This window comes from Oncorhynchus mykiss, chromosome 21, assembly GCF_013265735.2.
Source record: "Oncorhynchus mykiss isolate Arlee chromosome 21, USDA_OmykA_1.1, whole genome shotgun sequence".
Taxonomy (NCBI): domain Eukaryota; kingdom Metazoa; phylum Chordata; class Actinopteri; order Salmoniformes; family Salmonidae; genus Oncorhynchus; species Oncorhynchus mykiss.
In genome coordinates, this window is record NC_048585.1 from 25,830,427 (window position 1) to 25,974,605 (window position 144,179).

Sequence of the window (144,179 nt, forward strand, 5' to 3'; positions counted from 1 at the left end):
GTAGTAGTAGTAGCAGCAGTAGTAGTAGTAGTAGCAGTAGTAGTAGTAGTAGTAGTAGTATCAGTAGTAGAACTAGTAGTAGTAGCAGTAGTAGTAGTAGTAGTAGTAGTAGTAGCAGTAGTAGTAGTAGTAGTAGTAGTAGTAGTAGTTGCAGTAGCAGTAGTAGTAGTAGTAGTAGCAGTAGTAGTAGTAGTAGTAGCAGTAGTAGTAGTAGTAATAGTAGTAGTAGCAGTAGTAGTAGTAGTAGTAGTAGTAGTAGTAGTAGCAGTTGCAGTAGTAGTAGTAGTAGTAGTAGTAGTAGTAGCAGTAGTAGTAGTAGTAGTAGTAGTAGTAGTAGTAGTAGTAGTAGTAGTAGTAGCAGTAGTAGTAGTAGTAGTAGTGGCAGCAGCAGCAGTAGTAGTAGTAGTAGTAGTAGTAGCAGTAGCAGTAGTAGTAGTAGTAGCATTAGTAGTAGTAGTAGTAGTAGTAGCAGTAGTAGTAGTAGTAGTAGTTGTAGTAGTAGTAGTAGTAGTAGTAGTAGCAGCAGCAGTAATAGTAGTAGCAGCAGTAGGAGCAGCAGCTGTAGTAGTAGTAGCAGCAGTAGTAGTAGTAATAGGGGTAGTAGTAGCAACAGCAGTAGCAGAAGTAGTAGTAGTAGTAGTAGTAGCAGTAGTAGTAGTAGTAGTAGTAGTGGTAGTAGTAATAACAGCAGTAGCAGTAGCAGTAGTAGTAGTTGTAATGGTAGTAGTAGCAACAGCAGTAGCGGTAGCAGTAATAGTAGCTGTAGTAGTAGTGGTAGTAGTAGTAGCAGTAGTAGCAGTGGTAGTAGTAGCAACAGCAGTCATAGTACTAGCAGCAGTAGTAGTAGTAGTTGCAGTAGCAGCAGTAGTAGCAGTATCAGCAGTAGTAGTAGTAGCAACAGTAGTAGTAGTCGTAGTAGTAGTAGTGGTAGTAGCAGGAGCAGTAGTAGTAGTAGTAATAGCAGTAGCAGTAGTAGTAGTAGTAGTAGTAGTAGTAGTGGTAGTAGCAGGAGCAGTAGTAGTAGTAGTAGTAATAGCAGTAGTAGTAGCAGTAGCAGTAGCAGTAGGTACATCTGTATTAGACACTGTCTAATACAGATGTAACTACAATATATCACAGACCTTAGCCGTGGTATATTGGCCATATACTGCACCCCCACGTGCTTTATTGCTTAAATCTCTCATGCTGTAAACCCAGACTGTCTCTGTCCTTATTCCCCCAGCCCAAACAGAGTAGGGATTTGAACTGAAACACAAGTAGAGGAGGCGACAGAGAGGGTGAGAAGGGGGCAGGGGGAAAGAATGGTAGCAAGGGTACCCCCCTTCCCCCCCTTCCAAACCCAACATAGTCAGACTGACTCCTGGGCCGGGGTAGCAGTAGACCGAAGCTGGGGGACACGGGAGAGAGATGGGGAGAGAGGGGGGGGTTACATGGAGGGTATATCGAGCCAGATACACAGCCAAGCACCCACATCTCCTGTGTGAGCACTATGCACGCACCCTCCCATTCACCCTCTCTCTGCCTCCTTCCCTGTGCACTCCGTGTGGAATAAAACACCTTTTATGTCCTCCCTCCCTCTCTGTAACGAGATGAGGGACCTGATAGCCCTGGTGATTACAGAACCGCAGTAGGACCCAGCCTTCCCCCAAAACAAAGTGTTTTTCAGCTTCTGTTTTTTCAGGGCCTGGCGCCACCCGGAGAACCGTAAACAATAAACATTGGCCAACGGAGGCCCCAAGCTTTTTATACCTGATTCATGGACAGTTATACACACATATTCACATGCATGCGCACATACACATCAACACAACTAGACAGTCGAAACGCCCCCACACACACTCATAGTGTAACACTGTGAGCAATCTGATTCAGACTGTGCAGGTGAGGTGATGAGGTAAAGGGTTCGAACGCCACGTGCTTCATGTCGCGCTGTCATCATCCATATGCACGCAATTACATGCACACACACACAAACACAAGCACACACACACATACACACACACACTTTTCAAAGATAGGCTTTTCCATGTCTTATCTCCATCACCTGCTCTCTGTTCACTCTGAAGCAGATCTATCATAACAACCAGTGTTACCCCCAATATAATGTAACACACACAGCCACACACACACACACACACACACACACACACACACACACACACACACACACACACACACACACGCACACACACACAAACACACACACACACACACACACACACACACACACACACACACAACCTGAGGGGAGAAAACATGAACCTTCTCACATAACTGTAACTGCCTATTTATTATAATATATGACATTTACCAGATGCTTTCATCCAAAGCAACTTAACGTCATGGGTGCTTACATTTTACATGTGGGTGGCACCGGTGAATCAAATTCACAACCCTAGCGGTGCATGCCCCATGCTCTACCAACTGAACCATACAGGACCACAAATTCTACTAAAATAAAAAATGACAGTAATATTTAACAAAATTGTATGTGTGTTTGTTTCTGTGCGTCTGTGCGTGTGAGAGTGCTTCAAAAAACAACCGTCCATCGACAGGGCCCTGCTATCTATACATCTCTCCCTGCCTGGCTCGCGGCCCCACTATGTAAAAGTTGTTCTGTTAAACGGTGGACTCACAGCAAATTGACTATTACTTCAAAAGTGGCTTATGATTAAGGCTCGGAGTGATTAGGGGCTGTTAAGAGGGAGCCACTTGAGCTTTGCCAGTGAACCCGTGAAGGAATGCCGTTCAGGCCAGGCTGGGCTGGGGGTGGGAGGGGGCATCGCCAGGGGAGAGAAGGAGAAAATCCCACAGAGGCAACGGCCAAGCAGCGCAGAGAGAGAGAGATGTCGACAACACACACACATTCATAGGGAATACACACACCCACACAGAAAACCCACAGACACACACAGACACACACCGTTCACCTGGTCAATACAGGGGTCACATTCAGCTGGGAGCCAATCAAAGCTCAGAGACACAGAAAGGGAAAGAGATAATTGGACATAAAATTACAAACTTTTAATCACACACAAGCACACATACACACACGCGCGCGCACACACACACACACATAAAGACAGACACGCAACACAGTGGGAGACTCACACAGTGGCTCAAAGACACACACGTACACATAAAGACAGACACGCAACACAGTGGGAGACTCACACAGTGGCTCAAAGACACACACACACACATAAAGACAGACACGCAACACAGTGGGAGACTCAAACAGTGGCTCAAAGACACACACACACACATAAAGACAGACACGCAACACAGTGGGAGACTCACACAGTGGCTCAAAGACACACACGTACACATAAAGACAGACACGCAACACAGTGGGAGACTCACACAGTGGCTCAAAGACACACACGTACACACATGCACACACACACACATAAAGACAGACACGCAACACAGTGGGAGACTCACACAGTGGCTCAAAGACACACACGTACACATAAAGCAACTTGTAAGAAAATCATTAGCTAAGCACATCAGGGAAAAAAGACCTCCAAACGATTTCATTGCATTTCAATTGTTCCCAGATTTTTCAACTGTTCAGGACTAAACTGTGGTTGCCTGTTTTCCCCCTTCATCTCCACATCAAAAGGGCAACAGAGAGAGAGACAGGGACAGAGAGAGGGAACGACAGAAAGAAAGAGAGAGAGAGAGAGAGAGAGAGTCTGGCACAGGGAGAGAGAGCCAGGGAGCACGGCCGGCCTTATACGCCCGTCTAATGGAAATAATAAGCGTCTATCTCAGGCAATTAAGTCTGCATCCGATGCTTATCGTTCCCCGCAGTTCCACAGTGCCATCTAAAGAAAATGTTTGCGTTTGAAAAACTCCATCAAATAAACAAGATAAGGGGGAGAACACGTATGTGTTGCAGTGGCGTATCGCGTCCCACCTCGTCTCTGCTCTAGTGGGGATATGTGACTCTGAAGCCGCCATTAACGGGTAGCAGTTAGAGCTGATCAATGTGGCACCGGCTGATGTCTTCTGGTTGCCGGTTGTTCCATACAGGGCTGATTAACATAGATGGGGAGGAGAGATAGTGAAAACCGGTAAACGACAGCAACACAGCACAGCGACAGACAATGTAGCAGGCGTTGGTGACTTTGAATGTAGGCCTATAGACAGCAAGGCACGTGTGTACAACAATGAACACACACAAACATGCACAGTACACACGTCATTACATATGGACATGTGCAAATTAGTGCACACGTTGGATTTAGAGAATTAGAATGAGGGACAGATTTGGAGTTCTCCTTAGAGTCACAAAATGATACAATGACTTGGCACAATGTCACTTCCTGTCATTTCAAGTGGCAGTAGTATCTACTTTAATCATCAGGTCACATCTGGAACTTTCTCTGCACCACCATCGCTTGCCCAATGGGATTGCACGTGAGTACAATCCTGTTTTACAGCATTTCTCACTTACAGATAGATACAAACACACTCGCACATTGAGTACTAAAATCGCATGTAGTATATGAAGTGTTTTGATAATGTGTACCATATAATTGGAGGCTGTATGTTTTCTTTCTGGTCGGGACATGGAGGCCAAACCAACATTGGGAGGTCCATGTGACTGCGAGCTCCTGTGGGGTCACGGCGAGGTCATGACCCCTGCGAGAGTGTCTCAGAGGTCAGGGGGTGGGGTCGATCAGAGGGGAATGTTATCCAAAGCAGCAGTGTTTGTTTGTTTCATTTTCCATCTAATTCTGGTGTCTGCCTCTGATCAAGATTACTATGGATTACTATTAGAGAAGAGAGGAAGGGAGAAAGAGAGGGAGCGAGGGAGTCAGATGAGAGAAGGAGAGATAGTGGGAGAGGGGAAGAAAGAGAAAGAGAAAGAGATGGAGGGGGAAAATAAAAAAGAGGGACAAAAAGCGGGTAGGGGGAAACAGAGAGAGAAAAGGGGGGGGGGGGGGGAACAGAGAGAGATAAAGGGGGGGAGAGGGAGAGCCTACTGCTTCAAATTAGACTGGATAAATAATCCTACTTTACCTCTGTAAACATGGTACTTTAAACTTATTGTCAAAAGTAAAATAAACTTTGCAAACCAGAAAAACACTCTCTGGCAGTACAACTGACAGGGATTTAAATTCACATGAAGGTCACTTGAAGTGTCAAGAATTTCTCTCCTCTCCTCCCTCTCTCTTTTCTCACTCATTCTACTCCACTCTGGACAGACAATCTTGAGAGCTGTGGTACAACAAATATCCAGACATGGAAATGAAATTGGTTGTTGCCTGGTGCTGCCCCTAAAACAGTTAGAAAATAAAATGCATAAAATACATGACCAAAAGTATGTGGACACCTGCTCGTCGAACATCTCATTCCAAAATCATGGGCGTTAATATGGAGCTGGTCCACCCTTTGCTACTATAACTGTCACGATCGTTGTTGTAAGAAATGGAACAAGGCGCAGCGTGTGTAGAGTTCCACATGTTTATTCAATGAAACTCACCAAATCAATAACGCGCAACTGTCACGTTCTGACCTTAGTTCCTTTGTTTTTTGTCTTTGTTTTAGTATGGTCAGAGCGGAGTTGGGGTGGGCAGTCTGTCTTTGTTTTTCTAGGTTGGGTTTTGAGTTCGGCCTAGTATGGTTCTCAATCAGAGGCAGCTGCAAATTGTTGTCCCTGATTGAGAATCATACTTAGGTAGCCTGGGTTTCACATTTGGTTTGTGGGTGTTTGTTTCCGTGTGAGTGTTTGGGCCACACGGTACTGTTTCGGTTTTGTAAATTCACGTTGTCATTTATTGTTTAGTGTTCTGAGTTTTAATTAAACATTATCATGAACACTTACCACGCTGCGCTTTGGTTACAGTAACGAAACGTGCAGCAAATGCAGTGCTCCCAGGCAACTACACAAAAACAAGATCCCACAACAAACAGGTGGGAAAAGGCTGCCTAAACATGATCCCCAATCAGAGACAACGATAGACAGCTGCCTCTGATTGGGAACCATACCAGGCCAACATAGAAATAACAAAAACTAGAATGCCCACCCTAGTCACACCCCGACCTAACCCAAAATAGAGAATAAAGGATCTCTAAGGTCAGGGTGTGACAATAACAGCCTCCACTCTTCTGGGAAGGCTTTCCACTAGATGTTAGAAAATTGCTGTGGGGACTTGCTTCCATTCAGCCACAGCAGCATTAGTCAGGCCTGGCACTGGTGTTGGGCAATTAGGCCTGGCTCGCAGACGATGTTCCAATTCATCCCAAAGGTGTTCGAAGGAGTTGAGGTCAGGATCTCGACAAACCATTTCTGTATGGACCTCGCTTTGTACACAGGAGCATTGACATGCTGAAACAGGAAAGGGCCTCCCCCAATCCGTTGCAACAAAGTTGGAAGCACAGAATCATCTAGAATTTCATTGTATGCTTTAGCTTTAAGATTTCCTTCACTGGAACTAAGGAGCCTAGCCCAAACCATGAAAAACATCCCCAGACCATTATTCCTCCTCCACCAAACTTTACAGTTGGCGCTATTCATTCGGGCAGGTAGCGTTCTCCTGGAGTCATTCGTCGGACTCCCAGGTGGTGAAGAGTGATTGATCACTCCAGAGAAAGTGATCAACGCGGCGAGCTTTACTCCACTCCAGCCGACACTTGGAGTTGTGCATGGTGATCTTAGGCTTGTGTGTGGCTGTTAGGTAATGGAAACCCATTTCATGAAGAACAGTTATTGCGCTGACGTTGCTTCCAGAGGCAGTTTGCCGTTTGGAAATCGGTAGTGAGTGTTGCAACCGAGGACAGACGATTTTTACGTGCTACGCGCTTCAGCACTCTGCGGTCCTGTTCTGTGAGCTTGTGTGGCCTGCCACTTCGCGGCTGAGACGTTGTTGCTCCTAGAGGCTTCCACTTCACAATAACAGCACTTACAGTTGACCGGGTGGCTCTAGCAGGGCAGAAATTGACTTGTTGGAAAGGTGGCATCCTATGACGGTGCAACGTTGAAAGTCACTGAGCTCTTTAGTAAGGCCATTCTACTGCCAATGTTTGTCTATGGAGATTTCATGGTTGTGTGCTCGATTCTATACACCTATCAGCAACGGGTGTGGCTGAAATAGCCAAATCCACTAAGTTGAAGGGGTCTCAACATACTTTTGTAAATATAGTGATGTTACAGAATAACATAATTACAATGTAGGTACAACATTGAAACACCATAATACTGTAAAACCTGTTTTGCATTTTGTGCAATTACACTATAATTGTTTTTACTTACATCAGACTCCGCTAATTAATTGTGTGAGAGGTGGTCGAACCGAACTATGACCATGTACGGTTCTCTCCACCTGAGTGGTAGAACTGGTGACAGCAGTGCCATTTTAGCTCAGTCAGTGAACTCCTCACCCCCCTGAGTACAAAGGAAACGAGGGAAAGACAAGGGAGAGAGAGGAGGAGTAACTGCTGGTGGCCCGTACCCACATGTGGAACGTGTACAAAAGGGTAGGCATTTTTCCCCTCCGTGGCTGAGGCAACACAACAATACGCTTCATTTGCTCTAGGTGAGTGGGTGAGTGGCTGAGTCGCCATGTGTGTGTGTGTGTGTGTGTGTGTGTGTGTGTGTGTGTGTGTGTGCGTGTGCGTGCAGGGAGAGCCCAAACACTGCGGCGCCAGCAGTCTGCCATTCCCCTGAGAACGTAACGGCTGAGCGCCGTCAGAGAGAGAGGCAGGGAGAGAGAGACAGAGAGAGAGAGAGAGAGAGAGAGAGAGAAAGAGAGAGAGAGACAGAGAAAGACAGAGAGAGAGAGATAGAGAGAGAGAGAGAGAGCAAGAGAGAGGGAGAGAGAGAAACTAAATAAGTAGGGGGTGTGGGGCAGTAGCCAGCCCATCACCTTGCTACTGAAGGCACCAGGTAAAGAATTCTGGGAGTGACGCCAGTGACGATGCTTTGCAATCTCGAACACCACCGTGACTCGGCTAACTGTGATATGGTTCACTAACATGGTGAACTCTCTCTAACTGGGTTGACTCCACTGACTAACACCGAGAAACAATTCAGACTCCCCATAGCGCCTGTTTGTGAGTTCTGCTTACTCATCAATACCAGTATCACACATACAATAAGGGATTTTTAAAAGCTGAACTGATGTATTTTCTATTTATTTTTTATTTTATTATTATTGTAGAAATGGAGGGTCCTCACACAATTTTGAGCCCTCTTTCAAATTAAACTCTCTCTATTTCCCTACTGGACTATCTACTGGCTCTATTCTTCCCCAAAGCTATAGTCAGATTACCCTATTGGCCCATACCAGCATAGGAAAACACTCAGTCTTAAGAGGAAATAAATTACTGTATTAAAGAGAGAGAATTGGAAATGAACTGTGAACTCCCAAAACCCTTCCTCCATCAGAAACACCACTTCTGCTGAGCACGGCACGATACTCACGCCAAAACATTTACCCACAATCCAACTAGCCACCATCCCTCCGTGTAGCAAGTTCCACTTCTTTTCATCCATTTTGATTTGAAACCCATTTTCTGTTTTTGAACAAGGGAACCGTTACACGCTAAGTTCAATCTCACAGAGAAACAGAGTTTGAGTTAAGAACATGCTCCAGCAAGCCAAAGAACACTGAAACCCTATTAGGTGTCCGGCTCACTCTTTATTTTCATTTGGGTGATGATAACTGATTAAAAACACGATTTTCTGGAGACGAACTAGTCCAACAAAGAGTCAAATCTATGTGTGAAAATATTTTCTCCTAGATTTTTACATGTATCCCTTCTGACTCCTCTGAGTCTGTCTCCATCCCGGGCATCTTTCTGGTAAAGTGTGGTCGACCTCTCATTGTTGGGGTTCAACACACTCAGCACATGCCCGTTGGGCCAACGCCACATTCTTGCCGCTCCGCCGAGTCAATATGCCTCATTTTAATATTCAGCTCTCTTCAGAGCATCCAAGTCAAATGCGTTTATTCTAAAACACACCCCTACCAAAACAACAGCAGCGTTGTTCCCTCGACGACGTTTCAAGCCAGTCCCACTTTAGGTTATTATGGGCTATAAATACCACGCCGGTTACCAGGGCTAGACTGTCACTGTTGTTTGCCCTCGTTAAGGACACATAATTAGCTCATTTACATCTCGTTTCCTCCCCAAAATCGGAAGCAATTACGCACCTAGTCAGCCCACACCATCCTCCCCTGCCTGACAAAAATAACCCTCGCCACCGACGATTCCACACTCATCATCCAATAAGCTCCCGAGCTGCATATTTCTGAGGAAAAAGTCCCTGGAAAGGGGATTGGAGACGGCCCGGGAAGAACGTGTGGAAAAATATAATGGGAAGTGGGATGACTTAGACAGGAAACTGGTTTTCCATTTCCTGGGCGGAGCACTGTTCTGTTAAATGGCTAACAACTACTGATCTACCTCTCCCACAGACGATCCACACGGACTCTACGCCCATCCACAAGGCCCTACCCACTCAGAAAAACACACCTTCACTCTTACTCACAAGCACAAACACATACTCACATACACCCTCACTCACACTCATTACTGACCCCACACACTTACAACCCACACGCACACTCCCCCTCACACCTACCCTGCTGCTAAATTTTTTATTTATTTATTACTTCCATTACGCTGTCGTTCATTGATTGCCATTATCATTAGTATCTATCTATTGATCCTGCTACTGGTCACTATTCCTCCTGTTTACATGTATATATTGCCATTAGAATACCATAACTATGTATATGTTACCAGTCACTTTTCAGCCCTGTTTGAATGTATATCCTACAACCAGTCACTTTTCAGCCCTGTTTGAATGTATATCCTACAACCAGTCACTTTTCAGCCCTGTTTGAATGTATATCCTACTACCAGTCACTTTTCAGCCCTGTTTGAATGTATATCCTGCTACCAGTCACTTTTCAGCCCTGTTTGAATGTATATCCTGCTACCAGTCACTTTTCAGCCCTGTTTGAATGTATATCCTACTACCAGTCACTTTTCAGCCCTGTTTGAATGTATATCCTACTACCAGTCACTTTTCAGCCCTGTTTGAATGTATATCCTGCTACCAGTCACTTTAAGCCCTGTTTGTGTTACGGTGCGTGAATGAGGACCCAAAAGCGAATTAACGTAAACAGAGCTTCTTTAATAACAAAACAAAACGTAGGCTCAGATGGACCGGCAGGTTCCGACAGGACAGGACAAGGTTGCAGCAAACATGACGATAGTCTGGTTCAGGCATGAACAACACAAACAAGAATCCGACAAAGACAGGAGCAGAAACAGAGAGAGATATAGAGGACTAATCAGAGGAAAAAAGGTGGGAAAAGGGGTGACGAGGTAGTTAGGAGGAGACAAGGCACAGCTGGGGGAAAGAGGGGGAGAAAAGGTAACCTAACAACGACCAGCAGAGGGAGACAGGGTGAAGGGAAAGGACAGACACAAGACACAACATGACAGTACATGACAGTACCCCCCCACTCACCGAGCGCCTCCTGGCGCACTCGAGGAGGAAACCTGGCGGCAACGGAGGAAATCATCGATCAGCGCACGGTCCAGCACGTCCCGAGAGGGAACCCAACTCCTCTCCTCAGGACCGTACCCCTCCCAATCTACTAGGTACTGATGACCACGGCCCCGAGGACGCATGTCCAAAATCCTACGGACCCTGTAGATGGGTGCGCCCTCGACAAGGATGGGGGGGGGGGGGGGGAGACGAGCGGGGGAGCGAAGAACGGGCTTGACACAGGAGACATGGAAGACCGGGTGGACGCGACGAAGATATCGCGGAAGAAGAAGTCGAACTGCGACAGGATTAATGATCCGAGAAATACGGAACGGACCAATGAACCGCGGGGTCAACTTGCGAGAAGTGGTCTTAAGGGGAAGGTTCTGAGTGGAGAGCCAAACTCTCTGACCGCGACAATATCTAGGACTCTTAGTTCTACGCTTATTAGCAGCCCTCACAGTCTGCGCCCTATAACGGCAAAGTGCAGACCTGACCCTCTTCCAGGTGCGCTCGCAACGTTGGACAAAAGCCTGAGCGGAGGGGACGCTGGACTCGGCGAACTGAGATGAGAACAGCGGAGGCTGGTACCCGAGGCTACTCTGAAAAGGAGATAGCCCGGTCGCAGACGAAGGAAGCGAGTTGTGGGCGTATTCTGCCCAGGGGAGCTGTTCTGACCAAGACGCAGGGTTGCGAAAAGAAAGACTGCGTAAGATGCGACCAATAGTCTGATTGGCCCGTTCTGCTTGACCGTTAGACTGGGGGTGAAAGCCGGAAGAGAGACTGACGGAAGCCCCAATCAAACGGCAAAACTCCCTCCAAAATTGAGACGTGAATTGCGGACCTCTGTCCGAAACGACGTCTGACGGAAGGCCATGAATTCTGAAAACATTCTCGATGATGATTTGTGCCGTCTCTTTAGCAGAAGGAAGCTTAGCAAGGGGAATAAAATGAGCCGCCTTCGAGAACCTGTCGACAACCGTAAGAATAACAGTCTTCCCCGCTGACGAAGGCAGTCCGGTGACAAAATCTAAGGCGATGTGAGACCACGGTCGAGAGGGAATGGGAAGCGGCCTGAGACGGCCGGCAGGAGGAGAGTTACCGGACTTAGTCTGCGCGCAGACCGAACAAGCAGCCACGAAGCGACGCGTGTCATGCTCCCGGGTGGGCCACCAAAAGCGCTGGCGAATGGAAGCAAGCGTACCCCGAACGCCAGGGTGGCCGGCTAACTTGGCAGAGTGAGCCCACTGAAGAACGGCCAGACGAGTAGGAACGGGAACGAAAAGAAGGTTCCTGGGACAAGCGCGCGGCGACGGAGTTTGAGTGAGTGCTTGCTTTACCTGCCTCTCAATTCCCCAGACAGTCAACCCGACAACACGCCCCTCAGGGAGAATCCCCTCGGGGTCAGTGGAGGCTACTGAAGAACTGAAGAGACGAGATAAAGCATCAGGCTTGGTGTTCTTAGAGCCCGGACGATAAGAAATCACGAACTCGAAACGAGCGAAAAACAGCGCCCAGCGCGCCTGACGCGCATTAAGTCGTTTGGCAGAACGGATGTACTCAAGGTTCCTATGGTCAGTCCAAACGACAAAAGGAACGGTCGCCCCCTCCAACCACTGTCGCCATTCGCCTAGGGCTAAGCGGATGGCGAGCAGTTCGCGGTTTCCCACATCATAGTTACGTTCCGACGGCGACAGGCGATGAGAAAAATACGCGCAAGGGTGGACCTTGTCGTCAGAGAAGGAGCGCTGAGAAAGAATGGCTCCCACGCCCACCTCTGACGCGTCAACCTCGACAATGAACTGTCTAGAGACGTCAGGTGTAACAAGGATAGGTGCGGATGTAAAACGATTCTTGAGGAGATCAAAAGCTCCCTGGGCGGAAACGGACCACTTAAAGCACGTCTTGACAGAAGTAAGGGCTGTGAGAGGGGCTGCCACCTGACCGAAATTACGGATGAAACGACGATAGAAGTTCGCGAAGCCGAGAAAGCGCTGCAACTCGACGCGTGACTTAGGGACGGGCCAATCAATGACAGCTTGGACCTTAGCGGGATCCATCTTAATGCCTTCAGCGGAAATAACAGAACCGAGAAATGTGACGGAGGAGGCATGAAAAGAGCACTTCTCAGCCTTCACAAAAAGACAATTCTCTAAAAGGCACTGGAGGACACGTCGAACGTGCTGAACATGAATCTGGAGTGACGGTGAAAAAATCAGGATATTGTCAAGGTAAACGAAAACAAAGATGTTCAGCATGTCTCTCAGGACATCATTGACTAATGCCTGAAAGACAGCTGGAGCGTTAGCGAGGCCGAAAGGAAGAACCCGGTATTCAAAGTGCCCTAACGGAGTGTTAAACGCCGTCTTCCACTCGTCCCCCTCCCTGATGCGCACGAGATGGTAAGCGTTACGAAGGTCCAACTTAGTGAAAAACCTGGCTCCCTGCAGGATCTCGAAGGCTGAAGACATAAGAGGAAGCGGATAACGATTCTTCACTGTTATGTCATTCAGCCCTCGATAATCTATGCAGGGGCGCAGGGACCCGTCCTTCTTCTTAACAAAAAAAAACCCCGCTCCGGCGGGAGAGGAGGAGGGGACTATGGTACCGGCGGCAAGAGCTACAGACAAATAATCTTCGAGAGCCTTACGTTCGGGAGCCGACAGAGAGTATAGTCTACCCCGGGGGGGAGTGGTTCCCGGAAGGAGATCAATACTACAATCATACGACCGGTGTGGAGGAAGAGAGGTGGCCCTGGACCGACTGAACACCGTGCGCAGATCGTGATATTCCTCCGGCACCCCTGTCAAATCACCAGGCTCCTCCTGTGAAGAAGAGACAGAGGAAACAGGAGGGATAGCAGACATTAAACATTTCACATGACAAGAGACGTTCCAGGAGAGGATAGAATTACTAGACCAATTAATGGAAGGATTATGACAAACTAGCCAGGGATGGCCCAAAACAACAGGTGTAAAAGGTGAACGAAAAATTAAAAAAGAAATGGTTTCGCTATGATTACCAGAAACAGTGAGGGTTAAAGGTAGCGTCTCACGCTGAATCCTGGGGAGAGGACTACCATCCAGGGCGAACAAGGCCGTGGACTCCCTTAACTGTCTGAGAGGAATGTCATGTTCCCGAGCCCAGGTCTCGTCCATAAAACAGCCCTCCGCCCCAGAGTCTATTAAGGCACTGCAGGAAGCTGACGAACCGGTCCAGCGTAGATGGACCGACAAGGTAGTGCAGGATCTTGAAGGAGAGACAGGAGTAGTAGCGCTCACCAGTAGCCCTCCGCTTACTGATGAGCTCTGGCTTTTACTGGACATGAAGTGACAAAATGACCAGCAGAACCGCAATAGAGACAGAGGCGGTTGGTGATTCTCCGTTCCCTCTCCTTAGTCGAGATGCGGATACCTCCCAGCTGCATAGGCTCAGCACCCGAGCCGGCAGAAGAAGATTGTAGTGATGCGGAGAGGGGGGCAACGGAGAACGCGAGCTCCTTTCCACGAGCTCGGTGACGAAGATCAACCCGTCGCTCAATGCGAATAGCGAGTTCAATCAAGGAATCCACGCTGGAAGGAAACTCCCGGGAGAGAATCTCATCCTTTACCTCTGCGCGGAGACCCTCCAGAAAACGAGCGAGCAAAGCCGGCTCGTTCCAGCCACTGGAGGCAGCAAGAGTGCGAAACTCAATAGAGTAGTCTGTTATGGATCGATTACCCTGACATAGGGAAGACAGGGCCCTGGAAGCCTCCTCCCCAAAAACAGATCGATCAAAAACCCGTATCATCTCCTCCTTAAAGTCCTGATACTGGTTAGTACACTCAGCCCTTGCCTCCCAGATTGCCGTGCCCCACTCACGAGCCCGTCCAGTAAGGAGAGATATGACGTAGGCGACACGAGCAGTGCTCCTGGAGTAAGTGTTGGGCTGGAGAGAAAACACAATATCACACTGGGTGAGGAACGAGCGGCATTCAGTGGGCTCCCCAGAGTAACACGGCGGGTTATTGATTCTGGGCTCCGGAGATTCGAAAGCCCTGGAAGTGGCCGGTGGATCGAGGCGGAGATGGTGAACCTGTTCTGTGAGGTTGGAGACTTGGGTGGCCAGGGTCTCAACGGCATGTCGAGCAGCAGACAATTCCTGCTTGTGTCTGCCTAGCATCGCTCCCTGGATCTCGACGGCTGAGTGGAGAGGATCCGAAGTCGCTGGGTCCATTCTTGGTCGGATTCTTCTGTTACGGTGCGTGAATGAGGACCCAAAAGCGAATTAACGTAAACAGAGCTTCTTTAATAACAAAACAAAACGTAGGCTCAGATGGACCGGCAGGTTCCGACAGGACAGGACAAGGTTGCAGCAAACATGACGATAGTCTGGTTCAGGCATGAACAACACAAACAAGAATCCGACAAAGACAGGAGCAGAAACAGAGAGAGATATAGAGGACTAATCAGAGGAAAAAAGGGAACAGGTGGGAAAAGGGGTGACGAGGTAGTTAGGAGGAGACAAGGCACAGCTGGGGGAAAGAGGGGGAGAAAAGGTAACCTAACAACGACCAGCAGAGGGAGACAGGGTGAAGGGAAAGGACAGAAACAAGACACAACATGACAGTACATGACAGTTTGAATGTATATCCTGCTACCAGTCACTTTTCAGCCCTGTTTGAATGTATATCCTGCTACCAGTCCCTTTTTATGTATAAACCACCTACACCACTCCAGTACCCCTGCACATTGAGTAAGATACTGTATATACTTGCCTTCTCATGTTTCTTCAGCTTATATCATACCTATTCTGTTTTTTAAATTATATTTTATATTATTATTATTATTATTATTATTATTTCCCTGCATTGTTGAGAAAGAGCCCTGGAGTAAGTATTTCACTGTGCTGTTTAATACATGTTGTACCCTGTGCACACGCGAATACACTTTGAGACTTGAAACTCTAAGCAGCCACATCTGATTGGACCCAGCGTACAAATTGAATGTTAAAGAATACAAATATATCAATAAAGATAATGACTTTATTATCCCAGAGGGTAAACGTTGACTGCGGCTCTGTGCGTACATAAAAACACAGTGAAAGGTAGACAAAGGACACATATACAGACAATAAATACAGGTAGAAAGTACAGTTCATGAGCGATTAATGATCATCTGTAAACTATATACACTATACACATCAGTACACTTTGTCAACTGCTATATTAGCTGCTGGCCAGCCCACTGGTCCTACTGATGGCTTTAAACATTCAGGAGCCTTACTGCCGCTGGGACGAAAGATGGTTTGGCGCTATTCCTTTTCTGCCCGTGCTGCATCTGTAACGTCTCCCTGAGTGGAGGAGCTCAGACTCCCAGTGAAGAGGATGTCCGGGGTCCGTCAGTACCTTGCAGGCTTTTGTGAGGGCTCTTATATCTTCAGTGACCTCCAGACCTGTCTGATTGACCTCTAGCACGTTACTAGCAGAGCTAACCGTTCTTCTTAACCTATTTCTCTCAGAGACATCAGCATTTCCCCGACCAGCAGATGATACAACAAAATAATACACTTTCAATGAAGAACACGATTACAGTTTTTTTCGATTGCTAAACGACAGTGGGCACAACTGGAGTCACATGTGCAAAACTCTAACTACAGTCTGCACTACCAACAGTCACCTGAGCTAAACAGTTCACATCACCTGCAAAACTCATTCCAAGCAACACAACTCTTAACACATGGCTCAAAACACGCTCAGTGCAGCCAAACACTATGCACAACCCTCACTGAGATAACACACACTGTCACTCAGAACACACTGAGAGTAAAAACACTAGCATCAAACACCAATACAGAAAATACAAACTTTTCATCTTTACAGTTTGAACAATTTCAGTGACTGCATACAAAGTAATATTTTCTTCAAAGAAAAGAGTGACATTCTTTCACATGATTTATTAAAATTTTTAGAACATAACAATTATTTAAGGTAAATGAAAATTAGCAGTTTGCTTCAATAGTCTGTAGTAATTTACGGAATTACAGTAATGAGAAAAAAAAGGTAGAAACTAAAAGTACATACTGTAATTCGAACAAATTATTGAGGGGCTAATCCTGCCTCTCTCTAGCATCAGGCCACAGGTTTTCTTCAACATCACATCTAATGTTTTCTCTTGCCATGCACCTGGGGAAGAACCTTCTGGAGTGCCTTATCCATCCCTGGCAGTCCTCTGGACTCGTGTCCTCACATCCGGCATGCATGGCTTCCAAAAGAGACATTTGGTCATGTGGGTGGTGATCAAACACTTTCCACCTCCAGGCAGATAAAAACTCCTCTATTGGGTTGAGGAAGGGTGAATATGCAGGCAGGTACAAAACCATAAATCTGTGATGTGCTGCAAACCAATCTGTGACAGCTGCAGAGTGGTGAAAAGCAACGTTATCGCAAACTATGACAAAAACTTGGGGGTTTCTTACTGGCTCCCCCTGTTCTGCTGGCACTAGCTGAGCATAGAGCTGTTCTAGGAAAGCTATAAGCCTTTCTGTGTTGTATGGGCCAAGGAGTGGTGTGTTGAGAAGCAAACCATCATTGGCCATTGCAGCACACATGGTGATATTTCCCCCCCTTTGGCCTGGAACCTCCACAGTGGCCCTTTGACCTATAACATTCCTTCCTCTGCGCCGTGTTTTGGCAAGGTTAAATCCAGCTTCATCGATAAATACAAATGAATGTGGTCTTTCCAGTGCTTCCACCTCCATTACTCTCTGAAAAACAGTAAGTGCACAGTTTTACTGTAGAAATGCTAGTGTTTTTTTTTACTGTAAATATTTTGTATAGCTGTGTACGTAACCTCAGACGTCTTACCTGGACATATTGGTATCTTTGCTCTTTTACCCGTTCACTGTTTCTCTCGAACGGTACAGTGTATAACTGTTTCATTGTAACTTGGTGTTTCTTTAGGACTCGAGCAATAGTTGTTGTGCTGACAGAATGAACATTTTCAAATATATCATTATCAGCCAGCACTCTATCTTGAATCTCCCGCAGTTTTATTGCATTGTTGACAACAACCATGTCAACAATAGCATTTTCCTGCGCATCTGAAAATATTTTTCCTCTTCCCCCTGTTGGGGGCAGCCTTTGACTGTAAAATATATTTTACAGTCAAACTTACTGTAATATATATCTGTGTAAATATTCTATAATTGCAATACAAAATAGATTCCTGTAATGTTTTCATTTACTGTAACGATGTAACTCTCACCTGTTTGCATGATGGAAAATTCGCATTACAGATGCCACTGTGGATCTTTGCAGATTGGGTTGCACCCTCAACCCTGCCTCTCTCAATGAGAGACCATGGTTCACGACATGGTCTATAAGTGTAGCCCTTATTTCATTTGAAATAACAGCTCTTTGTCTTCTTTGTCTTCCTCCACGCATCCGCCCTCTCCCTGCCACCCTTCTCCCTCCACGAACCCATCTTCCTTGTTCCATTTCCAAAATGAGTCTTTCTGAGCTCTACCTATATATACTGTAATATGTGTGTGTGTTCACTAACAAGTCTAAAACAAGACACCTGCTTAGCCTTTCAGCTGAAATTGCAATCAGCAGTGTTTGAAAGGCACAAGGCTGAAATCTATTCCGTTTTGAATGTGTGGTTCACAGTTTTGACAGCAGTGTGTTAGCATTTGAACAAAGTGCTGTAAATCCACAGTGTTGTGCAGGTTGTGGTTAAAGTCATGGGATAAGTGTGTAGAGTTTTGAAAACCGTGTTCAAGCAATGAAAAACGAACTAGAGTTTGGTCCACATGAACTGCTGCAGGGCAGACTGTAGTTAGAGTTTTGCACATGTGACTCCAGTTGTGTCCACTGTCGTTTAGCAATCGAAAAAAAACTGTAACGTTAAAAGAGCTCAGTTTCCTTCAAAAGTAGAGCCGCTGCTGTCCTTTCGTATACGTCGGCTCCCCCATCGTAGCGTGTGGTCAAGTACAACGCCCAGGTGTTTCTACTCCTCCAGCACCTCCACGTCTTTGTCCCTTAACATCGACGTCTCTATAGAGTGGCGATAACGTGGAGTATTTGAACGTCATCACCGTGTGGCGTTTCAGCCGTTGAGGACTAAAGCCATTACCAGACACCCTGTCTACTTGACCCTGAAACATAAACACACACACACACACACGTAGAAAACTAGACACACACCCAGTGACCCTCTCCCTAGGCTACGAAAACAACCTGACACATCCCCACTGTACAGTACATAAACTTACACATGTACACGTACATAGACACCATTTCGGGAACAGAAACAGAAAGATAGTCTGACACTAAGAAACGACTTCTGTCCCTCAGCACACAGAAACACTCAGATCTGTGTGTGTGTGTGTGTGTTTGTGTTTGTGTGAGTACAGTCCATCTCTCCCTACCCTGTGCTGATGTGAGGTCAACAAGGCTTCCCAGGCTGAGTTTAACCCTGCACTGACCCTTGTGGTTATCTAATGGGCCTAAGTACTGGGATTTCCTGCCCCTGCAACCTGCCCCTGGGTGAACCTGTACATGAGCACTCTCACAGGCCATGGGCCCCACAGAGAGAGATAAGACACACGCACACATACATGTACACACACAGACATGTTTAAGAACAGTGCAGACAAAACAGAGCTAGACAAAGCGGAGAGGGAAACACAGAGAGACATTGAAAGAAAGAGAGACGTGTGGAAGAGAGAGAGAGAGAGAGAGAGAGAGAGAGAGAGAGAGAGAGAGAGAGAGAGAGAGAAAGAAAGAAGAGAGAAAACGAGAGACAAATACGACATAATATGACATGTGTAATATCTTTATTCATTTGGCACTTTTGTGAGTGTAATGTTTACTGTTCATTATTATCTAGTTCACTTGCTTTGGTAATGTTAACATACGTTTCCTATGCCAATAAAGCCCTTCAATTGAATTGAATTGAATTGAATTGAGATGTAAAATACTTGTAATCACTGTAGATCAGCTGGTCTCATTCCTCACGTACTCAGCAGATTTCAGCTAAAGTCTGGCCAAGACATAATAACAGCAAATAAACAGTGCATCTCTCTCTCTCTCTCTCTCTCTCTCTCTCTCTCTCTCTCTCTCTCTCTCTCTCTCTCTGTGTCTCTCTCTCTCTGTCTCTCTCTCTGCCTCTCTCTCACTCTCTGTCTCTCGTCTCTTCTCTCTCTCTCTGTGTGTCTCTCTCCCTTTCTCTCTCTCTCTCTCTCACCATGTCTCTCAATCTCACCGTTTCTCTCCCCTCTAGCATTTTCACTCACAATATCTCTCTATTTACTTACTGACTCCTACTACTGTGTGTGTGTGTGTGTGTGTGTGTGTGTGTGTGTGTGTGTGTGTGTGTGTGTGTGTGTGTGTGTGTGTGTGTGTGTGTGTGTGTGTGTGTGTGTGTGTGTGTGTGTGTGTGTGTGTGTGTTCTAACAGAATTACGACTGTGGTTGTGTATGACAACAGCAGATAAGAGGGCAGGATGATGAAATGTGAAGCAACAACACATGACCCAGCTTAAAGATCACAGATAAAACAAACACTACAGAAAACACACACACCGTAACCAAACACAACATACACACTGCAACCCAACACACGCCCACAAACACACATATCCTGAACAGAAATATAAACGCAAAATGTAAAGCGTTGGTCCCATGTTTCATACGCACAAAAAGCTTATTTCTCTCAAATGTTGTTGAAAATTGGTTTACATCCCTGTTAGTGAGCATTTCTCCTTTGACAAGATTATCCATCCACCTGACACGTGTGGCATATCAAGAAGCTGATTAAACAGGATGATCATTACACATGTGCATCTTGTGCTGGGGACAATAAAAGGCAGTTTTGTTACACAACACAATGCCACAGATGTCTCAAGTTTTGAGTGTGCAATTTGCATGCTGACTGCAGGAATGTCCACCAAAGCTGTTGACAGATAGTTTTATGTTCATTTCTCTACCATAAGCCACCTCCAACGAATTTGGCAGTACATCCAACTGGCCTCACAACCGCAGACCATGTTCAACCGCGCCAGTCCAGGACCTCAATATCCGGCTCAATATCCGGCAATATCCAGTATTTCTGTCTGTAATAAAGCCCTTTTGTGGGAAAAAAAATCATTCCGATTGGCTGGACCTGGCTCCCCGGTGGGTGGGCCCGGCTCCCACACACCGCAACCAAACACAGACACGCACACACATACATACAGACATACACACCGCAACCCAAGACACACACATATACACACACTGCAACCAAACCAACACACACACACACACAAACACACAAACCAATGCAACACAACTGTGCATACTAATACACAATAGCCAAACCCACCCACACTAATAAACCATGACCTGAAACACCATCTAATACTGCAAACCGGACACACACTTTACAAACCAAAACACACACCAGCATATCTCAACCAGACACTCATGCTCTGCGCACGTGTGTGTGTGTGTGTGTGTGTGTGTGCTCTTTAATGACATGGGCAGGTCAGTTCAGCTTAGCAAATGAAAAAGCATCGATAAGATCAGTGAGGCGGCTGGAGTGTGAGTTGGGTTTATATGAGGAACGAACGAGAGAGGAAAGAGGAGGGAGAGGAGAGAGGGACTCGGGGGAGAGAGAGAGAGAGGAGGGAGAGCCTGGAGGAGAGTCAAGAATGGCAAGAGGGTATAGGGGGAAATACGTCAAAGGCTTTGACAAGATATAGAATGGCAGTATATTCTACCTAAATGTACTACATGTGAAAGCTTTGCAGCTCTACTCATGTCTTCCTATGTCTAATGTGAATGGCGATGCATTGTATACGATTCCAAACAGTTTATTTCTGGCTTCCAGTATATAAAATGGCCTAAAAGACAGCTCAGTCTAAACTCTGGAGTCTTCACCTGGAATAGAGAGGTCACTGAGAGGTGAGAGAACTGGATAAGTTAACACAATATTGTTTTGACCTATCAAGTCTTCACAGGTCATTGGTCATAAGTGAAAGGAGACTAGGAAAGGAAGCCAGTGAAGAAGTGGAGTATATTTGGACTGTGCTCTCATGTCATTCCATCTCTAACTCCAGCCATTCAAACTTATTTCTTCTTTCTCCCTCAAAATGTCTCCTTCCATCCACCTTGGCCATTCTCCTCCATTTTGAGTGTGTGCGTGTGTGTCCATGTGTGTGTGTCTGTGTGTGTGTGTGTGTGTTATCAGTGCATTTATCAGAGCTGTGTTCCTCTCCTGATGCTGGTGCCAGAGGGCCAGTCTCAGCCTCTCCCTCCCTGTTGGTATTCAGCAAACGACGCCACAGTCTGACACTCTTTCTCCTTCCTTCTCTTTCTCACTCTACCTTTCACTCTCTTTTGCCATTCCTCACTGTCTATCTCCCTCTTTCACTCCTTCTCTCTCTCTCTCTCTCTCTCTCTCTCTCTCTCTCCGTGTCTGTGCCTAGTGTAGAGTTTCTCTTGGTCTCTCTCCACCTCATCCTCCATCACTTCCCTCTCTTTTGTCTAAGAGAATCGTGATTAGTGTTGAAAAGGGGACTACAACCACACTGACCAAGAAATAAGCATGGGTGACTCTTTAACCCGATAAAACACACAAACACACACACACACACACACACACACACACACACACACACAGAGAGAGAGAGAGAGAGAGCTAAACTTTACCCCCAGTGTTCTCTATCTGATGCAGACTAGGTCTGGGTGGTAGAGAGTTGAAATTTGGTCTCCATTCTATACTACCTCATCTATAGAAACAGCTTCCATCCCATGTCTGATAACAGGCCGAGGAGGGTAAGGAAAGCTGACGGCCTGATACGGAAATACGGGATCTTTTCTTCCCGGTTTTCTGGATGGACAGGTACGGCTTCCGGCACGCTCCGCTGCACAGGGACACCACCGGGGTGATTGGTATTGAAGTCGGCTCCCTCTCTGACAGATTATTCATACCATCTCGTTATGTTTCATGAAGCAATTATATATTTCCACACTCTGTCAACTCTGAGAATGGCAGAGCAGGAGTCACAGGTTCTGTATAGGGGCTCTGATGTTCGACTTCAAAATGGCTGTCATTCAGGAAAAGGAGGGCATTTCGGTGTGTATTGAAATTGTCTCAGGCTAAACCTGGTCATAACCTTCCTTATGGCACCCCATTAATTAACCCTTGTTGTGTAGCTCCATGACCTCCGTATGCAGGGCTATAACTAGGGCCTGGAGTTTTTCTAAGTCAGGGTAGGTAGGTGGTCAGGAAAACCACCGGTCACAGTCTGGTCTAACTCAGTCATTCAGCAGCGCTGGGAACCATTGCAGCTGTTTCAGCACAAGTTAAGTGGCTGCTGATTACTCAATCACTACTGGCGATGGCTGCTCACTCGCTGCCGGCTCACTGCTTCTAGAAACACACACTCAAACACACACACCTCACTGATAGACACGGCTACTCTGAAAGGACAGGCACGTAGGCGTAGTGCAGAAAGCAAAAGAAAGCACAGGTTAAAACAATAACTGAGAATACACACTCACTTAAAAATAAACCTACGTTCCCTAAACACAGGTCTCGTACCTGGAAATGACATCATGGGAAAACTATTTGTTAACAGATTTTATGGGCCGACATACACACGCAAGCACACACACACCAACGCGAACACACACACCTGTGACCTGGTTTGCTTTGGGCAGGTGTTTAAAAGACCGGCCCTTGGTTATGGTTGGCCGGTCAGACAGAGCATTAGGCTCCACACACAGAGGTCACAGTGGGTAATTGAATGTTCAGAGCCAGGGGTGCAGGTCATTACGCTCACAGGGAGAGAGGGTCATGAATACACTTGTTTCATTTGCAGTACAAACAGCATAGTGGCACTGTGAGAATAAGGCGTGTATGTAGAGCAGAAACACATCCAACTCCTGTACTCCTCAACACTTTGAGTAATAAAGCAGATCGTTGCTTGAACGAACCCAATCTCTACTATGTAAAACATTTAAGAATGACTGTGTGTGTGTGCCTAGTGAAATCACCACCCCATCCAATTTGAACACGCTCACACACTCGTTCTCTCTGTGTATAATCTCCCCTGTCGTAGCAGTAGCGAGTGAACAGGAGGTACAAAAGGAAGGAGTGAAATTGAAATTCCTAATGGCAGCCTTTAAGATAATGGCCAGAGTAATACGGAGTGCTCTCACACACAGAGATGGGAATCCTGTCCACTCAACGGAGAGCGAGAGAGAGAAAGCGAGAGCGGGAGCATCGAAATGCGGCCCAACGCTGGAGGGAAGGCTGACACGGAGCTGGGAATATGGAGATGAGGAGGAGCGGATAGAGGGAGAGGACGGAGGGAGTGAAAACGAAGGAGCGTGAGAAGGGAAGGTAGAGAAAGGCTAGGGGACAGGTGTCAGAGAGGAAAGGAGAAATGGACTGGGATGGAGTGTAAAGGGAATGGGGGCGAAGGTGAGAGATGGAGAATGAAAGAGTAGAAGGGAGGAGGTGCCTAGCTTACTGTGATTCAGTGATGAGGTGAAGTCATCATGGAGACAGAAGACACTCAGGGGTCAATGAAACACACACACACACACACACATACACACACACACACACACACACACACACACACACACACACAAACACACACACACACACACACCACCGCAGTTACCGTAAGACTGACAAACATGACACGGTCTACATTCCCACACACATTCAGTACTTAACCACACTAATACAAACATCTTCTATCCCTATTGAAACCCATTTGTTTCTGTTGAATCTGATGACACGTAAAGCGTGACCACAAATAAAGCAAGCTGGCACAATAAATAAACGGTTTCTCACTGACGCTAACACATTTTGGGGGAAACAGAGGTGTTCCGTAACTGACCCTAAACTCTCCCTCTAACACTCTCTCTCTCTCTCTCTCTCCCTCTCTCTCTCTCTCTCTCTCTCTCTCTCTCTCTCTCTCTCTCTCTAACTCTCTCTGTCTCTCGCTGTCTTTCTCTTCATGCCAATCTCAGCCCTTCTATGAGCTGCCTCATCAGCTAATCACTTCCTATGGTGACATTAACGTACTCACCCACACACAAACACTCCAGAAACAACAAACACACAATAATACCCTGGCAGAACATAATGGACTGTAATGTCTATGGGAACAACCAGTCTCACACACACAGAGTTGGTGGGAAGTCGGGTTCATTAGACATGAAAACCATTAGACAGAAAAAAAGACTTCTCAACACTAACAACGGTGTCTGATCATTTCCTAATTTCCTCAGAGAACTGCCCAATAATAAACATCACGTCCTTCTCCCTACTGTCATGGCGGCCCAGATAAAAGACAAATATTGGCCCAAAGATAGCCCAATCTTTGGTAGTCGGAGGCAGGGGGTGAGGCAGGGTGAGGAAAGGGTGAGGCGGGGGTGGGGAGTGGGTGAGGAAGAGGTGAGGAATGGGTAAGGAAGGGGTGAGGTGGATGAGAAGGGGGGTAAGGTGGGTGAGGAGGGGGGAAGGTGGGTGAGGAGGGGGTAAGGCAGGTGAGCAGGGGGGGGGGTAAAGGGGGGTAAAGCGGGGTAAGGAGGGGGTTGGCAGGGGGTGAGACTGGAGAGAGCGTTTTTTTAACCTGTTCCCTCCCCAGGGCCCATTCTACATACTTTACCCTCAGATACCATAAACAAACAAGATCAGTGTGTGTGTGTGTGTGTGTGTGTGTGTGTGTGTGTGTGTGTGTGTGTGTGTGTGTGTGTGTGTGTGTGTGTGTGTGTGTGTGTGTGTGTGTGTGTGTGTGTGTGTGTGTGTGAGAGAGAGAGTGTGTGTGTGCGTGCGCGTGTGCGTGCGCGCGCGATTGTGTGACTGCAATTAAGAGTAATTTACTTATGATTCAACCACTGCGTTCAACTGAAGTCCGACACTAAAGAGAATTGCCCTAAACACCACAATATGATTCAGATTCCAGTTGATTTTCATTTTCCATCACAAACACATATATAGTCAACAACCAGCAGGGAAGGTGGAAGAACCGTTTTGATTAGAGAGAAAGCATTACAACAAGGAAAGGGGGAGAGAGGGATGGAGGGAAAGAGGGAGAGAGAGGAATAGGTAGAAGGAGTACTTCTCTCTGTCCACTGCTCTCCACAGAATCCCATCATGAAACGCCAGAACACAAAGAGCTCAGCCAAAGAACAGGATAGAGGGACCTTGCAGGCTCACCTAAGGATCACTGGAGCAACAGCACCATCTAGCAGGCCAGTATAGGTACTGCAACCTGTGGCGCACACCCCAGCCACACTACACAAGCAAAAACATGCTCTCTCCTTTCACCAATAAAGATCTACATAAGCATTGAAAAACCATTGAAGTTAAATCCTTGCTGGTCATAAAACAAACACCCACATTGCAGGAAGAATCAAAGAACAACCATAAAGCAGCAGAAAAACAGTGTTAGAATGTATCTAACTTTAATACACCCATGCCACAAGACATTAGACTAATTAGTGTCCTTCATTTCTGTCATTTCAACGCTCTTTTTACTCCTTTTATTTATACCAAGAAGACATTCAAAAGAATGGAGGGATTTTCCAAAGGCAAGAAGGCAGTATCTAAACCTCCCTTTCTCATTTAAATACCTCATACCACTATTTCTCAGAAAAATACAGTACTAGTGTAACAACAATGAAATAAGACCCTCTGAAAGGTCTTTAAAATGTGGTTTAAAACGGCTGATCTGTAATTCAGAGCGGATATGGTATCAGACTGCGTTCTTGTTATTATGGTATAATCTCTGCTACACATTCCTCTAAAAGTATTGGTCAGAAGAGAAAGGAACAGGAAGAAAAGATGGAAGGATTTTATATCTTATTTTCCTCTCCTCAATGTAAAGTTAATTTGTTTCCTGTCAGTGGTCCATCTGCTTATGCTGAGAGCATTGTATATGTAGGAGTTAGAGTACAGGACGTGAACGGTGAAGCTGAGATACTTATCTGACGAGTCAATACATTAACAGGAAAAGAGGAAACGAGGGAGAACAAATGAAAAATGGAAGAACATAAAATCATAAGCGAGAAGGAAATAGAGAGACAGACAGACAGACAGACAGACAGACAGACAGACAGACAGACAGACAGACAGACAGACAGACAGACAGACAGACAGATAGAGAGAGAGAGCGAGAGAGAGAGCGAGAGAGAGCGAGAGAGATAGAGAGAGCGAGAGCGCATGTGAGAGAGAGAGAGAGAGAGAGAGAGAGAGAGAGAGAGAGAGAGAGAGAGAGAGAGATGAAAGGTAGAGAAATATGAATGAGTGAACCGCGTCTTGTGGTGTGGGGTGTAACACCACCACATTGGGTTCTGGTTAGCAGTGTGGTCTGGACAGGAAGGGGATGGGGCCAACACAAACTCGGCAGGACACAGCCCAGGTCAGCTCACCTCAGACACACACACACACACACACACACACACACACACACACACACACACACAAGCACACAAGTGCACACAAATATACACACAGCTCAGCCCATCTTAACCCACCTATCCTGTTGCAGTGGGGGGTCATCCTACCACCCCACAGGTAGACACACACACACACACACACACACATAGTGAGGCAGCGGACAGAGTGAGCGGAAACTGGTCGGGACACGATCTCCTGTGGCTGAGGCTGGGGGCGCTGAGGTTGGGCTGGCCCATCTATCATACAACCAGAACACAGTAACCCAAGCCCTGAGTGACAGGAATCATACAGACACACATGTTCGCATGCACGCACACACACGCGCGCGCGCATACCTTCTAAAACACTTACAGACCCCCAGCCATTATTCCACAGCCATGTCTTTACTCTGATTCTGGGTTTAGTTTGTAAAACCACTAAAAGACTGATATCTTTATTTCTCTCAAGACAGCTCAATGAGTCTCTGAGCAGGCCTCACTATTCAGAGCCAGGACGGTAAACAGAACCTTCAGATTGATGTGAAGGTTCTCTCATTTGGACTGGGCGAGAGGCAGAGAAAAGTGGCCCGTTTAAAAGCGCTACTGTATTTTAAACGTCCTGAGTGTTTTCTCACACGCCGCACCACGTTAAAGAGACTGATGGGGCCGCCGCCGCAGGAGCCTCAATTATAAGGCCACGGTTACCACGGCGATGGTAAAAGTAAAAAACCAAAAGGGAGAAGGGATAAATCTGAGTGGGGTGGATCGATCGATCTCTTCCTCCTCCTCCTCTTCCCCTGCTATCTCATCTGCAGGGCTTGAGTGAGGCAGGCAAGTTTAAACGATTGTGACCTTGTCCGACGTAAATAGTCCTAAAAGTCCGGCGAGCAGATAGCTTTGTGTCGGGCCGTGGGGGAGGGAGGGGAATGCATTGAGATAACGGGGTGAATGAGATAATGCTCTGGCATTACTACATCAGAGTCAGTGTCACAACCGCAAACACACACACACACAAACACACAGACAGGCTAGCACCATCTGTCGCCATGGGAACCAGCCCAGTCCTGAATCTCTCCTGCTTTCTCTCGCATGGGGTCTGGCCAATAGGGGAGAGAGGGGGGGGGGGGGGGGGGGGGTGGGGGAGGAGGTGGAGAGGAGGAGGGATGGAGTTAAGAGGAGGAGAAGAGGTGAAATCAAGAGGAGAGGAGCAGAGAGGAAAGGGGCAGAGGGAAGGTAGAGGATAAAGAATAGCAAGGCAGGAAGGGGAAAGGAGGAAAGGATAGGTAAGAGGGACGACGAGAGGAGAGGAATGGCGAGGTCTCTCTCTCTCCTCGATGTATATTATCAGCACTAAGCTCTTTCCCTCTACCTCTGTGATTGCCCCTGAGCCAGCAATGGGGGGGGGGGGGGGGGGGGGGAGAGATGCAATGTCGATTGGCTCCGACGAAAGCCATTCTCCTCTCTGAAGAGACCCTTTCATATTCATTCTCTCTTCTTCTCTCTTCTGGTGAGTGTAATGCTGCTGCACCTGACAGTGCCAGTGCCCGGGGTAACGGCAGAAGTCTCTCCCTCCATTGTCACCTGTTCCTCTAATCATTTTCCTCCGTCTCGCCACAATGAGACGAGGGTGATAATGATAACGAGGATGAATTGAATACAGAGAGAGAGGAGCAGGGCCCCGAACAACGTTCAGATGTCTTCACTCACACCGTCACACACACACACACACACACACTCAGACACACGGATATTCATCCATATAATTATGTCACATGCAGGTTCTACATAGCACACATGCATGCATGCACACACATACACACCCCTTCACACCCCTTCACACCCCTTCACGCTAATCAAGACATGTGAAATAGCACACCGACTACCTCATCCCCATATTATTACTTACCCTCTTGCTCTTTTGCACCCCAGTATCTCTACTTGCACATCATCATCTGCACATCTATCACTCCAGTATTAATGCTAAATTGTAATTATTTTTGCCTCTAGGGCCTATTTATTGCCTTACCTCCCTACTTTCTACATTTGCACACACTGTACATAGATTGTTCTATTTTTCTTTTCTTTTGTGTTATTGACTGTACATTTGTCTATGTGTAACTGTTTTTGTCGCACTGCTTTGCTTTATCTTGGCCAGGTCGCAGTTGTAAATGAGAACTTGTCCTCAACTGGCCCACCTGGTTAAAAAAAAGGCGAAATATATATTTTTTAAAATAAATATCTGAACGTTCACACACAGTGGTAAATGTCAATGTTCTGTGTGTCTTTGTAGCGCGAGACAAACTAGTATAGATCCTTCCACATCCCAACAGTTCTGAGTCCTTCCTCTATTCCACACCCAAAACCCTGAGCCCAGGAAGGAGGAGGAGAATTCCCAATACGGTACCAAAATTCCCAAAACCGGAATTCCAGAGTGCCTCCTATGTGATCTGGGACCGTTGGGCTGTGCCTGCGAGGGGAGATGTGAGGCTGTGTTCCTCGTTTATCAGAGACTGGCATCGCTGTAATTTCAGTGTTCAGATGCTATCGCTCCTCCTTCCCACAGGAGTAAACAATAACAAGCTCAAACACAATAGACAAACAAGACCTGCTGAGGGCACACACACACACACACACGAACACAGTCACACACACAGGCACACACACACACACACACAAATTTGAAGCCAAGGAGAAACATTTATCCAGGCTCACTAACGTCACACAGGTCACAGATGTTTGTAGGTACATTAAGCCCTCTTAACTGGTTTGTGGTCTGTCCCTTTTAATAGTCAAGGTTAGGGCGCTAGTAACGGATGTACCAGACGCTGAACTTAGATCAGCTGTTATGAGGAAGAGCTGTGTGTTGTATAGGAAAGAAACAAACAAACACTGATCTAGGTTCAGTTGTTAGGGTTGTTTTTGTCCCTGGTACTACAATTCAACATGCCCCTCTGGTGCTACTGACAGCCTTGTTGAATCAGAGATCTACTAATGTTCTCCTGACCGCCTTGTTGAATCAGAGCTCTGCTAACTGGCTTCTGTACATTTCTGGAAGGCATGCATTTGTTATCAAATAGCGCCAGCTGCTGGACATTGTCTGAACTGCAGGAGGTTGAGTTGTGCAGTCAGAGAGCACTGGAAGTGGAGTAGAGTAGAGAGAGACACCCAGCTGAGTTCTGGCTCCAGGCCCAGTTAACTCTCCCTGTCTGCCATCCTGCCAGTCTGGACAACACCCTCTTACATCACACACATAACACACACCTTTCTGTCCGTTTGGACTGGGCCCCCACCAATGCCACACCTTTCTATCCTGCTGTGTAGCGTCCTGGAAAATCCGAACTTGAGAAGACCACACAAACATCCTCTTCCTACACTTCACACAACCCTGATATAATGTCCACCCTAAGGGGATTTGTGCCATTCTAACTCGGACAAGGCTTACTTTCTTTACTTAAGGAGACGTGGGGAGTTCAGTTTTGTTTAGTAGGATCCCCGACAGCTACTGTATGTGAAGCAGTTACTCTTCTTGGGGTCCACATAAAACTTGCAAATACATGACAAAGTTCAAAACCGGTGTAGACAAGAGCAACATAAGATATGATCATTTATAATAGTTATATGTTGGAAAGACACCAAGAGACAACAAAAATACTGTTTACACACTATTCATGTATTGTATCGTCAGAATGTAGTCATACCCCTTGACTTATTTCACAGTTTGATGTGTTACAGCCTGAATTCAAAATGGATTAAATCTATGTTTTTTTCTCACCCATCTACACACAATACCCCATAATGACAAAGTGAAAACATGTGTTTAGAAATTTGTGCAAATGTATTAAAAATGAAATATGGATACATCTCGTTTACATGCTGTAAGTATTCACACCCCTGAGTCAATGCAGAAGCACCTTTGGCGGCGATTACAGCTGTGAGTCTTTCTGGGTGAGTCTCTAAGAGCTTTCCACACCTGGATTGTGCAACATTTGCCCATATTTTCTATTGAAAATTCTTCAAGCTCTGTCAAATTCGTTGTTCATCATTTTCAAGTGTTGCCATAGATTTTCAAGCAGATTTAAGTCAAAACTGTAACCCTACCACTTAGGAACATTCACTGTCTTCTTGGTAAGCAACGGCAATGTAGATGTGGCCTTGTGTTTTAGGTAATTGTCCTGCTGAAAGGTAAATGTACCTCTCCGTTTCTGGTAGAAAGCAGACAGAACCAGGTTTTCCTCTAGGAATGAGCCTAGCTCCATTCCGTTTCTTTTTTATTAAAAAAAAAACCTCTCCAGTCCTTAACAATTACAGGCATACTCATAACATGATGCAGCCACCACTATGCTTGCAAATAGGGAGAGTGGTACTCAGTAATGTGTTGTATTGATATTGTCCCAAATATAACACTTCATATTTAGGACAAAAAAGTTATTTGCTTTGCCAATTTTTTTGTGCAGTATTACTTTAGTGCCGTGTTGCAAACAGGATGCTTGTTTTGGAATATTTGTATTTTGTATAAGCTTACTTATTTTCACTCTGTCAATTAGGTTAGTATTGTGGAGTAACTACAATGTTGTTGATCCATCCTCAGTTTCTCCTGTCACAGCCATTCAACTGTAACTGTTTTAAAGTCACCACTGGCCTCTCCGGCAACTGAGTTAGGAAGGACGCCTGTATCTTCGTAGTAACTGGGTGTATTGATACACCATCCAAAGTGTAATGAATAACTTCACAATGCTCAAAGGGATATTTAATGTCTGATGTATTTTACCCATCAAGACATTTCATCTTTTCATTTTTAATTAATGTTGAAAAATTGAAAAACATAATTCCACTTTGACATTACGGGATATTGTGTGTTAAATTGAGATTTGTTGGTTACTGATCTACACACAATATCCCGTAATGTCAAAGTGGAATTATGTTTTTCAATTTTTCAACATTAATTAAAAATGAAAAGATGAAATGTCTTGAGTCAATAAATATTCAACCCTTTTGTAATGGTAAGGCTCAATAAGTTCAGAAGTAAACATTTGCTCAGCAAATCACATAAGTTGCATGGACTCACTCTGTTTGCAATAATAGGGTTTTAACATGATTTTGGAATGACTACCTCATCTCTGTACCCCACACATACAATTCTCTGTAAGGTCCCTCAGTGTGAATTTCAAACAGATTCAACCACAAAGACCAGGGAGGAAACATCGCAAAGAAGGGCACCTATTGGTAGATGGGTAAAATACATCAGACATTAAATATCCCTTTGAGCATTGTGAAGTTATTCATTACACTTTGGATGGTGTATCAATACACCCAGTTACTACGAAGATACAGGCGTCCTTCCTAACTCAGTTGCCGGAGAGGCCAGTGGTGACTTTAAAACAGTTACAGTTGAATGGCTGTGACAGGAGAAACTGAGGATGGATCAACAACATTGTAGTTACTCCACAATACTAACCTAATTGAAAAAAAACTTCCACTGAAGAACAGTCTCTGAGTTCTATTGGATAAGTAACTCTCCAACCATGTGATATAAAGCCAAAACAAGTGAGTTCTCAAAAACAAATTATGATGAATAACATCAAAGGCTGCACTGAAATCTAACAATAAAGCTACATCTTATTATCCCATTCTTTTAAACAATCGTCAGACATCAGAGTCTGTGCAGTACAAGTTGAGTGTCCTTCTCTATATGCATGCTGAAAGTCAGTAGGTAATTTGTTCTTTGAAAAATAGCATTGTACTTGTTCAAACACAATTTTCTCCATCAGTTTACTAAGAACAGGCAGCAAACTGATTGGGCAGCTGCGCTGCACCAGCAAAAGGGGGCTTTACTATTTTTAGGTAGTGTTACGTCCGTTGTTGGAATGAGACCAAGGTGCAGCGTCGTAAGAGTACATCTTCCTTTATTTTGATAAACAACAAAAGATAAACGACCGTAAAGTTCTGCAGAATACACAGCAACTAACAAATTCAAGATCCCACAACTGAAGGTGGGAAAAAGGGCTGCCTAAGTATGATCCCCAATCAGAGACAACGATAAACAGCTGCCTCTGATTGGGAACCACACTAGGGCAACAAAGAAATAGAAACATAGATTGCCCACCCAAGTCACACCCTGACCTAACCAAATAGAGAATTAAAAGGCTCTAAGGTCAGGGCGTGACAGGTAGTGGAATTACTTTAGCTTCCTTCTACGCTTGTGGACCCAAACACTCCTTTAGGCTTTGTTTAAGACATGCCAAATAGGGTTGGCAACACAGTATGCTACCATTCTCAATAATTTCCTATCTAGTTTGTCTATACCCGGTGGCTTATCATTATTGATGCATAACAATAGTTTGTTCACCTCTTCCACGCGAACTTAACCAAATTCAAAACAGCAATCCTTCACTTTCAATATATCTTCAGTACACAAATATAATGGTTCACTGTTCAATGTTGTCATTTCACATCTCAGTTTGTCCACTTTACCAGTGAATTAGTCATTGAAATGATTGGCTATATCAAAAGGTTTCATTATAAATTACCCATCAACTTCAATGAACGATGGACATGAATTTGGCTTTCTGACCATAATATCATCACAAAGAAAATCCATCGTATTTTATGTCATTTATCTTGTTTTGGTAATATCATTTATTCCTGGTCACAAAATGTCTCAATTGACAGTACGTCAACCAATCAGCTGAGCAGTCTGACTTGTTTGCATAGTTTCTTTGAACCACTTTTCCAATTCATCATTGATCCAGGGGGCTCTAACAGTTCTCACAGTGCATTTCTTATCAGGCTCATGTTTGTCAACAATTTGGAATAATAATTTGACAAATACTCCAAGTGCTGCTTCTGGATTCTCCTCCTTATACACATCAGACCACTCATGGACACAGACAGGTATACACACAGACAGGTATATACACAGACATACTTACACACGGCGGGCAGTGACACACAGGTTAGCCCTGTCTGGACCGAGACAAGCAGACACAGCAGCCCCACTCAGATTAGGTTACACTCAATAAAGACCGTATAGAGACACACACCGTTGAATAGAAACTCTTCTGTATGTGTGAGCATAGTGTTGGCGCTGAGCTCTTAAAAACACCTTTTGCACTCCGTTTTAGTGGTGTAAAAATAACACAGACAAGAAATCGCATCAGGCTTTATTTTTCTAAGACGCTGGGCTGAGACTCTGCTGCTAAGCAGGAGTCATCTGATATCACTAAACTAACACCGCTTACAAGGCCTACTACAGCAACAACAAAAACTATTGAAATAACAGGAATAATGAGAACCCTTTATACAGGTCTTATAGCAATAGGTTAACAAGTATAGATGGTTTATACATCTTTAATAACTCATTGGTTACATAGTGGCTACATTTTGTATGGGCTGCACTGTTCATAAATGAACAGACGAAACATTGCAGCCCCGGATACCATCAATGAAAAGGGTACTTAACCTTTCATCCCATTTCAGTCGTAGAATCAAGTTCCGCAACAAAATGACCAACATAAACATTACCATTGACTGTTTTTGACAACACAGTTACTTTCTCACTGGACAGTGGGAGAACAATATTGATACATGCAGATGGGCTGGCTATACAGTAGATATCACACAAACTCGTTGAATAACCAGTTCATTCATTGTTTCTTTGTTACATAGAATATCTACGTGTTGAAAAATACAGATCTATACTGAGCAAATATATAAACGCAACATGTAAAGTGGTCCCGTTTCATGAGCTGAAATAAAAGAACGTAGAACGTTTCCGTACAAACAAAAAACATATCTTTCAAATTTTGTGCACAAATCCCTGTTAGTGAGCATTCTCCACCTGACAGGTGTGGCATATCAAGCTGATTAAACAGCATGACCCTTACACAGGTGCACCGTGTGCTGGGGACAGACGGCCACTCTAAAATGTGCAGTTTTATCACCCAACCCAATTCCACAGATGTCTCAAGTTTTGAGGGAGCGTGCAATTGGTATGCTGACTTCAGGGATGTCGACCAGAACTGTTGTCAAGAGAATTTAATTACAATTTCTATACCATAAGCCACCTCCAATGTTGAGAATTTGGCAGTATGTCCAACCGGCTTCACAATCGCAGACCACACCAGCCCAGGACCTCCACATCCAGCATCATCTGAGACCAGCCACCCGGACAGCTGATGATACTGTGGATTTGCACAACAGAAGAATTTTTGCACAAACTGTCAGAAACCGTGAGGGAAGCTCATCTGCGTGCTCGTTGTCCTCAACCGGGTATTGACCGGACTGCAGTTCAGTGTTGAAACCGGCTTTAGTGGGCAAATGCTCACCTTCGATGGCCACTGGAATGCTGGAGCGGTGTGCTTTTCACGGATGAATCCCAGTTTCAACAATACCAGGGAGATAGCGTGTATGGTGTCGTGTGGGAGAGCGGTTTGCTGATGTCAACGTTGTGAACAGAGTGCCCCATGGTGGAGGTGGGTTATGGTATGGGCAGGCATAAGCGACAGGCAACAAAGAAAATGGCATTTTATCGAGGGCAATTGAATGCACAGATACCTTGAGACCCATTGTTGTGCCATTCATACACCGCCATCACCTCATGTCACAGCATGCTAATGCTCAGCACCATTTCACAGGGACCTGTACACAATTCCAGGAAGCTGAACATTTTCCAGTTCTTCCATGGCCTGCATACTCAAGATGTCACCAATTGAGCAAGTTTGGGATCGACAGCGTGATCCAGTTCCCGCCAATATCCAGCAACTTCGTAGAGGCATTGGGACAACATTCCACAAGAGACAATCAAAAGCCTGATCAAATCTATGCGAAGGAGATGTCTCGCCACACCAGACAAATGGTGGTCACACCAGATACCGACTGGTTTCCTGATACCTTTTATTTAAGGGTCTGTGATCAACAGATGCATATCTGTATTCCCAGTCATGTGAAACCTATATATTAGGACCTAATGAATTTATTTCAATTGACTATATGAATTGTAACTTTGTGAAATCTTTGCAATTGTTGCATTTATATATTTTATTAGTGTAGAATACTAAGAGTTGTGCCAAATACCATGACTTTTATTTCAAAGGAATTGAGTGCAATGATAACCTTTTGGAGTGATACATTCCATAGACAGCCTATATTTGGAAGTGCATTTGCATTTTTCAGACAGAAGGAAAACACAATAGCAATGTAAATTGAAGCCTATCTTTATGCTCAAACATCACTCTTTTCATGGTCACAAGTAGGATTTATTGTGAGTAGAACTAGGAGGACCTATGAAAGGAACACGTTTCTCTGTAAGAGGTTTATTTTTTTACCGTATATTTTACAAATAGAAGCACAAATGTTCATAAAACTCTTGACAGCCGTTTGAAGTACTCAGAAGCATGTATGCCAGAACCACAGGCGATGACGGCAGGAGGACCTCGTCCATTTATCTGAAACCACACAGAACACGCATTCAGAAAAAAAACAGGATGAAAGCAAAATACCCAACCAAAATGTCACAGTAAATGTGGGGGAATAATAGGGTCTAGTATGATTTCAACAACAAAAAACACAGGATACATGATCGAACACACTAGGCCTTAGAGGGAGCTATTCCATTTTAAAGACTACAGTGCGATGGTTTTCCGGACAAAGATTAAACATAGTCCTGGACTTAAAAGCACTGGCAACTATCTACTTTGAGCATAGCACATGTACCCTAGGTGCTGTTACCTACAATCACATGATTTATGTCCTGACACCAACATGAGGGATTGGAGTAATAAGGTTGACAGAAAATAAATGATTAGTAAACAAACTTAAAAAGTCTAAATATTTAATAATGACAGATAATGGGTGGGCTCATGCAAGGAGTCAAGATCTGGATATTTTCAAAGGTCTAGGTAACCAATCAAGGTTAAGAATGAGTGGGGAAGAATGTGTGAAGAAAAAAAAAAACATTACTGTGAGGGACAGATCAAACAACAAGGGGAAACAACCAATGTGTGAGGGAGAGAGAGGGACAAAGAATGAAACAGAGCAAGCGAGAGGATGGGCAGAAATAAGCTGACAGTGAACAGTACTCACAGGGCAGCAGCTCCAGAGATGATCTCAATGAGCTCCTTGGTGATGACAGCCTGCCTGGTACGGTTGAAGGTGAGGGTCAGCTTGTCAATCATCTCAGCTGGAGGGGAGAGAACAGAGCCAGGGTTGATATGAATCTGAGAACAAAGCCATCACAGTGCAGGCACACAGACCTGGCAACCAGATTAGCTGATATTGTAATATCAACAGCAACCCTAGAGGCATAACTAGTTCAATCAAGCAGTAGAGGGAGACTGAGGAAGATAATCACAAAGGACTACAGCTACTGTGTGTGCTATGAGGCAGGCAGGAAGACTACGACTTAATAGACAGGTGAGGAAGATGAGCAGTAAGCTAGTTGTTAGAGGCAGCGGCTTGAGTTAGATGCTCACAGGCGTTCTTGCTGGCGCTGTCCATAGCGGTCATCCTGGCACTCTGCTCGCTGGTTGTGGACTCCTTCAGGCCAAAGTAGATGATGTTGACCAGGGCAAACTCCTGGTAGTTCCTCAGCACGTCAGCATCAATGTCATCATAGATGCCCATGTTCTCTGTTACAGGAGAGGGAAAATACGACACATGATGTCAGTCGGCCATTTTGTGGGGCATATATCTTTAATATCTTTATGCCATGTATGAATGTGTTATTCAATGCATTTCCATGGGCTTTAATAGTAAAGGCCAAATATATGTATTTATTTCTTTGAAACCTAAAGGGGTCTTAAAATGTAAAAATCAATTAGCTAAATGATCCATAGTATGACCATCTTAAAACAATTCCATATGTCAGCTTAGCAGCACCCCCTCCTCAAAGACGTAGACTAAAGAATTAATGCGACCTTCAAAACAATCTTGTTGTACCTGAATTAGCAACAGTATCAATAGAGAAGATGGGCTTCTCGTCAGTCTTGTAGGAGATCACAGACCTGAATGAGGGGGGAAAATAGCCCATTATCAAAACAAGTCTTGAATGGATGTTATGTACTTTGAAGGACAAGGATGGGACTATCCTTGACGTGAATCTTCCCATACCAATAGTGTCTCAACTAAGAAAACATTTGGAGGAGACAAGACACTGATGCGGCTGTGAAAGGTTCCATCCATACCTGAATCTGTTGTAGATGACAGCACCCTGGTCAAACTCGAAGCCCATGTTGAGCAGCTCTGTGGCGACGATGGAAGCGTCAGTAAAGGTGGGGGGCTTGCGGCCCACCTCCTTGCAGCTGAGCAGCAGGTAATTGCCATGTGTCCTGGGTGGCAGGGAGGGAACACTGTTGTCATGGTAATAAACTAAATTCCAAAGGGAACCACTAAAGTGGACCTGTTGCTGTGGGCATCATATAGTAAAGTAAAGCTGATATGGCTGTATTTCTTTATCATTCTGTACCTCTGCAGGATGTTCCTCAGCTTGTCCCCCACATTAACTACCATCACCTCCTTGCCCTCGCCGGTGAGGGTAGCAATCTTGGCCTTGATGGCCTTGGCCACGTTGGAATGGACGGCGCCACAGAGACCACGGTCAGACGACACACCGATCAGGAGGTGCTTGTTGGCCACTCCCTCTGGGGCCTTGATCTCAGCCTTCTCGTACAGGGCTGGAGGACATACAAGCAAGAGAAGAGGGACCATCAACAGGTTTGTTGAACACCCCGGTCAAACGCCACATAGGCCTTCCCAATAAGTGTGTGTGAAACAACCCATATAGTACAGGGATGGTATTCAAGAAGCGCCTGAGTACCAGGGCTAATTTAGGATCAGGTCCCCTCTGTCCATGTAATCTTATTCATTGTGATATAAAAGGCTAAACTGATCCTAGAACAGCACTCCTACTCTGAGACTTTATGAATAAAGGCCCTGAACTACCCCTGCCCTCTCACTATGGTCTTAATAGAGTCATGACCGTCACATAGAAATCATCAATTCCCTTGGACTTTAGTGTGTGTGTGTATAGAGATTAGAGGTCGACCGATTAATCGGAATGGCCGATTAATTGGGGCCGATTTCAAGTTTTCATAACAATGGGAAATCTGAAATTTTGGGCGCCGAATTTCTTTTATTATTTTTTTTAACACCTTTATTTAATCTTTATTTAACTAGGCAAGTCAGTTACCAACACATTCTTATTTTCAATGACGGCCTAGGAGCGGTGGGTTAACTGCCTTGTTCAGGGGCAGAACAACATCTTTTCACCTTGTCAGCTCAGGGGATCCAATCTTGCAACATTACAGTTAACTAGTCCAATGCAATGACCTGCCTCTCTCTCGTTGCACTCCACAAGGAGACTGACTGCCTGTTACGCAGTAAGCCAAGGTAAGTTGCTAGCTGGCATTAAACGTATCTTATAAAAAACAATCATAATCACTAGTTAACTACACATGGTTGATGATATTACTAGATATTATCTAGCGGTGCATATAATCTGACTGAGCATACAAGTATCTGACTGAGCGGTGGTAGGCAGAGGCAGGCGCGTAAACATTCATTCAAACAGCACTTTCCGGCGTTTTGCCAGCAGCTCTTCGTTGTGTGTCAAGCATTGCACTGTTTATGACTTCAAGCCCATCAACTCCCGAGATGAGGCTGGTGTAACCGAAGTGAAACGGCTAGCTAGTTAGCGCGCTAATAGCGTTTCAAACGTCATTCGCTCTGAGCCTTCTAGTAGTTGTTCCCCTTGCTCTGCATGGGTAACGCTGCTTCGATGGTGGCTGTTGTCGTTGTGTTGCTGGTTTGAGCCCAGGGAGGAGCGAGGAGAGGGACGGACGCTATACTGTTACACTGGCAATACTAAAGTGCCTATAAGAACATCCAATAGTCAAAGGTTAATGAAATACAAATGGTATAGAGGGAAATAGTCCTATAATAACTACAACCTAAAACTTCTTACCTGAGAATATTGAAGACTCATGTTAAAAGGAACTACCAGCTTTCATTTGCTCGCATGTTCTGAGCAATGAACTGAAACGTTAGCTTTCTTACATAGCACATATTGCACTTTTACTTTCTTCTCCAACACTTTGTTTTTGCATTATTTAAACCAAATTGAACATGTTTCATTATTTACTTGAGGCTAAATTGATTTTATTGATGTATTATATGAAGTTAAAATAAGTGTTCATTCAGCATTGTTGTAATTGTCATTATTACAAATAAATAAATAAAAAACTTGACCGATTAATCTGAATCGGCTTTTCTGGTCCTCCAATAATCATAATTGGTCGACCTCTAATAGAGATCATGCAAAGCAAGCAATGACATACCCACGGCGCCGTTTCCATAGACGCGGGCGGGCTTCAGCTGCCTCTCAGCGCGGGCATACTTAGCAGCGGCCACCATCTTCATGGACTTGGTGATCTTTTGGATGTTCTTGATGGACTTCAAACGGATGGTGACTAGAATGGGAGTGGGAAAGATGGATGCCACTGACTGACTAAACATTTGAGGTTCAAAAACATTGAGACACACAGCTACAATATCATCATGATTTAAAAGTTTAACTTGCGCATAAGACTTAAAAAGAGGAAGCTCAAAAGTGAATGTTATGTAACACAGAGTAGTTAAAGAGATGGCAAGGTAAACACTTACTGTCCTTCAAGGTAGCCATGTTCCTGACCTGCCCACTACAAAACAAACAGATTTAGCTAGGTAAGTTAGAACATTGTCATTGCAAGTTCGCGACACAACGTGGACATCCTCAACTAGGGGATTACAAACTATTTGCCTCCCAATACAAAGAGCTAGCTACCTATAAGCGAATACATGCTGTTAGTACAACTATAGAGCAATCAGTTAGTTAACGTTATCCTAGAGTCCATGTCACCAGCTAACAATTAGCTAACGTTAGCATGTTAGGTTTTTCCAGAAAATGCATGCCAACTTGGTTAGCGGGAGGGACAGTGAATTTGAAAAGAACTGGACGCTGTTCCGAAAACAGCTGGCATTGTACGAATTACTAAAGGACCATTTAACCAATGTTAGTTAGATGTCACACAATTCAATGACATGGCTAGTTAGTTAGCAAGCTAATATCATCTTAGCCACCGCACCGGCTGAACTTGGCCATTCACTCTGCACCGCACACCATCTGCGGCCTACACCGGGTTAGCGCGCCCTTGCAATGTTTTACATGGCTCACTAACGCATACGACTTACGCATTTGTCATATATGTCTACGACAGCACAATGCTCAAAATCATGTTGTCAAATATACGGAATTTTGCAAATAAAACGTTACCATTGTGGGAGGAAAACCAACGCGCTAGTCCTAGCGAACATTATTCCTTGGATGAAGGTCAGACTCGCAGGACTGCGCAAGCGCCAGTAAATGGCAGGATGTGGACGAAAAAACAAACCTCGCGTTACTTCAAAGTACACGTTAATTGGTGACGAAATACCCACGGAAGCGGCAGATGTTTTAGCAGGAAGGAGAAGAGCATAACAAGATTTGAACGTGTTCGAGGCTTATTTCGAATTTAAATAATTGTCTTGCATATGTTTATGTAGACGATTATTATTTGACATGGGGAAAGAGGGTTTTCTAAGCCCAAAGGCGATCGGGAATAGGATTAAAGCAAAAGGTCTTCAAAAATTGCGATGGTATTGTCAAATGTGCCAGAAACAATGTCGAGACGAGGTAAGAAAGATGGCTAGCTAAGTTAGCTATCTAACGTTATATAGCGTAATTAGCTAGCGAGCTAGATGGACTGTATTGTCCTCAGGAAAGTCAGAAGTTAGGCTCTGCGTGCTAACGGTAAAGGCAAGGACAATAGCTAGTTAATACAATACAGAAGGTTGAACTAGCTCTCCCTTTCTGCCCATAGAATGGCTTCAAATGCCACTGCATGTCCGAGTCCCACCAGAGACAACTGCTGCTGGCCTCGGAGGACCCCAACAAGATCATGGACAACTTCTCACAGTGAGTCAATCTGCATTTACTTAGGTCTGGCTGTTGGTATGTCGTGTTCTATAACACTGTCTCCAATAAATGTTAAAATGACATGTCAGTAATGATGAGCCAGTGGAGGTGTTCCACTAGTGGACTTACTTGCTTTCTCCACTCTTCCTCTCACCAAGGGAGTTCAAGAATGACTTTATTGAGCTGATTAAAAGACGCTTTGGTAATATTTGCTTTCTTCTGAATCTATATATTATATGTGCACGCAATATTACACTAGCTACTTATAAAGAGACTGTAAGATAAACCTGAATGTTTCTCTCTCTCTCTCTCTCTCCAGGAACCAAGCGAGTGCAAAACAACATTGTCTATAACGAGTACATCAATGACAGAGAGCATGTCCATATGAACTCCACCCAGTGGGAGACTCTCACTGAATTCACCAAGTGGCTGGGGAAAGAGGGTACTTTCACGCTCATGCCTCTTAGAACAGAGGTTATGTGTGTTTTCTGTGTCTGTCTGATCCCTGACATTGCTGTGTCTGATGACTTCTCCCAGGTTTCTGTAAGGTGGACGAGACGCCCAAAGGCTGGTACATCCAGTACATCGACCGTGACCCAGAGACCATCCGGAGGCAGGAGGAGCTGGAGAGGAAGAAGAAGCAGGACCTCGATGACCAGGAGCGCAGTGCCAAGTTCATAGAGGAGCAGGTCCGCCGAGGCCAAGGAGGCAGGGAGCCAGAGGTGAGAGAGTACCACTACTGCCCTCCTCTGACTAGGAGGGGATATTACACTCTGTCTGCTGAACAAGGACTGGCCAAGGGTTCTGTTTACTAGGGATGTAACGATTCACTGATACGCATCGGTACCCGGTACATATGTTTAAGATACAAGTGCATTGGTTTGCGGGAGCCCAAACTGATCAAAATGTAGCATGTATTGGTCAGAAAATCAATAAAAAAAGTTGCAAACCCCCAGTTCACTAACGTTTTTCCAAAAAGACCTCAAATCTTTTGTGACTGAATTTGTGTCCTTTCCTTTTTAGTAGCCTATCGAACTAAGCATGTCAATTCATATGACAGTCATTGATCTCCAAGTCAGATAACAACGGCGCACAGAGCAGCTCGCACCAACGAGAGCCTATCCCTGATCTAATATTCGTAGATCTGTGCGGCACAATCAGCATTCAAATGCTTGTAAAATGGCTTTCGCAATGTCAAATCTTAGGCTTTATTATTTGGGTGACAACCAATGTAATTTGCTGGGTCATTGTTATCAAATGCGCTGTGCATTTGTTTTTTTACTGGAGTTGTATAAGCTACCGGTGTGGACACAACTCACATCTTTCTGATTGCACATCTAACTTTTGATTGGGGCTTTTCGATTGCCAGGTTCACCATAAGAAATAGTTTTGGTGGTTGTTTAAAGCAAAATCAGTGTGTTTTGTCATTTTTACATGAACAGGTTAAAGTTGTAATTTCATAACAAAAAGCATACCCCCCCCCCCCCCCAAATCAGATAGTGGTAGATGCTCAGTTTGCCCTCTGGCTCAGCTCAGGCGCCTACACACACCATACATCATTCTCACACACAGCTCAGAGAAGTAATCTCAGACAGATCCAGCTCAGAGGCCCCGCTCCTAAACTTAATCAGTATCAGATTTTAATTTAGAATGGAAAATAATTAAACCAAATCACACAGAATTATTTCAAACTAAAAGCTTTGTTCCTGTATCGAATTGTGCTTGAAAGGAAAGCTTCACATCCCTACTGTTCAGCAAAGATACTTTTTATCTATGACATGTCATGGACTCAAAACAACCTGTCCCTCTTTTTTTTCAGGAAGCACCGGTTTTCACTGAGTTGAAACGAGAAAGTGAAGAAGAGAAAAGTATGTTTTTAATATTTTTTTATAGGTAACTCATGATGCGTTTGGTCGGAAATTATACAGATTACACCGTTTTGTCCGCTCATCTCTCGCTGGTTATATTTCGGATTATATTTCAGTTACCTTCAATCTGGCCAAGGGCTCCTGTTCCTCTGCGGATGGCCTATCTAAAGCCAGGTACAGTAACCTGGATCTCAGTAAGAATGACTCACCGTCATCAATAGCAATGCAAAAGTAAATGACTGTGGGGATTTCACTCTGATTAACACTGTGTCTACCTCTTCCCCTTAGTGTGGCCCTGGGTCCCAGTGCCCTGAAGGCAGCAGGATCAGGGAAAAGGAAAGATGCTCCCTCCACCTCAGAAGCCAAAGAGGAGAAGAAGAAGTCAGCCCTGGATGAGATCATGGAGGTACGGTAGTGTTTCCAGTTCTCCCTCTCAGCTCTGACTTGATGCACTGTCAAGTTAACTCTGTGTTAAACACGTGTGCATGTAACCCTTTGTGTACTGTGTTACGTTGAGATGGAGGAGCAGAAGAAGAGGTCTGTGAGAGTGGACCACTGGCTGCACCCCGGCATCGTAATCAAAGTTGTTACCAAGAGACTGGGGGAGAAATACCACAAGAAGAAAGGAGTCATCAAGGTAGCACATTAGTTCCACACATGCGTGATCATATCCAAGATGTTTGGGCCAGTTTTGTGTTCTGAGTATCTTATAAGAGGTTTATAGTCAGTACGCTGCCATTGAGAAGAATATCATATGTATTTAGGCCAACAGTTGTTGTGTTGTAGGAGGTGCAGGATAAATACACAGCCGTTGTGAAGATGATTGACTCGGGGGACAAACTGAAACTAGACCAGAGTCACCTGGAGACGGTCATCCCTGCACCAGGTAACCTAGTTCTCGCCACGGTTACACACACACACACATGTCCACAGGAAATGTATGATTTGTAAACTGTACATTTTTACTTTATCTGTAATCTGACCTGTTATTTCACCAAATCTAATAATCAAATCTGTCCCACAGGTAAAAGGGTCCTGGTTCTGAACGGTGTGTACAGAGACACAGAGGCCCTACTGGACTCCATAGACGAGAGAAAGTTCAGTGCCACCCTCACACTTGACTCGGTAAGGACCAGGCACAAAATGGCTCTCGTCATGCAACAGTTTCTACCGTTTGGTGGTGGAATAGATGTTTGGTATAGCAAATGCTTTGGGATGATATGAATGGTTCTTATTTTCTCATACAAGGGTGTGTTTTCTTCCTCAGGGTCGGATGAAAGGGAGGAGGGTGGATGGGATCGCCTACGAGGATTTCTCTAAAATAGCCGGATCTATCATGACTTCTGTTACATGACAGCGTAACCCAAGAGCCCCCTACCCTGCCACTGAGGCCTATCACCCGAGAGACTCTACTGTGTCAGAGTTACTTTCTCTAAATATCCCAGAATGCATTTTCTATGGAGGTATCACTTCCTGACTTAGCCAAGCAATGATTATGGGGGGGGGGGGGGACATTTTCTTTTTAGTTTTCTTTTGTATTGTTATTAAAATGTTTCTCTACAAATACATTTTAATGTTGCAATATTACTTATTGAATAAAGTACAACACAATTGACCTATGAATTGTTTGATACAATGGTTGATTGAAAAACAATTTGATTTTACCATGTAAGATGAGGTCTGAGAAATACAACAGTCATTGGAATGTTCTGGTTAAGAAGTGTACATAAAGTTCAAAGTCGGCAGCGTAGTCTTCATGAAAATGATGAAACATTCACACTGCTATACATACTGATACTGTTTTTTTTAACGTTTCATAAAGAGAGAGAGTTGTCAGACAGAACTGTGATATGAAAACAGGTAATAACATGTGTCTAGTCAAATTGGCTCCATATGTGTGTGTCTCCTGTACCTGTGGAATAGCATATCCCTTATAACTACGCCCCGTCTCTGACTGCCTGGGTTGCATGGTACCCCCGTGTGCCTTGCGATTGGTCGCTCAGGGCGGGAGCGCCAGGAAGCTGTCGAGTCGCGGGACGATGTAGTTGGTGTAATGGCCGTCGATGAAGCCTTTGCCACTGTTGTGGATGAACCAGCAGAAGACGTCAGATCCACGTTTCTTATCCCGCCTGTAGTCCTTCTGCCAGCCCCTGTCACACACGTGGACTAGTTACAACCTCGTCTACAAGCCTCGTCGTGTTAGCACTCACATGCACTCTGTCCCACTGTGTGATATGGTGGAAGGATTACCTGAACAGAGAGGAAGTCTACCGACTGAGTATGTGTGACGTGCTGATGTTGTTCCTGTAATTGTGTGTGGTTTACATGGCAGCAGGGATGTGCATGAGAGAGTGTGTTCTTACCTGGTGACGACCAGCTTGTTGCCCTTCACCTGCATGGTGGCCTTCTTCTTCAGAGGGTCAGCTCCCTGGTGCAGGTTAAACACCCTCACCTCTGGCTCCTGGCCAAACTGACCTACACACACACACACACACAGATCAGTGAAACCTAGTGAAGTAGGCTGTGATTAAATATAGGGATACTGCTGCAGGATTCACTTTAAGGGAGATGTAGGGTATATTGCAACTGTATGTAAAATAATTTAATTAGCTTATAACATTATTGTAACAGTACAGTAACAGGGTAACACTTGGGTCCAATTGGTGACCTACCTATAAGGCCGTGGGCCTGAGAGGAGTACTGGTTGTTGTTGGGGATATAGAGGCCCAGGAAGTCCACGTGGGTTGGGTGTTTCTTCCACACACGATGTAGCAGCACCATCACAGTGATCTTGTCATCCACCGTCACCATCACCTTGGAGTCCTTCACTATGGAAACCTTCACCCTGAAACACACAGGGATCATAGCGTGTGGTTAAAACAGGAAACCATGTACTTATGAAATGTACTTTTTTACCTTACCACAGTAAAACAGGCTGATGGTGCCTCACCAGCGGTTTGTGTGTGTCTGTGTGTGCGGGTGTGCATGTTCCTACCGGTCCTGGGTGATGTCGGCCGTGGCTCCCCAGGTGAAGGAGTGGTTGTTCCTGCCGTGAGTCAGGTCGATACGGTCGGTGCTGACTGACACTCTGATGCCGTCAGGCTGGTAGAACACTGATATGGTGCCAAAGTACGTGTTCACCTTCTCCTTCTCCTTCTCCTCCACCCCGACCCTCTTAGAGCCAACCAACTGGCCATTCACCACCACGCCTAGAGGACAAAGAGGGCGGAGAATAAGAGGACACAAGCACAGACACACACTTATTTTGCATGCACACGCATACCTGCACCAGGGTCTGACACCAGATTGAGGATGTGTCCAGGCTCTGAGTCGATGTTGAAGCAGATGTCCATGTTGTTTTTAGGCAGGTGGACGATGAAGTGAGGGTCGTTCTCCACTGTCACACAGAAAACACACAGACAAACAACCGTTACTATAGTGACGCAATGGACATAGGAATATTACCCACTGAGACATTGCCAGGTAGGGAGGTAGGCGATGTTGATGGCCCATCCATATCAAATCATTTCTGGGTAACAATTAAGTAACTTACTGTGATTGTTTTGAAATTAAAATGGTCAAAAAGAAACAAAAATAGTTACATGTGGACAGTACCAAAACAAATGATCTAATGATTCTGTCTCTTCGCAGCAAAATCTGCAGTACTGGGATAGTTGTATGTATAACATTCTATTGGTTGCAAGAATTTTGTATAGTCATTTAAAGTTTTGAATCCAGCGTTGTTTTCTGTATCAGTTCATAAACCATGTGCCATGGAATCAATACATCGAAAATCTCTTCCCGACTATTTTGCAATATACTGTATATATTTTTGGGGTCCTTAAATGAAACTGATATACTTTTTTATTTATCACAATTTTCTTTAGCCAATGTTGGTCTTTAATGCAGGGCCGACAGACAAGTTCCTTACTTTCTCCCCCTTCCACTTGCCTCTACCATTTTACATTTAGAGTACAACAGACTCCGCCAGTCCTATTTAGGATGTCATTTACAAAGATGAAACCTTTTTTAAACATTCTTTCCAAAGATATTGTTTTTTTTAATGAATTAGTATGTTTGAATTTAACCATAATATTTGTTGTAATATTTGTTCTGTTTTTTTTCTCTGGTGGATTAAACTGAAATTGCAACCAACTTTCTACGGCTTGTTTTAAAAATAGTGATATTTTGGAGATGATATCATTTTCCAATAACCGAAAGTGAAAGGCTGTAATCTGAATAAAGGGGAAAAGGCCATTCTTGAACATGGGGTAAAACATCCTTACTAATCTGTTAGAGAACCAGTTTGGATTTAAGTATAACTTTTGAATGACTGAAGCCTTTATTGAGAGCTCTTATGCTTTAATATTTAATCATTATTGTCCTCCGAATGCCATTCCAAATCAAATATAATATTTTTGCTCATATAATTTAAAAAACAAGTCGCTAGGTGTACAGTAGTCAAGGCCATAAGCGAATAGGTAAACTGGGATATGACTAAATAGATAATGAGGGTGATTTTTCCACAAATACACAGGTATTTTCCTTTCCACAATAGCCAGATCTAATCTATTTTTGCTAACTTTACATTCAAATGCATTGTAAGGAGATTATTTCTTTCTTTTGGGATATGAATATCGAGTATGTCCACTTCACTGTTAGACCATTGTCAGGCCCTGACCATAGAGAGCCCTTTGTTCAGGGCGTGACTAGGGGGTGATCTAGTATAGATATTTCTATGTGGGTGCTAATATGGTTCCCAATTAGAGGCAGCTGTTTGTCGTTGCCTCTGATTGGGGATCATATTTAGGTAGGTTGTTTCCCCCACCTGCCTTTGTGGGATATTATTTTGTGTTTTGTGCATGTGCACCACGTGGTCACGTTTCGTTGTTTATTGATTTATTTGTTTTGTTCTTGCTAAGTTTCACTTTATAATAAATATGTGGAACTCAACATCCGCTGTGCCTTGGTCCGTCTCTCCTCACGTACGTGAAAGAATATCCCACCAACAAAGAACCAAGCAGCGTGCTACGATGGGGAAAATAATTTGGACCTGGGAAGAAATAATAGAAGGACAGGAGATACTTCCTTGGCAGGGGTCACAGAGGACGCAAGGAGAGAAGGGAGGACAGTGATGACGCCAGGGTTCGCACCCACAAAGAAAGCCAAAAAAACAGCCCGAAACTAAAACATTTGGGGGGGGGGGGGCATGAGGGGTGGTCGGCGGAGCTAGCGGTCGAGCAGCGGAGAGTGCCAGAGCCTGTGTGGGAGTCGATAGAGGAATTTAATGAGAGATACCAGAGCGAGGTTCTGGCAAGGAGTATGCTACAGCGCAGGCGCACTGAAGAGCGCCTTCTCAGCCCAGTACCATCTGTTCCAGCTCCACGCACCAGGCCACCAGTGCGCCTTCAGGGCGAGTGCTCCCTGCACTCGCCCTGAAGAGCCAGAGACTGTCAGGGAGGTAATGGGGAAGTTGGGAGAGAGAGAGATGTTGTGCAAGTGTGTTCTGCTCAACATCCGACCAGAGGATCTGGTTAGCAGTCTGGTGCAACTTGGGCCAGCTCCACGCTTCTGGCCTCCAGAGCGCCTCCCCAGTCCGGTGCGTCCTGTGTCTCCTCCTCGCAGTCGCCCTGAAGTACGTGTCCCCAGTCCGGTACATCCTGTGCCTGTTCCCCGCACTCGCCCTGAGTTGCGTGTCACCAGTCCGGTACCACCTGTGCCGGCTCCACGCACCAGGCCTCCAGTGCGCCTTCCCAGTCCGGTACCACCTGTGCCGGCTCCACGCACCAGGCCTCCAGTGCGCCTTCCCAGTCCGGTACCACCTGTGCCGGCTCCACGCACCAGGCCTCCAGTGCGCCTTCCCAGTCCGGTACCACCTGTACCGGCTCCACGCACCAGGCCTCCAGTGCGCATTCACAGTCCGGAGCCTCCGGCGACGGTCCCCAGTCCGGAGCCTCCGGCGACGGTCCCCAGTCCGGAGCCTCCGGCGACGGTCCCCAGTCCGGAGCCTCCGGCGACGGTCCCCAGTCCGGAGCCTCCGGCGACGGTCCCCAGTCCGGAGCTTCCGGCGACGGTCCCCAGTCCGGAACCTGCGACGGTCCACAGTCCTGATCCAGGGAAGGAGCTCTCCTCTGCGCCGATGCCCAGTCCAGGCACGGCGTCCAACCCAGCTCCATGGCTGGAGCCATCCTTGGCACCGATACCCAGTCCAGGCACAGCGTTCAGCCCGGCGCCATGGCCGGATGCGGGGTCTGGGTGGGGGCTACGACCTGCACCAGAGCCGCCACCGAGACTAATCACCCCCCCTTACCCTCCCCATTTGGTTTCAGGTTTTGCGGCTGGGGTCCGCACCTTTGGGGGGGGTACTATCACGCTCTGACCATAGAGAGCCCTTTGTTCTCTATGTTGTAGTAGGTCAGGGCGTGACTAGGTGGTGATCTAGTATAGATATTTCTCTATGTGGGTGCTAATATGGTTCCCAATTAGAGGCAGCTGTTTATCGTTGCTGCTGATTGGGGATCATATTTAGGTAGGTTGTTTCCCCACCTGCATTTGTGGGATATTATTTTGTGCATGTGCACCACGTAGTCAAGTTTCGTTGTTAGTTTATTGATTTATTTGTTTTGTTCTTGCTAAATTTCACTTTATAATAAATATGTGGAACTCAACATCCGTGCCTTGGTCCGTCTCTCCTCACGTACGTGACAACCATTTTATTGGTAAATTACACAGTAATGTAAAAGTTGTCATTTTTTAGTGATCCAATACGTAATATTGTACACTTACCATCATTTGGTTGTAATCCAGAGAGGTTAAACAAAGTATCTAGATCATCTTTGAGGCTGTGGAGGGATCCAAATTGTTGATTTACAAGAAAACATGAATCATCAGCGTACAATGAGACCTTTGTGTTTTAAGTCATGGATTTCTAGGCCGTAGAGATTATTGATATTAGTCCAAAAACCCCACCCAGCAAAACAAGCTGACATTTCAGGCAAACTTTTCAAACAGCTCTTACACAGTGCATTATCATAATATTCACAATTTCACAGCATTATTCCAACCTCATAGTGGGGAAATATATATATACAACACAGGGAAATCACGTTTTATCCGCACTGCCCCTTTAAAAACAGAGTGAATGGCTATGTGTATGTTTCTACGTATTGTGATATGGACAGGTAGAGAAGCATTATGCTGTAGCACAGATGTGTATAGAGGTTTGTGTGTGTTATGGTCACCTATGGTGATGTGATCTGGTAGGGGCCTCTCGGCGTGGCTAGGGGGGGCAGGGGTGGTCCTCTGGACCCAGGGGGGGATGCTGTGAACCATCTGCACTGGAGTCCTTCCTCCGAGAGCAGCCATACCAGATCCTCCTACACACACACACACACACACACACCAAGTTTGGGAAAGCTTTAGTCACTCTCTTGCCCTCATGTACATTTACAAGACCCAAAATGGGGGACTCTAGTGATTTTGATCAGGCACCTGCACAGCAGCCCTGTTTGGGGTCATTAGGGGAGTCAGCGAGCAACCTCTCCTTGCCCTCCTCACTCTCCACCAGTAGGGCAGTGAGGGGCGTGACAAACTGGTGCTCCACAGCCAAGGTCAGGATCCTCTGTGTGATCTTCCTCTTGTGACCAGCAGTGGGGGCCAGGGACCTGCAGGGAACAGGGATATACCATTCACAAAATGTTACTCTGTGTGTTTATTCATGCTCTGTATTCTGTATCGAAGGGCGGGCAAATTATAGCACAAGCTTTGTATTCGCTCCTTAAATTGAAAATAAAGATGTGTTAAACTATCTCTCTCTCCCTCTCTCTCACCTCTCGACCAGTAGCTGGTTGACAGTGATGTAGGCCCACATCTGTCTGGCGAAGCCAGTGAAGGCATGCTGCTGCTGGGCCAGCGCAGCGTCTAGCTCCAGGTAGTCTGCTTCAGTCTGTAGGGACAGGTCCAGACGATCCTGGGAGGAAGAGGGGGACAGAGAGAGGGTAGTGTGTGTGTGTGTGTGTGTGTGTGTGTGTGTGCGTGTGCGCAGTGGTGTAAAGTACTTAAGCAAAAAATATTTTTAAGTACTACTTAAGTCATTTTTTGGGGTATCTGTACTTTACTATTTATGTTTGAATACTTTTACTTCACTACATTCCTACTAAAAGTATGTACTTTTTACTCCATACATTTTCCCTGACACCCAAAAGTACTTTTTACAGTTTGAATGCTTAGCAGGACAGGAAAATGGAAAATTCCCCCACTTATCAAGAGAATATCCCTGGTATTCGCTACTCCCTCATATCTGGTGGACTCACTAAAGAGACATGTTTTGTTTGTTAATTATGTCTGAGTGTTGGAGTTTGCCCCTGGCTATCTGGTTTGGTTAATATAAGCAATTTCAAATGATTTATACTTTTAATTTTACTTTGGATACTTAACTATTTTTAAAACCAAATACTTTTAGACTTTTACTCCAGTAATATTTTACTGGGTGACTTTCACTTTGACTTGAGTCATTTTCTTTACTTTTACTCAAGTATGACTTTTGGGTACTTATTCCACCCCTGTGTGTATGAGTGTGCATGCGTGCATGTGTATGTATGACTCACAGCGGATGCAGTGGTGAAGCTGTTAAGAGTAGTGGACTCAGAGGGCAGCACCTTCCCAGCCACCACCAGCTCTGAGCCACTGAAGTACTTGTCAAAGTGGTTCTGTGTGACGTCAGAGACAGAGTCCTCTGGGAACTGAACTGTGATCTTCCTCAGGAGAGGAGACGAGACCTGGCTGTAGAACCGCTGGAGGAGGAGAACGGAGGAGGGCGTTGAGGTCAGAGATGGCGGTGAGAGAGTGATTATACAACAATAGGAGGGGAATTCAGAGGAGAGGTAGTCACACAAAAGGGGGAGAGCGGAGGGAGGGGACGGAGGAAGAGTAGTGATACAACAGGATGCAAGATTAGGTAGAGAAGGATAAATGGGAGTTTCAGGGGCAGGGGTCTATTGTACCCGTATCTGATCTGAGGCGTCGTGGCTGGTGTAGATCCTCTGGGCCACGCCCCTATTCTCCATGGCGATGCGTTCCAGGAAGTCGTAGTCGACATCGAAGCCGATGCCCAATGAGAAGAGAGAGAACTCCTCCCTCATGACCTTCTTCACATTCTTCTGGATGGCGCTGAGCTTGATCTCTCCTACGCAGAGAGGGAGTGATGGTGGATGACGGTAGCACAATAATATGAAGGGCAGTACACCACTGGAGGTTATTAGATGGGGCGTGAGGGGGAAAATGAAGGGGGGTGAAGTGGTATGAGTTGGGTGATGAAACGTCAGTCATTGTCAGTTTTGGGATCAGCAGCGGTATGATGTCTCACCGACAGTGGGGTCTCCATCAGACACCAGCATGATCATGGAGACAGAGCGTGGGTCAATCATGCCCTGATTGGACGCCTTCACCAGCATCTGCACCGCCCTCATCAATGCCTCATTGATATTGGTGCCTGAATCGGGTCAAAGGGCAGCGAGAGCCAATCAGATACACATCCAGACACAGCCTTCCGTTATCCACCACTCTTTCCTCTCTTCCTCATTCCTCTGTCTGTCCCCATTACTTAATCCCATCCAACCCTCTACTTCCTTATAATCCTCCACATCGTTCTCTTTCTCTGTCGCTCTCTTTCTTTCATCCCTCCCTTCTCCCTCCCTCCTTCTCTCACCTCCGTTGGGTTTGATGTTCTGGATGTATTTCTTGGCCTCAGCCACCTGTATGGTGCTGCCTGGAACCAGCTCCTCACTCCAGCAGCGCACGTTGTGGTTGAAGTCAACTATGCTGAAGTAGTCATCCATGGTCAGGTCATCCAATATGGTCTGCATAGCCTCCACAGTCTGAGAGAGAGAGTTATCGAGCAAGAGAGAGAGATAAAGTCATAAATGAGATTGGAGAGTAATTTGAGTGCAGTTTCACAGAATACCCACATGAGGGCAGTGTGGCATTTGGCAAGCAGTCTGCCGGTTGTGAGAGAAGAGAGATGTACGACCCTGATGGAGCAAAGATTGACCCCTGTGAGTTTTTTTATGGTTACGTCACACACCTGCTTCATCTTGACTCCCCACATAGATCCACTGACGTCAATGACGAATACAATGTTTTTAGGAAGGGGGGAGAGGTTGGCCGGGGCGAAGAAATGCACAAAATGCCCGTCAGAAACCTAGGAGAAACAGTGAGATAACAGTGACCAATACTTCCTGTATTACATTTCTGTTACAAAGTAAAGTGACACAAAGAGTGTGTTACTGCGTGTGTTTCGGTCAGTGTGTGTACCCACATGTAGTTCCCCGGCATTGCTGTCTCTCAGGACGTCGTATTTGACGGTAAAGATGCCATCGATAGCGCTGGTGGTGCAGTTCTCGCACTTCCTCTGCTGCTGGAGCGAGGGCTTGAACACCACGTGAGCCTTGTCCTTCGAGGAGGTGAGTTTGGCCATGCCGCTGAAATGCTCTCCCAAGGTGTTGAGTGTCTCCACAGAGGCGATGCCGCTGGGCTCATAGATATACACGTCCACCTGCGGAGAGACAGGGAGACGGTTCAAATACGCTGACACATCCGCACTGACCTATCAAAACACAGTCGTTAAATACCACACACAGGCACGCACACATGCACAAACGTAGGCTCTCTCACCTGGAACTGGGGCACCAGTCGTCCAGGCTGCAGGTATAGTGAGTGTTCATAGAAGCCCAGCTTCCTCTGCATCATTTCCTGGTAGTGCAACTCAAACTCTATCTTACTGCCGGGAGGCACGTGGACCTCCGTCTTAAAGGTCTCCATGTCCTGGGAGTTAGCCCTGTGGTGTAGCATTACCAGCTCTATAGTCAGTCACAGGACACTAGAAAGGTCTTATGCAACAACAATGTCTGTTATACACGGCATAGACCATTATGAATGGCATAGGATTCATAACGGTCAAAAATGGGTGGGAACCCATTTCCCTGTATTGTCCAAGATGTCATTCTTCAGTATAGCTACACTAAATACCATGGCCATGGTGCATTGTGGGCTGTACGGTACCTGACGAGGCCTGCGGCCTTCCCTCTGGCTCTAGCCTGAGCGTAGAGGTTCCTAGCCACAGTCTTCTCCTTCACTGAGCCCACAAACGTGATCCCATTCACATTCCTAACAACAGGACACAACATAGTCCACAGCTCTTTCCATTCATTTCAGGGTTGTATTGCAGTGTGATTGCGATCGTGACATTTGGATTGTGATTGAGAATTGAGATTGTGATTTTTATTGTGATTGAGACGGTTGGCTCACATGGTGAAGTTGGTGATGAAGGCTTGTTTGGGGATCTGGACGTTGAAGCCAATGCTCTGGGCATTTGGACCAGAGTTGACCACAGAGCTCTTGACCGTGGTGTGGCAGAACCGCGACGTGATGCGGCTCTCCACCTTGTAGCTCTTAACTGTGATGTCATCACCCCGGATGGCCTACCGAGAGAGGTGGAGCACGTGAGACTGACTTTGGCTGTGATGTCATCAACTAGGGACGAGTGCCGTTGCATAGGAATTGTCAAGCTCTCAAGCTCTCTACATTTACATATAAACCACAAAAAACAACTGGTTTCGGAACACAGAATTGTCTTTTTAAATCTACAAATCAAAATATCTGACTGAAAAATGGATAGGACATTTTTTTCTTTGGAGTATGTACTTGATGATAAAAAACCTTAAGAACACCTGCTCTTTCCATGACATAGACTGACCAGGTGAATCCAGGTGAAATCTATGATCCCTTATTGATGTTACTTGTTAAATACATTTCAATCAGTGAAGATGAAGGGGAGGAGACAGCTTGAGACAATTGAGACATGTTTTTTTATGTGTGTGTGCCGTCCCGAGGGTGAATGAGCAAAGCAAAATGTTTAAGTGCCTTTGAATGGGGTATGGTAGTAGGTGTCAGGCACTGCAACGCAGTGTCAGGAACTGCAACGCTGCTGGGTTTTTAATGCTCAACCGTTTCCTGTGTCAATCAAGAATGGTCTACCACCCAAAGGACATCCAGCCAATTTGACACAACTGTGGAAAGCATTGGAGTCAACATGGACCAGCATCCCTGTGGAACGCTTTCGACACCTTGTAGAATCCATGTCCCAGTGAATTGAAGATGTTCTGGGGGGGAAAAGGGGGAGGTGCAACTCAATAATAGGAAGGTGTTCCTAATGTTTGGTGTAGTCAGCGTATAACAGGCTGTGAATTCTGAGAAAGAAAGTGACACATTTTACCACAGAAACGTTAAATGGATGTAGCAACTGCAGAGTGAAGTCAATAACCTGTCTGTCAGCGGATTCTCTTCAAACAGGACCATTGATTAGTAGATAAGAGGATTAAACTCTGCCACATTGGACAGAGGGGTCGAACACCAAGCAGAGACCAGAGAGAGAAACCTACCTCAAAGTCTTCCTGCTCCTCACTGGTCAATATCGCCCTCTGGAAACACACAGAAACAATCAGCTCTGTACCAATCAATCAAGCTGATGTATTTTATAAATCTCTTTTTACATCAGCAGTTGTCACAAAGTGCTTTACAGATAGATACCCATTCTAAAACCTCAAAAAGCAAGCAATGTGGATGCAGGAGTATCTGTATTGTCCCATAACTGCCCTCAGAGAGAAAATGTTTCATATGTATCAGTAACTATAGGTAGGTGAAAATGGCATAACAATTCTATAGATATTCTAAATTAAATGTTTGAATTGTCAGTAAGCCTATATTGACCACATGTATAGGACTTTCATTGGGTTCAATCCATTGACCTCTACGTAACCCCTTTATCAATAGTTCAGAGGTCAATGAAGCAGACTGCTTGCTTTTACATGTTGTTGGTATTCTATTTCTGTAATTGGGCAAAAAAACAAAAAACCCACCTCAAGACAGGATCATTTCCCTCATAATATGTTGCATTATTGAATCAATGTCATATTGAATATAAGAAATGCATATTATTAATGATTGTGAATAGCAAACTATGACATTGTATAACATTAATTCAGACAAATTGTTTGGAAAAAAGAAAAGAAGAGTTTCATCTCACCTTAAATCGTCCATGTTGTTCATCTAATGACTGGTAGAACAAAAGGGCCGTTTGTAAAATAGAAAATAAAGTTGTACATTAATCAATCACATGGACGTCACATATAATATAGTTCTGTAAAAGGAACGTTATCAAAAAAAAACACATTTGACAGAGAGATGGCTGTATCTACACACATTTGTATTTATTAAGGATCGACATTAGCTGCTGCCAAGGCAGGAGCTACTCTTCCTGGGGACCATCAGCATTAAGGCAATTAAGACACATCTATAAAACAATCTCGTTATCGTATAACAGTCGACATTGAAATATATGAACTCACCGTTTCCGTCTCCCACTCGCCCTCGACCACAAACTCAAAGCAGTGGGTTTGGTGTAGGGCCAGCAGGCCTAGGAGGAGAGCCAGGCGTCTCATGGTTCCAGGCCTGTATGTGTTGCCTGAGGTTTAACACTCCCAGATATAGTCCTTCAGCCGGGACCCAAGAGGGAGCAGAAAGATCCCAAAAATGAGGATAGACGCTTGGCCCCAGTCAATATTTGTTGTGTTTCACGTAACCCGGAGAGGGAAACTTTGAAACTTGACCTGCCGTGTAGGAGGGTAAACACAGCATATTTGGGATCGTACAGGTTCGGTTTTGGGCTGGTTTTCTCGTTGATTTATGAGGGCCTAAAGTCTGCGACACACACAGACAATCAGAACTGGGTTTCCAATGCTGGTATGTACAGATTTAAACGTTGGCATACTGTAGCAGTAGTTGCCTCTCTCTATGTGATCATAATAATACCGGTGGGTTGGCCACGTGGCAGTGGAGGTAATGTTTGGACTTCAGACAGAATTCAAACATTCCATTTGGCGCCAAATTTGGCCACTTTGCATGGCAATCACTGTGAGGTCAGGTCATTTCCCTTTTTGCTGTGCAACAACAATAGAATAAAAACAGAAATAGAGGGAAATAATTGACTATTGACCTTTGTCACCATGCTGGGTGTGCACTGCATTAAACTATATTTTGGTATTTGTAGTCCACTGTTGATTCAGTCCCAAAATGTTTTGCATGTGAGCAATCAAATTTTCAAGATATGGGACTTTCAAAAAGCACACTTGCCACATCATCATGATAATGCAAACCGCTTGATTCCCTGACTGCTGACACGCAAAACACGTTGGGACTAATGCATTTTTAAAATCGTTTAATTATTCCTTTAAGGTGGAAACACTTTTCCTGAATGATTAATTGACCAATCATAGGGAGTCTCTCGCAAGCTCTCTGGGGGAATCACGCAACTGGGTTTAGTTTTTGAGGGAGTGTGGTGCTGAGACTACTACATCTGAAAGAACACACCTTACTATCCAGACCTCTGTCTCTGACATGCACCATTGTCACATAGCAATATCAAATGCTAGTATGTTATATATTTTTATTTTCCCAGTATTATATAGTACACAAACCTTTGAAAATGTACACATACATTAATATTTCCCATAAGGAAATCTCAATACAAAAACACACACCACAATTGTTTAATGATATTTAAATGGGTATTAAAAATAGTAATCTGATCTTATCGTTTTGATTTCATTATGAGCAGTATAGGCACCAGGGTTGTGGTCAATTCCTTTTTTTCTCAGTCAATTTAGAATGTAAACTGAAATTCCAATTCAATTTCAACTTTCCTCATTGCCTTCTGTAAAATAAATTGGAGTTGGAATTGGAATTTCAGTGTACTTCCTGAATCGACTGATTTAAAATGGAATTGTCCCCAACCCTGGTAGGCACAGTTCTTCACTGTTTTTTGTTCTTTAAAGTTCAACTTCAATGTTTGCTGAAATGCATTCGGAAATGTCTTCCACTCATTAAGAAATGTAAATGCATGTTTCTGGAGGGAAAAAAGCACTTGAAAAAGAGACAGAAAAGCACTTGAAATTGATTGAACGCACGCACACACACACACGCACGCACGCGCGCGCACGCACTCCCGCACGCACGCACACACACACACACACACACACACACACACACACACACACACACACACACACACACACACATACACACACACACACACACACACACACACACACACACACACACACACACACACACACACACACACACACACACAGCAAAGCCTACAACAGTGCCAACTCAAAATAAGTATTGCTCAGAAAATAAACAACCCCTAAAACATCCTGTAACATCTCTGAAATGACAGAATGGCAGCATTTCTGAGTAATGATAATGACCGCGCACCAATAGAAAGAGGCATCAATCTCACATAAAGCATCAAAGCTAGCGAAACAGCGCCCCTCTGTCTCCATATGTGGAGACCATGTATCTGAAGCTATCTGGACAAAAGAAGAATGGCGTGTCATACTTTTTATGACCAGACAGCATCAGATACATGGGCTACATATGGTAAGACAGAGGGGCGCTGTTCTGCGCGCTAGTTTCAGCAGAGAGGAGGAGGCGAAGTGAGAAGGCTCATTCATTGTTTCATTATGTGAATCGTTTTCCCTTTGATTGGTTATTTTGATCAATTCCCCATTACATATGTAACTAGTAGACTAGTAAATGTACCATTAATCCCCGTCATTTGGTTGCATTAATTACTCTTTAATGCATGCATTACAGTCATTTACGGTTCTCATTCTCAGAGTGGAATGTTGTCTGCAAAATTCACAACCTGCTACACTTGTGCGAAACAGGCTGGTTTATTTCAAAGCTTAGGGCTCCCGAGTGGCGCAGCGGTCTAAGGCACTGCATCTCAGTGCTAGAGGTGTCACTACAGACCCTGGTTTGATTCCAAGCTGTATCACAACCAGCCGTGATTGGGAGTTCCATAGGGCTCGCACAATTGGCCCAGTATCGTCCGGGTTAGGCCGTCCTTGTAAATAGAAATGTGTTCTTAACTGACATGCCTAGTTAAATAAATAACTGAATCGTTGTAATGTAAACCGCCATATCTTACAAATGTTCTATAAAACTGTCCTGCAGAGTGTGCTGTCCTTTGGTTTGACATGCGTGTGTGAAACAAAAACTCATCCTCCTAAAACTTGATTTTTTTTTTACAGGACAGTACTCATCCCCTTCATCCCCTTCATCCCCTTCACTCAAAATTCAGTCACAGCAGCAGCTGGACAAGGGGAAAGAGAATGAAAACAGATAGATATGGGGACTCTTTTATTCCAACAGCCATTAGGTCGTATAATAGATAGTCTGTTGGTCCCTCGAGTATATAGCATATTGCACTTTCACTTTAAATGTGTGGCTATAGCACTTTGGATGAATTCTATTGTGTAGTTTCTGTGTTTTCATGTTTTATGTACCGTCTTTTTAAGCACATGACCAAATGAATTTCCCCCTGGTGGGATAATAAAGGTGATCTGAATCTGAGTCATTTAGGAGTTTTGTCCATTTTTGAGGGAGTGTGAGCGCCTAAGCACGCCAACCTTCCGAGTTGATACAAAGTTGCACTTCACTAGCAATAGCTCAAGTCAAGACATATAGAAAAGGAGTAGAGAGATTAATTAATGTGATTGCAACCTGAATTTTAATCAGGATATCTGCTATGTTTTTATTTGCCAGCTTTAGGCCTATGTATTTGACTTATTTGAGGATGTATAGGCCTACTGCTGCATTGGCCTGTAGGCCATCTCTGAGTCGTTCTGGCACCAGATTTTGGAGTTATCTTTTTATTTTAGTGTCTGCCACGTCCCCAGGGGCAAAATCTGGAGCGCCTCCATATCTATATCTTCCCAGGGTACACTAGTGGTTAGAGCCTTGGGCCAGTAACCGAAAGGTTGCTCGACCGAATCCCTGAGCTGACAAGGTAAAAATCTGTCTTTCTGCCCCTGAACAAGGCAGTTAAGCCACTGTTCCCCGGTAGGCCGTCATTGAAAATAAGAATTTGTTCTCAACTGACATGCCTAGTTAAATAAAGGTTAAATGTAAAAATAAAAAACGTTTTTCCTCTGTGCCAAATGTGGTGCTTCTATCACAAAGTGCCCAATTGAGTCTACATGTTCAGCTTAGCCCCACCACTAGTATACATTTCTCCATTCCTCCATATTAACACCGAAATCATACTAAATAGTGTTTTTGTCTATAAATAGTTGCGTGACAAAGTCCTAAAATTTCAGAAGGATAAAAAACCTGTTTTGAAATTATGGTTTTGCTAAATTTACCACAGTTTGCCCTTTTAAGGTTAAATAATGTTGCCTTTAAATAATTCTGACTTTGTGTCATACTGCATAAGTGTACACAATTTTTATTTATAAATGCAGTTTTGAGAGTTCAAACGTGACAGTGGCACTTGGCTAAATGAATCACACTGACCTTGAAGTGATTTGTTGGGGTGGAAGTGGGGTCAACTTCAAGGCGAGTAGTGAACGAAGACTATAGATGCAATTGATGGCCTTTGGAGTGGCGTGCACATTGTAATAGCTGTGTGCCTGTGTGTGTGACCCGGGTCAGGCGCTTTTTCCCTAGCCCCCGACGCGACTAATCCAGTCGAGGGGGAAAACTGCATCTCCCTGCTGGTGGGCGTGCCGCTGCGAGTCAAGTGTCCTCAGTCATCCATCGTCTCACAAATTGGGTCATTCTGATCCGAACGACCCGCAGACTCAGTGCGCTGCACCCTGGAAAAATGCGATCATATTCGTTATTACTGTAAATGGATATGGACGTCAACATGCTGTTTTTGACTTTACTGATGTGTTACAATCCGTATGTTTTTGGACAGTTTGAGGATATTAACATTGAGGAGGATCTTTCTCCTGACTTGACCGACTTTGATTTGGATATTGTGAGTGTCATTTCAACTCTGAACTATTTCATTTGGCAACATTGATATATATTTTGAGCGCTTCATTAGAGCACTATTTAACAAATCGATTTGGTTTCCCATCTCAGTCTCCCCGTAGAGTGCCTCGCCAGGTGAAATCCATGCTTATTAAGGTAAAGATGACAAAGTTGAATGTCTTGACATGTCTTCCCGTATGCATCTTTTGCGCTCTTGTGCGTCATTTGGTGTAGCCTAGGCTACTGTAGACTAAATATCAGCCACATTCATTCTCAAAGAGATCTGCATACTGTTGTTCATTGATAACAATTTAAGAATATGTCAGAAAAAGCATTTCGTGAAAGCAGAGTAGAGGGATGGGTAGTTCAGCTCTGCAGTTAATCATCCTCGAAAAGTCTCCTCGGGTGTGACACGCAGAGACCTGCCAAGCGCACTGGGCTGTACGCCAGATAAGTGGAAATCGCTGGACATCTATCCAGAAATACATTCCAAAATATTTGTAAATATCCCGCCAACGTGTTGATAAGGAGTTTAGAACGATTTCCACTGGAAATGAACGGAATAGAACAGTGGCCAATGCGCAGCATGTGTGTGTGCGTGAAAGCAGTGCTGTGCTGTCCCATCGACGAGACATGAAAAACATAAATCACTGACAGATTTAAATTAACCAAATGTATTACAAACCAATCAAACATAAGGTATAAGCAATACACGTGAACCTAACATGTTGATGTCCAACCGTGTAGGAGACCAAACCGCATATCCAGGAGCTGTCGGTGAAGACCATCATTATCTCCCGATACGCCTTCACGGCGGTGTCGTGCACCATGCTCAACCGGCACTCCGCCGCCGCCGAGGGCGTCTTCCAGTTCCTGATTCCCAAGAACGCCTATGTCTCGAACTTTACCATGTAAGCCCAAAACGCAACAGATGCGTAATTGCGCATTGGTAGTTGTATTGTAGCCAAGATAGATGCTTCTGGGTAATAGATCATGTCATTCTGAGTCTAATGTTGTTCAGACTGTGTACACTGGTTGTAAGTGAACTACAATGGATCTTTCCCCTCTCAATTTATTTTGATGTCTTGTTTATTTTCTCAGTTTATTGTTGTGTGATTACTACTCCTCTTTGCCATTTTCTCCCTCTTCCCATGGCATGCCATTGTGGCCAGTCAATCATTGTGTGGGTTTATGAGGGCTCTGTTGCTATGGGAGAGGTTAGTGTGGGGCCTGTGACTGTTCAATAGTTCAGAGGTCATTTACTGTGTTGTGGTCACAAGCCTTCATTCATCTACATTTACTAGATTGTTCACTGGACTATGAGAGACAAGTCCAGAAGCCTCTGAAGAAGCCTGTGAATTGCAACATATGTCTTTGATATGTTTGCCTGTATACTTTTATGTATCACAGTAATATATGCCTACCACAATGAACTGAGGGTTTTTCCAGTGATTCTTTGACAGAGTTTTGCCATGGATGGTTTACTTACTCTGGTGGTGCTTATCATCACCTCCACTCTTAACCCCTGACCTCTGACCTCTACCCTGAACACAGGATCATTGGGGGGCGTGTCTACCCCAGTGAGGTCAGGCCCAAGGAGAAGAAGGTCAAACAGGGGAAGGGCGGTGAGGCCAAACCCAAGAACAAGGAGGCAGGTGAACAGAGGTAAAGTGTGTGTGCTTGTGTGTGTGTGTGTGTGTGTGTGAGAGAGAATGTGTTCTTGTGTGTGTGTATGGCCAGTCACCAGTGTCTAACCTTGTCTGCCAGTACAACCTCTAGAGTCCTCTAGAGTCACTTGCTACTACTCTGCCAGTAGAAACAGGTTTATATCCCATCTAAAAAAAACTATTTTATTGAACTGTTCCTGTTAAAAAACAATATCCCACATATAAATACAGTAATCTACACACACTTAGGGTAAAAAAAATAGTTTTTAGACACAAGTGTAAACTTAATGGAGTAAGGCCATTAAATGAGCTGGTCGGCCTCCACCTTGTTTTTGGGAACAATAGAGGAGCAATAGGGGCGGCAGGGTAGCCTAGTGGTTAGAGTGTTGGACTAGTAACCGAAAGGTTACTAGTCCCTGAGTCCCTAGTCCCTGAGCTGACAAGGTACAAATCTGTCGTTCTGCCCCTGAAAAGGCAGTTAACCCACTGTTCCTAGGCCATCATTGAAAATAAGAATTTGTTCTTAACTGACTTGCCTAGTTAAATAAAGGTAAAATAAATTTTAAAAAAATAAATAAAATAGAGAACCAAAGAGGAAAGGCTTCTGTGCCTTTTCTTAAGTAAACCAGGTGTTAAATGAGGTGAAAAGGAGACTGGAGTGCGACTTGACCACAAAACATGTGTTTCTGACCTGCCTGGAGTTGAGTAGCAGGGCTGGATCATTTATTTTGATTATTTCACCTTTATTTAACTAGGTAGGCTAGTTGAGAACAAGTTCTCATTTGCAACTGTGACCTGGCCAAGATAAAGCAAAGCAGTGTGACACAGACAACAACACATGGAGTAAACAATAAACAAGCCAATAACAATAAACAAGTCAATGGCACAATAGAAAAAAGAAAGTCAATATACAGTGTGTGCAAAAGGCATGAGGAGGTAAGGCAATAAATAGGCCATAGGAGCGAATAATTACAATTTAGCAGATTAACACAGCTGTAGGCCCGGGGTTGGAGTAGCCAGGAGGAAGGCATGGCCAGCCGTTGAGAAATGCATATTGAAACTTTAGATTATCATGGCTTTATCAGTGGTGACCGTGTTACCTAGCCTCAGTGCAGTGGACAGCTGGGATGAGGTCCTCTTGTTCTTCATGGACTTTACATTGTCCCAAAACATTTTGGAGTTAGCTACAGGATGCGAATTTCTGCTTGAAAAAGCTAGCCTTTGCTTTCCTGACTGACTGTGTGTATTGGTTCCTGACTGACTGTGTGTATTGGTTCCTGACTTCCCTGAACAGTTGCATATCGCGGGGACTATTCGATGCTATTGCAGTCCACCACTATTGCAGTCCGTCAGGACTGGAGTGAACCAAGGGCTATATCTGTTCTTAGTTCTGCATTTTTTGAGCGGGGCATGCTTATCTAAGATGGTGAGGTCAATATCCTTCCAGGATACCCGGGCCAGGTCGATTAGAAAGGCCTGCTCGCAGAAGTGTTTTAGGGAGCGTTTGACAGTGATGAGGTGGTCGTTTGACCGCGGTCCCATAGCGGATACAGGCAATGAGGCAGTGATCGCTGAGATCCTGATTGCGGAGGTGTATTTGGAAGGCAAGTTGGTCAGGATAATGTCTATGAGGGTGCCCATGTTTACGGATTTAGGGTTGTACCTGGTGGGTTCCTTGATGATTTGTGTGAGATTGAGGGCATCTAGCGTAGATTGTAGGACTGCCGGGGTGTTAAGCATATCCCAGTTTAGGTCACCTAACAGAACGAACACTGAAGCTAGATGGGGAGGCGATCAATTTACAAATGGTGTCCAGGGCACAGCTGGGAGCGGAGGGGGGTCGATAGCAGGCGGCAACAGTGAGAGACTTATTTCTGGAGAGGTTCATGTTTAAAATTAGAAGTTCAAACTGTTTGGGTATAGACCTGGAAAGTATGACAGAACTTTGCAGGCTATCTCTGCAGTAGATCGCAACTCCTCCCCCTTTCGCAGTTCTATCTTGACGGATTGGAGACTTGAAATGAAGAGACTGGAAATTAAGAATTATTGTCACATAAATCTGTGACCAGTCTCTGACAGAAATAAATTACATCATGCTTCTACCTGCCAGGCCATAAAATGACACTTTTAAAATTAAATCAGATTTACAAAGAGGGTATTCAAATTTCACAGAGAGGAAAGGGAAGGGGAGAGGAGAGTGATAGAAAGAGTAAAGAAGAACAGGAGGGAGAAAATAAAGGAGGGAGAGATATAGATAGGTAGAGGAATGGAAATGTTTTTTGGTTAGTTCAGAGGCTGAGTCCCGTGAGGAGAGCTCCTGGCAGTCACTGCCCTTCCACACTGACGATGTCACTACTTGGAATGACTCATTCCCTACTCCTCCTCTTCCCCAACTATTTCTCTCCCTTTTTCTTTCCTCTATATTCTTATTTTTTTTTCCTCCATTCCTCCCCTCTCCTCTCCCCCGTCTCTCTCTCCTCCTCCCCTCTCTCCTCCTCTCTTCTCCATCAGTAGCGAACCAGAGGTGTTCAGGATGGGGGCCAGTATCCCAGGTCGTAACCGGGCCATGTTCATGCTGACCTATGAGGAGCTGCTCCAGCGGAGGCTGGGGAGGTATGAGCATGTGACCAGCCTGAGACCCCTGCAGCTGGTCAGCCGTCTCAGTGTGGACGTCACCATTGTGGATCACTCCACCATCACCCACCTGGAGGTGCTGCCACTGCGCAACGGCAAGAGCAACACGGCAGTAGCCAGTGGTGCCAGTGCAGCGAAGACACCTGGTACAGTTTGAGTGTGGGATGTGTTGAGTCTGTGCTTTGTCCATACTAGGTGTCCATTCTGAAAGTGTTCAGACCCTTTAACTTTCTCCACATGTTGTTACATTACAGCATTCTTAAATGGATTCAACAAATATTTTTCCTCCTCAAGCTACACACAATAACCCATAATGACAAAGCAAAAACAGGTTTTTAGAAACGTTTGCAAATGTATTGAAAATAAAAAACAGAAATACCTTATTTACTGTACATACGTATTCAGACCCTTTGCTATGAGACTCGAAATTGAGCTCAGGTACATCCTGTTTCCATTGATCGTCCTTGAGATGTTTCTACAACTTGATTGGAGTCCACCTATGGTCAATTCAATTGATTGGACATGATTTGGAAAGGCACACACCTGTCTATATAAGGTCCCACAGTTGACAGTGCATGTCAGAGCAAAAACCAAGAAGAGCTCAGGAGTTCCTCTGTGGGGATGGGAGAATCTTCCAGAAGGACAACCATCTCTGCAGCACTCCACCAATCAGGCCTTTATGGTAGAGTGAACAGAAGGAAGCCACTCCTCAGTAAAAGGCACATAACAACCCGCTTGGACTTTGCCAAAAGGCACTTAAAGGACTCTCAGACCATGAGAAACAAGATTTTCTGGTTTGATGAAACCAAGATTGAACTCTTTGGCCTGAAAGCAAAGTGTCACGTATAGATGAAACCTGTCACTATCCCTACGGTGAAGCATGGTGGTGGAGGCATCATGTTGTGAGAGGTTTTTCAGCGGCGGGGATTGGGTGACTAGTCAAGATCGAGGGAACATGAACGGAGCAAAGTAGAGAGAGATCCTTGATGAAAACCTGCTCAGGACCTCAGACTGGGGCAAAGGTTCACCTTCCAACAGGACAACAACCCTAAGCACACAGCCAAGACAACGCAGGAGTGGCTTCGGGACAAGTCTCTGAATGTCCTTGAGTGGCCCAGCCAGAGCCCAGACTTGAACCCGATCAAACATCTCTGGAGAGACCTGAAAATAGCTGTGCAGCGACAATCTCCATCCAACCTGAGCTTGAAAGGCTCTGCAGAGAAGAATGGGAGAAACCCCCCAAATACAGGTGTGCCAAGCTTGTAGCGTCATAGCCAAGAAGACTCGAGAATACAATTGCTTCCAAAGGTGCTTCAACAAAGTACTGTGTCAAGGGTATGAATACTTATGTAAATTTGATGTTTCAGCTTTTTACAAAAAATGTCTAAAAAACTGTTTTTGCTTTGTCATTATGAGGTATTGTGTGTAGATTGATGAGGGGGGGGGGGAAATTGTTTTAAATAAATGCTAGAATAATGCTGTAGCGTAACAAAATGTGGAAAATGTCAAGGGGTCTGAATATTAAGCGAATGCACTGTATCTAACATTAGAAATAGTTCTGCATCGATATTGGCACCTCTGAAAATGCTTGGCCAATGCTCAAATGTTCAGATTCCAACTTCATTTATTTAACCTTCCTATGGGCAATGTTGAGCATCTCTATTTTAGTACACCCTTGCCCACAAACACACACACACACACACACACACACACACACACACACACACACACACACACACACACACACACACACACACACTTCCCAGCTTTATCTCACACACACTTAATGTTTCCCTCCCACCAGCCAAGCCTGCTCTTCCTGTTTCCACGGTGATCAAACAAAATAAGACGTTCTGTAGGATCACCTTCAGCCCCAACATCGTTCAGCAGGCTAAGATCACCACCAGCGGCATGCTGGGAGAGTTTGTGGTGCACTATGACGTGGAGAGAGAGCTGGGGATAGGAGACATACAGGTCAGATTTCACACACCAAAAACACACACACATCCACACACACACATCCAACACTCCCGCGATTAGTGCAAATGTGTCATGCCATGACCAGACCTGTCCAGACATGGTAGATAGAAACATGTTAAACCATTTAGCTCCGCTTCACAGTATGCATGAAAACTGCATGCATTAATCAGGGATCAAACAGGACAAATGCACATCTCTCTGGTTCTCACACACACTCTCACACATCCGGGTCCCATAGCCTTCATCCACCGTCAACACATTCATTTTCCAGCACCATATCCAACCCCTCCCGGGTCACTCTACAACCACACCGTCAGTCCAGCAGCCCCGTGGACACTATGTTGGTGGGCTCTGTTTTACTGCTCATGGCTACTGAGAACTGTCTAACCTTTCTCTTGTTCTCTCTCAGGTTCTGAACGGCCATTTTGTGCACTACTTCGCCCCCAAGGATCTGCCGGTGGTGCCCAAGAACGTGGTGTTCGTGATCGACACCAGCGCCTCTATGCTGGGCACCAAGATCAGACAGGTAGCCGGTTACGGTCAAACCCTTCTCGTCACACCAGTGTCCACTGCTTACTAGATAGGGTCAAGATATCTTGTTCTCTCCTTCTCCTTTTTTGTTGTTGTTGTTAAACATGGTTTCCTTCTGTATACAATGATCACACACGTACAGTGCCTTGCGAAAGTATTCGGCCCCCTTGAACTTTGCGACCTTTTGCCACATTTCAGGCTTCAAACATAAAGATATACAACTGTATTTTTTTTGTGAAGAATCAACAACAAGTGGGACACAATCATGAAGTGGAACGACATGTATTGGATATTTCAAACTTTTTTAACAAATCAAAAACTGAAAAATTGGGCGGGCAAAATTATTCAGCCCCCTTAAGTTAATACTTTGTAGCGCCACCTTTTGCTGCGATTACAGCTGTAAGTCGCTTGGGGTATGTCTCTATCAGTTTTGCGCATCGAGAGACTGACATTTTTTCCCATTCCTCCTTGCAAAACAGCTCGAGCTCAGTGAGGTTGGATGGAGAGCATTTGTGAACAGCAGTTTTCAGTTCTTTCCACAGATTCTCGATTGGATTCAGGTCTGGACATTGACTTGGCCATTCTAACACCTGGATATGTTTATTTTTGAACCATTCCATTGTAGGTTTTGCTTTATGTTTTGGATCATTGTCTTGTTGGAAGACAAATCTCCGTCCCAGTCTCAGGTCTTTTGCAGACTCCATCAGGTTTTCTTCCAGAATGGTCCTGTATTTGGCTCCATCCATCTTCCCATCAATTTTAACCATCTTCCCTCTCCCTGCTGAAGAAAAGCAGGCCCAAACCATGATGCTGCCACCAGCATGTTTGACAGTGGGGATGGTGTGTTCAGTGTGATGAGCTGTGTTGCTTTTACGCCAAACATAACGTTTTGCATTGTTGCCAAAAAGTTCAATTTTGGTTTCATCTGACCAGAGCACCTTCTTCCACATGTTTGGTGTGTCTCGCAGGTGGCTTGTGGCAAACTTTAAACAACACTTTTTATGGATATCTTTAAGAAATGTCTTTCTTCTTGCCACTCCTCCATAAAGGCCAGATTTGTGCAATATACGACTGATTGTTGTCCTATGGACAGAGTCTCCCACCTCAGCTGTAGATCTCTGCAGTTCATCCAGAGTGATCATGGGCCTCTTGGCTGCATCTCTGATCAGTCTTCTCCTTGTATGAGCTGAAAGTTTAGAGGGACGGCCAGGTCTTGGTAGATTTGCAGTGGTCTGATACTCCTTCCATTTCAATATTATCACTTGCACAGTGCTCATTGGGATGTTTAAAGCTTGGGAAATCTTTTTGTATCCAAATCCGGCTTTAAACTTCTTCACAACAGTATCTCGGACCTGCCTGGTGTGTTCCTTGTTCTTCATGATGCTCTCTGCGCTTTTAACGGACCTCTGAGACTATCACAGTGCAGGTGCATTTATATGGAGACTTGATTACACACAGGTGGATTGTATTTATCATCATTAGTCATTTAGGTCAACATTGGATCATTCAGAGATCCTCACTGAACCTTTGGAGAGAGTTTGCTGCACTGAAAGTAAAGGGGCTGAATAATTTTGCACGCCCAATTTTTCAGTTTTTGATTTGTTAAAAAAGTTTGAAATATCCAATAAATGTCGTTCCACTTCATGATTGTGTCCCACTTGTTGTTGATTCTTCACAAAAAAATGCAGTTTTATATCTTCATGTTTGAAGCCTGAAATGTGGCAAAAGGTCGCAAAGTTCAAGGGGGCCGAATACTTTCGCAAGGCACTGTATACTGTATAGCTTATGGGGAATCTTTGGGTTTTAATCAATTCCAGGTGGAGTCAACATTAGTTTTACTTTGGTCCTTCACATCTCTGTGATCAAGCCTTAACGATCCTGAGAGATCCCGAGTTAGTGTAGCAGCGGATGATGAATACGACCCCCAGTCCGCCCCCTCTCCGGTCTCTGGCGCAACACTCCCACACTGGTCTGGTAATATCAAAATCAGATCCTTCCTTCTGGGAGATTGCGTTATAATCCCTCTGGTATCATCTGATACTTCATCTGAGCAGCTGCTCCACTGCAGATCCAGAAACCCAAAGACTTAGAGTGGCAAAAACAGAAAAGAGAAACTGATTCATGCACACTCTGAAAAACTGGAAACATGCTCAAAGTTCACTATTGTAGTTGTATTGAATTGAATTGAATGCTATGGAGGAGAGGCGTCATTGTCTTTGGCATAATTTAAACCCTCCAGATGACACCATCATCTGGAGTGATCCCTTCCCCTTTTCCCTCCACCCCCAGTGGACCACTCTGTAGTGAACAAGTGGGCTTTGATCTCTCCCTACAATAGAGCACTCAGTCTGTCTATGGCTCTGACCCTTGCCCCCTACAGTCTATAGGCATTTGGTAACCCATCTAACTCTATCACACCCACTCAACTACAGATTTCATATTCACTATTCATTTGGTAGGCTTTTCGTTCTGCGCAACTTCTAAACCCCAGTACAGTTGAGAAACAAGCTGTAGCATGGATACGGTAAATAGTTGTGGTGTGTGTGTGTTTACGTGCATGTGTGTGTGTGTGTGTGTGTGTGTGTGTGAGGGGGTGAGAGAAACCGTTTCTGAACTAAGGAACGGAATCTCACAGCTGTTTCAAAGGGCTGGGTCTTTCAATGGCAGTGTCAGGTTAAACCCAACCATTACAGAGTTGGCATGACAACAATACTGCTCACAAAAACCATGACTAAAACATTACATCTAGGTCATTACCACGGTATTGGTGCTAACATAAACCATGACCATGTGTGTTATAATAGCCTTTTGTGTGACAAGGTGTCTCTTCCTGTTGGGGCAAAGTTTTCCAGACCTGTTTGGTTCTCTCGCGTGAACACAACTGAATAGAATGATTTTGCACGAAGACAAAGGTATTACAATGATGTCATTTGATTTATTGATGAAAGCAAAACAAAATGCTCTCTCTCTCTCTCTCTCTCTCGCCCCTCTCCCTCCCTCTCTCTCAGACTAAGGATGCCCTGTTCACTATCCTGAGGGACCTGCGTCCAGGCGACCGGTTTAACTTTGTCAGCTTCTCCAACCGTATCAAGGTGTGGCAGCCCAACCGCCTGGTCCCCGTCACGCCTCTCAACGTCCGAGACGCCAAGAAGTTCATCTATATGCTCCAACCCACTGGAGGTGAGAGAGATAGAGACACAGCAGTGCATTCTGGGATAGAGGAAGATTAGTTATTTCACTGATACACTTGTACAAGTGTGTAGCAGCGCTCTAACCTCAAGATTTCCTGCCGCCCCTATGGAGTTCTTTCTCTTACTCAACCCCCATTTTTGAATCACTACTAACCACTATTTCCCAAGATCAATCTCTCTCTCCATCTCTCCTCTACCAGGCACTGACATCAACGGTGGCATACAGACGGGCTCCTCATTGCTAAGCGGCTATCTGAACGCCGACCCAGACGCCAACCACAACAGTGTGTCTCTCATCATCTTCCTGACAGACGGGCGGCCCACGGTGGGCGAGCTGCAGTCTCCCAGCATCCTCAGCAACGCGCGGGCGGCAGTGAAGGAGCAGTTCTGCGTGTTCACCATCGGGATGGGGAACGATGTGGACTACAGGCTTCTGGAACGCATGGCCCTGGAGAACTGTGGGATGATGAGGAGGATACATGAGGATTCAGACGCCAGCACCATGCTCAAAGGGTATGGGGGTGAGAGAGAGAGAGTGAGAATGAGAGAGCGAGAGAGCGAGAGAGAGTGAGAAAGAAAAAGAGAAAGAAAAAGCGATGTTCAGTAGACAGCTAGTACAGAGGAGAAGGCAGAGGTGGTTAGAATTGATTCATTATAATCCATTATAGTCAAATGGTATAGAGAAGGTCAGGGGGTGAGATAAAGGAATAGGAATGAGTGAAAGAATAACTAATGATACATGTACTGAGAGAAGGCTCTTCTTGAACTGCAATCTTTCAAACCAAACCAAACACACACACCCTCGGCGACAGTCTTCCTGGACACTTTTCTGAAGTGTTAGTTTAGGAGTGAGGGGAGGAATGTGTGTGACTGTGTGTTGTGAAAGGGCAGTCTGGGTATGTCTCAGGGGTTAATTGATAGCATCCTGAGATAATAACAGAGGAGAGACCTAGCTGAGTCAACACACAGTTAAAGAGGTGAGGAGGTTTACTGTGCTACGGTCCAAGGCCTGGCTGGAAAACCAACATATTACAAACACACACTGGTTGTGTCCAAAATGGCACCCCATTCCCTAATCCCTACATAGTGCACTCCTTATGACCAGGAACCACAGGGTGACATTTGGGATGCAGGCATACTCTCCGTAATACATCACTGTCCCTAACCGGATCTCTGGGGGGGGGGGGGGGGGGGGGGGGGGGTGAGTGTGTGTACACAGTCACACAGACATTTCAGGCCCCTAGAGCATATAAGAGAGTAGCACACACAATGTCTTGATTCTTGTGTCCATGATACAGTGAAGTAGCTGAGGTCTAGACCTCTACTGGGCGCTAGATTCTCAACATGTTATAACATGGTAACACATATTATAACATTGGACTTTACTTCTATTCCCTCTTTCACTTGTCCATATATCTCTCTCTCTCTCTCTCCCTCCTTCCATGTCCCTCCCTCCCTCTCTCTTCCTCTAGGTTTTATGATGAGATAGGCACTCCACTGCTCTCTGACATCAGGGTGAATTACACAGAGGACTCGGTCCAGTACGTCACCCAGCACCTCTTCACCAACTATTTCAACGGCTCAGAGATCGTCATCGCCGGCAAATTGACCAATCAAAGTGCAGACTCCCTGCACGTCCAGGTCACCGCCAGCAACAGCGACAAGAGCATCGTCCTGGAGACAGACGTGGCGTTACGGCAAAGGGAGGTGGAGACGGAGAGGCATGTGAAGGAGGCGGCGGCCGGGGTGGGGTCAGGGGTTACAGGGGCGGGCACGACAGGGTCAGTGGCGGATGATTTCGTGGAGCGTGTATGGGGTTTCCTGAGTGTGAAGGAGGGGCTGAGGTCCAGGCTGAAGAGCCAGACCAGTAGGGAGAGAGAGGGACATACCCAGCAGGTGACTAACCTCTCCCTGACATACCACTTCCTCACGCCCCTCACCTCCCTGGTGGTGGAAAAACCTCAGGTGCTGGCCGACGGAACCATGGCCGAGGATACACCCACCCCCACCCCTGTACCCACAGAGACAAATAAGAAGGCTGTTTCAGCCAATGAGCTGTCGGATGAGATGGAAGGGGAGGAAGACACAGCCCAGAGCCTGCACTTGAAGAAAGACCAGCCGGGTGGACAGAGTTCCACAGTTACCAAGACAACGGGTTAGCAGGCTTGAGGCTTTTGTTTCTGACTTAATCCGTTTGATCAAATGCTTCCTGTTATCGATGCCAATGCCAACAAATAGAAACTGAGAGGAAGTATTGGACTATTGAAAACATATGACCTGTACAAATCAAAGTCTGTTTTGTCTATAGGTAAAGTTTTGAAGAGGCCAGCCCAAAAATCCATAACCATCTCCAAAACATCAGGTTAGTGGTTCTGAGGCTCTGTTAGAGGGAGGGGGACTGGAGACCGGTACAGTAGACTCTCTCTACTCTCTGTGTGGGCCGACTTTAAGTTAGGAACCCAGTCAGACACACAGCAATCATTACAGACAGTCAAGGGGTCGGAGATGTCTATTTACTCTGAAACTACAGAATGTTTACAGGGGCTAATTGAAGTATCTGCACTGGGCCTGGGATTGGTACTGGGAAGTACTCACAAACACACACACACACACACACAGTCACGGGAATACACACACGTGTGTGCACACACACACACACCAAACCTCACACACACTGAGACTGAGAGAGAGGTCAGTAGACTGAAGAAGATACGTGAGATGACATCAATGACCCTGTCATTACTGCTGCTCTCTCATCTCATGAATTTGAACTTAGCTCAGGTCTCACAGGCCCATTCAAAGCAGGAAACAACTAACAACCTACAGCTAACTGCCTACAACTAACAGCCTACAACTAACTGCCTACAACTAACTGCCTACAACTAACAGCCAACAGCTAACTGCCTACAACTAACAGCCTACAACTAACAGCCAACAGCTAACTGCCTACAACTAACAGCCTACAACTAACAGCCAACAGCTAACTGCCTACAACTAACAGCCTACAACTAACAGCCAACAGCTAACTGCCTACAGCTAACTGCCTACAACTAACAGCCAACAGCTAACTACCTACAGCTAACTGCCTACAGCTAACTGCCTACAACTAACAGCCAACAGCTAACTGCCTACAGCTAACTGCCTACAACTAACAGCCAACAGCTAACTGCCTACAACTAACAGCCTACAACTAACTGCCTACAACTAACTGCCTACAACTAACTGCCTACAACTAACTGCCTACAACTAACAGCCAACAGCTAACTGCCTACAACTAACTGCCTACAACTAACTGCCTACAACTAACTGCCTACAACTAACAGCCAACAGCTAACTGCCTACAACTAACTGCCTACAGCTAACTGCCTACAACTAACTGCCTACAGCTAACTGCCTACAACTAACTGCCTACAACTAACTGCCTACAGCTAATTGCCTACAACTAACTGCCTACAACTAACTGCCTACAACTAACTGCCTACAATTTACAGCCAACAGCTAACTGCCTACAACTAACTGCCTACAATTGACAACCAACAGCTAACTGCCTACAACTAACTGCCTACAATTTACAGCCTACACTGGTATCTGGTGATATCTGATTATACATACGGTATACAGTATAGTCATTTGTGCTTCAGACCCACAGATATATACAGAAAAGTGTATTTATCAGACCTGGGTTCAAATACTATTTAATGTATTTCAACTACTATTTCCAAACAAGTATTCATATCCTCAAATACTCCCATGCATTTAACCCAGGTATTTAAAAAAAACTTTCAAATACAATTTGGTCGACTATTTGATTTTTACAAAAAATCATTCAGATACTCAAATAAAAGTACTTGTTTTGGCTGTGTATTTGAAAATTTTATACATTTCAAATACTGCGATCCACATGTATTTGAATCCAGGTATGCATAGATGTACTATCTCCTCATATTCCCTCATATTCAATACCAGTGTCTCCCTATCCCGTCTCTCTCACACCAACCCCCTTGCCACAGCGGACGGCGATCCCCACTTTGTGGTTGAGTTCCCCCTCAGTAAACTGACTGTGTGTTTCAACATCAACGGAGAGCCAGGACACATTCTCAGAATGGTATCTGACCACAAGCACTCTGGTAAGACTGTCCTCTCAATAGATTCTGACTTTATGTTTGATGTTTGGTTATGTGTTTTCATATGATTCGTGTGGTCTATTTGTGTATGTGATCGTGCGTGTGTATGTGAGTCTAGGTGTGACAGTAAACGGTAAGCTGATAGGCGCCCCGGCACCAGCGGGCAGCCACAAACAGCACAGGACATACTTCAGCACCATTACCATCGTGGTGAACCGACCCAAACGTTCCTACATCGAGGTCACCCCCAAGAAGGTCATTCTGGATGGACGTGACCGCCTGGTCCTGCCCTGCGACACCACAGTCTCCGTGGAGAGTGGCGGGCTTGCGGTGACGATAGTGGGAAAGTCCACCGTGACCGTAACCATAGGAGGAACCATTTGTTTCGTCATACTGGTGCATCAGTACAAGAACCCTGCTCCCTATCAGAGAAACCACCTGGGATTTTACATCTCCAACAGCAAAGGGCTGTCACATGACTGTCATGGACTACTGGGTAGGTATCAGAAACTACTAGTGGGATGTCGGGGAAGAGGTCTTGAGCCGACATGGAATTAGGCCCTAGTGAGGATTACCATTGGTTTGCCTATAGCTCTGTGGTTCCTTTCCATTCTGACCCTCTGTGATTCTACTTCCAGGTCAGTTTCTGTATGAGGAAGTGGGACTCGCAGAGCTTCCTGGCAATGTCATGGCAACAGGAGACAACAGCACGTCTGCACGGTCACCCATCCTGAAGGTCAAAGGGCGTTCAGTGCCGGTGGTCCAGAAGACCCGGCGTATCTACAGCGGACGTCAGAGCGTGGACTGCTGGTTCGCCAGGAACAACGCAGCCAAGCTGATCGACGGACAGTATGAAGATTATGTGGTGTCACACCTATTCGACACAGGCGATTGGCCCCACGGAAGTAACGGAGCCTGAGACAGGGGCCAATAAGGAGCCAGCAATGAACTTGTCCCGCGCACACAGAAACTATAACCCCAGGTACAGCTATAGTAGCCAACAGGCTCTTTTCATACCCTCTGATGCTAAACCTCTAAATCAGCTTTCTTTTTGACCCACATACTCACACTCCAAACACTACTCAACTACCCATAGTCACATAGAAGACTCATCTTTCGATCTGTGCCAAATACAGTTGGAGTCGGAGGTTTACATACACTAATGTTGGAGTCATTAAAACTCGTTTTTCAACCACTCCACAAATTTCTTGTTAACAAACTACAGTTTTGGCAAGTTGGTTGGGACATCTACTTTGTGCATGACACAAGTCATTTTTCCAACAATTGTTTACAGACAGATTATTTCACTTAAAATTCACTGTATCTCAATTCCAGTGGGTCAGAGGTTTACATACACTAAGTTGACTGTGCCTTTAAACAGCTTGGAAAATTCCAGAAAATGATGTCATGGCTTTAGAAGCTTGATAGGCTAATTGACATAATTTGAGTCAATTGGAGGTGTACCTGTGGATGTATTTCAAGGCCTACCATCAATCTCAGTGCCTCTTTGCTTGACATCAGGCAAAATCAAAAGAAATCAGCCAAGACTTCAGATAAAAAAGTCTGGTTCATCCTTGGGAGCAATTTCCCAACGCCTGAAGGTACCACGTTCATCTGTACAAACAATAGTACGCAAGTATAAACACCATGGAACCACGCAGCCGTCATACATCTCAGGAAGGTGATGCGTTCTGTCTCCTAAAGATGAACGTACTTTGGTGCGAAAAATGCAAATCAATCCCAGAACAACAACAAAGGACCTTGTGAAGATGCTAGAGGAAACCGGTACAAAAGTATCTATATCCACAGTAAAACGAGTCCTATATCGACATAACCTAAAGGCCGCTCAGCAAGGAAGAAGCCACTGCTCCAAAACCGCCATAAAAAAGCCAGACTACGGTTTGCAACTGCACATGGGGACAAAGGTCGTACTTTTTGGAGAAATGTCCTCTGGTCTGATGAAACAAAAATAGAACTGTTTGGCCATAATAACCATCGTTATGTTTGGAGGAGAAAGGGGAGGCTTGCAAGCCAAAGTTAAAGATTGGTTGCAAATGGGTCTTCCAAATGGACAATGACCCCAAGCATACTTACAAAGTTGTGGCAAAAAAACAACAACAAAAAAGTCAAGGTATTGGAGTGGCCATCACAAAGCCCTGACCTCAATACTATAGAAAATTTGTGGGCAGAACTGAAAAGGCGTGCGCGAACAAGGAGGCCTATAAAACTGACTCAGTTACACCAGCTCTGTCAGGAGGAATGGGCCAAAATTCACCCAACTTATTGTGGGAAGCTTGTGGAAGGCTACCTGAAATGTTTAATCAAGTTCAACAATTTAAAGGCAATGCTACCAAATACTAATTGAGTGTATGTAAACTTCTGACCCACTGGGAATGTGATGAAAGAAATGAAAGCTGAAATAAATCATTCTCTCTACTATTATTATGTAATTTCACATTCTTAAAATAAAGTGGTGATCCTAACTGACCTAAGACAGGGAATTTTTTACTAGGATTAAATGTCAGGAATTGTGAAAAACTGAGTTTAAATGTATTTGGCTAAGGTGTATGTAAACTTCCGACTTCAACTATAGCGTCTGTGACATCATGGGCAGTGCCATTGAGGCTATCTCCATTTTAAAGTAGTCAATTTTCTTCTTCACAATTGGCTGATCCCTCCTAATGACCCAGTAGGACATGACTCCAACTGGGTCACCAGGAGGAATCAGTTAACGAAGTTGGAAGTCCCACCCAGTTGACTTCATTAAATAGGTGGATGCCCTCAATAGCACAGCCCATTCTAACACAGCCTTTTGGCTACTAGAGGCCTCTATCATTTTCTATGCTACTAACCCATCTACCCATCCCCCTCCAACCATGTCTTTCAATCCAATTCCTGTTGCCTACTTCCTGTAGTTTTTTCCTCAGGGGTATCTGCACTGAATAACCAACCATCAATATTCTTGAATATATTTTTTTACTATTTTTAATATAAATGTAATAAGGACATTGTTTGACGTGTATCGTTTTATACTGTCATTTTGTACATGTAAATATAACCTTTATTGAACCGGATGAACTTTTTGTGTGTAAAGGAAGTAAAACATAAAAACAATATTTATTTGTAAAGATCAACTTTTTTCTGAACAGCTCTAGATTGTGAGAACACTTGAAGCATAATACTAACATTACCAAGTAAACAGTTCTATGAAAGTAACTAACAGTTAACACAAACATTTAGTATAAGTATGTGCTGTATGTGGCCCAAGCAGGAATCACACCCAAAACTAGTACTGTGCTCCATCCTACTGAGTTAATCCCATCAGGGCTTTAAAGGCAATGTCCTCATGTTCTTAGAGCTCATATTCACGGTAAACGCTGCTCAATCGGAATTGCGTTTAACAGCCGCATTGTCTACAAATCGTATTGGGACTGAACCCAGGCCTTAGTCATTGCAGGAAGGCAGGCTCTTTGCATGCTAGGTTTAGGTGCTCACTGGGAGAGCAAACATGTAAACCTGATCAAGCTCAAGTGGCGACACTCTGCTTAGGATCACACCGGACACCCCCCTAACTAACTCTCTCCTCTACCAGTCCCTGTGCCAATGACTATCTCCCCCTCTAACCACCCCCCTCACCCCTCCTGTCATCAGTTTGGGGTCAAAGGCCCGTTGGGCCCCCCCACACAGGTGTACTACTCTGCGTCCCGCTCAGGTGTCTGTCATCGAGCTCAGCAGCCACCGGGCTGACCCGAGCCACCAAAGGTATTCAACACTGGTGGTTTTTTTATTATACAATTTTTATTTTAATTTAAATTATAATACAAACAATAGTGACAACAGTTAAGACAAAGACGTTTCTTGTTGTATCATAAATGAATCATGAATATATTATAGCAAACATGGCACTTTCAAGTGGATATCCATTAAACATTCAGTCACAATTCAAAATTCTGTTTCCACAAAACACATACATGATGGATTGGAGTAACGCTAAATAAAATATATGTTATAGACAGAGCATGAGTCATTTTCTTTTTTACAGTGAATAATTAGCATAAATGTAGTGTCGCAGGTCCTCACAGTAGCTGTTCTACACATTTGAGGTCACGTGAAATGACAGTCTCAACAATCAGAATCGTTCACATCACTAAGACATGAAATGGTTCCAGGAACATCATTAAATCATTACAAAAAATGGCAGTACTGTATTTTCATGTTAGAGTTAACAGCTCAATGATTGAGAAATGTGGTCTATAAGAATGAACATTAAAATGGTAACCTGAACACTATTTTGGTATCTCAGGTAATCTCTGAATAGACTCTGATCATTTCGGTCATACCACTTCGAAATCTCCCATTACATGTCATTACCACAGGTTTAACTCCAAGTAATATGAATACAGTCAAATATGTAAAATAGACAAAAGAAATAAGAAAATACATTAGAATGTTCAAAATCACTCCATATCACTAAGCTCTTTAGTTCATAGTAGAAACATTGCAAATATTTGTATAAGTCCAAATCAATCCCAAATGGACATCCGTGAGGAATATAAAATGATCTGGTCCATTTTCCACATAGAATACCATTTTCCGCCTTGTTAAACATCTTCTGGAGACAGTGTGAAGAACTGTTCCAGACCAGACCACTACAGTCCAACTCAGAGATAAAACATTTCCAACGTTAAGGTCCAACTCCTCCAGCTGAGTTACAATAGTCAAACAACTGATCTGAGTGGCCGTGATAGGTGAAATCAATGATTGAAACTATCCAGCCCTTCCACCTGTTAGTGGCGAAGGAGGAAAGGAGACAAGGACACTAGTAGTGAATTCTACTAAATACTACAGGTATTTAATTACAGACTATTAGACGCTGTATGTCAAGGTTTGAACCAAGCAGTAATCTGTATGATGTCAAAGAGCTCTTTGGAGATCAACAAACACCCTTTTCACAAAATCCCCCTGAGAGAGAGAGGACAGATTTACTCTTTCATCACCACTGTCGTGTTCCCTCAAGCTCACACTGTGCTCTCTAATTATCTCCATTAAGAGACACTTTATAGCCACACCGAGCTTGTTGTTTCGGTAAACAGGGACTGCAAGGGCGAAGGACTTTTTTTCTCTCTTCTTCATCAAGCATAGTTCATATAACATTCAACATCCTCATAACAGCCAAGTCATCAAAGACATCATTGGGATGTGTACAATGAAAAAAAAGCAAATCTGTGTGTTCTGGAAGGAGCGTACGGGTCAGCGTATGTGTCAGGGTCTTGTAGAGAAGGATACCAGAGCTACACCTCCACCCAGCTAGGTATTATGCCCACTACTGGGAGGCTAGAGCGGGACCCTCCTCGCACCATTGTTGAACTATCCTCCTCCTCAGTGTCTGTTTCGACTGTCAACAGGACCTGGATGAGGGAGAAACACGTCAGAGAATAGATACACAAACACGTGAGCAGCTGTCGGCCAAGATGAGGTGATGTGTCCAGGTCTGGTGTGCTGTTATTCCCACTCCAAGACTATAAAATCCCACTTTATTCCCTGTCTGGAATATTGTCCAGACCAGTGCTCCACCACATATAATCCCAACAGAGTGGAATTCCAATTTCATACAGTTTCTGGAAAGGCCTTTATGGCATAATAATTCCACAAACAGAAAGTATTGAGACCCCTTGACTTTTTCCACATTTTGTTACATTACAGCCATATTCTAAAATGGATTCAATTATTTTTTTTCAAATCAATCTACACACAATACCCCTTAATGACAAAGCGAAAACAGGTTTAAACATTTTTGCACATTTATTACAAATAAAACAAATATCTTATTTACATACGTATTCATAAGTATTGCTATGAAACTCGAAATTGATCTCAAGTGCATCCTGTTTCCATTTATCATCCTTGAGATGTTTCTACAACTTTACCCAAGTCAACTTGTGGTAAATTCAATTGATTGAACGTGATTTGGAAAGGCACACACCTCTCTATGTAAGGTCCCACAGTTGACGGTGCCTATCAGAGCAAAAACCAAGCCATGAGGTCAAAGGAATTGTCCGTAGAGCTCCGAGACAGGATCCTGTCGAGGCACAGATCTGGGGAAGGATACCAAAAATGTCTGCAGCATTGAAGGCCAAACTGAGCAATCGGGGAGAAGGGCCTTGGTCAGGGATGTCACCAAGAACCAGACGGTAACTCTGACAGAGCTCCATAGTTCCTCTGTGGAACATCTCTGCAGCACTCCACCAATCAGGCCTTTATGGTAGTGGCCAGATGGAAACCACTCTTCAGTAAAAGGCACGATGGCCCACTTGGAAATTCCAAAAGGCACCTAAAGGACTCTCAGACCATGAGAAACCAGATTCTCTGGTCGGCTGAAACCAAGATTGAACTCTTTTGGTTTGAATGCCAAGCGTTACATCTGGAGGAAACCTGGCGAAGCATGGTGGTGGCAGCATCTTGCTGTGGGGATGTTTTTCAGTGGCAGGGACTGGGAGACTAGTCAGGATCGAGAGAAAGATGTATGGAGCAAAGTACAGAGAGATCCTTGGTGAAAACCTGCTCCAGAGCACTCAGGACCTCAGGAATGAGGCAAAGGTTCACCTTCTAACAGGACAACAACCCTAAGCACACAGCCAAGACAAGACAGGAGTGGCTTCGGAACAAGTGAATGTCCTTGAGTGGCCCAGCCAGAGACCGGACTTGAACCTGATTGAACATCTCAGGAGAGATCTGATCATAGCTGTGCAGCGACCCTCCCAATCCAACCTGACATAGTTTGAGAGGGTCTGCAGAGAAAATGGGAGAAACTCCCCAAATAAAGGTGGGCCAAGCTTGTAGCGTCATACCCAAGAAGACTCGAGGCTGTAATCACTGCCAAAAGGTGCTTCAACAAAGTACTGAGTAAAGGTTCTGCATACTTACAGTGCCTTGCGAAAGTATTCGGCCCCCTTGAACTTTGCGACCTTTTGCCACATTTCAGGCTTCAAACATAAAGATATAAAACTGTATTTTTTTGTGAAGAATCAACAACAAGTGGGACACAATCATGAAGTGGAACGACATTTATTGGATATTTCAAACTTTTTTAACAAATCAAAAACTGAAAAATTGGGCGTGCAAAATTATTCAGCCCCCTTAAGTTAATACTTTGTAGCGCCACCTTTTGCTGCAATTACAGCTGTAAGTCGCTTGGGGTATGTCTCTATCAGTTTTGCACATCAAGAGACTGAAATGTTTTCCCATTCCTCCTTGCAAAACAGCTCGAGCTCAGTGAGGTTGGATGGAGAGCATTTGTGAACAGCAGTTTTCAGTTCTTTCCACAGATTCTCGATTGGATTCAGGTCTGGACTTTGACTTGGCCATTCTAACACCTGGATATGTTTATTTTTGAACCATTCCATTGTAGATTTTGCTTTATGTTTTGGATCATTGTCTTGTTGGAAGACAAATCTCCGTCCCAGTCTCAGGTCTTTTGCAGACTCCATCAGGTTTTCTTCCAGAATGGTCCTGTATTTGGCTCCATCCATCTTCCCATCAATTTTAACCATCTTCCCTGTCCCTGCTGAAGAAAAGCAGGCCCAAACCAAATGTCGTTCCACTTCATGATTGTGTCCCACTTGTTGTTGATTCTTCACAAAAAAATACAGTTTTATATCTTTATGTTTGAAGCCTGAAATGTGGCAAAAGGTCGCAAAGTTCAAGGGGGCCGAATACTTTCGCAAGGCACTGTATGTCATTATGGGGTATGGTGTGTAGATTAGGGTTGCACATTTTGGGGAATATTCAGAGGTGGAATCTTTCCATGGGAATATATGAGAATTAATGGAAATATATGCAAATTAATATTAATACCATTTAAGTGTAGATGTTTTTTGCATTGGATATACAGTGGCAAGAAAAAATATGTGAACCCTTCGGAAATACCTGAATTTTTGCATAAATTGGTCATAAAATTGTATCTGAACTTCATCTAGGTCACAACAATAGACAAAACACAGTCTGCTTAAACTAATAACACACAAACAATTATACGTTTGTCTTTATTGAACATACCGTGTAAACATTCACAGTGCAGGGTGAAAAAAGTATGTGAACCCTTGGATTTAATAACTGGTTGACCCTCCTTTTGCAACAATAACCTCAACCAAACATTTTCTGTAGTTGGGGATCAGACCTGCACAATGGTCTGGAGGAATTTTGGACCATTCCTCTTTACAAAACTGATTCAGTTCAGCAATATTCTTGGGATGTCTGGTGTGAATTGCTCTCGACGTCATGCCACAGCATCTCAAATCGGGTTGAGGTCAGGACTCTGACTGGGCCACTCTTCTGTTGAAGCCATTCTCTGTTGTTGATTTACTTCTGTGTTTTGGGTCGTTGTTCTGTTGCATCACCCAACTTCGGAAGAGCTTCAATTGGCGGACAGATAGTCTAACATTATGCTGCAAAATGTCTTGATGAACCTGGGAATTCATTTTTCCGTTGATGATAGCAAGCAGTCCAGGCCCTGAGGCAGCAAAGCAGCCCCAAACCATGATGCTCCCTCAACCATAGTTTACAGTTGTGATGAGGTTTTGATGTTGGTGTGCTGTGCCTTTTGCTCTCCACACATAGTGTTGTGTGTTCCTTCCTTCCAAACAACTCAACTGTAGTTTCATCTGTCCACAGAATATTTTGCCAGTAGCGCTATGGAACATCCAGGTGTACCTTTGCCAACTTCAGACGTGCAGCAATGTTTTTTTTTGGACAGCAGTGGCTTCTTCCGTGGTGTCTTCCCATGAACACCATTCTTGTTTAGTGTTTTACGTATCGTAAACTCGTCAACAGAGATGTTAGCATGTTACAGAGATTTCTGTAAGTCTTTAGCTGACACTCTAGGATTCTTCCTCATTGAGCATTCTGCGCTGTGCTTTTGCAGTCATCTTTGCAGGACGGCCACTTCTAGGGATGGTAGCAACAGTGCTGAACTTTCTCCATTTATAGAAAATGTGTCTTACTGTGGACTGATGAACATCAAGGCATTTAGAGATACTTTTGCAACCCTTTCCAGCTTTATGCAAGTCAACAATTCTTAATCTTTGCCTCCCGGGTGGCGCAGTGGTTAAGGGCGCTGTACTGCAGCGCCAGTTGTGCCATCAGAGTCCCTGGGTTCGCGCCCAGGCTCTGTCGTAACCGGCCGCGACCGGGAGGTCCGTGGGGCGACGCACAATTGGCCTAGCGTCGCACGGGTTAGGGAGGGCTTGGTCGGTAGGGGTGTCCTTGTCTCATCGCGCACCAGCGACTCCTGTGGCAGGCTGGGCGCAGTGTGCGCTAACCAAGGTGGCCGGGTGCACGGTGTTTCCTCCGGCGCATTGGTGCGGCTGGCTTCCGGGTTGGATGCGTGCTGTGTTAAGAAGCAGCGCGGTTGGGTTGTGTATCGGAGGACGCATGACTTTCAACCTTCGTCTCTCCCGAGCCCGTACGGGAGTTGTAGCGATGAGACAAGATAGTAGCTACTACCACGAAATTGGGGAGAAAAAAGGGGGTAAAATTTAAAAAAAAATTTAAAATCTTAATCTTCTAGGTCTTCTGAGATCTCTTTTGTTCTTTTGTTAACAGTGGGTTAACTGCATCACATCAGGAAATGCTTCTTGTGAATAGCAAACTCAAATGTTGTGAGTGTTTATTAAAGGGCAATGCAGCTCTAACCAACATCTCCAATCTCGTCTCAAGGTTAGCTGACTCCTGAATCAAATTAGCTTTTGGAGAAGCCTTAGGGGTTCACATACCTTTTCCAACCTACACTGCGAATGTTTAAATTATGCATTCAATATAGGCAAGAAAAATACAATAATTTGTGTATTATTAGTTTAGGCACACTATGTTTGTCTATTGTTGTGACTAAGATGAAGATCCAATTTGATGACCAATTTATGCAGAAATCCAGGTCATTCCAAAGGGTTCACATACTTTTTCTTGCTACTGTATTTACCATATAATTTGTAGACAGAAACAAACATTTTACCTTAACATATGTAGACAATTGCAAATGATTAAATTAAAATGGGATGATTTCACTAAACAACAAAAGAAATGGAATATTGAATTGCATCCCCCAAAAACATTCTCAACATACATCTGTAAAATGGTAGTCTAGAAACTAAAGCTTTGGTTGTCTTCCTCTCAGGCTTCCGTGTCTTCTCCCTGGACCTCCTCAATGTTCACCTCTTGAACAGACTCTGAGGCCTAATCTTCACTGTCACTTTCCAACCTTGTTGAGGATGGCTCGTTGTCAGGCTCAAAAAGCTTCAAATTTTCCCGGATGGCCAACATTTTTTCAACCCTTGTATTGGTCAGCCTGTTACGTGCTTTGGTGTGTGTGTTCCCAAACAAAGACAAGTTGCGCTCTGAGGCGGCTGATGTTGGTGGGATTTGGAGGATTTTTTATTTAACTAGGCAAGTAAGTTAAGAACAAATTCTTATTTACAATGAAGGCCTAGGAACAGTGGGTTAACTGCCTTGTTCAGGGGCAGAACGACAGATTTTTACCTTGTCAGCTCGTGGATTCAACCTAGCAACCTTTCTATTACTGGCCCAACGCTCTAACCACCTGCCGCCCGATGATGGAGGCAACAGGGGAAAGAGCCTCAGATCCACAAAGTCCCTTCCACCAGGTGTCTGATGAGATATGTTGGCACGACTGCCATATCTCCATCCCAAAGCCCTTGCTTGGAAGTGTCCTTCGCCAGACTGCCAAGAAGCTTGCCCTCATCCAGGCCAAGGTGGCGAGACACAGTAGTGATGACATAGCCCTTGTTGATCTCTGCACCAGACAGGATACTCTTGCCAGCATACTTGGGGGTCCAACATGTATGCTGCGGAGTGTATGGGATTCAGGCAGAAGTCTTCACGCTTTGATGCATTTCAGAACTGCAGTTTCCTCTGCTTGGAGCAACAGTGAAGTGGGCAGGGCAGTACGGATTTCTTCCCCTACATCTGCAAGCAGAGTCTGAACATCAGACAGGATGGCATGGTCTCCCTCAATTCGTGCAATGGCTACTGCTATAAGTTTCAGGAGTTTCAGGCTGCTTACCACGCTCTCCCAAAATACATCATCCAGGATGATCCTCTTGATGGGGCGATGTCCATATCGGCAGATTGTGATATGGCCATTTCTTAGAAAGATTCCGTCCCCTTCATGAGACTGTCAAACATGATGACAACACCACCCCAACAGGTGTTGTTGGGCAGCTTCAATGTGGTGCTCTTATTCTTCTCACTTTGCTTGGTGAGGTAGATTGCTACTATAAAACTTGATGACCCTTCACATACCTAACCATTTCCTTAGATCTCTTGTAGATTGTATCCATTGTTTTCAGTTCCATGATGTCCTTGAGGTGCAGATTCAATGCATGAGCAGCACAGCCAATGAGTGTGATGTGACGGTAAGACTTCTCCACTTTAGACCAAGCAGCCTTCATGTTCGCAGCATTGTCTGTCACCAGTGCAAATACCTTCTGTGGTCCAAGGTCATTGATGACTGTGAGTAGATAAAGCATGTCTGGTTGGAGGTGTGCATGCTGGGCAAAGAACATTCAGAAATATCTTCCAATACACATTGCCTGTGAGCATCAGAGGTGAACCAGTTGCATACACAGCTCGAGCAAGACATTCATCAACATCCCTGACTATGTTCCTCCATTGAGACAAAACAACTTCTGATTCCAGGAGGACCATGAGCTGTTGCTATCGATAAGGTGTCTGGTTAATAATTTTCGCCTTGAATAGAAGTAGAGGGATTTTTGTCAGAGGTTGCTTGTTGTGAGTGCTGAGAGAACTTTATGCACTTGGCCAGATGATTCTCCATCTTTGTTGCATTCTTCCCATATGATTTGGCACAGTATTTGCAAATGTTCACAGCTTTTCCATCTACATTAGCTGCAGTGAAATGTCTCCACACATCAGATAGTGCCCGTGGCATTTTCCTGTAAAAAAAGTGTAGAAAATAAATAAAAATGCTATTCCATGTACAGATAAATAGTTAAGCAGTTAGATTTAACAACCCCTTTGTAAGATAAATGTTTTAAAATGTAACATGTATGGAAACAGGTGAATTAACACTCAGTTAGCAGGCTTAAGCAAGCTGAAACCCACATGGTAGCAAAAACTAACTAGCAGAAATTGTTAACAAGTTACAAATGATTTAAAAACACTCTTTGCTGTAGGCTACTATTTACTAGTTAACAAAAAAAATAATGTATGTCATAAAATATATTCACCCCACCCAGTATTATAATCAAAACTTACCAGAAAGTATGTAGTCCTTGGCTTAGACGGTGTAGTAGTGTGGGCTCAATAGCATCTCATTAGTGTGCAAGATCTTGAGAATCAGCTGTGATGGAAGAATGCACTGTGCATGCAGAGGGTTGCAATTCCATTGAATTGGGAATAGTTTAACCAAAATATGCCACAAGACCTAGAATTTCCTTGTGTATTCCACATAAAAAAAGGTTCATAAGCTAACTTCTTTGATGAATTTGAGCAAAATTCCCAGGCTTAACTTCCCATGGAAAATTTCTGGAAAAATTCCAGAAATTTACCGGAAAGCTTCTGACACTTTGCAACCCTAGCGTAGATTGATGAGGGAAAAAAATAAGTAAATCCATTTTAGAATAAGGCTATAACGTAACAAAATGTGGAAAAAGTCATGGGGTTTGAATATTTTCCGAATGCACTGTATGCGGGATACAGAGACATCTTGGATGAGATGATGGTAGTGTGTGCATGCATGTGTGCGAGTGTGTGTGCACAATGCAGACATCTTGGATGAGATTATAGTAATGGGAGAAGCAGAGGCAGAAAGGGGGCTTGCCCAGCCTTCCTCTCTCCCCAATATGAGGTCAATCCCAAATAAATCTTCATTCAGTTACACTCAAACCAAGAGGCCAGACTATCGATCCTGTGTCTGTGTTTCTCAAACATTTTGTTGTGATAAAAGTAAAACAGCCTACTCTGAACACCATATGGCCACAGCTGACCATGGATGAAATCCTTTCCAAACACTATCCTACAGACCGTGTCGGGAACTGAAATCAAACTCGTTGCACACAGACACACAGCCCAACCAAACTCCAACAGTTCTCCCTAATCAATGCCCTCCTCTCTCCCATGGATATAGAGGGAGAGAACTATCTTCCCCTCCTCTTTTCATGACATCAACGAATGGAAATTAATTCCAAATGTCACTTTTATTCCCGGGATGAAGGGATGATTTGTTGCTGCTTGGCAGAGTACCAGGGACGAGGAGGGAGAGAGAAACACTGCCAGTCTGTCATCATCATTGTGACTCCAGAGGGAGGGTTAGAAAGAGAGAGAGGACAGAGAGAGTGTACAGTAACACATTGAATGCGCTGGAGGAGGGCAATTCTGTCCGATTACCCAACACAGAAGGCTTCTGTCGACAGTCTCACTACTCCAATATACAGTACATGATTTCACAGCCACTCAAATGGAACACTATACACCCACTGGAGACAGTTAACTAATATCATAATGACATCACTATTCACCACCTACTAACTGTTCTCCCACCAAATACAATTCTCACAATGGATCAAATGAAACAATGTGATCACACACTTACGGTAGACTACATCAACAGATTAGGAGCAACTCTACAACACAGAAGACACTTGACTCAACGATGTGACAATGGTCTGGCCGATCTAGCTCCATACATCCATCACTCGTGTCTTACCAAACAAGGAATGCCAATAACATTGCTGTGATAATCAGACTCTTATTTTCCAGAACAACAGGGACAAGCAGGACATGGACTCCATTTCACACGATCCAACTCGGGTAACGGACCCACAGAGAAACAACACCACAAATTGACGGGACAAAACGGAGACAAACAAAAATGGAGTGAAAGGGGGAGAGGAGGTTGAGGGGGGGGGGTTCCCTGACTCAGTCTTTCCTTGACAGTAACTATGTGGGCCAGTTGCCCTTTAGACCGACCCAGAAAGCAGTGTGTGTGTGTGTGTGTGTGGGGTGGAAGCCCCCATAAAACAGGTGCAGACAGGCTAAATCACTGTGACGGACATCTATCATAACTCACACACACACACTCCGTTTCTTTTCTTTCTCAACAAACACAGACGTCATGAGCCACTGTCCCATGGGGATGTGGAGTGTTGTCATTTTTGGTGGGAAAGTCTCTCTTACACCCATGGGCTTTAATGTTTTATCATCAAACGGCATCCCTTCATGATCCCACAGAGCAGTAGCACTCAGAGATCTGCAGTCCCCTCTTATGGTTAACTGTAGGGCTGGCCCCAATTCTTTGACTGGTCGATTGTTTGGGAGATAGGCTGGCAACCAAGATTATTTAGTCGAACAGTAGCAAATATACACTACATGACCAAAAGTATATGGACACCTGCTAGTCAAACATCTCATTCCAAAATCATGGGCATTAAATGGAGTTGGTCCCTCCTTTGCTGCTATAACAGCCCTCACTCTTCTGGGAAGGCTTTCCGCTAGACGTTGGAACATTGAATGGAAGCAAGTACCCGCAGTAGCCTCAAGAGCATTAGTGAGGTCGGGCACTGATGTTGGGCAATTAGCCCTGGCTCACAGTCAGCGTTCCAAATCATCCCAAAGGTGTTTGATGTAGTTGAGGCCAGGGCTCTGTGCAGGCCAGTCAAGTTCTTCCACACCATTTCTGTATGGACCTCGCTTTGTGCACGGGGGCATTGTCATGCTGAAACAGGAAAGGGCCTTCCCCAAACTGTTGCCACAAAGTTGGAAGCACAGAATCATCTAGAATATTATTGTATGTTGTGTTAAAATTTCCGTTCACTGGAACTAAGGGGCCTAGCCCGAACCATGAAAAACAGCCCCAGACCATTATTCCTCCTCCACCAAACTTTACAGTTGGCACTATGCATTGGGGCAGGTAGCGTTCTCATGACATCCGCCAAACCCAGATTATTTTGTCGCACTGCAAGATGGAGTCCAATGGCGGCGAGCTTTACACCACTCCAGCCGACAGACGCTTGGGCATTGCGCATGGTGATCTTAGGCTTGTGCGCGCCATGTAAACCCATTTCATGAAGCTCCCGACTAACAGTTATGTGCTGACGTTGCTTCCAAAGGCAGTTTGGAACTTGGAATTGAGTGTTGCAACAGAGGAAAGACGATTTTTACACACTACAGCAATCAGGCGGTTCCGTTCTGTGAGTTTTTGTGGCCTACCATCTCGCGGCTGAGCTGTTGTTGCGCCTAGTTTCCACTTCACAATAACAGCACTTAAAGTTGACCAGGGCAGCTCTAGCAGGGTAGAAATGTTACAAACTGACTTGTTGGAAAGGTGGAATCCTATGACGGCGCCACGTTGAAAGTCACTGAACTCTTCACTACGGGTCTATTGAGATTGCATAGCTGTGTGCTCGAACAAGTGTGGCTGAAATAGCCGAATCCACACATATATAAAAAAAATTAAAATGAATGGCACACGAGACACCGGTCTTATTCGTGCCCATCCCAGTGAACTAATCCATTACGGAGGCCGAGACTAATCCATTGCGGAGGCCGCGGGGTGGCACAGTCTAAGAGGAGGAGTGTGGCTGCACCTGATTACACATAGAAGTAGGTCTATAGGCTACCTGGTCTGTGTGCAAACGTAGGCATATAAATGTGCCCATTTGGAGATCTGATAGTATTTCTGATTGTGCATTAAACCAATCACTAATGAGCTGCAGAGCTTCTCAGCGTAATTTTTTTCCCCACCTCAAACAGCAAGCAAACAAATTGTTTTTACATGAATTGAAAATGACAATTCCCCAATGTATTTAAAAGAACATCTTTCCAGCTCTCTCCCTTTCAATAACCACTCAGCGTGAAAGGGAAAAATGTCATGCTCTGACCCAGTGGAAACATCATAAAAATAGGCCAACCTGATTACTTCTTATCCCTTACGCAAATAGCCTACTGCTGTGTCTGTTCCGAGCTCACTAGCATGGACGACTTTGAGGGCCCAAAATATTTTATACAATGTTGCAAGGAGTTTCAGTCCAGACCCAAGTTAAATAGTTTATACAATGTTTCAAGTTCGCTGCAGACAGGCCATGCGTAGCCAATGTGATTTATAGGATATTCATTTTTAAAATCAGGACATTTTCTACCTGCGGGCAGCAATGTTTTTATTTGTTGGCTCTATAGGCTATTTTTACATAGTTGGCAATGGCAAAAAATTGACTTTTTAGGTTTGTATCATTTTCTTTTAGGTGGAATTTTGATTAACCACATGACAATGATTTTGAGGTACGAAGACGTTTTTATAAATGAAAATGTTCCACAAAAAGGTGCATATGAAAACCATAACTGGCACGCAGATCGGTAGAAATGGTAGGATAAATTGGCATTCCACATGAAAAATGTTGCCGACTCCTTGTGTAGCCTATTACCGGCAACTTCAGGAGAGTAACGGCAGAATCTGCTAAAACCATTAGGAGCGGGAGGAGGAGGGTCGGGACAGGTTAAGGTTTTTTTCTTCTGGTTATCGTGATCTCTGGCCCCCTCTTCAGTCATTTGTGTCTTATTTCATCAAACAGTGATCTTAAAGTATCAGACAAGCTCAATGCATATAGATCTGATTTTATTAAAAACACATATGGTGTTTCTATACATGGAAAAATACACGTTTTAAAATTGGTCGAAAGAACAGATGGCTTTCGGTCGACCAAGATTTTTTTTTTTTTTTTTTAGTCGGGGACATCTCTAGTTAACTGACTCTCACCCGTGACTCGTCGCCGGTAACCCACGGTGCCGTGGAGTCGACCTTGGTCGAGGAGTCGCAGGAGTCGACCAGGCTCTTCAGAGTCTTGTACTTCCTCATCATCAGACTGTCCACCACCCAGAACATGATGGACTACAGAGGGTCACACAGAGAACAAACTCAGTCAGTAGAACCGGTGCAGTGGTGGACGCAGAATGATCACTGTAGCCTAGTAAGCCTGCATACTGTATTCTGTAAACTTTATGCAGGTTTTCTATCCAGAAATAGAAGCTTTATGCACTGTCTGGGACACTACATATACCACAGGAGGTTTGTGGTGCCTTAAATTGGGGAGGACGGCTCATAGTAATGGCAGGAATGGAATGAAAAGAACTCAAACTCATGGTTTCCATGCGTTTGATACCATTCCATTCACTCCAATCCAGCCATTATTATGAGCCGTCCTCCCCTCAGCAGCGTCCTGTGACGTATACACAACATTATGCAGAGCGTTGAGACTGAAGGTGAGACTCACGTTGACAATGAAGGGCACGATGAGCATGACCAACACAAGCTCCACCTGAGGGTTAGGGATGTAGTCCAGCAACACAGACTGCAGCTGGAACATCAGCGCGCAGAGAAACACAGCGTCACAACACACACACTTTCACACACACTTGTACTGAAAAAAGCTAAACAACTCTTCAAGAGAGGAGCAGTGAACATAGCAACAATGACCCTAAAACACAAAGGTGATCCACAGCCTCAAACAAATAATCAACCAAACAAGACCCTAGTCCCAGAGGCCGGATGATATTCATTTGGCTGAAGGTCAATGTTCCCATTCTGTTCAAAGGACAACTCTTTCTCTTTGTTCTCTCCAAAACCTTTCATCCTCCCTTTGTTTTTCAGGCTTGACTTTTTGTTGACTTTAAATTGTCACCAGAGATTTCAAACACAGCACAGAGAAGAAAGAACATGGCTGACACTTCCGCTCTCTCCCTCAAGTGGGTAGTCTCTCAGTTTTCTCAGGATCTGGGTTAGCCCATGTCCCTGGAGCAGGTGATTGTGGGTATGGTGGGCCTACTCACGTTGGTCCATCCAGGAATGAGCAGGACCAAGCTGACTACACTCTTCTCCAGGACCATGATGAGAAGGTAGACACCACACTGACCGAGCCATGCTGCAGCCTGGGGAGGGTCACCTGGTGAGACAGAACAGACCATTACTTAATGACCACACTGCAACTACATACACTGACCAACGGACTCAGATCGTCACCTGGGGAAGATCAGCCATAGAGAGGATGACGCCAGACTGCCACAGCCACACATTGGCATTCATACACACAGAGACACACAAAAACCCACAAACTCAGTGTTCTGGTCTAAACACGTCCCCACGTGTACTATTTGCATCTCTCTTTCATCTCAGTGTACACAGACAGGGACATGTCTCTGTCATTAACAAACCCTCTCCAAGCCTGGGAACACCGCAGAAACAGACAGACGAGAGCGACACAAAACAAGAGAGAAAGAGAAGTGAGACAGCAGAGAGAAAGGTATGCGAGAAATTGCGAGAAAAAAAAAGAAGGCAAAAGACAACGCCTGCCATGATTGCATGTTGTCCAACTCTTTAAGAGGACAGAGTGGGTTTACACAAACAGCTAAATGTCTTACTATTTGTTTAGTTCTCAGGACTAATAGTTATGACAGAGACAGTATTTCTAGCAAGCTTTTGGGGGAAAGGTCAGCACACAGAGGGAGCGTGATACAGATCAGATGGAAACTAAAAGCCCACTAAAATATTTGGCCAGTGGTCAAGGCACAGCTGCATTTACAATCCGTTGGATCATAATAGTCAATGGAAAAACCAGCATGAAACAGAACCATGTGCAGATACAGGAGAAAAATGACCTCGTGGAATACAGTAGATTAACAGACTAACATTTAAAATCTTATTTTGGTTCTGTATTCCGATTCAAATTTATGGACGGAACGAGTGCAGCAATTGGCGAGAACTTAATCCCACACTATTGCCACCCTCGCCCTTCGGAGGATGTTTTTCATGCAATATTCTCATGAGCCTACAGCGGCCTCCAGTGGTGAAAGGAAGAAGAGTCAACCTTCATGACATATTCCGAAAATTAACTGGCACAACCCTCTCCAATGACACAGTCAAAGAGCAGTAGAAGTCACTGCTTTGGCCAACCTCCAAACATTTGACAAGACCTAAACAGATGTCTAGGAGACTCACCGTATTCTCCAAAGGTGAGCAGTGTGAACTGCTTGTACTCCACGATCCTGGAGACAACCTTGACCCCCGCCCAGATGACCAGCATGCCTAGCGTGGCATCGAGCAGGAAGTTAATCAGATACCTGTGGAAACCCACCAGGAAGCCGGTCAATTATTTGACATGGGGCAAAAGGTAGCCTAGCGGATAGAGCGTTGGGAAAGTAACCGAAAGGTCAGTGGTTGGAATACCCGAGTCGACAAGGTGAAAAATCTGTCAATGTGTCCTTGAGCAAGGCACTTGCTACACATACTACTATGGTTGACCGTGTAAAACAACACATTTCACTGCACCCATCTGCGGTATGTGACAACAGAACACCTTATTTATTTATCATAATGATTGGTTGAGACTTTAGATTGGCAGGTGGTTTCTGCCAACCTGTCCAATCACAGCTATGGACTCACAGGGAACAGGGGTCCATTTCTGTGAGGTTGGAGAGGAACACATTGGCGAAGTGGATGAAGAGAGCGCCAATGGCCTGCTTGGACGTGTCATAAAACCTGTAGAGATGGGGTGAAATGTAGGATGGGCATCACCATGGTGACTTGTAATAGCCAGATACATAAGAGTCAAGCAACAAACATTGACATCTCTGAATCTAATAGAATATATGATCCTCAGCCATGTGATCAACCGACGGTCTCCTGTTCTTTCCTGGGGGTTTGATACAGACTCTGATAAGAAATAGTCATAAAAACACCACTCTCACCAGATCCTCCATGGTCTTCTGACCCCTACGGGCTCATGGAACCTCTTCACTGTAGACAGAGAGAGACGCAGTGAGAGAGAGACAGCCATAGAAGAGTGAAAAACGCTATATTTGTGTGTGTGTGTGTGTGTGTACATGTCCTCTGTGGGTCCAGGAGAGATGGATAAAGAAAGGCACAGTCAGAACCACATGCTCCCTTAGTCCACCCATCCCCATCAGGACACTGGTAGCTCAGGGCTACGTGTCTAACAGGAACCCACTGTTCCTCTCTCCCCAGCTAACACAAGGTCTGAGTGTGTGACTGTTCACATACCAATCATCATGTTGTGGCTGCAGTTGGACTCATTATCACCCAAAAACTATCTGAAGGTTAGAATGCAAAGCCAGAATTGGTGCCTGGCATAAAATGATAGCAACTGTATCCTAGAACTCTGGCACACAAAAGGTGTGGCCAGTGGTCTGTCAATGGGAGGAAGTCACCAAAATAGCCAAGAGGAAGAGGACTCTAAACAAAGATGGACGCATCTTGCCAAGCAGAGGAGAGGCATTGAGATGGACAATGTAGCTCTGCAGTGCATACCAGTGCAGCGCTTGGCTGAGTAGACCCTTGATTTTCAGACTTGGGTACTCTGGCTGGTAAAGTACTTACATGCTGGCTAAATATGGATATTCTTACTAATAAGTAACTGCGAGGAGGTCAAAGCTAATTGATCCTCCACTCACCTTTAGAGTCTGACCCCTTTCTGTCATAAATCACTCTGTTGTAAAGTACATGACTACAAAATGTCATCTCACTGTAGACAGAGATATAGACAGAGCCTCTTATATTCAAAAAGACATTTATATATTCTGTAGGATTCTATGACAACCCTCTCAAAACTGTTTTTTTTTTCACATCATACAGCATAAAACGTTCACCCCTGTCTTGAAGAGGCATTTCAATAATAAGAATAATACAAATAAAACGGGTTTATAGATTGTAGACTTATAAACTACTTGTAAAGAATAGTCTAATAGTTATAGGATACATTCGAGATCGTTTACATGTGTGTTGATATGCCACTGATGACGGCTACCAGCGGCGTTGAATATTTTAAACCTGGCACATAAAAGGATATGGGAAACATTCTTATAATACACTATTTAAATGGAATTATAATATAATTATATATGCATTATCAGTCTTATAAAGTGCAACAGCAGCCAATCAGATAGAAACGTCAAATAGCATAAACAAACAAACTGCCACGTGCTCATAGATGGAGTGTAGCTCTGCAGTAGATAACAGTGCGGTGCTTGGCTGAGCAGACCCTTGATGTTCCCTTTAGAAGTGATTTTTAAGTATTTTATTTGAAACATGATCTTCTATTTCGAAACAATAAGTTAGCCTATACAATTATAAACTATTGAAACATTGTTACGTTCTCTTCTGAAAGATACTCACCCATCAATGTGCTGAAGGCAACTATGGCCAGCAACCCTTGAATCAAGACTCCGAATCTGTTTGTCAAAGCCCCGTTATCGCATCCCTGAGGATTCGTCTTCGTAATGTCTGACATGTTCGAAATCTCAAAAGCTGCATTATTAAATAGTCTTTTGACCAGAAAAACACCATTGTATCCGTAAATGTCCATGTCGAATACTTTAAAAACACCCGTGTCAGACAAAGGACAGGGGGCACTTCCCCTGTTGTTTGCGAGGAGAAATTCCGTAATATCCTCAAGAAAAACAAAACAACGAATTTGCCATGCTATCACTGCTCAATGTCTCTCTCGTGAAGTTAATACAAAAGTATTTTTCGAACTAAAAAAAGTCCTCGAAAATGTGAAAACTAAAGTTCGGAACAGGGGTAATTGTTCTACTCCATATCAAATGTTTTTGAGAGCGACAACACCGCAAAATGAGTGATTCTGACGTCACCTCCTGCTGTTGAATTCCTTGGATCTCTCTCTGCGAGCTCAGGCGGTCTTTGTTCCTTTTGTTAATGCAGTCACACGCCCCTGTCTCCGCAGTAGGGGGCCATCCAATGTCCCAAGCCCCATTTGAAATACTCTTTATCAGTTACCACGTTCTAATCACATGTAGGCTATAGAGTTTTGGGCTATAATTTAATCTAAATGGACAACCTTTGTAATATGAATTATCTATAATACAGCAGTCAGATGATGTGTCCTACACACGATGAGAGACAACAATAGTGGATTTAACACTTAAGCGTTGAGGTAGTCATTTTGAGTGCAAGTTAATTATATTTAAATATCTCTGCGGTTTTTAAACGAATGCCACCCTACGTCATTTACTTTTCCTACGTAAGTATATTTATCACATGCATTTGTTTTTAGAATTTCGAGATCAGAAACAGAATTTGTGTCATATCCAGTTATCCAATACGGACATGTATTTCTTTCTTCTTCTCATTCACCAGCAGTCAGCCTGCTCAGTTGATGATGGCCCATCTAAACTACACCTAAACTATATTGAACATTATTTCACAAATCTAATAATAGAGTTGGTCTAAATACAAAATTAAATTGGCAATAATCTGATGGGTGACAATATTGTCAATTGTCAAGTTGAATATGAAGAGACATTGCAGTTTAGTTGGAAATTGACACAGAGGCAGGGAAACAGAGCACCAAAAAGTGACTTTTTCAAATCCTCTGAGGCTCATACAGAGTTACATGCAGGTAAGACCCTTTGACGTCTATACACTATCAGAAAGAGCAGATTCTGAGGTTTCCAAAACACTTACCTTTGCCAAATAATAAAAAAAATATAAGAGATTATCTCTATTTCAAAATGTCACCTTTTCCAAGAATAACTGTTCCATGTGCACCACAGATAGCCTACACTAACATAAACCAATGAAAATGCTCTTTCATTTGTTTTATTGGGTAACATATTCTAATGTTACCCAAACCTTCATAAAACACAACCAAATGATTATTTGTGCAATAGTATATGAAATGTATTTATAAGACTGTTATTTTGCAGTCAGAATAACTACTCATTGGCTCAAAGTGGAATCCCCAAAGCCTTTCAAGTGTTAATAAGCAACACGGATTTTGAATGGCCTTTAGTTGGAGATTAAGGGGCTGTGTGCATTAGTGCCTTGTCATGAAGCCACTATTGTCCAGTTATGGAATGATGAGGAAGTTGGCATCTAATTAATTACTGATTAATTACTTATTCAATCAAATGCCATAGCCTGTGGGTTTGCAATAGGCCTATGGTATTTCATTCAATCCAATGGTTTATGATAGGCCTACTCCATGGTCATTGTCAAGGCAGGCTAGATGAATTTGGGAGTTATTGAGATATAGAGACAAACCATCACTTTTCTTCTGACTGGCACACAGACAAAGGGCAGTGGCCCGTGCAATGCATGCGTCGCACGTGGGGGATAATCCGTTCCCCCGCGCACTTGTTAAAACCTCTTCTCTGGCAGATTAAACCGCGCGCTACAAACCAACCATCTGTCACCAGCACCTCACCACCACGTGCACACGCACACTTCCCTCCACTGGGATGGACCCGGAGGCGCGAAGCCGCGGAGAGGCATTCGCTTCACCAGAGGGGTGCGGATGAGGCCGGTGGTGGCTAGGCAACTCAGACTATTCGGTAGGCCTATTTTTTTGTTTGAGTTGCAAGTGGAAGATGATGCTCATTCATTCTAACACTGTTATGGGATGATGACAGCCGAAGGAGGTTGCAGGAATTCCCAAAATCATGATCCAACAAGTAGGTCTATATTGCGCAATTTAGATTTTGCATTATTGTTCCGCAATTTAAAACAAATGATTTACTCACAGTCTGGCCTAAAACCTCCACCATACACTGTTGAAGCTATAGTTTTCAAACAATCATACATAGTTTTAATGTACATTTATTTAGTCAAAAAGAATATCCTCATAAGATATGATACCCAGTTCAAGACAGTTTAAAATGTGTTCTATTTTATACCCTTATCATGTCTGTCTATTCCCATTCAGTTGGCGAGTGGGCCTACACACGCTCTACCACTAGAGGATAGTATTGACTACAGTAATATTTGAACGCTATAACAATTATTTGATGAAAGGGTTCATCTTCCGAATAGAGTAGCCATGGTAAATATGTGTCAATAAGTGAGAGCAATAAAATGATGACAGTCACTTCAGTACATCAGGCATTTCCAAAAAAATGTAACAGGACAATAGGCCTGCTTCTAATGCAATATCCATTGAATGCAATGCGTTTGTTACATAGTCAGGAAGAAACCCTGGTCATATTATGACTTAAACTTAAAATGTTCATGCCTTGCTGAGTTGCCTTCAATTCGGGACTTTGGACACATGGGCCGAACTGGGACCATATGAAGCCCTTGTACCCCAATTTGCTTCTGGACCACATGAATACAAGGGTTTGGTTGACTGACAGAATGATCATGAGATACTCACTTTTATCAATGCATTGCTTATCAATGAATGTCAATGTTTTTTTATCTCATGTATGCTACTCTAAGTGTTTTAATAAAGTGCATAAACGTTTTCAGTTTTCAGTCAAGCGGAAACAGTTTCGACTTTATGCACTAACATTACAAAAACAACACAAACAGAGCTGTTAAAAAACTATACATTTTTGACTTATCTTTTAAATGAATACCATGAAATAAATACTACTTCTGTGCAGTATGTGACACTGAATTCCCTTGTAATCGGTAAGACATTCTGTCTCTCGTGCACACTAAACTTTGAGTTACGTTTCATTATATGTTGAATAGTATAATTTGTAATAAAAGCACACAATTAACCGAAAGAAAAGGTTAGTATGTCAAGACACGACTGTAACAGTCCGATACAGTGCCAATGGAATTCTCAAAGAAGGGGGTAGCACATGCATAGGCCTATACATTCGTTCATTTATTTTAAAGTTAAATAGTTGTTAGACAAGCATTTTTGGCTCCAGGCTTAAACAGGTTTTTATCTTTGACTATACAGTATGCCTATTGACTTCTGTTGGGATTTGTGTATTGGACACTTATATTTCACATGTAAAAACAACCTTAATATAATATAGCCTATATTCCCATTTTTAAAACAATGAAACAATTAGTCTCGACAATAAAAACACTTATTCGGAAATGTCATTACATCTATCATGAATTGGGCTCCCGAGTGGCGCAGATGAAGGCACTGCATCTCAGTGCTAGAGGGGTCACTACAGACCCTGGTTCGATTCCAGGCTGTATCACAACCGGCCGTGATTGGGATTCCCATAAGGAGGCGCACAATTGGCCCAGCGTCTTCCTGGTTAGGGTTTGGCCGTGGTAGGCCGTCATTGTAATTACGATTTTGTTCTTAACTGACTTGCCTAGTTAAATAAAGATAAAATAAAAAAAATTGGTTCAGAAGTGTAAAAATAGTGGCTTCATCATTGTGTAAACACACTGGTAACAATATCTATGTGTTGTGTATTTCAGCTATGAAAGACCGAGTGGTTAAAATCTGGGGGTGGGTAGTCTACTTCGACATTCTATTTATAATTGGCAGAAAAAAATTCGTAACTGCACTAAAGGTCATTGAAGGAGTTGGCTTGAAAATAATCTGAAGATTTTTTGGACATGCGCAGATGTGGGATGCCATATTGGAACGATCTCTGTGCTGTGCAGTTGGAAGACGTCGCTCGCTGGCTTCCACCGAACGAAAAAGGCTCGCAAATTAGACGCGAAAAAAACATCATTAAGGTAAGACAGGTGACAGGTTGACGCTTCTTTAAATATTTATGTAGGTTACTAATCCAGAGCCGTCGTTTTCTCGACGAAATATCTACCGTGAAAGGTTTTTCCTGGCTAAAACCTTTAACCATTCCTACTCGAGGCTGTTTCTCTAGAAACATAAATACTGGCGCATTCAGGAGCCAAGTTGTTCAAAGTGTTTTTACGTGCGTAATTATAGCTTTCACATGCGGTTAGAACGTCGCTTCGTGGCACTTTCAATTTAGTTAGTATGATTGTTTTTCTTTATTTAATATAAACCTTGATGCGAAAATAAATTGGTTACATAAACATTTATTTTAATGCTTGCCGTGCGTAGGAAAAACACATTTCAATAAGCCTGATAAATGAATTTCTATCTAACGGTCTGCTTTCCACTAAAAACGATAAAATAGTGAAATGCTCATAAATTCACACCCCTGACTTCATTTTAAATGTTCATATTTACAGTTTAAACGTGTAGGTGTGTCACATTTTCCCCCACACATAGGTGCGCAAAGGCATCGGAAAATACCGGACATTGCCAATATGTCAAACCACTTTCAACATGGCGGGTTTTGGTGTGTAAAAAACTGCATGTAAAATCTTTGAATGAGGAAAAAATAAAATTACTGCAGTTAACCGTCCAGTTTCAGTTTCTTTTGATGCGCATTAACAAGCTCTAATGAATTAAATTGGAAGTAGACGTTTAGCAATACTGTTAGAGTTTTTTTCTGCTGCAATACTTTGTGTGCAAAGTACATTAGCGAAGTGCCATATACAAATGACTGCCTGTGTAACGCACTGAGAGGACGTCGGCGACACCCGTATCCCACAAATGCACAGTACGCCTAGCTACATTTCCTGTTTCACTTTATCAGCATTAGCAGTTACAATCAATTTTTTTTATCGTTATTTAGTAGACATAGAATAATGGTCTGATGAGCGGTTCCGTTTGTCTTTTTAATCATCCATCAAGGTTTTAACATCCAATCTTGATGATTGTAAAATTGCACGAGGTAATTCTCCCAATCCGACGTTATGCCAAATTTGTATGATGAAGTTGCTAATTGGGTTAAACCGCGCATATATCCATTTAATTATTTATTTTTTATTGCGGGCGGTCAGCAAATCCGGAGTTTAGCTGCGCATTATTCTGATGATCCCTCTTCGGGATTACATTCGGCTCCATAATGAATATAAAAATAAAACCACGTTACCGAATGAACAGTGATGTGCATGTGCACTCTCATGCGTATTCAGGCTGCCTATTGCCATAAAACCCTCAAACATACGGCAGGTCGGTGGCTCTCATGTGAGATCGTTTTGCCTTGGTACTGGTGTAGCCTAGATGGAATGGAAGCAAGCAACATCATGGAGAATATCTCGCCTCTTTACAGTAAAACCCTATGAAGTGTCCAGGGATCTGGTATAGGGGTGTAAAGATGATCAAGGATGCATGGTTATTGATGGTTTTATTCATGTACTCCTCAGCGCCGTTCATAATCGATCTTTTGAAAGCACTTGCCATTGTATGTAAATGTCCCTGATAAGGTTCTAAAGGAAGAACAGATAAAATATTGATGGATTGGCTCTGCTTTGTGAGTGAAGACAGAGAATTTTATTAGCCAAGAACAACTTACATTATTAACACATCTTTCACAGTGATTTACATAACACAGTGATATGGAAAACGGATGTATTAAGTCATCAGGCCAAGATTGTGACTTGACATCGTCAGTTCAAAGGTGTCTGCTGTAGTTTCAGGTGAAATAATGGCAAAGTAACCACATCCCCAGGCTAATTGTGCATGGGACGTGTCTGGCTGACTAGATTAATTACAATGTAAAGAAAGCCACATTTCGTTTTCTCCACTATGAGTTCAGTGAGGTGTGTGGATGAATGAATCACAGGAGTTTCAAAAAAAAAAAAAAAAACTTTTTTTGACCCGACCATGAGCAACTTAATGTCTGGAGGAGAGAAAATAAGTCAGCATCACAGACACAATGTGCAAAAAGGCTGTCCAATGATTGGCCTACATCGGATGTTTTTTCTTCAAAGAAGATAAAGATATATTATACAACATGACATTTGGATTAAGATCAAACAAGATCCATTTCCATCTATTTTCGATTATTTTGGAGTTTATGGAAAATGTAATTATATAGACCTTCTGATGTGATGTTACTCAGACAATAGCTTGATGCTGGAGAAGTTGCCTGAAGCTGCTGTTGTAGGCAGTAGGCTGCCCATTAGTACGTTTTCTCATTGCCACTGTGCATTGTGGCCTGTCTGCCTGGGGCAGTTGTTTGCTCTTCAGTCTTTTAAATATCTCAGTCAGCTGATCTCACACAGCATCACAGGCTGTGTAATAAGGAACACACCAGGCTAGATGAGCCATAGAGACAAGACACTATATCATACTGATATAGTATACTAATACATCATAGATACTGATAAATCATGAAATCTTTCATTGGATGTGATATTGTGGATTACATAGTGAGTGATAAAACAGAAGTGTAGAAATCATTGAGAGATATCGTTACATTTCACAGGATAAATGGTCAAATATTGATACCTACAAACAAAAACATGACGGGAGATGAGGAAGGACACACCCAGCCCAAATAGTGTTAGTTAATCTGTTAATTCCCCATGATGTCTTTCTATTGTCCTGGTTGGGGTTTTAGAGAAAGGCAGCTAAGGGACGGCGTGTGGTGTCTACTGGACTCATCAGGGCTAACCCATAACACCGCCCCCCTACCATCTCAATCTGATGAGGCTTTAACCAGGAAAGACCTGCGTCTCAGATTAACACACAGATCAGCCTAATCCCCAGGATCCAATCTGGGCTGCTCACTGGGATGCTGGGGACCAGTATGGACCAATATGTTTTAATTTAGTGGTTTAGTTAGGCTGATTTTGGTTTTAAAAAACTATTAGTATAAAACATTTTTTTAGCCGAATTGTACTGCCTGTGTAAACGCAGCCTTAGATCCTCCTGACTGAATGCTATAATAGTGAACATTTTCAATTTAAATCAGTGAGAACATTTCTGGGATAAGTGACCCTCTGTGAGACAAGTTGCTCGGTTCTCTGAATCTGTGATTTTCTCTGATTGTGTCTTAGACATTGTGGTTTATACTACATTTGAGTTATTTAATGGACCTTGTTGCCTGTGATCTCTGATAGTTTACGGTCTGTAGTCAGATGGATCCTATCTTTGCATCCCGGAGGATGTGGACTATCAGACAGAGTGGAGAGGGACAGGGGGAAGTGTCATGTGAGTCCAATTAGACCAGCTTGTTGTTTACGCTATGGATAGATGTGTGTTTGGATCCCTGCGTGACGGAGGACACGTTCAGAAGGATTTACATGTCGTGAAAGGACACAGCTATGCAATGAAGCAACGAGTTGATTTCAATGCATTGCCAATTATGTTCCTCCTGTTATAAAAACGCATGATGACAAGCACATAACATTGCCTATTGCTCTTTTGAATGGGGATTTGAATGCTTAGGCAAATTTGCGAAGTCTGCAGAGAATTGTTTTTGTGTATTAGTTTGATTGAAGGGAATTGGTATGAATCCGCTCTATGAATCAGTGTTAATTGAACATTTGATGGAAGTGTGTGCAGTTACAGTGAGTCATTGCGGAGGCTGAGTGAAATGGCAGTTATCCCAAAATATCCCAAATGTAACCATGTGATCTGGGAAAGAGACAGAGTGGGAAAACAATAGGAACCTATTCAGTTTGTTTTTCTCTAAGATCTTTAAGAGAAAGCAAAAGTATGAGTAAATTATGACTAAGCGCTATGATTCCTATGCGAGCGATTTAAAGCCATATTAAAACACTTCTTCTTCCGTAATGGTTTATGTAACGCTGAGCTCTGTGGCATGGTTTTATGAGGTTCTGCTGTGTCAGTCCTGTTCTTCTACCTTATTTCAACTGTGATTGGTTATCTCTTGTGGCTGAAGAGCTGTGCTGAGGTATGCAAATCCACGACAGCAGAAACTGCACATTGCTCTCGTAGACTGTACCAAGCAGAGGCACACAGTAGAAATGCACTGTGCTGAGCAGGTATTCTGTGCTGTACAAGTATAATGAGTAGAACAGAGGCTGTTCCGTCTGCACAGTGGGCTGTTCTGTAGGCAAAACCTCTCGTTCTCTCAAACAGAGAATTAGTGAACATACAAGTTCATACACGTTCAATCAGGAGAAACGACAGGGACTATCCAGTCGCGGTGCATTTTTAATGACCTAAATAAAATGACATTTCTACCTTTTTTTTAGATTTTGTGGCGTAGTGAAAGTTAAGATATCAGACAGGGGAGGTGATGTAAATAATACTCGGAGCAAAATAGAATGTCTTTGGATGTTCACCCTCCAGACATTTCCCAAAAGGTCTTAATGATGAAATACATGTTGTAAATGTAAACATGAATTAATGTCCCCTATTTCAGATTACTCTGACGTTTTTCTTGCACTGTACCCAATGATTTATGAAAACTTGCTCGGTGAGTCGATGTGCTCATTGTGGCTTTACAGACGTTTTAAATGCGTTTTATGTACACTATTCATGAAATGCACATTGTTCAACTCCAACCCCATTCGATGCCTGGAACGAATGTGGGTGGAGCTATGTCTACATAAAGGTGCTAATAAAAAATGTCAAAAACTCACAAGCCCTGACGAAGGTCGTGAGGCCGATACGTAAAGCTTAATAACGAGCAGTGATGCTATCAAGAGTGTGCGGGTTTCTTCATTTTTTTCTCATCTGTATGGTCTGGAATAAATGCCTGTATTGTCTTTCGTTATAGTGGTCATTGTTTAGATGGACATGATATGGATTTTAATGCTCCATTCCTACTTAACTCCTCCTTTGTGTGACACAGTGGAGGAATGAGGGAGATGCAGTGAAGACTGGGGAGTCTGAAGACAGACGGACAAAGGGTAAAAGGGTAAAGGTCACCAGGAAGAGAGAGCAGGATGCAGTCCCGCCCACAGGACAGGCCGTTGGCCCTCTCCGCGGGGAAATCCCACAGCCCGGCCAATGGGAGAGATGAACGGGTGCACTCAGGTGAGGGATTTTACCTACACTTTTTAATCTTCGATCTCTTCCTTTTTTTTTGTCTTCCATTGTTTTGATGACACGCGAAGGGCACAACCATTAATCTCCATTGTATCACAATCACAACAGGGGATTGTGATAAGTAGCCAATTTCCAATTTTTCCCATTCCTTTTTACATGCCACACCATTATTGACCTTCATCGAGGTCTCAGAATGCGTGTAGTGCAGGGCTATTTTGGGGGTTTGGATTATTCAGCATGAATCTGCAGTAGCCACTGTGTCCAGCTGTGAGAGAATCTGGTCCAGTTTACCTGGTCATTGGTGTGGGGAAGTATGAGCTGACTGTGGAGTCATAGTTAGTTTCTCTGTCATGGTTTTCCTGTGTTCACTTCCTTGTTCTGTTCAGCCCTACAAGGTGCTTCTTATCAGATAAACAGACTTGAAAAGTGGAACTTGGATTAAAAGAAATAGAAAACCGGAAAGTTTTGTTGGGCGGACAGGAAAGAGGAAATACAACTCGCCTAGGAGCGTTTTCTCAACACCACGGTTGATCTAACATATTTTTAAAGTATAAAACATATTTTAAAGGATTTTTAAAGTGATTTTCTAAATCTCAAATACGCTTGAATGACAAGGTTACTTTTTGTTAAAAGCAGCGGTCGTAACGTGACCCCTTTGAATCAGGTTGAGATGGACAATGGAAGGTATGACGTCATAGCCGTTGTAAAGGTCTGGGGATGGGGAGTGTGAACACACAAACACACACACACACACACACACACACTGCTATGTGTAAGGGAGAAGAGCAAGCCTAGCAGATTCTTTTCAGAAAGCCCCCCGACTACAACAACCGGTAGTTTCTTCTCTCTCATTAGTGCAGGTTAAGTCCCACACACTAAGTCCCATGAGACACAGCCTAGAGAGGAGAAACCACACAGCAGGAACAAGAGATGCAGATTCTCTCTCTCTCTCTCTCTCTCTCTCTCGCACACACACACACACACACACACACACACACACACACACACACACAAACACACAGACACACAGACACAAGACACAAGACACATTATACCTTGTCCAAGTAACAGTCTCCCACGGGCAAATTAAACCGTTCTCACCTTGAGGAGAAACATTAGTGGCATTACGTAAGACCTGGAACACACACACACACATAAAACTCATTAAAGATCAGATACATTTTCAAGTGACCTAATTTTGAATGGTTGACAAGAGACTAAACTTAGTTTCAGCTGGTTCCTGCTGTGTTCTTTATAAATGTCCTTCCCCATAGATTTAGAGAAATGACATTGGTGTGTGTGTGATCAGATCTCACCCCGCTTGTCTCGTTAAATCTGTATGTTTTTGTTTATGCTTATTACGACGTATCAGTTTACACAGTGACTTTGATCGTTGCAGAATGAAGGCGTACACATTTTTTCCCCCACTCCACACTAACTGTATTCCACTCGACTCTTTCGCTCGGGACTGAGGACAAATACTGTTTTACTTACAACATTATTCCTATTGCCTTTTCTCCACTGCACTGTCATTTATTCTCATTTTATTTCACCTTTATTTTGACAGGGAATCCATGCTAAGACCAAGGTCTCTTTTCCAGATGAGCCCTGTTTAGTACAAGAATACACGTAAAATTACAATATACACATGAAACTACACATCCATATAATATACACATTAAAATATACGTTATTACACAACAATACATGAAAAGCAAAACACAATCATAAAAAAAAACACATTATCCAGAGAAACAGGTCCCCTAAAAGCTGTCTGGAGTGCCCTAGAGGCAAAAATTCCTCCAGTTTTAAAGTACATTGGGGATCATTCCACACGTACGGTGCAGAATAACTCAAAGCAGATCTACCCAACTCAGTGGGGATCGAAGGGCTCTCCAGAGTTTGCCATCCCTGAGACCGGGTCTGGTATCTCGTACTTCTATAAGTAACGGTGTAACAGTTCACCAAACCCACAGTTGGGTACGTATTGCGGATTTGGGGTCACGGTTCAGTTTCAGTACAGCGGAAAATGAAATGCCATTCTCAATGTTCAGCATTCACAGTGTTCCTGGCGTTGTCTGTTGTGACAGGATTGTTATGTTGGGCCTGTCAGTTTTCCACTCTGATGCTGCGTTTGTAACCATGTGGGAGGTGGAAATGTACCAGTTGTGAAGTCGTAAATACCAGTTGGATGCGTTCATGTTATTTGAACTCGCTGATGAATGCAGATTGGCTAATGGCCAACAAGCTGCGTCAACTATAAACTGAAAGTACAACCATCATGCTTGTTAAACAAATTCCAAAAGTTCAAAAACCACAGTAATGGATTAATTTTAACTGCAGAAAATACTGTTTTAAAGGCTATTTCCTTACTAGGTGACGTCAGAGGTCACCATGTCGGAGAAGTGGGTGCTCAGGATGATAGACGAGTTCCCCACTAGTAATTAACACTTCCCACTTGGTTACGAACGCACCATGACACTGCCTCCTTAAGTGCCAGATGCACAGTTGTGACTCTGATGAAGAGGGCTTGTCTGTAGCATGGGACATCAACCATTCCGGGGTAATGTAATGGGGCTGTCACTGTTAAGTGCCTTCACAGTGTGCATTGGCCAATTCATTGAGAGCTTTGGCTTTCTTACATAGAGCAGAGACCTGTTTGCTGAAATGAGTGCAAGAGGGAAGTTTGTAACGTGGCTCGAGCATTATCCCGAGGTGCTGAATCCCGCTGTTCTAAACCACCGAGAATCTGCGGCTGTTAACCAAAGACTCAAAAAATCACTCCTGTAATTTTTTTGGCCCAGTCAGAATCAGCTGCCAAGGAATGCTTGAATGCAGAGGTGAGACGATGTTATGTTTCTTTGCGTTTCCGTCTTGCGCCGGTATACTGGGGTGATGTCAGCGTATGTGTCAACATATTTGAGGTGTTGGCACCTGCAGAGGCTATTCTCGTTGAGCAGTGGCTACATACTGTTTAATCCACAACTCTCTGTCCATCGGCGTTGTAATCTACTGGGAAGCCAAACTGTTCGCAAACTGGAGATTTAAACGATGCTGGAGGATCCCCCAATTCAAGTTTATGGCACCTCATCAACGACAGTTTGAAATGAGCCAATTAAGATTTCAATTTACAACGTGCACATAGGCTCGAGTTGTTTGAATGGAATAGACTGGAGAAGAAAATCCAGCTCGGAAGCCTACAACGCAGCGCAGGCATTTGAATCGGACATTTTATTCATTTACCAGACTCTGTTTTCCAGAGCAATTTACAGTAGTGAGTGCATGCATCTTTCCCCGTACTGGTCCCCCCCCGTGGGAATCGAACCCACAACCCTGGCGTTGCAAGCGCCATGCTCTACCTACTGAGCCACACGGGACCTCTCAAAGCCAATAGGGCTAGTGTTTATTATATTTTATATATTCATTCGGGTTCACAGTGTGAACCAAACTTGAATTCAGAATGCAGGGATGTGCATTGCACCTATCGCCTGCGATTAATGATGAAAAGTGCATCCAATGGCTTCGATACAGTGGCAGCTGCATTCATATAGACGATATCACCCTAGTCTTTAACCGGTATGAATGTCGACTGAATGATTTTGTTTCTGCTAGTTAATGAAATAAAACATGTCATTATAGAGTGTGACGCTGTTATGCTTGTATTTATGGTGATTTTTAAAATGTTTTGTGACTGGGTTGGTGGCAGTCAAAATGATTGACGGGGCTTTCTTCCTATCAGACGCAGACTCCATGGAGGAAGAGGCCGACTTTAATTGGGAGGAGTACCTAGAGGAGACGGGGGCGACCGCGGCACCCCACACCGCTTTCAAACATGTGAGTGAGAAACACACGTTTACATTTCCATAACCCTCACAACATCTTGTAAACACTGTTGTTGAATGAGTGGCAATCAGGCAAATCCCTTTAAACGTGTGTTTGAGTAAGAATGTACTTTAGCTAATGATGTTAAACACAGTGTAGTTAGGCTCATAGGCTCAGGCATGACTTACCTGCTGAAGACCACACTCTAATAGTTACATATTCATAGTCCCTGCTGTTCACCGAGACTCGCATACCAAAGATGACATACCCTGCATCCTCATTGTTGCATCTGTGCGTTCAGAAAGTATTCAGATCCCTTGACTTTTTTCCACGTTTTGCTACGTTACAGCCTTATTGTAAAATTGATTAGGTCGTTTTTTTTCCCCTTCATCAATCTACTCACAATACCCCATAATGACAAAGAAAAAATGGAAATATCACATTTACATAAGTATTCAGACCCTTTACTCAGTCCTTTGTTGAAGCACCTTTGGCAGGGGTTACAGCCTCGAGTCATGGATATGTCACTACAAGCTTGGCACACCTGTGTTTGGGGAGTTTCTCCCAGTCTTCTCTGCAGATCCTCTCAAACTCTGTCAGGTTGGATGGGGAGCATTGCTGCACAGCTATTTTCTGGTCTCTCCAGAGATGTTCAATCGTTCAAGTGCGGGCTCTGGCTGGGCGCTCAAGGACATTCAGAGACTTGTCCCGAAGCCACTCCTGCATTGTCTTGACTGTGTGCTTAGGGTTGTTGTCCTGTTGGAAGGTGAACCTTTGCACTAGTCTGAGGTCCTGAGCACTCTGGAGCAGGTTTTCATCAAGGATCTCTCTGTACTTTGCTCCGTTCATCTTTTTCTCGATCCTGACTAGTCTCCCAGTCCTGATTAACATCCCCACAGCATGATGCTGCCACCACCATGCTTCACCGTAGGGATGGTGTCAGGTTTCCTCCAGACGTGACACTTGGCATTGAGGCCAAAGAGTTCAATCTTGGTTTCATCAGACCAGAGAATCTTGTTTCTCATGGTCTGAAAGTCCTTTAGGTGCCTTTTGGCGGGCTGTGGTGCCTTTTACTAAGGAGTGACTTCCGTCTGGCCACTACCATAAAGGCCTGATTGGTGGAGTGCTGCAGAGATGATTGTCCTTCTGGAAGGTTCTCCCATCCCCACAGAGGAACTCATGCGCTCTGTCAGAGTGAACATCGGTTTCTTGGTCACCTCCCTGACCAAGGCCCTTCTCTTCTGATTGCTCAGTTTGGCCAGGAGGCCAGCTCTAGGAAGAGTCTTGATGGTTCCAAACTTCTTCCATTTAAGAATGATGGCGGCCACTGTGTTCTTGGAGAACTTCAATGCTGCAGACCTTTTTTGGTACCTTTCCCCAGATCTGTGCCTCGACACAATCCTGTCTCGGAGCTCTACAGACAATTCCTTCAACCTCATGGCTTGTTTTTTTGCTCTGATATGCACTGTCAACTGTGGACAGGTGTGTGCCTTTCCAAATCATGTCCAATCAATTGAATTTACCACAGGTGGACTCCAAGTTGTAGAAACATCTCAAGGATGATCCATGGAGCACAATTTTGAGTCTCATAGCAAAGGGTCTGAATACGTATGTAAATAAGGTATTTATGGTTTTTTTTGTAACAATTTCTAAACCTCTTTTCAATTGTCATTATGGGGTATTGTGTGGTAGGTTGATTTTTATTTATTTAAACAATTTTAGGATAAGGCTGTAACCTAACGAAATGTGGAAAATGGAAAGGAGTCTGAACATTTTCCCAATGTGCTGTACACAGTGCATGTGTATTTTGGCGTCATACACACGTAAATTCCTGTGACATTTAGCATTGAACACAACCCACACAATTACTCAGAGATTGACTCAAGCTCCATGGAAGTTGTAAAAGGACAGAAAAAGGCACGTATCCCTCAAACTCAACTCTGGACCTGGTAACCAGTACCACAGCGGGTGTTCATTGTTCCCCTCTAAGGGACTGATTTAGACCTGGGACACCAGGTAGGTGCAATTTAATGATCAGGTAGAACAGAAAATCAGCAGGCTCTGGACCTCGTCGGGTAAGAGTTGAATACCCCTGCCTTGTATGTTACAGTACTCCCCAGTCTTGCCTGGTGTAGTGTCTGACTGCCAGCAGTAGTAGTGAAGCCCGATGGAACAGCTATCTTAAGGAGGCCTGCCACACAGCTGCAGGGGACGATGGGAAAAGAGAATGCATAAGTAATCCTACATAATGTAGCGGAAAGAAAGGAGTGTACAGTATGGAAGTAGACTTTCAGTGGGTTTAATGGCGTTGACTGATTTCATAGATGTCAGTTCAAGCGGGCTCAAGCTCTGTGTGTGAACTGAAGTCCGTGAGGTGTGCGCTGATGTGATTGCCCGGTTGGACACATGAAAGATGATCTTATTTGAATGGGAGTGTTGTTGGTAAGTGGATTGAGTCACAGGAAAAAGAGCATGATTTCCCCTGAAAATGTGATTCTGTGAAATAGTGAAATAACTCTCATGCTCTCAACAGACCTAGTGCCAATTGAAACAGTGATTCCTTGTGGGCTCAATGTCTCTCTCTCGCGGTCTCTCTCTCTCTCTCTCTCTCGCTGTCTTTCTCTCTCGCTGTCTTTCTTTCTTTGTCTCTCGCTCTCTCTTTGTCTCTGTCTCTCTCTCCGCCTCTGCCTCTCTTACATAAGCCACCCAGTGTGATACAGCATATTTGATTTGTTTTTCTCAGGAAGTCATGAGGCCATTTGCATTGTTTTTAGTTCTAAGATGTTAGCTTTTCTCCAGTAACACAGGCTGTGTATGCACGTGCGTGCATTTGTGTGTTGTGTTTTATATAATGGGTTTTAGATATGTGTGAGTGCAGCCTGGGGCTATAAACATTACATGATCCATTTCCTGGTAGTAGCCCTTTATATATGTTCACTCTCTCTCTCGCCCTCTCTCTCTCGCCCTCCCTCTCTCTCTCTCGCCCTCTCTCTCTCTCTTGCCCTCTCTCTCTCTTGCCCTCTCTCTCTCGCCCTCTCTCTCTCTCTCTCTCTCTCTCTCATGTTCTCTCTGTGAGTCACTGTCCGCAAGGCCAGATTGTTTAGGATATTCAAAGTGGTTGCTAGTTCAGTGGAACGTTAAAGGACCCTTGACCCTTGTGAACAAACAGATTCCTAAACAGATAGTGTGGGTGTTGAGCTTTTGGGAATCACCTGTGTCATACCTGTTCAGTACTTGTGGCCCACCTGTGTTTTACTCTGTCAATCATGGCTCAGCGAGCCAGTCAGACGTCCCTCATTCTGCATGTAGACCTGTGATGTCATTCACTTTAGAATGTCAATGTATAGATGTGCTTTATCTCACCCAATGCACTTGATTTACCTCTTAAGTGCAAGCCCATAATAATCAAGCTCACCTGTCAGTGAGGGCAGGCTCTTGTGTGACATGGTGCTCTCTGATTGGTTCTCGCAGGTGGACATCAGCCTACAGAGCAGCTTCCAGCCGGGGATGAAGCTGGAGGTGGCCAATAAGAGCAGCCCAGACACCTACTGGGTGGCCACCATCGTCACCACCTGTGGCCAGCTGCTGCTGCTGCGCTTCAGTGGCTACGGAGATGACCGCAAGGCCGACTTCTGGTGTGATGTCATGACAGCCGAACTCCACCCAGTAGGCTGGTGCTCCCAGAACAACAAGACCCTCCAACCCCCTGAAGGTAGGGACCCCACCTGGAAACACACACACACACACACACACAGAGCGGTGAGTTGATATTTGATCACACACTTTTATAAACTCAGCAAAAAAAGAAATGTCCTCTCACTGTCAACTGTGTTTATTTTCAGCAAACTTAACATGTGTAAATATTTGTATGAACATAACAAGATTCAACAACTGAGACAAAAATTGAACAAGTTCCACAGACCCACTCTTCCACCAAGGCACCTAGAAGTTCCCGGACATTTCTGGGGGGAATGGCCTAGCCCTCACCCTCCGATCCAACAGGTCCTATATGTGCTCAATGGGATTGAAATCCGGGCTCTTCGCTGGCCATGGCAGAACACTGATATTCCTGTCTTGCAGGAAATCACACACAGAATGAGCAGTATGGCTGGTGGCATTGTCATGCTGGAGAGTCATGTCAGGATGAGCCTGCAGGAAGGGTACCACATGAGGGAGGATAATGTCTTCCCTGTAACACAGCATTGAGATTGCCTGCAATAACAAGCTCAGTCCGATGATGCTGTGACACACCGCCCCAGACCATGACGGACCCTCCACCTCCAAATCGATCCCTCTCCAGAGTACAGGCCTTGGTGTAACGCTTATTCCTTCGACAATAAACACGAATCCGACCATCACCCCTGGAGAGACAAAACCGCAACTCGTCAGTGAAGAGCACTTTTTGCCAGTCCTGTCTGGTCCAGTGACAGTGGGTTTGTGCCCATAGGCGACGTTGTTGCCGGTGATGTCTGGTGAGGACCTGCCTTTACAACCGGCCTACAAGCCCTTAGTCCAGCCTCGCTCAGCCTATTGCGGACAGTCTAAGCACTGATGGAGGGATTGTGCGTTTCTGGTGAAACTCTGGCAGCTGTTGTTGTTGCCATCCTGTACCTCTCCCCCAGGTGTGATGTTTGGATGTACCGATCCTGTGCAGGTATTGTTACACGTGGTCTGCCACTGCGAGGACAAGCAGCTGTCCGTCCTGTCTGTAGCACTGTCTTAGGCGTCTCACAGTACAGACATTGCAATTTATTGCCCTGGCCACATCTGCAGTTCTCATGCCTCCTTGCAGCATGCCTAGGGCATCTTCACGCAGCTGAGCAGGGATCCTGGGCATCTTTCGTTTGGTGTTTTTCAGAGTCAGTAGAAAGGCCTCTTTAGTGTCCTAAGTTTTCATAACTGACCTTAATTGCCGACCGTCTGTAATCTGTTAGTCTTAACGACCGTTCCACAGGTGTATGTTCATTAACTGTTTATGGTTCATTGAACAAGCACAGGAAACAGTGTTTAAACCCTTTACAATGAAGATCCAGGAAGTTATTTGGATTTTTATGAATTATCTTTGAAAGACAGGGTCCTGAAAAGGGGATAATTCTTTTTTTAGCTGAGTTTATTTGCGTTTTACACTTGAATACGCACATCTTAGCCAAGAGTGAATAAACACACCCTCTTCAACTGTGGCTTTATAGCTCATATACTGAACTCACACCCGTAGCTGGACTTTACCTGACCTCCTAGTATAATACAACACCCGTAGCTGGACTTTACCTGACCTCCTAGTATAATACAACACCCGTAGCTGGACTTTACCTGACCTCCTAGTATAATACAACACCTGTAGCTGGACTTTACCTGACCTCCTAGTATAATACAACACCTGTAGCTGGACTTTACCTGACCTCCTAGTATAATACAACACCTGTAGCTGGACTTTACCTGACCTCCTAGTGTAATACAACACCTGTAGCTGGACTTTACCTGACCTCCTAGTATAATAAAACACCTGTAGCTGGACTTTACCTGACCTCCTAGTGTAATACAACACCTGTAGCTGGACTTTACCTGACTTCCTAGTATAATACTAGACCTGTAGCTGGACTTTACCTGACCTCCTAGTATAATACTAGACCTGTAGCTGGACTTTACCTAACCTCCTAGTATAATACTACACCTGTAGCTGGACTTTACCTGACCTCCTAGTATAATACTACACCTGTAGCTGGACTTTACCTGACCTCCTAGTATAATACAACACCTGTAGCTGGACTTTACCTGACCTCCTAGTGTAATACTACACCTGTAGCTGGACTTTACCTAACCTCCTAGTATAATACAACACCCGTAGCTGGACTTTACCTGACCTCCTAGTATAATACTACACCTGTAGCTGGACTTTACCTGACTTCCTAGTATAATACAACACCTGTAGCTGGACTTTACCTGACCTCCTAGTGTAATACTACACCTGTAGCTGGACTTTACCTAACCTCCTAGTATAATACAACACCCGTAGCTGGACTTTACCTGACCTCCTAGTATAATACAACACCTGTAGCTGGACTTTACCTGACCTCCTAGTATAATACTACACCTGTAGCTGGACTTTACCTGACCTCCTAGTATAATACTAGACCTGTAGCTGGACTTTACCTGACCTCCTAGTGTAATACAACACCTGTAGCTGGACTTTACCTGACCTCCTAGTATAATACTACACCTGTAGCTGGACTTTACCTGACCTCCTAGTATAATACTACACCTGTAGCTGGACTTTACCTGACCTCCTAGTATAATACTACACCTGTAGCTGGAATTTACCTGACCTCCTAGTATAATACTAGACCTGTAGCTGGACTTTACCTGACCTCCTAGTATAATACTACACCTGTAGCTTGTAGAGACCCCAATAAAACCTGTTCACACAGACTGACAGTGCACCCTGTCCCAAGATACACACACACACACACACACACACACACACAGTCTCAGCCTGTTATGACACCCTACTCTGCCCTGCCCTGGCCCAGCCCATGTGTTAATAAGAGAGTGAGCTCATTCTGCCTAGTCAGCCAACACACAACAGCTGACTGCACTGTCCAGTCAAACCTGCCCACAGAAACACACAACTAACACCCAAATACATTCAGCAACTTTAATTCAAGGTAGACTCGGATGAACACGAAGGTTGCTCATAAAGTGATTGTTTATTTAGCTTGTTTGGTTTGTTGATCACATACACACACACTCAATTTAACCTGATGTAATATTTGCCACGCTAAACACTGAAAGTTACCCTTTTTCCACCTCTAATGCTCTAGCTAACCTGACGTTCTCCCTTCCACCCCCTGATCCTTCTGTTTCACCCCTTGCAAAGCTTGTCAAAAATAAATCCCATCTATAATTTAGCATCTGTAATTTATCATCCGATCCTCCTTTAAGCGGCCGTTCTAGAAGAGGCATTTTCACACCGGATCATCTCATCCACATGACTCACCCTCCATAACAGAGCTTTGATGTATTTATGCTGATTTTTGGGAGTGGTTTTTTGTTTGTTAAGGAGACTATAGCTGAATTTGCTTCTACCTGACTTTTTTCACACCTCAATCTTTACCTGGTGGCAAATCTCGCTCCGGGGTAAAAATAAGACCGTGTAAAAATATATATAATAATAATAATAATAATAAAAGACCTATAGAAACTGCAGCAGCGGGGGATAAAATGTGCTAGATTTTTATGTAGCTTTAATTGACCTTTTAACACACACACTGGAGCATGAGTGGCCACAAGAGACACATAGAGGATCTCCGTGTTGGCAGAGAGCTGATGGGTTGAAGGGACTGAATGGCAATGAAATGGACCATGCATGTAATAACCATGCATGTTTAGTGGGTTAGATGACACCCAAGGGACTGGGTAGTTGACACACACCATGGCACGCACACAAACACTCCCGTTTTGATTTGACTCCAGAGATTTTGCGTTTATGGGTTTGTCTATAATAAGGGTTTGCATGAGAGGTGGACACAGACTGTTGGTGTGAGTGTATGTGTGTTTGCTAGCTACTGTATGCGGTGAATAGAGCTGGTAGACCTCATGTATTTGCAGAACAGGATCAGGTGGGGAGTGGAAGCCTGTAGTGTCTTTCACTAAGCTGAGAAGGTAATATTAGATTACATTTAGGCAACCTTTCCTCTTGTTTTCTCCTTGATACTTAGTGATTCAAATGAGTGATTCTCCTCTTCATTTCTATTTATCAAGCCTCTTGCATCACGCCAAGCAAAGTGTGTGTATGCGTATATGCATTCCTGTGTGTGTGTGTGTGGGTGTGTGTTTCTATGTTACAGTTACCTTTATTTCTTTTTGTTTCTCAGATAACGTTTACCTAAGAAAAGGTAAGCAGCCCTATCAGTCTTCCTGACTAACTCGCCTGCCTGCCTGCTGGCTCTTCTCAGCAAAGAAAAGTCTAAATTGGATCCTTGGGGCGTCCAACTCCGTCACCCAATTGAAGTTGACATTTAAAGCGGTTGTTAGGGTTAGCTAGGGTTTTGGTTATGGTTAGATTTAGGGTAGGGACGTCCCAAGGATTCTGCATATCACTAACCTTCTCAGCATTGCATGTGTGCTTCCTTCTCCTCCTTCCTGTCAACTTACAGGAAGTTGCCTCAGAGTTTGTTTGACTCTTAAACCCCCCACCCTCTGTCTTTCTGCATGCCCCTCTGTATTTCCCCATTTCTGCACCTCCCCCCCACCTATTATTTTGGAGGGAAAGATGTCACTTCTATCTGTATTAGGGCGGTTCTTGAATTACAGTGGCATTTGGGCATGACATTTTGGTAACATCAAATATACCTTAGGTAAATTAGGATTTTATTTTTTTAATGGAGGCCACAAATTCTCAAATCTAAGGTCATCAATCCTTAAAAAATAATTTACTGTGATATGATTAATCATTTTACTCATGTTATTTCCCTTCATTTAAATGAACTAACACCAAGTGACACTTTGGATTTAGACACCCCAAAGTATTAATGGAATCCTCAAATGTATGACATTCTAACGGTGTGATATGCTGAAGTTTCTTTAATATAGACCTGTCCTCCGATAACAGTTTGCCACTGGAGAGAATGCTCATGGACACACATTATACTAGTAAAAAAATGTAATAATCTATTTTAATAGCCTTCCTTGTTTTTGTTGATCTATACACTATTCTAAATACTTTTGTTCATTATTCAAAATGAATAGGCTTATCTATCTAAATCGCCAAACCATGTCTCTACACATCACCAGTGGGACAAACACATTTGCTAGCCCCCAGTAGTTTCCCACAATGCATACAAATAGATGTTGCAGTATAAAATACCTACATACACACATTCTATGGTAGTCAGTCTCGCTGTTGTTTATAGGCTCTGTTTTAACTGGGGAGGAGAAGAGAGAGATGAGGGGGGCGGAGTTCAGAATACAACTTTAGAACATGTGTATCTGTCAGTGGTGTAAAGTACTTTAAGTATTTTTTTTTAGTATCTGTACTTTACTTTGCTATTAATTTTTTTGACAACTTTCTTATTACTACATTTCTAAAGAAAATTATGTAATTTTTATCGTCTGGTTTGCTTAATATAAGGCATATGAAATTATTTATACTTTTACTTAGTATATATTTTAGCAATTATATTTACTTTTGATACTGAAGTATATTTAAAACCAAATACTTTTATACTTTTACTCAAGTAGGATTTTACTGGGTGACTTTTACCTGAGTCATTTTCTATTAAGGTATCTTTACTTTTACTCATGCTGCTTATGCCAAATCCTGACTCTGCCATCAGCATGATGCAACAGGGACCTGGATTGCGTGCCCACTGAAGCTGCTTCTTGTTTTTAGCTGATAGGAGTGGAACCCGGTGTGGTCTGCTGCAATAGCCCATCCGCGACGAGACACCGACGAGTTGTGCATTCCATTCTGCACACCACTGTTGTACTACGCCGTTATTTGCCTGTTTGTGGCCTGCCTGTTAGCTTGCGCGATTCTTGCCGTTCTCCTTTGACCTCTCTCATCAGCGAGCTGATGCCCACAGGGACGGCCCCTGACTGGATGTTTTTGGTTTGTCGCACCATTCTCTGTAAACCTTAGACAAAGTCGTGCGTGAAAAGCCCAGGAGGCCGGACATTTCTGAGAGCCTAGAACCGGTGCCCTTTGCACAGACCACATACCACGCTCAGTCGCTTAGGTCACTAGTTATTCCCATTCTAACGTTCAATCGAACAGTAAATGGATGCCTGTCTGCCTGCTTTAGATAGCAAGTCACATCCACGTGACTAACTGTCTGTAGGAGCAAACCCTTTTTGTGAATGGGGTTGTGTACCTAAAAAGACTGGCCACTGAGTGTGTTTTCTTTAATAAATAACAGTTAAATAAAACATCAAAAGCATTATTTGTCATGTTAAATCATTTTAAAATGGTGCCAAAGTCAAGCGACAGCATTTACCACCACAATTCAAGAATGACCCATTTATTTATTTTTATCCTAGCAACGGTATTCTCAAGTTTAGGATGTGCATATCACCTTCCCGTTCCACAAGTGTGTATTACCAGAATTAAACTCTCTCAGACAATCTTCCACTAGACAGCAGGTGTCTCAGCCTAGAATCTTAGCTTGTCTAGACACTGCTGACACTGCCTGCTCGGCACATTCTACGACACATTCTCAAAATTCACAAGGATTCCTACTCCAGAATTACCAGTGAGTGTGTGCGCGCGGGGCTCTACATTTTATATTTTTAATTGGTAGCACTGGTGCACCTAACTTTAAAGTTAGAAGCACCACTCTTAAGTGTGCACACAGTGCCACAGATGCCACAGATGTCTCAAGTTTTGAGGGAGCGCGCAATTGACCTGCTGACTGCAGGAATGTCCACCAGAGCTGTTGCCAGAGAATATAATGTTAATTTCTCTACTATAAGCTGACTCCAACGTCTTTTTAGAGAAACGTCCAACCGGTCTCACAACCGCAGACCACGTGTAACCATGCCAGCCTAGGACCTCCCCATCCGGCTTCTTCACCTGTGGTATCGTCTGAGACCAGCCACCCAGGCAGCTGATGAAACTGTGGGTTTGCACAACCAAAGAATTTCTGCACAAACTGTCAAACTGTCTCAGGGGAGCTAATCTAAATGCTCGTCATCCTCACCGGAGTCTTGACCTGACTGCAGTTTGGTGTCGTAATCTACTTCAGTCGGTAAATGCTCACCTTCGATGGCCACTGGTTTCAGCTGGGTGAGTGGTTTGTTGACGTCAACGTTGTGAACAGAGTGGTCCATGGTGGCGGTAGGGTCATGGTATGGGAAGGCATAAGCTACAGACATTTTGATGGCATTATGGCAATTTGAATGCACAGCAATACCGTGACGGGATGCTGAGGCCCATTGTCGTGCCATTCATCCGCCGCCATCACCTCATGTTTCAGCATGATCATGCACGGCCCCATGTCGCAAGGATCTGTACACAATTCCTGGAAGCTAAAAATGTCCCAGTTCTTCCATGCATACTCAACAGACATGTCACCCATTGAGCATGTTTGGGATGCTCTCGATCAACGCGTACGACAGCATGTTTCAGTTACCGACAATATCCAGCAACTTCTGTCATTGAAGAGGAGTGGGACAACATTCCTGATCAACTCTATGCAAAAGAGATGTTTTGCGCTGCATGAGGCAAATGTTGGTGAAACCAGATACTGACTGGTTTTCTGATCCACGCTCCTACCTTTTATTTTAAAAGGTATCTGTGACCAATGTGAAATCCATAGATTATGGCCTAATGAATTTATTTCAATTGACTGATTTCCTTATATGAATTGTAACTCAGTAAAATATTTGAAATTGTTGCATTTTGCGTTTCTATTTTTGTTCAGTGTAGATTAAAACGCTTTGGGGAACTGCTGGAAACATAGAAACAGAATAGATTATTGTAATTGTATGGTTGGTGTTTGGCATGACAACACATTAGGTAGGATTTATGATAGGGTAGGAACCAAAGTGCTGGTCAGTGTTTCCCAAGGGACCCTAATAGCATTTGAATAGATGCATAGTTATATTTAGACACAGATTTTAGAATAGGCTATCTGATTCAGAACATGCCCTTGAACAAAACATGCTGATCAACATGCTGATCTATACCAACACTGGTAGCAACCTGTATTAAAGCTAATGTTTGCATTTTAAGTAAAGGTAGCATTAGTGATGAGTTTCCTTCAGACTAACTGGCGTTTTCAAGGAGCAAGATTCACAAACTATTATTATAATAGAGAAAATAATCGAGAAAATTCGTGTGGAAAGCGGCATCGTTGTTGTTTTGGAACAATCTGTTGAGTGACATGCTGAGAGAAGCAGTCACGGTGTGGAGAAACTGTCTGTGTGCTGCCTCCCTGTTGAGTGACGGGGTGGGGTTTCAGCTTGTCTTGTTTCAAGTCTAATTTTATTTGTCACACGCGCCGAACACAACGGTGAAATGCTTACTTACAAGCCCTTAACCAGCGATGCCGTTTTAAGAGAAATAAGTGAAATAATTAAGGAGCAGCAGTAAACAGTAATGAGGCCATCTACAGGGGGTAGCGGTACAGAGTCAGTGTGTGGGGGCACCGGTTAGTCCAGGTAATCGAGGTAATATGTACATGTAGGTAGAGGTAAAGTGACTATGCATAGATAATAAACAGAGATCAGTATTGCAGCGAAAGAATGTGAAGGGTAACAACATTTCAAGTTTCCCATAGCAAAATATTTGTGTGTGTGTGTGTTTGCGTTCCTGTGTGGGTGTGTGTCAGGAGCTTCGAAGGTATCACAAGTTTAGTCATGTGATAACAGCGCTGCTCTCAGAACCCCACAGAGGTCATTTGCATAATGCATTCACCAGACTCACAACTTCCTGCCAGGACCTGCTAGAGAGGAGGCGCTGAGATGAGGCTCAGGCCTACTTGACAGCTGTGTGTGTGTGTGAACACTCTTGACCTGCGTCTGTCCTTAATAGTGCATGAATGAATCCTTAGTTGGCAGGAAGGACTACACACGCATCAACCTGGTCAAAGACAAGCCAACTAACACAAGGCACTCAGAAAGAGCAGGCCAGGACTGATTTGATACCCAAATGACCCATCCTCCCCATCTCCACCACCTGATTTGCAACCGCTTTGTATTTACTTGGTGTGTAGTGTGGTGTGGATGGGTGTAGTCCCATCTCCCAATCTCATTTGCTTTTGTCCATTTTCATAATGATTATATAACTAGTGCTGGATGTGTTTAGTGTGGGCCAGTCTTGTTCTCTACCTAGCCCAGGTGATATTAGGTTTAGCCATGCATGTCATTATAGCCATTTACAAACGCCCCACCCCACCTACACACACTCTTAACCCCTTATGTCCCGGGGCAGTAAACGTGGCTTTACATTAACGGTTAACATCACTAGCTAGGGCGTCTCCCACGTCATAAAAAAACCCCGCCTACACATGATTTAGCCTACCACAGCAGAGAGGTGTCTGTCTATCCTGTTGGCTGTCATTCAGTGACTATTGAGCTACAGGTCTGACTATAAATAACATTCACCTGTATCTCTGTTGTTGATTTTTGTCTTTCTACTTTGAGTATTTTGGCATTTTTCTAAAAGGTAGTTTGTTGTCGCCAACCCACCTGGTGAAACAATGGAGTACTTATGTACTAGTAGTAGATCATTAGATTGTTACTGGTAGATATTAAAGCCTGATCTATGGTCTGTGGTTATACTATTAATTCAGTCTTACAGAACCCCCAGAAGACTTGGTAGATAGACATTGCATCTCAGTGTGGTTTACCATGCCACTGTAATACTAATGACTAGATAAGCACTTTGTGAGACTGAGAATAAATCGTCTAATTTGGTCCCATTAGCCCTGATTAGAATCTGCTGTACTGCTGTGATCACAGATGAAAACATCCCTCCCTGCCATGATACAGGCCAGACTTGTTCTTTTAATAATGGCTTTGATTCTCTTAAATACGCTTTTGAATTGGCCTTCCCTGTCTGTTTACACAATGGCTTGTTGTTGGATATGCAAATCAGATGTTTTTTTTTTTTTGTATGTTGGATATTTGTTTGGATGTCTACCAGTATAGCAAAAGAGAGGAGAGGATTGGGGGAGGGGAGAAGACGAAATATAGAAAAGGGGAGAGGGGGTTCTCTCTTCAAAGTAAATTATGCAGTTATTGTTTTGTGGAAGTCAGGATTTGCCTCCGTGTCTATCGCCTGGAGGATGGGCAAGAAAAAGGAAGCAAATAATGATCATTTACATGCAAACTAGTACTGTAACTACACTCTGGACCGGAGGGAGCCGAGGAGGTAGAACAGAAAGAGGGAGGGGGAGGGGCAGAAGTTCAGATGCCGAAGCAGCAGCCTGCATTCTGCTCTGTGGCCTATTCTAAATGGCTTGATGACTAATCTAGAAGGATCTGTAAAAATAGTTGATCTATTTCTGCACACCGGAGATCAACAGGAGCACTGTGAGTGTGTGTGTGTGGAAAAAACACTATTATTAACCAGGGGTGGTGTGGAGAGATGCACTGGGGCAGAGGGACATTATTTGCAACCGTATTTGCACCATGTATGGAAAAAAGGATCGGCCATGTGTCGAGACAGAGTGATTTTGTTTTTAGGAAAATTAATTGACTGTTTCTCTAAATCGGACTCATCTGGCTTCAGAATAATATACTAATGAGAGAATATAAAATGAGGCGAAAATACCTCTGTTCTCTCCCATAGGAATGAATGATTCGATTTGTTTTCTAAGTGTGGCGTGGCTTAATGACAGGTAGCGGTGTACTCCTCCATGATCTAGGCTACTGGCCACTAGTCGTTCTACTGTGACTCATGTCACCATGCCCCATTGAGTCAGATATTCTCAGAATCGTTGCGTCCAATTGGTGACTGTAAACCTAGAGCATTAGATGTAGAGGTCTTTGGAGAGGGGTGGATAACTCATCACTTAAAAATAGATTACTCTATTTGTGTGTATGATTTAGTAGGACCACAGAGTTTGTAAACCACAGAGCCTCTAAACATCGCGAGACTTCCGGACAACAATTTTCGAAACCGACCAGGCCGGTTTTTGGGGCTTGAGAAGTCAATGAGTGAAGTGAAAAATGATGTGTCAAACACGAGGCCTGCGTAATGACTTGGGTTGTCAATTCATGTTGGCCCACTTCCATACCGCCCGCGATGCGCCTCACTACAAGTCACAGCATGCACTGCCAACATCATTGGGAGTTTTTTTTTCAATATGGCCATTGCGCTGATTTGAGTTTGACACCCCTGCCTTAAGTGTTAATTTTCTTGAAATCTAAAAGCACAACCTCGATTCGAGCCAATGTCTTCAGTAGTTTAACATGTTATTACTCCAACCTCGTGAAAGTGACAAACTGAAACGTTTTAATTTGAGTCAAATACAACTTTATATCGAAGAAGTGCCTTTGATTTGAAGGCCAACACATACGCAGTCCGGTGTGAGACGACCGTTAAACCCGACGAAGTGTTTCTACGCGTGAGTTTAGCTAGCTAATGTCGCCATGACATCGCCTACAAGTGTGTTTCGGGGGTTTCTATTGGAGTAGCAGTTTCTGCCCATCTTCATACTGTGCTGGCCAAAGTATGCCTGTGGGAAGCCACTAGTCAGCGTGGAGTCAAAGTAAAATCAAGACCCACGATGCACCATGAATTAAACATCACTACTGTTGCACTGTGGGAAACAGAAAGTGGAGTAAACAAACATGTCCTATGCAAATGAGTGGGAGCCAACCATTTAAATGGCTCTGGAGAGGGTGATGCGTGTGTGTGTGTGTGTGTGTGTGTGTGTGTGTGTTTGTGTGTGTGTGTGTGTGTGTGTGTGTGTTCGTTCATGCCTGCCTTTTTCTACCATGCTCCCATTGTATCTCTCAACACCTGTTTATGTGGACTGCTCTGTACTGTGGTGCCGTATCTAACTGTTTTACGCTGTTGTTCATTGCTTAGCCTGGTGCTAATATATGTAAGTGCATTGTCATGTATAATTTTGCTAGCACAGCACAGTATGTTTGACCGTCTCTCTCTCTCCCTCTGTTCTCTCTCGTAGCCATCAAGGAGAAGTACAGTGACTGGACAGATTTTCTCATCCAGGACTTGACTGGCTCACGGACCGCACCAGCAAACCTACTGGAAGGGGTGAGTACTGTCTCGGTGGGAGTGTGACAGGGAGAACGAGACGGAGAGAACGAGGGAGAGAGATAATGAGACTGTGTATGCGTAGGTGACACCCGTGTATTAACCATCAACACATTTAGAGCTTTAGCTGATCTGTTGAGCTCTGTATGTCAAGCTGAAGTTTCACCCCAGATAATACCAGTTCCCTCTCAAAGAGGGGATATCACACATGAAGTGCAGTCAAAGAATTCATACCCCTTGACTTATTCCATATTGTGTTCTCTTTACAGCCTGAATTCAAAATGGATTACATTTATTTTTGTTCTCAACCATCTACACACACTACCCCCACAATGACTAGGGGAAAATAGGATTTCAGAAATGTTAGCAAATGTATGGAAAATTAAATACAGAAATATCTCATTCGCATAATTATTCACAAGTCAATACATGTTAGAATCACCTTTGGCAGTGATTTACAGCTGTGAGCCTTTCTGGGTAAGTCTCTAAGCGCTTTACACACCTGGATTTGACAAATGTTGCACATTATTCTTTTAAAAATTCTTCAAGCTCTGTCAAGTTGGTTGTTGATCATTGCTAGACAGCCACTTTCAAGTCTTGCCTTAGATTTTCAAGACGATTTTAAGACAAAACTGTAACTAGGCAACTCAGGAACATTCAATGTCGTCTTGGTAAGAAACTCCAATGTATATTTGGCCTTGTGTTTTAGGTTATTGTCCTGCTGAAAGGTGAATTTGTCTCCCAGTTTCTGTTGGAAAGCAGACTGAACCAGGTTTTCCTCTAGGATTTTGCCTGTGCTTAGCTCTATTCCTTTTATATTTTAAGATATTCTTTGAAGAGGTAGGGTTTCAGGTGCTTTCGGAAGATGGGCAGGGACTTTCAGTTTCAGCTGTCCTAACTTTAGGGGGATGCTGGCTCTGGAAGAACTTGGTCTGGATTGAGCGGGAGCTGCCCTCCCGTAGGGGTGGGAGGGCCAAGAGACCAGAGGTGGCAGAAAGGAGTGCTCGGGTTGGGGTGTGTAGGGTTTGAGCATAGCCTGACGGTAGGGAGGGTTAGTTCCTCTTGCTGCTCCGTAGGTAAGCACCATGGTCTTGAAGTCGATGCTAGCTTTGACCTGAAGCCAATGGAGTGTGCGAAGGAGCGGGATGACATGGGAGAGTTTGGGGAGATGCAGGAGTCCAGACGGGAGATGAGAAGTGCCTAGATTAGGACCTGCGCAGCTTCCTGCGTGTGTTAGGGTCATACTTTACGGATATTGTAGAGCATGTACCTGCAGGATGAAGTCATTGCTTTGATGTTTGCAGAGAACGACAGGGTGTTGTCCAGGGTCACGCCAAGGTTCTTTGTACTCTGGGAGGGCGACACTGGAGTTGTGAATTTTGATGGAGAGGTCTTTCAGCCGGCAGGCCTTCCCCAGTAGGAAGAGCAGCTCCATCTTGTTGAGCTTGAGGTGGTGAGCCGACATCCAAGCTAAGATATCTGCCAGGCACGCAGAGATGCATGTTGCCACCTGGGTGTCAGAAGGGGGGGGGGGGGGGGGGGGGGGGGGGGGGGGAAGTAGTTGAGTGTCATCCGCATAGCAATGATAAGAGAGACCATGTGAGGATATGACAGAGACCAGTGGCTTGGTGTATAGAGAGAAGAGGAGAGGGTCAAGAACTGAGCCCTGGGGGACACCATCCATTTTAAATTCCGGCTACAACACAACAAAATGTGGAAAAAGTCAAGGGGTGTGAATACTTTCTGAAGGCACTGTACACACAGATTTGAATACTTTCCATCAATTCTGTCTTCTCCTCTCCCTCTTCTCATCCTTCTCTCTAGCCTCTGAGGGGGAAGAACACAGTGGATCTGATTGTGGAGGGTTCGGTGATTGAGGTACGGGACCTCACTGACCCCTCACTCTACTGGGCTGCCCGCGTCGCCCAGAACATTGGTGGGAGGCTCCGCCTGCGCCATGTGGGTCTCCAAGACGATGCCCACGACACCTGGCTGTTCTACCTCGACGTGAGGCTCCGCCCACTAGGCTGGGCTCAGGAGAACCGTCTGTCACTGGAGCCCCCAGCAGGTAAGGGTGAGGGGTCATAGCTGCATGGAGGTATGGGCTCTGGGTCACATTCAGCTGTAATAGTGGTATTTTAAATGCTGGGCTGAAACAAAAACCTGCAACTTTCCAGGACTCTTCAACTCTATTGGATTTCCGGATTATTAAGGGTTGGTTATGAATCATATGAGAGCCATAGATTAGGATCAAATGGTAACTTTGATGTCGTGAGGATCAATGTTACACCCACACATAATCATCTATCGTGTGTCAACGTTTTTATGACTGTTTTACACCGTTCAGAGCAGCTGGGAGTTTCCCTTCTCTCTGTTCAATATCATAAACCACCGTCTCTCGGTCTGTCTCTCGGTCTGTCTCTGTGTCTCTCTCTCTCTGTGTCTCTCTCTCTGTGTCTCTCTCTCTCTGTGTCTCTCTCTCTATCTCTCTGGCTCTCTCTCTCTCTCTGTGTCTCTCTTTCTCTGTGTCTGTCTGTCTCTCTCTGTGTCTCTCTTTCTCTGTGTCTGTCTGTCTCTCGGTCTTTCTCTGTGTCTCTCTCTCTCTCTGTGTCTCTCTCTCTATCTCTCTCTGTCTCTCTCTCTCTCTCTCTCTCTCTCTGTGTCTCTCTTTCTCTGTGTCTGTTTGTCTCTGTGTCTGTCTGTCTCTCTCTGTGTCTCTGAATGACTCAACATGTTGGCCTCTGTTCATATTCGAGATCTTTCAGTTTCAACTTCTACAGAACTGATGACTTTGTCAAAAAACGCCTTTCCACAGAACACGCAATATCCCAATCATAGCAACACACTCACACTTGTAATGGCACGCAAACATGTTCCTTCAGACATACATATACCGTTCCGACTGTTTGAACATAAAATGGAACCAAACTTTAGATATCTCCTCTCCAAATGATCGATAGAAATCCAAATGAGTGTATCCAGTCTCAGCTGTAGCTCTAGTTAAGCCAGTTTGTCAAGAGTGGGAGGGGGAGGGTCATCTGGTTGTAAGACGTATTCCTTTAAATGGCATCTGATTAAAAAAACAAAAAGACATTTGGGAAACACTGGGAGAGGTTTTCTTAAAGGGATAGTGTGAGATGTTGGCAATGAAGCCCTTTCTACTAACCCAGAGTCAGATGAACCCATGGACACCATTTGTATGTCTGCATGTAGTTTAAAGGAAGTTAAAGGTAGTTTTGTGAGCCATTGCTGAATATATCCCTTTAAATAAACAGTTGGGAGAGATTTGTAAGGTCTTTTAATTTGATGCTGAGTTTCAGAGTCACATTCTGACTGTCATCTCTCTCCCGTCTCAGAGTTGCGTGGCCTGAAGAGCGCCCTCGAGTGGCAGGAGGCCCTGGAGGCGGCGCGGAGCGAGGCCCAGAAGCACCCACTGCCCCTGGAGGTGTTTAAGGTGAGGGTCAACCACACAGGAAGTAGCCCTGTGACACAGGAAGTGCTTCTACACACAACCAACTTCATGTGTACTCTTGTGCAGGTTCGTTAGTTCCCGTGACCATTCTTACTGCGTGTGCTATCAGGCCATGTGGGGCGGCTGGTTTAACAGTTACACTAATCAAATACTCACTTAATCAATGTAGTCAAACCCCTGAGTTCCAATCAGTCATTTAACAGACAATATCATGTTGTTATCAGATTCCACTCAACCCAGTCAAAACTCTTCTCTGTCCTGGCTCCACAATGGCCGAACAAGCTTCCCCCTAATGTCAGGACAGCGGAGTCACTGCCCAAAAAAAATCACACAAAGAAAAAGTCTGATACTTTAAAGAGTATCATAAATAAATCCCATGGTAAACAAAAGCACTGACTACTCTGTTGAGGGAAAATGTACTTGCTACGACTGTGTTGTCCCACCGAGCTATCTTAAGATGAATGCACCAACTGTAAGTCACTCTGGATAAGAGCGTCTGCTAAATTACTCAAATGTCACTGTAAAATGTTTATGCAACGTGGCTCAGACACCTCTCCTCCTATCTGTGTGTGTGTGGGTGTGTTTTATTGTGTGGTTGTTTATTGTGTGGGTGGTTTATGGTGTGTGTGTGTGTGTGGTGATAAGCTGCTGCCTTTCCCACGCCCCTCTTAAGTCTGGGTGTGTACCTGTCGTACAGACGACAGTGATCTGACTGGACCTGTCTGATGGCCTCGGTGGCAGTGGGTTTCAAAGGGCCACGCTAGCTAGCTCTATTTGTCTCTATAGGTCAAACACACCTGTCACAGACAATTAGTCAGACTCACATAGGTATTATTTGTTCTAACTCCGAGCATATTTGGGCGGTTGAGCAGACGAGTCAGTAATATCAAAGTAATAACATTTTAATTGTATAGCCTAGTCCCACTGCTTAGTGTTTGTTAACAAAGCCTGTTTGCAGTGACCGTTAAAAGACGTGTGTGTTTTCCTCGGTGACCCGGTGGTTTCAGGACCATGCAGACCTGACCAAACACTCCTTCAGGACGGGGATGAAGCTGGAGATGGTGTCGCCGTCGGAACCGTTCCACATCTGCCCTGTATCTGTCACACAGGTGGGCCTACCTGACCAACTCTATCAAACAGTATCACACCCCACCAAACAGTATCACACCCCACCAAACAGTATCACACCCCACCAAACAGTATCACACCCCACCAAACAGTATCACACCCCACCAAACAGTATCAAACCCCACCTATCACACCCCACCAAACAGTATCACACCCCACCAAACAGTATCACACCCCACCAAACAGTATCACACCCCACCAAACAGCATCACACCCCACCAAACAGCATCACACCCCACCAAACAGTATCACACCCCACCAAACAGTATCACACCCCACCAAACAGTATCACACCCCACCAAACAGTATCACACCCCACCAAACAGTATCACACCCCACCAAACAGTATCACACCCCACCAAACAGTATCAAACCCCACCTATCACACCCCACCAAACAGTATCACACCCCACCAAACAGTATCACACCCCACCAAACAGCATCACACCCCACCAAACAGCATCACACCCCACCAAACAGTATCACACCCCACCAAACAGTATCACACCCCACCAAACAGTATCACACCCCACCAAACAGTATCACACCCCACCAAACAGTATCAAACCCCACCTATCACACCCCACCAAACAGTATCACACCCCACCAAACAGTATCACACCCCACCAAACAGTATCACACCCCACCAAACAGCATCACACCCCACCAAACAGCATCACACCCCACCAAACAGTATCACACCCCACCAAACAGTATCACACCCCACCAAACAGTATCACACCCCACCAAACAGTATCACACCCCACCAAACAGTATCACACCCCACCAAACAGTATCACACCCCACCAAACAGTATCACACCCCACCAAACAGTATCACACCCCACCAAACAGTATCACACCCCACCAAACAGTATCAAACCCCACCTATCACACCCCACCAAACAGTATCACACCCCACCAAACAGTATCACACCCCACCAAACAGTATCACACCCCACCAAACAGTATCACACCCCACCAAACAGCATCACACCCCACCAAACAGTATCACACCCCACCAAACAGCATCACACCCCACCAAACAGTATCACACCCCACCAAACAGTATCACACCCCACCAAACAGTATCACACCCCACCAAACAGTATCACACCCCACCAAACAGTATCACACCCCACCAAACAGTATCACACCCCACCAAACAGTATCACACCCCACCAAACAGTATCACACCCCACCAAACAGTATCACACCCCACCAAACAGTATCACACCCCACCAAACAGTATCACACCCCACCAAACAGTATCACACCCCACCAAACAGTATCACACCCCACCAAACAGTATCAAACCCCACCAAACAGTATCACACCCCACCAAACAGTATCACACCCCACCAAACAGTATCACACCCCACCAAACAGTATCACACCCCACCAAACAGTATCAAACCCCACCAAACAGTATCACACCCCACCAAACAGTATCAAACCCCACCAAACAGTATCACACCCCACCAAACAGTATCAAACCCCACCAAACAGTATCACACCCCACCAAACGGTATCAAACCCCACCAAACAGTATCACACCCCACCAAACAGTATCAAACCCCACCAAACAGTATCACACCCCACCAAACAGTATCAAACCCCACCAAACAGTATCACACCCCACCAAACAGTATCAAACCCCACCTATCACACCCCACCAAACAGTATCAAACCCCACCAAACAGTATCACACCCCACCAAACAGTATCAAACCCCACCTATCACACCCCACCAAACAGTATCACACCCCACCAAACAGTATCAAACCCCACCAAACAGTATCACACCCCACCAAACAGTATCAAACCCCACCAAACAGTATCACACCCCACCAAACAGTATCAAACCCCACCAAACAGTATCACACCCCACCAAACAGTATCAAACCCCACCAAACAGTATCACACCCCACCAAACAGTATCAAACCCCACCAAACAGTATCACACCCCACCAAACAGTATCAAACCCCACCAAACAGTATCACACCCCACCAAACAGTATCAAACCCCACCAAACAGTATCACACCCCACCAAACAGTATCAAACCCCACCAAACAGTATCACACCCCACCAAACAGTATCAAACCCCACCAAACAGTATCAAACCCCACCAAACAGTATCAAACCCCACCAAACAGTATCACACCCCACCAAACAGTATCAAACCCCACCAAACAGTATCAAACCCCACCAAACAGTATCACACCCCACCTATCACACCCCACCAAACAGTATCACACCCCACCAAACAGTATCACACCCCACCAAACAGTATCACACCCCACCAAACAGCATCACACCCCACCAAACAGTATCACACCCCACCAAACAGTATCAAACCCCACCAAACAGTATCACACCCCACCAAACAGTATCAAATCTAGTCATACCCTTAAAAGTGTTTCAATGTGTTAATGCAGCCATGGTAATAATGGCTCTCTGTAGGTCTACAATGAGCACTACTTCCAGGTCACAGTGGATGACCTCACTCCAGAGGCCACACCCCTGTCCCTGGTGTGCCATTCTGAGTCGCCGGGCATCCTCCCCGTCCAGTGGTGTCTGAAGAACGGGATTGGTCTAGAGCGGCCTAGGGGCTACCTGAGCCAGGACTTTGATTGGGCGGACTACCTGAAACAGAGCGGGACTGAGACCGCCCCGGACGCATGCTTCCCCGACGTAAGATACTTTTGCTTCCTTCTCTCTCCATCCCTCCCCTCTTCCCTCTCTCCATGCATCTTCTCCTCACTGTCCTCATCCTTCTCTCTCCATCCCTCTCCTCCCCTTTCTCTTCCTCCCTCTTGTCGTCCCTGTGCCCACCCCCCTTAAAGCTGCATTATGTCACTTTTTGGACGACCCGACCAAATTCACATAGAAATGTCAGTCATAGATCTGTCATTATCATTGAAAGCAAGTCTAAGAAGCCCTGGGTCTGTTCTATGTGCACTGGTGTTCACAGATTTTGTTTTTTTATACCAGATTCAAACAGCTGAAAAGACTATATTTTGGGTTATGGAAATTATATTTCACAACGGTTTAGATGGTACAATGATTCTCTACACAATGACTGCTTGTTTTGTCACAAAATGAAATTAGGTGAACTATTAGAATTTTAGCAGCTAGGAAATGGTTGAGCGATTTCTGCATATTGCACCTTTTTAAATGAATGCTTATACAGACAATGTGTGTGGCTTAAGTCTTGTCAGAAGGATCCATTGTTATGTCTACCCTTTATCCCATTGGCTGTCTGTCTGTGTGTGTAGGCGTGGCAGAGCCGAGGCTTCGCTAAAGACATGTGGCTGGAGGCCGTTAACCCTGTCAGGCCCGCCGAGGTGTGTGTGGCTCAGATCACACAGGTCAGGGGTCGCCTGCTGTGGCTCAGACTGGAAGGTGAGATGTGTGTGTGTGTGTGTGTGTGTGTGTGTGTGTGTGTGTGTGTGTGGACAGCTGTCTTACCCCATGCTCTTTTGTCCCTCTCCAGGCCTGCCGAAGTCCGTCCCTGAATGTATTGTGGATGTGGAGTCCATGGACATCTTTCCTGTAGGATGGTGTGAGACCAATGCTTACCTCTTGACTCCACCACTGAAGCCTGTCTGTAAGTATCCCCGCATCTCTCTCTCACACGCGCACACACGAGCACACAGTGCAAACCCTATTATTTTGTGTTGATTGCAGGCCAGCAGCAGAAGAAGATAGCCGTCGTCCAGCCAGAGAAGCAGTAAGTTCGCTGATGCTCCAAAACTACAGAGACCCACTCCAATTTAAAACCCTCTCTGTTCCATTCCCTTCTTGAAAAGCCCCATCCAGCACTTTAACAGTTCCATCACACAGATTGCTATTCCACTCTAAAAACAAATCAATGCATTGCCAAGCCATTTCAGCAGCCACAGAAATGCATGGCCTATACTTTACAATACAACCTCCTAGATGGAGAACACACTCAAGTAGATACCCTTAAAAAGCCTCGAGGCCCCTCTCTCTCAGACCATAGCCCCCCCGCCCCCCCGAAACAGTAGCTAGCTGTTCACTTGGAAATGGCCTTTTATTTTTTTCAGAGGACAGATTTATTATATTGACAAATGACATGTTTCAGTCGCGCCTGGGAAACGCAGCTCTGAAGGATCAGGGTAGTGGTCGTTCAGAGACGACATATGAGGCTTTCAGTAACACTTTGTCAACCTCTCTCATCTAACCTCTTTTACCATATCTCTCACCCAAGGGACTCCTTCATCAATAATCCCTCATTCCATTGTTGTTCAGTTGTGTTGAGGGAAGGACATGTATCACACTAAGCTAAATCTGACTGGGTCTTAAATAGCTGTATCGTTGATTGGATGGCTTGGCTGTTCACTTGATTGATTGATTGGTTCATGGATTGATTGATATTCCGTCTGTAGGTTGGCTCCGCCACAACCCGTGGAGACAATCCCTCTCAACCTCTGTGAGCCCATTGCCATGGATACAGGTAAACACGATTCATAATTCAAATACAGTTGAAGTCGGAAGTTTACATACACTTAGGTTGGAGTCATTAAAACAAGAAACACACATTTCTTGTTAAGAAACTATAGTTTTGGCAAGTCGGTTAGGACATCTACTTTGTGCATGACACAAGTACTTGTTTACAGACAGATTATTTCACTTATAATTCACTGTATCACAATTCCAGTGGGTCAGAAGTTTACATACACTAAATTGACTGTGCCTTTAAACAGCTTGGAACATTCCAGAAAATGATGTCATGGCTTTAGAAGCTTCTGATAGGCTAATTGACATAATTTGAGTCATTTGGAGGTGTACCTGTGGATGTATTTCAAGGCCTACCTTCAAACTCAGTGCCTCTTTGCTTGACATCAAAATAAATCAGCCAACACCTCAGGAAAAAATTGTAGACCTCCACAAGTCTGGTTCATCCTTGGGAGCAATTTTCAAATACCTGAAGGTACCACGTTCATCTGTACAAACAATAGTATGCAAGTATAAACACCATGGGACCACGCAGCCGTCATACTGCTCAGGAAGGAGACGCGTTCTGTCTCCTAGAGATGAACGTACTTTGGTGCAAAAAGTGCAAATCAATTCCAGAACAACAACAAAGGACCTTGTGAAGATTCTGGAAGAAACCAGTACAAAAGTATCTATATCCACAGTAAAACAAGTCCTATATCGACATAACCTGAAAGGCCGCTCAGCAAGGAAGAAGCCACTGCTCCAAAACCACCATAAAAAAAAAAGCCGGACTATGTTTTGCAACTGCACATGGGGACAAAGGTCGTACTTTTTGGAGAAATGTCCTCTGGTCTGATGAAACAAAAATAGAACTGTGGGGCCATAATGACCATCTTTATGTTTGGAGGAAAAAGGGTGAGGCTTGCAAGCCGAAGAACACCATCCCAACTGTGACGCACGTGGGTGGCAGCATCATGTTAAGCAACATCTCAAGACGTCAGTCAGGAAGTTAAAGCTTGGTCGTAAATGGGTCTTCCAAATGGACAATGACCCCAAGCATACTTCCAAAGTTGTGGCAAAATGGCTTAAGGACAACAAACTTAAGGTATTGGGAGTAGCCATCACAAAGCCCTGACCTCAATTCTATAGAAAGTTTGTGGGCAGAACTGATAAAGTGTGTGTGTGAGCAAGGAGGTCTACAAACCTGACTCAGTTACACCAGATCTGTCAGAAGGAATGGGCCAAAATTCACCCAATTTATTGTGGGAAGCTTGTGGAAGGCTACCTGAAACCCAAATAAACTTCTGACCCACTGGGAATGTGATGAAAGAAATAAAAGCTGAAATAAATAATTATCTCTATTATTATTCTGACATTTCACATTCTTAAAATAAAGTGGTGATCCTAACTGACCTAAGACAGGGAATTTTTTACTAGGATTAAATGTCAGGAATTGTGAAAAACTGAGTTTAAATGTATTTGGCTAAGGTGTATGTAAATTTATTTACAGCTATTAATGAAAATGAGAGATAATGATTAACATGGAAAAGCCCTGTAAAGTGTGTGCGTGTGCGTGCACGCTAGCCACACCTGTTTCATTACAGATTCATATTGATGAGCAAACAACATTCGTCTAACAGTTGCACTTCACAATCACTGATTGGTACCTCACAGCTCTCAGAGAAGTGTTGCGTTCTGACAAACTGCTACATATTGATCAATATAACACTTCTGTTAGCACTCCTCTCAACATTTTACACGGCCAATGTTATGTTTATTTTTTAAGGGTGTGTGTGTGTGTGCCAATGCTCTGTTTATTGTGTGTGTGGGGATGTGCATCAGTATGATGTCCATAAGAGACGCATGTCCTTCTAAACTTCCGCTCATGCATATTTATCATTTGTCTAATTACTATTCAACCGGAGCTGTGCAATTCCATGTGTATGAGTAAGAAAGTGTAAACTGAGGCGTGGCATGACACTACATTATGTGCAGCACACCTCTAATACAAGCCTCGTTAACAAGCCATTGGATTTTTACAACAGCTCATTCATAATGTAAGTGTTAGGCTGCTTTTACACAGCCAGCCCAATTCTGATCTTTTTTTCCACTCATTTGTCTTTTGAACAGTCACATCAGATCTTTTTCATCAGATCTTTTTCAGATCTGATCGGTCAAAAGGCCAATTAGTAAGAACGCCTATCAGAATTGGGCTGCCTGTCTAAACTGGACTTCTATATAGTCTATCAAGAGATTGAACTTAATAGGCTGCCTGACAATCTTATACCTGTCTGTCATTGGAGGATTGTCTGATGTCCCATGATGCTTCTCTCTCTCCTCCTCAGGCTCAGCCAATGGGAGATACTGTTGCTCCAGGATCTATGTGAACCACCGCTGTTTCTCTGGCCCTTACCTGAACAAGGGGCGCATCGCTGAGCTGCCACAGGCTGTAGGGCCGGGGAAATGCACTCTGGTCCTCAAAGAGGTAGGTAGATGAACATCAACATACTGGTTGCATCTATTCCCACTACCTTTGACCAGAGTCCTATGGGATCAGAAAAACTAACAACAGACTCTGGAGGAGGTGGTGAGGCATATGCCTAATTAAAGGACTGGAGAGGGAGGAAGGGAGGGAGGAGAGAAGGAAATGTCTTGTTAACCACCTGCGGTCTCTCAGCAGCAGCTTCAGTTTAATGTGAGCTGTCAGTCATTTCTGTTTACACACACACACACACACACACACACACACACACACACACACAGTAACTCAGCAAAAACAGCCTTTAATTTCCCTAGATACCCCCTAGTGAGAGTGTGTGAATGTGTGTCTTTGCTCATTTGAGTGTGTTTGAGGGTTCGTGTGTTTGTGTTCTACTGGCTTTTGTTCTTAACTGACTTGCCTAGTTAAATAAAGGTAAAAAAACTTCACTTCACAACTAGGGAGAAAAAAAATGACAGTTTTTTTTTTTTTTAAGAAAGTGTGTTCTCCTCTGTGTCCCCGTGCAGGTGCTGAGCATGTTGATCAATGCGGCCTACAAGCCTGGGCGTGTCCTGAGAGAACTACAGGATGTGGAAGACCAGCACTGGGACTGCCACGAGGAGACCCTCAAAGCCAAGTGAGTCCCACCTGGAGGAGCTCGACCAGGACTGGCGCGACAATTTAGGACCCATTTTTAACTTAAGTCATAAGACAATCCACATCAGACCAGAACACGCTCCTGGTGAACATCCTGAGTTTACGGTCCTGTATGAACAATACCGTTGGCCCGAGCTGACACGGTTTCTCTCCGCTCCTTAGATACAAAGGGAAGACATATCGATCGTCCATCCGGATCGTGCGTCTGGCAGAGCAGATCCCAGACTTCTGTCGTAAAGTGTGTGGGAAGCTGCAGTGCTGTCCCAACCTCTTCAGCCCCGTCCAAGTCACAGGCCAGTGTCCTGAGAGCTGCTCCATGCAGACCAAGACCAAATATAGTGAGTGTGTGTGAAGGTGTGGTTACTCTACTTGTGTGTTCATGTGTGGGTTTCTGTTAATGGGAACTAAGATCAACTTCATATATGTTTGTAGGTTGGTGTGTGCGTGCGCGAACAAATACAGTAATTTTCTACAAGTGTGAGTTTGTGTGTCTGTCACAAAAAACACACACACACACGAAAATACACACAGCCATTTGTTTGATTAAACCCCCTTTTACATGAATGGCTAACCTGCATCAGAATTGAGCCCATATGAACTGTGTCGAGTGTTGTGTTCCCAGCGTATTACTACGGTAAGAAGAAGAAGCTGTCTAAGCCGTTTGGAGGAGAGGAGAGTCTGGAGGCCAAACCCACACGACGCAGGAAGAAGAGGAAGGCCATCTTTGTCCAGAAGAAACGGCGCTCGTCTGCAGTGGACTACACTCCTGCAGGGTCACCACAGGTCTGACAGAGCTCTCCATCTATTTCGGTCTGTCTGTCGCTCTCTCCGTGTCTCTTTCTCTCGTGTGTAAGAGTGAAGGCTGTGTTCCCCTCCCCCTCTCTTTTTAATTTTCTTTCTCGCTCTCTCCGTGTCTCTTTCTCTCTATGTGTCTCTTTCTCTCTCCGTGTCTCTCTCTCTCTTTCTCTCTATGTGTCTCTTTCTCTCTCCGTGTGTCTATCTCTCTTTGACTCTCTCTCTTGCTCTCTTTCTCAGAGCGTCTCTCTTTTCGTGTGTTTCTCTTTCTCTATTTTCGTGTTTCTTTCTCTGTCTCTCGCGTCTCTCTCTTGTGTCTCTCTCGTGTCTCCTCTATCTCTCTTTTCGTGTGTCTCTCTCTTGCGTCTCTTTTCTCTTTCTCTCTTGTCATGTCTCTCTCTCTCTATCTCTCTTCGTGTGTCTTTCTCTCTCTATGGACTTGATTGTCACTGCACTAAGATTGACCCTATAACTCCCTACAGGACAGTGATGAAGATGAGGACGAAGATGATCTTATGTTGCAGTCGGGCAGTGAAGAAGGCACCAGCTCTGAGCCGCGCGAGGACCACACAGACACGTCCTCTGTGGAGGTGGCTAACAGCCGGCCGCGGCGCGCCGTGACGCTACGCAGGGCCACCCATACCGGCGTAGCTTCGAGCAGCCGTGACGGTCCTGAAAGCAGGAGGCGGAGCACTCGGTCCCTGTCATATAACCAGGAGAGCAAGTACCACCCACCCAAGAGACAGGAGATGCAGGTGAGAGAGAGAATGCTACACGCAGAGACACACACATACACAGACCCACAATAACACCAAATAAGTATTTGATGGGTTCTTTGGCTCCCTGGTGGCCGGGTGGCCCAGATATGTTCAGTGAATGGCGTCCGGCTGTCATATCCAGTCGATAAAGGTCCTGTATGTAGATTAATCTTTGTGTCCTGTGGCCCTCCAGGTGGAGTGTAGTGAGGCGGAGTGCCAGCTGGTGTTGGAGAGGAACCCTCTGGAGTGGTCCGTAGAAGACGTGGTCACCTTCATCACCTCCACCGACTGTGCTGCTCTCGCCAACATCTTCCAGGAGCAGGTACACACAACCAGTCAAATGTATTTATGAAGCCCTTTTTACATCAGCCGATGTCACAAAGAGCTGTACAGAAACCCAGCCTAAAGCCCCAAACAGCAAGCAATGCAGATGTAGAAGCACGGTGGCTAGGAAAACTCCATAGAAAGGCAGGAACTAGCAGCAAGGAGTCATCAGGCCAGATAGTCCTGAGGGATGGTCCTAGGGCTCAGGTCCTCCGAGAGAAGAGGGGGAGAGAGAATTAGAGAGAGCATACTTAAATTCACACAGGACACCGGATATGACAGGAGAAATACTCCAGATATAACAGACTGAACCTAGCCCCCCGACACATACACTTTTGCAGCATAATTACTGTAGGCTGTGACAGGAGGGGTCGGGAGACACTGTGGCCCCGTCCGACGATACCCCCGGACAGAGCCAACCAGGCAGGGTATAACCCCACCCATTTTGCCAAAGCACAGCCCCCACACCACTAGAGGGATATTTTCAACCACCAACCTACTACCCTGAGACAAGGGCAAGTATAGCCCACGAAGATCTCCCCCACAGCACGAACCCGAAGGGGGCGCCAACCCGGACAGGAAGATCACGCCAGTGACTCATCCCACTCAAGTGACTCACCTCTCCTAGGGACGGCATGGAAGAGCACCAGTAAGCCAGTGACTCAGCCCCCTGTAATAGGGTTAGAGGCAGAGAATCCCAGTGGAGAGAGGGGAACCGGCCAGGCAGAGACAGCAAGGGCGGTTCGTCGCAACAGTGCCTTTCCGTTCATCTTCACACCCCTGGGCCAGACTACACTCAATCATCTGACCTACTGAAGAGATAAGTCTTCAATAAAGACTTAATGGTTGAGACCGAGTCTGCGTCTCTCACATGGGTAGGCAGACAATTCCATAAATAGTGAGCTCTATAGTAGAAAGCCCTGCCTCCAGCTGTTTACTTAGAAATTCTAGGGACAATTAGGGGGCCTGCGTCTTGAGACCGTAGCGTACGTGTAGGTATGTACGGCACGACCAAATCAGAACGATAGGTAGGAGCAAGCCCATGTAATGCTTTGTATGTTAACAGTAAAACCTTGAAATCAGCCCTTGCCTTAACAGGAAGCCAGTGTAGGGAGGCTAGCACTGGAGTAACATGATCACATTTTTTGGTTCTAGTCAAGATTCTAGCTGCCGTATTTAGCACTAACTGAAGTTTATTTAGTGCTTTATCCGGGTAGCCGGAAAGTAGAGCATTGCAGTAGTCTAATCTACTGTAGAAGTGACAAAAGCATGGATTAATTTTTCTGCATCGTTTTTGGACAAAGTTTCAGATTTTTGCAATGTTACGAAGATGGAATAAAGCTGTCCTTGAAATAGTATTGATATGTTCATCAAAAGAGAGATCAGGGTCCAGAGTAACGCCGAGGTCCTTCACAGTTTTATTTGAGACGACTGTACAACCATCAAGATTAATTGTCAGATCCAACAGAAGATCTCTTTGTTTCTTGGGACCTAGAACTAGCATCTCTGTTTTGTCCAAGTTTAAAAGTAAAACATTTACCGCCATTCACTTCCTTATGTCTGAGGGAGGGCAATTTTGGGGCTTCACCGTGTTTCATCGAAATGTACAGCTGTGTATCGTCCGCAAAGCAGTGAAAGTTAACATGGCGTTTCCAAATCACATCACCAAGAGGTAAAGTATATATTGAAATCAAACAATAGTGGTCCTAAAACGGAACCTTGAGGAACACCAACATTTACAGTTGATTTGTCAGAGGACAAACCATCCAGAGACACAAGCTGATATCTTTCCGACAGATAATATCTAAACCAGGCCAGAACCTGTCCGTGTAGACCGATTTGGGTTTCCAATCTCTCCAAAAGAATGTTGTGGTTTCAAAAGCAGCACTAAGGTCTAGGAGAACGAGGACAGATGCAGAGCCTTGGTCTGAAGCATTTTAAAAGGTAATTTACCACCTTCACGAGTGCAGACTCAGTGTGCTATGATGGGGTCTAAAACCAGACTGAAGCGTTTTGTATACATTGTTTGTCTTCAGAAAGGCAAGGAGTTACTGCGCAACAGCTTTTTCAAACATTTTTGAGAGGAATGGGAGATTCGATATAGGAAGATTTTTTTTTTTTTTTTCCATTTTCTGGGTCAAGAGGCTTTATTATTGCCACTTTTAGTGAGTTTGCTACACATCAGGTGGGTAGGGAGCATTTTATTATGTTCAACATAGGAGGGCCAAGCACAGGAAACGTCTCTTTCAGTAGTTTAGTTGGAATAGGGTCCAGCATGCAGCTTGATGGTTTAGAGGCCATGACAATTTTCATCAGTGTGTCAAGAGATATAGTATTAAAACACTTGAGTGTGTCCCTTGATCATAGGTCCTGGCAGTGTTGTGCAGACTCAGGACAACTGAGCTTTGGAGAAATAGTCCATAATTTTCTTTCTAATCATCTTTTCGTCAAAGAAGTTCATGAATTTATCACTGCTGAAGTGAAAGCCATCCTCTCTTGGGGAATGCTGCTTCTTAGTTAGCTTTGCGACAGTATCAAAAATACATTTTAGACTCTTCAATTTAGCTGGAAAATAGGATGATCGAGCAGCAGTGAGGGCTCTTCGATACTACACGGTACTGTCTTTCCACGCTAGTCGGAAGGCTCCCAGTTTGGTGTATTTTCTGGAAGCTTGCTTCAAGGGCTCGGGTGTTTTCTGTATACCAGGGAGGAAGTTTCTTATGGCAAATGTTTTTAGTTTTTAGGGGTGTGACTGCATCTAGGGTATTACGCAAAGTTACATTTAGTTCCTCAGTTAGGTGGTTGACCGATTTTTGTACTCTGACATCCTTGGGTAGGTGGAGGGAGTCTGGAAGGGCATCTAAGAATCTTTGGGTTGTCCGAGAAATTAAAGCTCGGCTTTTGATAATCCTTGGTTGGGGTCTAAGCAGATTATTTGTTGCGATTGCAAACGTAATAAAATGTGGTCCAATAGTCCAGGATTATGAGGAAAAACATTAAGATCCACAATATTTATTCCACAGTACAAAACTAGGTCCAGAGTATGACTGTGGCAGTGAGTAGTTCCGGAGACCTGTTGGACAAAACCCACTGAGTCGATGATGGCTCTGAAAGCCTTTTGGATTGGGTCTGTGGACTTTTCCATATCAAAGTCACCAAAAATGTGAATATTATCTGCCATGACTACAAGGTCCGATAGGAATTCAGGGAACTCAGTGAGTAATGCTGTATACAGCTCAGGAGGCCTGTAAACAGTAACTATAAAAAGTGATTTAGTAGACTGCATAGATTTAATGACTAGAAGCTCAAAAGATGAAAATGCAGTCATTTTTGTGGGGTAAATTGAGATTTGCTATCGTAAATGTTAGCAACACCTCCACCTTTGCGGGATGCACGGGGGATATGGTCACTAGTGTAACCAGGAGAGGTTTGATTTAACACAGTAAATTCATCAGGCTTATGTTTCAGTCCAATCACATCAAGATTATGATCAGTGATTAGTTCATTGACTAACTGCCTTGGAAGTGAGAGCTCTAACATTAAGTAGCCCTATGTTTAGTTTTGCCCAACCTAAATCAAGGCACAGACATGGTCTCAATGGGGATAGCTGAGCTGACTACACTGACTGTGCTAGTGGCAGACTCCACTAAGCTGGCTAACCGGCTGCTGCCTGGCCTGCACCCTATCTCATTGTGGAGCTAGAGGAGTTAGAGTCCTGTCTATGTTCATAGATATGATGAGAGCACCCCTCCAGCTAGGATGGAGTCCATCACTCCTCAGCAGGCCAGGCTTGCACACACGCTGAAATACATGCAGACACACACATGTCCCCAAAACAACACACTTTCTTGTTTGATATACAGACTCTCTCTTCACGTTATCATTAACATTGTCATCCTTTCCTCTCTCTGTCTCTCTGTCCTTATTGTCTGTCTCTCTGTCCGTATTATCTGTCTCTGTCCTTATTCTCTGTCTCTCTGTCCGTATTATCTGTCTCTGTCCTTATTCTCTGTCTCTCTGTCCGTATTATCTGTCTCTGTCCTTATTCTCTGTCTCTGTCCGTATTCTCTGTCTCTGTCCGTATTCTCTGTCTCTCTGTCCGTATTCTGTCTCTCTGTCCGTATTCTCTGTCTCTGTCCTTATTCTCTGTCTCT

At 44.4% G+C, this 144,179-nt stretch overlaps 6 protein-coding genes and 1 non-coding gene across 11 annotated transcripts in view; 3 read left to right on the forward strand and 4 right to left on the reverse strand.

The window, feature by feature from the left end:
- Positions 1-36,174: 36,174 nt before the first annotated feature.
- Positions 36,175-41,308, reverse strand: atp5f1c (ATP synthase H+ transporting mitochondrial F1 complex gamma polypeptide 1; the record flags this gene model as incomplete). Its single annotated transcript, NM_001165042.1, is given in 9 exon segments — positions 36,175-36,385; positions 37,023-37,119; positions 37,412-37,567; positions 37,878-37,942; positions 38,123-38,266; positions 38,404-38,611; positions 40,274-40,405; positions 40,599-40,633; positions 41,248-41,308. Coding segments are annotated over 9 exon segments (882 nt in total). The 3' UTR covers positions 36,175-36,381.
- An 86-nt stretch (positions 41,309-41,394) lies between these two features.
- Positions 41,395-45,415, forward strand: LOC110500127 (DNA/RNA-binding protein KIN17). The gene is made up of 12 exons (XM_021577303.2): positions 41,395-41,646; positions 41,834-41,928; positions 42,087-42,130; positions 42,248-42,370; positions 42,466-42,650; positions 43,748-43,796; positions 43,913-43,970; positions 44,085-44,202; positions 44,314-44,433; positions 44,583-44,682; positions 44,821-44,921; positions 45,064-45,415. The coding sequence occupies exons 1-12, from the start codon at positions 41,533-41,535 to the stop codon at positions 45,148-45,150; spliced, it is 1,194 nt and encodes a 397-aa protein (XP_021432978.2). The 5' UTR covers positions 41,395-41,532; the 3' UTR covers positions 45,151-45,415.
- Positions 45,416-45,419: 4 nt separating this feature from the next.
- LOC110500126 (inter-alpha-trypsin inhibitor heavy chain H2) lies at positions 45,420-57,432 on the reverse strand. The gene is made up of 20 exons (XM_021577301.2): positions 57,200-57,432; positions 56,878-56,907; positions 56,234-56,272; positions 55,101-55,273; positions 54,855-54,959; positions 54,468-54,630; positions 54,112-54,348; positions 53,878-53,994; positions 53,503-53,671; positions 53,161-53,286; positions 52,799-52,980; positions 52,403-52,588; positions 51,626-51,765; positions 51,288-51,460; positions 51,038-51,172; positions 47,080-47,193; positions 46,792-47,005; positions 46,469-46,641; positions 46,160-46,271; positions 45,420-45,946 (listed from the first exon to the last, which is right to left on the reverse strand). The coding sequence occupies exons 1-20, from the start codon at positions 57,290-57,292 to the stop codon at positions 45,796-45,798; spliced, it is 2,832 nt and encodes a 943-aa protein (XP_021432976.2). The 5' UTR covers positions 57,293-57,432; the 3' UTR covers positions 45,420-45,795.
- A 4,014-nt stretch (positions 57,433-61,446) lies between these two features.
- On the forward strand, positions 61,447-77,060 carry LOC110500124 (inter-alpha-trypsin inhibitor heavy chain H5). 2 transcript variants are annotated; one of them, XM_036957445.1, is made up of 14 exons: positions 61,447-61,683; positions 61,791-61,835; positions 62,427-62,590; positions 63,234-63,344; positions 65,858-66,126; positions 67,785-67,954; positions 68,370-68,486; positions 71,500-71,671; positions 71,883-72,195; positions 73,155-73,837; positions 73,991-74,044; positions 75,693-75,809; positions 75,925-76,302; positions 76,445-77,060. In XM_036957445.1, the coding sequence occupies exons 1-14, from the start codon at positions 61,552-61,554 to the stop codon at positions 76,723-76,725; spliced, it is 3,006 nt and encodes a 1,001-aa protein (XP_036813340.1). In that variant the 5' UTR covers positions 61,447-61,551; the 3' UTR covers positions 76,726-77,060. The 2 variants fall into 2 exon arrangements, with proteins under 2 accessions (XP_036813340.1, XP_036813342.1); XM_036957447.1 differs by having other exon boundaries at positions 65,861-66,126.
- A 2,604-nt stretch (positions 77,061-79,664) lies between these two features.
- LOC110500129 (store-operated calcium entry regulator STIMATE) lies at positions 79,665-97,533 on the reverse strand. Its single transcript, XM_021577307.2, has 8 exons — positions 97,018-97,533; positions 95,574-95,622; positions 95,269-95,364; positions 94,825-94,946; positions 93,660-93,772; positions 93,104-93,187; positions 92,590-92,721; positions 79,665-81,214 (listed from the first exon to the last, which is right to left on the reverse strand). Exons 1-8 carry the CDS (start codon positions 97,205-97,207, stop codon positions 81,098-81,100), a joined length of 903 nt encoding a protein of 300 aa, XP_021432982.1. The 5' UTR covers positions 97,208-97,533; the 3' UTR covers positions 79,665-81,097.
- A 3,630-nt stretch (positions 97,534-101,163) lies between these two features.
- The window catches only part of sfmbt2 (Scm like with four mbt domains 2), a 45,690-nt gene continuing 2,674 nt past the window's right edge, over positions 101,164-144,179 (forward strand). The window contains exons 1-21 of one of the 4 annotated variants that reach the window (XM_021577308.2): positions 101,164-101,298; positions 106,206-106,390; positions 110,142-110,236; positions 113,696-113,936; positions 118,096-118,116; positions 125,860-125,948; positions 127,773-128,016; positions 129,305-129,402; positions 130,428-130,529; positions 133,012-133,242; positions 133,827-133,953; positions 134,045-134,158; positions 134,239-134,281; positions 134,961-135,028; positions 137,358-137,497; positions 138,019-138,128; positions 138,311-138,486; positions 138,581-138,625; positions 138,771-138,931; positions 139,426-139,698; positions 139,895-140,023. In XM_021577308.2, the coding sequence (XP_021432983.2) occupies positions 106,300-106,390; positions 110,142-110,236; positions 113,696-113,936; positions 118,096-118,116; positions 125,860-125,948; positions 127,773-128,016; positions 129,305-129,402; positions 130,428-130,529; positions 133,012-133,242; positions 133,827-133,953; positions 134,045-134,158; positions 134,239-134,281; positions 134,961-135,028; positions 137,358-137,497; positions 138,019-138,128; positions 138,311-138,486; positions 138,581-138,625; positions 138,771-138,931; positions 139,426-139,698; positions 139,895-140,023 (2,598 nt within the window). In that variant the 5' untranslated portion in view covers positions 101,164-101,298; positions 106,206-106,299. The remainder of the gene's footprint in view (positions 101,299-106,205; positions 106,391-110,141; positions 110,237-113,695; positions 113,937-118,095; positions 118,117-125,859; positions 125,949-127,772; positions 128,017-129,304; positions 129,403-130,427; positions 130,530-133,011; positions 133,243-133,826; positions 133,954-134,044; positions 134,159-134,238; positions 134,282-134,960; positions 135,029-137,357; positions 137,498-138,018; positions 138,129-138,310; positions 138,487-138,580; positions 138,626-138,770; positions 138,932-139,425; positions 139,699-139,894; positions 140,024-144,179) is intronic. The other 3 variants (XM_021577311.2, XM_021577309.2, XM_021577312.2) reach the window with 3 other exon arrangements.
- Positions 109,703-109,781, reverse strand: trnaa-ugc. The gene has a single exon. It is a non-coding gene; the product is annotated as a tRNA-Ala (tRNA).

Coding starts and splice junctions, on each gene's coding strand:
- LOC110500127 (XM_021577303.2), top strand. CDS start 41,533: ATGGGGAAAGAGGGTTTTCTAAGCCCAAAGGCGATCGGGAATAGGATT. Junction 42,371..42,465: donor CAAGTGGCTGGGGAAAGAGG/GTACTTTCACGC, acceptor GACTTCTCCCAG/GTTTCTGTAAGGTGGACGAG. Junction 44,683..44,820: donor GACGGTCATCCCTGCACCAG/GTAACCTAGTTC, acceptor TCTGTCCCACAG/GTAAAAGGGTCCTGGTTCTG.
- LOC110500126 (XM_021577301.2), bottom strand. CDS start 57,292: ATGAGACGCCTGGCTCTCCTCCTAGGCCTGCTGGCCCTACACCAAACC. Junction 53,995..54,111: donor GCAATGCCGGGGAACTACAT/GTGGGTACACAC, acceptor TGTTTCTCCTAG/GTTTCTGACGGGCATTTTGT. Junction 46,272..46,468: donor TCAGGCCCACGGCCTTATAG/GTAGGTCACCAA, acceptor GTGTGTGTGTAG/GTCAGTTTGGCCAGGAGCCA.
- LOC110500124 (XM_036957445.1), top strand. CDS start 61,552: ATGGATATGGACGTCAACATGCTGTTTTTGACTTTACTGATGTGTTAC. Junction 72,196..73,154: donor GCCAGCACCATGCTCAAAGG/GTATGGGGGTGA, acceptor CTCTTCCTCTAG/GTTTTATGATGAGATAGGCA. Junction 74,045..75,692: donor AACCATCTCCAAAACATCAG/GTTAGTGGTTCT, acceptor CCCTTGCCACAG/CGGACGGCGATCCCCACTTT.
- LOC110500129 (XM_021577307.2), bottom strand. CDS start 97,207: ATGGACATTTACGGATACAATGGTGTTTTTCTGGTCAAAAGACTATTT. Junction 93,773..94,824: donor GCTCACCTTTGGAGAATACG/GTGAGTCTCCTA, acceptor CTGTCTCACCAG/GTGACCCTCCCCAGGCTGCA. Junction 81,215..92,589: donor TTACCGGCGACGAGTCACGG/GTGAGAGTCAGT, acceptor TCCCTCATCCAG/GTCCTGTTGACAGTCGAAAC.